We start from the raw sequence: 144,179 nt of genomic DNA, 5'->3' as shown, positions 1-144,179 counted from the left end.
CTTAGGGGTGCCCAGGACTTCAAGCACTCAAACCAGCTGGCTCAGCTGCCCTGTACACATCTCCATAAGCTTTTCAATAGTGTAGTTGTATCACCTAAGTTAATCTCCTGCTTTGAGTATCCCTTTAGAGGTTTCAGCCATGCTCCAATGACTGTAGAAGTTCAGGGAGACTGGACTTTTTAGACACTTCAGCCTGATTCCCTAGTGCTGGGCAATGAGAATCTCCACCACCACGCCCATACTGTCTGATTCCCAGCACCATAGGGCACTGGAATGAAATCGTGCAATAGTTGCAAACATGAACTTTAGCTGTTGCACACATATACAAAGTATTTGGGTTTTGTTTTTTTTTAAAAAAAAACCTCAAATTTGAGGGGTAGGATATATTAGGGTTTATTTGTTCATTTTCCACCGATTCCTTCCAGACCCTCAAAAAGGCATACCAGACTTCTGATTTCAAGATAGCAGGAGAGCGATATGGGCAGCCCTAAAGCGCCATGTAGTAGTACTTTTATGCCTCCCAGACCCACTTAGATTTCTGCATGCAATTCAGCTCATCTGAGCAAGAATTGATTAGAGTTCGTAGCGCTCCATCCACACTCTATGTGCAGGAATTTTCAGAGGAAAAGACAGCCAATGACAGCATGTTGGAGAGATCAATAAGAAGAAGACGGTTTTAGAAATCTTTATCCTTAAATAGATTAGTACAAGCCTACTGTACTATTAAACGATATTTTGAAATCTTAGTGGATTCTTACTTCTCATGTTGCCAAACCAAGAGTTTTTAGTTGTTGTGACTTCCTTGTTGTAAAATTTTATTTTACTGCTGGATATGGTCCAATTCCCCTAGCAGCGAGGAGAAATCCAGCCACTAGCAGTGGTTGAACAGCTTTCATGCTGAAAAAAGCAGTCATTATTATAGCTGTTATTGTGGCATAGCCTATATTTTAACATATAATTTTCTGTCATGTAACACTAACTAATGCCATCCAAAGCTCTTCAACATATAGAAAGTTACAAGTGATTTTTACAAATTTGTATCAAGCAAAATATGGTACTTCATTGATGAGATAATTCCAGTTATTTAACAGTAAGGATAGGCATGTCCACATCTTCCTATTTGCTTTTGTGGGATGGAAAGGTCCAGAGATCTTTTCTAACAGTGATTAAACAAAAAAGAGAATGAATCCACTATTAGACTTTCCAACTTTGTTTTTTTTCTCCTTGTGGCCTGTGCTAGGTAGAGTGAGACACCGTACAGCTTTTAATAAGCCTTTGGTGGTCAGTTTTAGCCATAGAAATAACTCAGAATTTCTTTCCTTGACTTTTTATTTTCAAAGAAATTAATATTAAAATGAAAAGAAAAAGATAATGACTGGACTTTTCCCCATGGATTTCAGCATGGTATTCTTTAAAATTCTTTTTTTTTATTCAGCTTAATAATTATGATTGTGAACTTGTTTTTCCCCTCCTTTCATACAACTGACAGAGCAAATTATAGAAACTGCTCCCAGTTCAGATTTTACTGTGGACTAAGCTTTGTCTGAGATTGTTCATCCAGAGCACAGCTTCAACTTGTGACATCTTCTGAATCCATGTAACCTGGGTTTTATTTCAGACATTTTGGGCTGTAAATCTCTCACATCTCACTGAACCTTATCAAAATTAGTGTTGATGTCTGTAGTACTCAGAAAATGAAGGAAAGGTCAATACCATCAGTTCATCTTCAACTGAGGTCATGCCAACATCCAAGACAGATCCTCATATAAGATATGATGACTCATCTCCTTGAAGAAACTTGCAGTGTGGTTCATTTCTTGGTTATTATAGAAAGATGCATTTAGTCATCAAGGTCTGCTGCTGCCAAAGAAAGGAAAAGAAAGAGTTGTCCAGCTCTCAACTTTGGGAACAAAGCTGTTTTAGCTCTCCATCAGCAGGCATCTGTATACCTGTCTGGTCACAAAGCAAGTGTTGTTTATTCAGTGGTGTGATAGGTCTCACTGAAGATAAAAGCTTTATTCATTTTATCAATATAGTCATGTTCAGAGCCAGATAGTGCTGTATATAATAAAGTCAGGGAGGATCACACAATCCCTCACCAACACAGTCTACAATCTGATAGATAATAAACATCCAGAGAATGAAAAAGTGACAAAGAAGGAAAAAAGTCAATACAACTTTTGCATTTAGCATAATGCCTTCTCTTCTGTTGTATCTTTCTCTCTTTTAATAAAAGCTTCTGGGCAAACCTGCTGGCTCCAAGATTTATGACCCGGAGCATACAAAGCCCATCTTCCCAGAGAATACCCTGTACAGGGGTCCCTTCCACAGAATAAGTAGCCTGAAAGCTGTGTGAAGGAAGGAAACCTCTGAAGGAAGCTTCAAATTCTAGGAATCAAAAGAGCTGCTGTCAAAAATGTCACTCTTCTCTGTTTCAAAATTGCTGATGGTTACCTGGTGTACCTATAGTCAAGTAACCTGGTTCAGTGTGTCCCTTTATTCCATGTGTCTATACAGATTTAAAGAAAAATATTTTCTTTTTGTCTGAAATTGCAGGAGAGACTCAGATATTTAATAGCAAGGACATATAATATAATATAAAACTGCATATGTAAGAGTACCAAATATTGTGTGAGTTCTAGTCCATAGTGAATTAATTATATTTAAAACCATGAAGTGAAACAAAATATTTCCTATCAATAAAATTAAACTTTATTGGGAACAAGTAAGGTCTAATCATTTAATATATTTGGATTGTGTTTAAACAAGACAATAAGGCATAGAAAGCCTGGAAAGTAAGGCAAGACGTATAGATATGAAACTGGTGAGCAAGCAGCACATGTATTGAGGAAACTCCATTGATCCTTTGATCGTTGGTATTGTAACACTGTCTTTTGTTCGCAGTCTTGAAAGGCTGTTCCTAAATGGCCTTTTGACTGTTTGTGATTTCTTATCATGCTGGAGAGCTGAGGATGAGGCAGCAGGGACAGGAGAGCTGGCCACAACACTGGCAGTGGGATCCCTAAACTCAGACTGATCAGTTGTGGCACAGGAAGATGGAAATGTTGTGCCTGCTTATACAGGTGGCAGAGAAACCTCCTGTTTCCTTGTAACATCCACCTGTGGGCTTTTCAAAATGGGTGAATATTGCCTAAAATCTGTGTCATGTCTCTTATTGCAGTCTAATGCTGTGAAAGTCTGGCATTACTTTGAGTAGGAGTCACCAGCTGCAGCTGTCTGACAGTTAGTTGTCTAAGGCGAAGTTAATCAACTTGAAGTAATCATCTGGGTAGGTGGGATGATTCATCCACCGGAGGTGGCATTCACTCCTCAGTCCTGCCAAAGGAGCCTAAACAGCTAGCTTAGTCTCGAAACTTAGCAATTAGTCAGCCAATGATAGGTGAGATGAATCTTAACCTCTGCACATAAAATTACTCCTATCTAGTAAGAAGCTGTTGTTAGTCATGGAGTGCCTTAATATGATAGATGCCAGCTGGTACCTTTCACTGAAGTAGGTGCAAGAGTATTTCAAAGCAAGAGTGATTCAAAGCTGCACCAGGGGAGGTTTAGACTGGACATTTCTTTACCTAGAGGGTGGTCAAACCCTGGAACAGGCTTCCTAGAGAGGTGGTCGATGACCCAAGCCTGCCAGTGTTTAAAAACCATTTGGACAATGCCCTTAACAACATGCTTTAACTTTTGGTCAGTCCTGAATTGGTCAGGCAGTTGGACTAGATCATTGTAGGTCCCTCCCAACTGAAATATTCTATTCTATTCTATTCTATTCTATTCTATTCTATTCTATTCTATTCTATTCTATTCTATTCTATTCACAGTCATGAACTTTCTGTTAGGTTGGCATTTTGCTGCTGAAGGCCAGCAAGAAAAGCTCAAGGTCTTGTTAACTGATCATTTTTGCTGTCTTTAAATTGCATTATCAATTATCACCCTTAAAAGAGTTATAAATTAGTCTCTTAGTAGTCACAACTTTTCTAACAAACTGCTTCTGTTCTCACAGTATGAGGGAAAATCCTTGGGCAGACTGAGCCAGGGAGCCCAGACAAAGTTTTTAAGTCCATATATTTTATTTCTTCTGACCAGTGATCTTAAAATGGGCATATATAGTAGTGATTTCTCTGCTCAAATTTGTAGATAATCTCCCTTCAGCAATGAAAAAAAAATAATAATGATACATGCTAGGTTGCTTTTTTATTTACCATCAGCCTTTGATACCAGCTCAGCCTTACCGCATTGCTCTGGAATTTTCCTTCAGACATGTCCCACACCCTGTTGCGCAACTACCAGCATAGTTAAGTGAACCTTTATCCTGCTGTCTGTCCTGTTCTATGGTCTACATCATCTGGCAACATCTGTAGGAAAAAGTTGAGCTCTGTCATTAATTACAGTGTGTTAATAAATTCTGTTTGTATCATTTGTCTTGGAAGTGCAGGTGAATACATGAACCGGTGTAAATGTCCTAGGTTAGTGGATAGTTTTAAATTTCAAACAGACTTTTCTCAAATGATTCCTGGGGAAAAAAAAATTGGTTTTGGATGCACATCTGAAATCATATCCCCAAAGATTTTCAATCATCTTTTTCATTGCACTCCCTTTCCTCACCTCCTTTCCAGAGGCAAAAAAGGAGTGCGAACATGAAGAAAATTATACAATCCTTTCTGTAATTTGTTCTGAAAACTAAAATTTGTTTTTAAGTAGGTGTAGAAAAATGACATGCTTGGATGAAATGAAAAATAACTGAGGATAAGAAGGATATTTTTCATTGTGAAATTGCTTTTTCTTTTAATTATTACTGACTTCTTGCTGCTTTGATAAATCAGCCAAATGGTGAGAACTGGTGACAGTGAAAATTACAGATGAAGTGGTACATATGCTATCGGCAGTACAGGCTGATATTCCTTCTATTGGTAGTTGATACAGTTTTCTGTCTGCTCTTCACCAAGAATATGTTCATTGATTGCTTCTCAACATACTTAAAAGTATGCTGTGCATGCATGCGGGTCAGAAGAACAGTGCCTTTTATTTTTTACGTTATCATATAGATTGCACAATTCACCTGTGTTTCAGTATTTGCAGTGCTATTACTCCAAGGTTAAGGTTAAAAAGAGCTGATTTTAGAACAAAGAGAAGCATTGTTATTAATTTCCAGAAAGCATTCATTTCTGTTGGGATACTGGGCAGCAGCTAGAAGAAAATAAGGTAAGGTATTACAGGTCTCCCTTTATAGAGGATTTTGTCTTTTCTGGTTGTGAGCATCTACATGTACTGCAAAGTTTCTGTGAATGCTGAAAGTGTCTATGTGGGAAAGGATAAGAACGAGCAGTGGAGTGGAGCTGAACTGTCTGCTTAAAGAAACCCATCATGTCTTTCTACATTCATTTGTGGAGCTACATAGCACTACTTCGCTTCTATTGAGATATCCAGAAAAAACTTTTCATTACAGCTCAAGGTAGTTTAATGCAATTCAGGGTGTTTTCTTTTAGAGTGTTTTGCAACTGCCTCCTGCACTTCAAAGCTGTGGAAAAATATTAGAGTAGGAATAGTCAAATCTGCTTATATGTTAAGAAGCTTTTTATGTAATACAACTTTGTCATTTCCATCAGTTTCCTAAAGTAAAATACCATCTACATTAGCTACCAGATAGAGGTACCGGTAAAATCTATTTTCAGAGATCGGCTTGATGGTCTTTTGTAAGTTACCAAGGTCATTAAATCTAGACCTGATGTTAGAAAAACTGAGCTTGGAGACAAACAGAGATCCTACCAGTCTGGAATTGTATTGGAGCTCTTTGATTCTATTACATGAATCATAGACTCCCTGGTGTAGCCCTGCAGAAATCTGTTCTGAAATGAGCCTCAAGGACCATGAAGAGATTGATCATTTATATAAAATAGTGTTCTTTTTCTGGTTTATTCTGTTTGTGCAACCAGTGGAAAAACATTTCCTTTCTTGACAAAAGCATTGTTCACCATCCAACATGTCTTATGAACCTAAGAGAAATATTTTATTTTGCACCAGTAGATAGAATTCTTATTAAATACTTTGCCATTATGTTAAGTAATGTTCTGCATGCCTCTTGGCTTCTAAATTTTTTCTTGCAAAGGCGTATTAATTGTACCTTCTTTTTCTGTAAAATGGATACAACCTGATGTGAGGATTTATAAAAACTGATTAATTTCAAGTGTATTAAACAGAGTTTGACCACTTAAGTCTACAAAAAAATAAAAAAAAAAAAGGAGAGAATTTCAGATGGATTGACTTCTGATATATGTCTAAGTCCTTTTAGAAAACCCTAATGACAAACTCTGTAAGTATAAGGAAAATTGTGGAGCTCCCTCTGCAACCTGTATCTCCTCTTCCTCCTAATTGTTGCTTTGGTTTTTATTTGCAGTTTCAGAAACATTAATAGCACACTGGAGAATAGATATCAATGTGTTTGGGAAAAAAAACAAAAATGAAAACAAAACCAAGAATGTCATTCTTCTCATTCTTCTGACACTAATTCAGCAGGATGTTTGGGCTTATGCCCAACTTTTGCCATTGAAAAGCATTAGACTACAGGTCAGGCTGAGGTTTATTGGAGTCCTAAGTAGCTTGATTATCTGAGCCTCTGAACAGAACAGGTTTTTTATAACATAATAGTTTTTTTAACGTAATTCAAGCTTAGAGAATTCCAGAACCTCATGTATGGTTTTGTTCTTCTCCATTTCTGTGAGAGTCACCACTGGCCATCTGCAGTAGCTGAAGATGGTGGAGAAAGCTGCCAGGGAGTTCCTTAAAGAGTTTGACATTTTAACAACATTGCTAACATTGCTAACAAATGAGTAGTGTTTTTCTGATGCAGCTAATCCTCTTTTCTCCAGCAATGCAATTCCCTTTGATCTTTAGGTGAAATGTTTACACATTTGTAAATAAAAATCTAGTGGCATGAATGTCTGCCTGGGATAGCAGATGTGATATGCATGATACTTTCTTCCATGGATGATGATATTATTCTCAGAAACATACTCTCAAACTCTCTAATAATTTGACTTCAAAAAAAAATCCTATCATATTAACAAGTAAAACTGTAGTTGTCCACAAGACCAATAAGCAAAGTAATGTAGTAATTTTTTACTGTCAGACTCTGATGCTATCATGAGAAATGATATCGTGACTCTTAAAAGGTCATTTCTCTTAAGCTGTAGGAGGACTAGCAAGCTAATTATAAATCTAGCTGAAGGGAAGACTTGTGGACTCCGTCCATAATTATGCCTGGAATTCATTGTTTTTTTCTGAAAGGATGGTTAACTCAGTGGAATCTGCTGGGATTTCAGGCACTGTACTTAGACTGTGAAAATAAATGCTTAACACTGTTACCTAGGATTTTAATTATTTTTTTTCCTGTATAGATCAGGTTATTCCTCATGTAGAGTTTTTGTTTTAATTATTTAATTGTGTCAAACACTTACAGAATCACAGAATCACAGAATGTTAGGGATTGGAAGGGACCTCGAAAGATCATCTAGTCCAATCCCCCTGCTGGAGCAGGATTGCCTAGACCATATCACACAGGAACGCGTCCAGGCGGGTTTTGAATGTCTCCAGAGAAGGAGACTCCACAACCTCTCTGGGCAGCCTGTTCCAGTGTTCGGTCACCCTCACCGTAAAGAAGTTTTTCCTCATATTTATGTGGAACCTCCTGTGTTCCAGCTTGCACCCATTGCCCCTTGTCCTGTCAAGGGATGTCACTGAGAAGAGCCTGGCTCCATCCTCATGACACTTGCCCTTTACATATTTATGTAAAGCTCATTCGGAGAGCTTTAAACTAGATTCGAAGGGGGATGGGGTGGTAGCTGGGCTTGCACCACTGGGGCAATGCTCTAGTGTTGAGGTAGACCAGGAGGCCCCCCATCCCCCTGGGGTGAAATCAGGGGGTGAATCTGGGATGAAATCGGTGTGCCCAGCTCGCTCCCTGAAATGCCTGTACACCAATGCACGCAGCATGGGGAATAAGCAAGAGGAGTTAGAAATCCGTGTTCGGTCGGGGGGCTATGATCTAGTGGCAATTACAGAGACTTGGTGGGACGCCTCGCATGACTGGAATGTGGTCATGGATGGCTATGTCCTGTTCAGGAAAGACAGGCCACTAAGGAGAGGTGGTGGAGTTGCTCTTTATGTGAGTGAGCAGCTAGAATGTATTGAGTTCTGTCCAGAGGCAGATCAGGAGCGAGTTGAGAGTTTGTGGGTGCGAATTAAGGGGCAGGCTGGCAGGGGTGATACTGTTGTGGGTGTCTATTACAGGCCACCGGATGAGGATGAGGACGGTGATGAGGCCTTCTACAGGCAGCTGAGAGCAGTCTCTCAATTACAGGGCCTGGTGGTTGTGGGGGATTTCAACTACCCTGATATTTGCTGGGAGGCCTACTCAGCCAGCCATCCTCAGTCCAGGAGGTTCCTCCAGTGCATTGATGATAACTTTCTGATGCAAATGGTGGATGAGCCAACTAGGAGAGGAGCGCTGCTGGATCTGATCCTCACTAACAAGGAGGGTCTGGTGGAAGAGGTGAAGGTTGAGGGCAGCCTTGGTTGTAGCGACCATGAGATGGTAGAGTTCAGGATCTCATGTGGCAGGAACAGAATAGCTAGCAGAATCGCAACCCTGAACTTCAGGAGGGCCAACTTTGGCCTTTTCAGGCAATTGCTAGGGGAAATCCCATGGGACAGGGTACTAGAAGGTAAGGGGGCCCAAGATAGTTGGTTAGCGTTCAAGGACTGCTTCTTCCGAGCTCAAGATCAGAGCATCCCAACAGGTAGGAAGTCAAGGAAGGGTACCAGGAGACCTGCATGGTTGAACAGGGAACTGCTGGGCAAACTCAAGTGGAAGAAGAAGGTGTACAGATCGTGGAAGGAGGGGCTGGCCACTTGGGAGGAATATAAGTCTGTTGTCAGAGGATGTAGGGAGGCAACTAGGAAAGCTAAGGCCTCCTTGGAATTAAACCTTGCAAGAGAGGTCAAGGACAACAGAAAGGGCTTCTTCAAATACATTGCAGGTAAAGCCAACACTAGAGGCAATGTAGGCCCACTGATGAATGAGGTGGGGGTCCTGGAGACAGAGGATAAAAAGAAGGCGGAGTTACTGAATGCCTTCTTTGCCTCTGTCTATACTGTTGGAGGCTGTCCTGAGGATCCCTGGTCCCCTGCGGCCTCAGAAGAAGTCAGGATAGAGGAGGAATCTGTCTTGGTTGATGAGGGCTGGGTCAGGGACCAATTAAGCAACCTGGATGTCCATAAATCCATGGGCCCTGATGGGATGCACCCGCGGGTGCTGAGGGAGCTGGCGGAAGTCATTGCTAGGCCACTCTCCATCATCTTTGCTAAGTCATGGGCAACAGGAGAGGTGCCTGAGGACTGGAGGAAAGCGAGTGTCACTCCAGTCTTCAAAAAGGGCAAGAAGGAGGACCCGGGTAACTATAGACCGGTCAGCCTCACCTCCATCCCCGGAAAGGTGATGGAGCAACTTGTTCTTGGTGCTGTCTCTAGGCACATCAAGGATAGGGGGATCATTAGGGGCAGTCAACATGGCTTCACCAACGGGAAGTCTTGCTCAACCAACTTGATAGCCTTTTATGAGGATGTTACCCGGTGGATAGATGATGGTAAAGCTGTGGATGTGGTCTATCTCGATTTCAGTAAAGCGTTTGACACGGTCTCCCACAGCATCCTCGCAGCTAAACTGAGGAAGTGTGGTCTGGATGATCGGGTAGTGAGGTGGATTGTGAACTGGCTGAAGGAAAGAAGCCAGAGAGTAGTGGTCAGCGGGACAGAGTCCAGTTGGAGGTCTGTGTCTAGCGGAGTTCCGCAAGGGTCGGTTCTGGGACCAGTTCTATTCAATATATTCATTAATGACTTGGATGAGGGATTAGAGTGCGCTGTCAGCAAGTTCGCTGATGACACAAAACTGGGAGGAGTGGCTGAGATGCCGGAAGGCTGCGCAGCCATTCAGAGAGACCTGGACAGGCTGGAGAGTTGGGCGGGGAGAAATTTAATGAAATATAACAAGGGCAAGTGTAGAGTCCTGCATCTGGGCAAGAACAACCCCATGTACCAGTACAAGTTGGGTACAGAGCTGTTGGAGAGCAGTGTAGGGGAAAGGGACCTGGGGGTCCTAGTGGACAACAGGATGACCATGAGCCAGCAGTGTGCCCTTGTGGCCAAGAAGGCCAATGGCATCCTGGGGTGTATTAGAAGGGGTGTGGTCAGCAGGTCGAGAGAGGTTCTCCTCCCCCTCTACTCTGCCCTGGTGAGGCCGCATCTGGAGTATTGTGTCCAGTTCTGGGCCCCTCAGTTCAAGAAGGACAGGGAACTGCTAGAGAGAGTCCAGCGCAGAGCCACAAAGATGATTAAGGGGGTGGAACATCTCCCTTATGAGGAGAGGCTGAGGGAGCTGGGTCTCTTTAGCTTAGAGAAGAGGAGACTGAGGGGTGACCTCATTAATGTTTCTAAATATGTAAAGGGCAAGTGTCAAGAGGATGGAGCCAGGCTCTTCTCAGTGACATCCCTTGACAGGACAAGGGGCAATGGGTGCAAGCTGGAGCACAGGAGGTTCCACTTAAATTTGAGGAAAAACTTCTTTACAGTGAGGGTGACTGAACACTGGAACAGGCTGCCCAGAGAGGTTGTGGAGTCTCCTTCTCTGGAGACATTCAAAACCCGCCTGGACGCGTTCCTGTGTGATATGGTCTAGGCAATCCTGCCCCGGCAGGGGGATTGGACTAGATGATCTTTCGAGGTCCCTTCCAATCCCTAACATTCTGTGATTCTGTGATTCTGTGATTCTGTGATTATAAACATTAATGAGGTCACCCCTCCGTCTCCTCTTCTCCAAGCTAAAGAGACCCAGCTCCCTCAGCCTCTCCTCATAAGGGAGATGTTCCACCCCCTTAATCATCTTCGTGGCTCTGCGCTGGACTCTCTCTAGCAGTTCCCTGTCCTTCTTGAACTGAGGGGCCCAGAACTGGACACAATATTCCAGATGCGGCCTCACCAGGGCAGAGTAGAGGGGGAGGAGAACCTCTCGTGACCTGCTAACCACACCCCTTCTAATACAGCCAGGATGCCATTGGCCTTCTTGGCCACAAGGGCACACTGCTGGCTCATGGTCATCCTGCTGTCCACTAGGACCCCCAGGTCCCTTTCCCCTCCGCTGCTCTCCAACAGGTCTGCCCCCAACTTGTACTGGTACATGGGGTTGTTCTTGCCCAGATGCAGCACTCCAAACTTGCCCTTGTTATATTTCATTAAATTTCTCCCCGCCCAACTCTCCAGCCTGTCTAGGTCCCTCTGAATGGCTGTGCAGCCTTCCGGTGTGTCAGCCACTCCTCCCAGTTTTGTGTCATCAGAGAACTTGCTGACAGTGCACTCTATTCCCTCATCCAAGTCATTAATGAATATATTGAATAGTACTGGTCCCAGAACCGACCCTTGAGGGACTCCGCTAGACACAGGCCTCCAACTGGACTCTGTCCCATTGACCACCACTCTCTGGCTTCTTTCCTTCAGCCAGTTCACAATCCACCTCACTACCCAATCATCCAGACCACACTTCCTCAGTTTAGCTGCGAGGATGCTGTGGGAGACCGTGTGAAACGCTTTACTGAAATCAAGATAGACCACATCCACAGCTTTACCATCATCTATCCACCGGGTTATGTCCTCATAAAAGGCTATCAAGTTGGTTAAGCTTGACTTCCCCTTGGTGAAGCCATGTTGAGTGCCCCTAATGATCCCCCTATCCTTGATGTGCCTAGAGACAGCACCAAGAACAAGTTGTTCCATCACCTTTCCGGGGATGGAGGTGAGGCTGACCAGTCTATAGTTACCCGGGTCCTCCTTCTTGCCCTTTTTGAAGACTGGAGTGACATTTGCTTTCCTCCAGTCCTCAGGCACCTCTCCCGTTGCCCACGACTTAGCAAAGATGATGGAGAGTGGCCTAGCAATGACTTCCGCCAGCTCCCTCAGCACCCGCGGGTGCATCCCATCAGGGCCCATGGATTTATGGACGTCCAGATTGCTTAATTAGTCCCTGACCCAGCCCTCATCAACCAAGACAGATTCCTCCTCTATCCTGACTTCTTCTGAGGCCTCAGGGGTCCGGGGCTCCTCAGGACAGCCTCCAGCAGTATAGACAGAGGCAAAGAAGGCATTCAGTAACTCCGCCTTCTTTTTATCCTCTGTCTCCAGGACCCCCACCTCATTCATCAGTGGGCCTACATTGCCTCTAGTGTTGGTTTTACCTGCAATGTATTTGAAGAAGCCCTTTCTGTTGTCCTTGACCTCTCTTGCAAGGTTTAATTCCAAGGAGGCCTTAGCTTTCCTAGTTGCCTCCCTACATCCTCTGACAACAGACTTATATTCCTCCCAAGTGGCCAGCCCCTCCTTCCACGATCTGTACACCTTCTTCTTCCACTTGAGTTTGCCCAGCAGTTCCCTGTTCAACCATGCAGGTCTCCTGGTACCCTTCCTTGACTTCCTACCTGCTGGGATGCTCTGATCTTGAGCTCGGAAGAAGCAGTCCTTGAATGCTAACCAACTATCTTGAGCCCCCTTACCTTCTAGTACCCTGTCCCATGGGATTTCCCCTAGCAATTGCTTGAAAAGGCCAAAGTTGGCCCTACTGAAGTCCAGGGTTGTAATTCTGCTAGCTATTCTGTTCCTGCCACATGAGATCCTGAACTCTACCATCTCATGGTCACTACAACCAAGGCTGGACTTAATGATGCACTTTTGCAATTAAATGTATTCTAATGGTTATATGCATTTCAATATATAAAGTATAGAAAATTGACCTAGATTCAAGGGAGGACATGCTGATGTTTTAAACCCAATAGGAAAAAAAGGATGTGTTCTGCTATTTCCTGGACTAGGGCTTTAGCTGCAGCATAGATGAAGAATAATGGGAGTTGCAAAGAGGAATATTTCTCCCCTACTATAAAGTGACTGGGAAAATAAAAGGAAAAAAAAATGGAACCTCAGAGGTTTTGATAATAAACGTTAGAAACAACTTAGGGAATGGATTTGAAAGACTGCCCTTTTGAAATTATTTTTCAGATTAAAAAATAACCTTTTTTCTCTGTTCATTTTACAGATAATTTTAAAATCAAATGAATGACCTTTTTATGTACAATCAATAGTCCCTGAATATGTAAATGACACTTTCTAATCAATATATAGGAATAAGCATTAAGGTAGAAATATTATCATTGACAAAAACATCCCCATATAGCTGAGAAAAAGTGGAGATGGAAATTTATTTTTCTAAATATAACCTCATAGTAAGTTTTTTTCCCCTCAGTGTGAATTACTGCTTGGTACTGAAGGACAAACAAAAAATTAGGTTTGAGATATACAGGTACAATAGTTATACTAAAATTAATATCAGTATGAAAGATACTAAAATACACTAATAGAAAAACTCTTCTTTTGAAGCCTTAAACTGCAATTCAAGAAACGTGCCATACTCATTGATTGATTTGGGAAGACTACAGCAAAAGCTTTAAAGTATGAAAACTTTCTTGAGGAAAAACATGTAATTCTCAATAAACTGAGTTTAACGTCCTTACTTCATGCGGAGCAATGGTTCCTTTTGAAATAAATTTGTGTAATTTGATCTATTTGTCAGGCTGATCAAGACTGAGCTCTCCATTAACATATGAAGAAAAAAAAAGAACTACAAAGAATTGGACATGTTGAAAAAAGTGGGTGGAAATGTGCTTTATGATTTTATTGAATATGTAGAAATATCAAACCAAAAAACAGAATTTGAGATAACTTTACATTGTCCCCAAATGCTTTAATAAATGCAAATGTGAGAGAAAGCTTTACAATATTATTGAAATACATGTACTTGGTTATTTTACAAAGTTTAAAATTCCCATTCAAAAGCATGGCTTTTGTCCAAAGGCAATTTCCCTAGATAATCAAGGAAAAGCTTTGCCTTTGCTAACACAACTGTGTGTTGCACTTTCTCTATGTAGACTGAGAAATGCATTGAAAGGAACACTAAATTTGTTCTGTTTTCCCTGACCCAGCAGAAAAATTCAGAGGGTTTTTGATTAAAATACATGTTTGACCTTGGATTATTAAGTAGGAAAAATAATTAGTATATATAAGAAAATGTTCTATTCTGATAGTCTTTCTGTTCTTCAGCCTATCATCCAATAAAGCAGAACATTTAAGTCTTACTATCAAACAGTTATAACTACTCTGTCAAGCGTGACTTTTTAAACCTGTCAAGCAGTCATTCCTTTTCCGTTGCAAAACATCTAACTTCAAGCTTCCTAGCCTTCTTCCCAAACAAAAGTTTCAGAAAAATATGCAGTAAAATCCCACTTTATAAAAAACTTTTTACAAACTCTTACTCAAAGACAAATGCCGAAAGATGCTCCACTTAACATTTGTTATCAGAAGATCAGTTAACTGATGTTTCTGCACTGAGGTCAAAGCAACTTCTACAAACAATAGTTCAGTGGGGAACTGTGTGAAACAGCTAATGTTTTGGCCCATTAGAGTGCTATGGTATTTTGTTATCCAACTGTCAACATTTGATTAAAAGTTGTTGTCACGGTTTAAAGCTGGGCCAGCTATTAACCAGGTGGCAGATGCTCTCTGTTAACCCTCTCCCCCCCGCCCACCAAGGGAAAGCGAAAGGGAAAAGGGAGAGAGACTTATGGGTTGGAAAGTTAAAACAGTTTTAATAAACTATAATAATGAAAAAGAATAACAATAATAATAGAAATAACCAAATATATACAAATATGTACAAAACCAAGATCAAGAGCTTGGAAATCCTCCTCAGGCAGAGTTGCTCCCCCCAGTACAGGCAGAGGGGAAAATGCAGTAGCTTCCCCCAGCACGGGCAGAGGGAAAAAGGCAGTAGCTTCCCCCAGCACGGGCAGAGGGAAAAAGGCAGTAGCTTCCCCCAGCGCGGGCAGAGGGGAAAAGGCAGTAGCTTCCCCCAGCGCGGGCAGAGGGGAAAAGGCAGTAGCTTCCCCCAGCGCGGGCAGAGGGGAAAAGGCAGTAGCTTCCCCCAGCGCGGGCAGAGGGGAAAAGGCAGTAGCTTCCCCCAGCGCGGGCAGAGGGGAAAATGCAATAGCTCCCCTGCCATCACACCTGCAGGCTTTTAACTGGAGAATTGGCAAAGCTGGTACCAATCAGTGGGAGACAGGAGGGCCCCTCCCTCCTGGGCCCCACCTCCAGGAGGCAGTGGGTTAGTGATAAATAGGAAAGTGAGAATGACGTGTATGGGATGGAATACCTCGTTGGTCAATCTTGGGTCACCTGCCCTGTCTGCTCCTCCCTGCAGGTGCGAGCCCCCTTCGGCTCTTCACTCATAAGCAGTGAGGAATTTAGCAGTGACCTTGGTTTCTCTAAGACTAATTGGCCTGGTTTGAGCCAAACCAGGACATTCCACCCCTTATTCCATACCATTCACGTCATACTCAGATCACCACTACCTTTTCATTTTCAAATATATATATACATATCACTAGTTTATGATTCTTCTCTATACAACAAGTTCATTAAGTTCATTTGGTTCAGGATTGTGGGTTTGCATCTGGCTAGCAGTCTCTCAGCAGTCTCTCTGGCTAGCAGTCTCTCTTTTGTCATGGTTCGTGCCCACGGGTTGCAGGTTAAAGATGTCAGACTCGAGGAGGTTACTGGACGCCACTTGATGAAGCTAGCTCCGGTCTCATCACCACTGTCTTAACCTGAAAGACACTTTATGTTCCCAGTCCAAATTTATTTGGAACACTTTAGCAGCTTGATCCGCTTGTTGGTTGTTTCGATGTTCCTCAGTTGCCCGACTTTTAGGTACGTGAGCATCTACATGACGTACCTTCACGACTAGTTCCTCTAGCTGAGCAGCAATATCTTGCCACAATTCAGCAGCCCAAATAGGTTTACCTTTGCGCTGCCAGTTGCTTCGCTTCCACTGCTTTAACCACCCCCACAAGGCATTTGCCACCATCCATGAGTCAGTATAAAGATACAGCCTTGGCCACTTTTCTCGTTCAGCAATGTCTAAAGCCAGCTGGATGGCTTTTACTTCTGCAAATTGACTTGATTCACCTTGTCCTTCTGTGGCTTCTGTGACTCGTCGTATGGGACTCCATACAGCAGCTTTCCACTTCTGATGCTTTCCTACAAGACGGCAGGATCCATCGGTGAACAGGGCATACTGCTTCTCATCCTCTGGTAATTCATTATATGGTGGGGCTTCTTCAGCACGTGTCACCTCCTTTTCTGGTGGCATTCCGAAGTCTTTGCCTTCTGGCCAGTCCATGATCACTTCTAAGATTCCTGGGCGATTAGGGTTTCCTATTCGAGCCCTCTGTGCAATTAATGCAATCCATTTACTCCATGTAGCATCAGTTGCATGATGGGTAGTGGGAACCTTACCCTTAAACATCCAGCCTAGTACTGGTAATCGAGGTGCTAGGAGAAGTTGTGCTTCAGTACCAATTACCTCTGAAGCAGCTCTAACTCCTTCATATGCTTCCAGTATCTCTTTCAGTTGGGGTGTAATTGGCCTCGGGGCCCTTGTATCCTCGACTCCAAAATCCTAGGGGTCGACCTCGAGTCTCCCCTGGTACTTTCTGCCAGAGGCTCCAGGTAGGACCATTGTCCCCAGCTGAGGTGTAGGGCACATTTTTAACATCTTGTCCCGTACGGACTGGTCCAAGGGCTACTGCATGCACAATCTCTTGTTTAATCTGTTCAAAAGCCTGTCGTTGTTCAGGGCCCCACTGAAAATCATTCTTCTTTCTGGTCACTTGATAAAGAGGGCGTACAATCTGGCTGTAATCTGGAATATGCATTCTCCAGAAACCCAGAACACCTAAGAAGGCTTGTGTTTCCTTTTTGTTAGTTGGTGGGGACATAGCTGTTATTTTGTTGATCACGTCTATCGGGATCTGGCGACGCCCATCTTGCCATTTAATCCCTAAAAACTGGATCTCCCGGGCAGGTCCCTTGACCTTGCCTCTTTTTATGGCAAAACCAGCTTGCAGAAGAATTTGGATTATTTTCTCTCCTTTGTCAAAAACTTCTGCTGCTGTATCACCCCACACAATGATGTCATCAATGTATTGCAAATGTTCTGGAGCTCCACCCTTTTCTAGTGCAGTCTGGATCAGTCCATGGCAAATAGTAGGACTGTGTTTCCACCCCTGGGGCAGTCGATTCCAGGTATACTGGATACCTCTCCAGGTAAAAGCAAACTGCGGCCTGCACTTTGGTGCCAAGGGAATAGAGAAAAATGCATTAGCAATGTCTATGGTGGCGTACCACTTGGCTGCCTTTGACTCCAGTTCATATTGAAGTTCTAGCATGTCTGGCACAGCAGCACTCAGCGGTGGTGTAACTTCGTTTAGGCCACGATAGTCCACAGTTAATCTCCATTCTCCATCAGACTTTCGCACTGGCCATATAGGACTATTAAAGGGTGAGCGAGTCTTGCCAATCACTCCTTGGTTTTCTAATTGTCTAATCAGTTTATGAATGGGGATCAGGGAGTCTCGATTGGTGCGATATTGTCGTCAGTGCACCGTGGTAGTAGCAATTGGCATCTGTTGTTCTTCAACCTTCAGCAACCCCACAACAGAAGGATCTTCTGAGAGGCCAGGCAAGGTAGACAGCTGTTTAATGTCCTCAGTCTCTACAGCTGCTATACCAAAGGCCCATCTATACCCTTTTGGGTCCTTAAAATACCCTTTCTTGAGGTAGTCTATGCCAAGGATGCACGGAGCATCTGGGCCAGTCACAATGGGGTGCTTTTTCCATTCATTTTTAGTTAGGCTCACTTCGGCCTCCAATATAGATAACACTTGAGATCCTCCTGTTACTCCTGAAATACTGATAGATTCTGCCCCTTTATGATCCGATGGCATTAGGGTACACTGCGCACCAGTGTCTACCAAGGCTCGATACCTTTGTGGTTTTGGTGTGCCAGGCCATCGAATCCACACAGTCCAATAAACTCGGTTGTCCCTCTCCTCCACCTGGCTGGAGGCAGGGCCCCCCTAATTAAGAAATGGATTTGTGCTGCTCACAGGGACTGGACCTTCATTTCTCCTATTCACACTTGGGAAAAAGTGATTTGAGGCCCATCTACCCTGGCTGGGGTCCTGCTCACTGGTAACTGGAGCAGCCATCCTTCTAGAAAAATTCTCTCTGGTATTTCTTTTAGCTTGCAACTCACGTACTCGTGCCTGTAGGGTACTGGTAGGTTGTCCATGCCATCTGCTCATGTCCTCCCCATAACCACGCAGGGCAAACCACAGGATACCTCGTGATGTGTTCCGTTTCCTTTGAGCTGGTCCTGTAGGAGAGCGTTTTCTCCTAACGGCTGCAACGCGCGCCTGTGTAGGTAGAGAGTCAAGTTTATTCTCGATCATGGACAGTTTGTCTGACAGTTGTTTAAATGAGTCCTTGTTCTCCTTAGTCAGTTTTTCCACAGCCAAGATGCGTGCCTGCAGTGGGGAAGAAATACTATCTTCATACTGTCGCATACAGTTAGCCATTTCGCCCACAGTAGAACGTGCCATATCATCTTCTCCCCATACTAATATTGACAATGTATGGGTATATGTCGGTGGAGCATTCTTCACAACCTTCCGGAACATGGATCGGTTGCATTCCACTTCACCAGGATCTACAGGATCTGCAATGTCCCGTGGGTGTCTATAAATGATCTCTTGCACAGCCAGTTCTCTAAGGTAGTTAATACTTTTTTCTATAGTGGTCCATTTGCTTAGGTGACTCATAACATCATCTTTATAGGGATACCTGCTCTTTACAGCTGACAAGAGTCGCCTCCAGAGACTGACAGTGTTTGACTTTCTTGCGAGCGCCTTATCAATACCACCATCTCTGGACAGGGATCCCAACTGTCTGGCTTCTTTGCCATCCAATTGCATGCTGTCTGCCCCATTATCCCAGCATCGGAGCAACCAGGTAATAATAGGTTCACCGTCATAACGGCTGAAGTCTTTCCTTATATTTCTCAGGTCCTTCAGGGATAAGGAGTGGTAGGTTATCTCTACGTCCGAGTCCTCTTGTGATAGTTCTGCTTTAGAAGGACCTTTCTTCTGTGATGGGTCTGCTTTAAAAGGACGATCGAGGAAACCCCCCTCTGTGTCATGCCCTAACTCTGCCTGAGAAGGGCCCTCACCTGGGTCATATGATGGCTCTGCCTTAGAAGGCTCCAAGTCGTCATCCTTCTCTTCACGAGCTGATTTCTTTTGGTATTTCTTCCTGGTTACAGGAGCAATTGGTACAGATTTGATAGATGCTGGGGTCTGAGTAGATGCAGTGGCTGTCGTGGGAGTGCTGAGAGTCTGAGTAGCTGCAGTGGCCATCTTGGGGGGTGCAGCAGCTGTGGTACAGGCTGCTGAGGTTTCAGTGGGTTTCGTGGCTGTAGCGGCAGTACACACTGTAGGATCTGCGGCTGTAGCGGCAGTACACACTGTAGGATCTGAGGTGGCTGCATAACACCTATAACTGTCCCTGCACCGATATTTAATCTTATCCCACATCAGAAACACATTCAGGACAACCAAAAATAAAAACATGCCACCTAGACAGCACCATCCTAATTTCGCAAAATCTAGTGGAATCAGCTTGGCAGAAAAGGAGAAGGTACTATTTCCCAAAGTAAAACTGGAAGTGTAATCATTAACAGAATCAGCTAAAGGACTCCTGGAGCGTGCAGATGAAGTTGCTGCTACTGATTCGCGATTAAAGCTGCCCATCATTGTGTCATAGAGATAAGAGATCGGAATATTAACTGCCCAGTTTATCACAGCATAAATCAGTATCAAACCCCATACCAAAACAATACATTTCGACCAGCACCCACTGCTAAACTGCATGTAAACATTCATAAGAAGCAAGCAATAACACAGTGCCCACGGCAGGTAAGGCATCATTGCAATACTCAATTGTGAAAGAAACTCCATAAAAAGATGAGATAACACAGCATTCAAAAATGACATCACCATCTTCACTATCTGTTTTAACTTTCCAACCCCTCGTAAATCTCAAAGGAAGAAAGCTGATATTCTCTCAGCTGAGCTCTCCAGGTCTCCTCCCACCAGAGCCAGGATTCAACTTATCAGAGCAACCTGCTGGAGCTTCTCTCGAGCCCCACGTTGGGCACCAATAAATCTGTCACGGTTTAAAGCTGGGCCAGCTATTAACCAGGTGGCAGATGCTCTCTGTTAACCCTCTCCCCCCCGCCCACCAAGGGAAAGGGAAAGGGAAAAGGGAGAGAGACTTATGGGTTGGAAAGTTAAAACAGTTTTAATAAACTATAATAATGAAAAAGAATATAATAACAATAATAATAGAAATAACCAAATATATACAAATATGTACAAAACCAAGATCAAGAGCTTGGAAATCCTCCTCAGGCAGAGTTACTCCCCCCAGCACAGGCAGAGGGGAAAAGGCAGTACCTCCCCCCAGCACAGGCAGAGGGGAAAAGGCAGTAGCTCCACCCAGCACGGGCAGAGGGCAAAATGCAATAGCTCCCCTGCCATCACACCTGCAGGCTTTTAACTGGAGAATTGGCAAAGCTGGTACCAATCAGTGGGAGACAGGAGGGCCCCTCCCTCCTGGGCCCCACCTCCAGGAGGCAGTGGGTTAGTGATAAATAGGAAAGTGAGAATGACGTGTATGGGATGGAATACCTCGTTGGTCAATCTTGGGTCACCTGCCCTGTCTGCTCCTCCCTGCAGGTGCGAGCCCCCTTCGGCTCTTCACTCATAAGCAGTGAGGAATTTAGCAGTGACCTTGGTTTCTCTAAGACTAATTGGCCTGGTTTGGGCCAAACCAGGACAGTTGTATTCTTTAGTTGTAGCACAGGTTGTGTAATTAAAGTGTTGTCTTTCTGTACTGCCACCTCAGCAGGAAATTCTAACATGAAATCTGTATTATTAATAAGCTACTGAAAGCAAGTGAAAGTGACTTTCTCTGGCACTGTATAGTGTTAGAAATTTATATATGAAACTGGCTAATACATTCCACTAAGAAATCCCAGTTTTCAGCAGCTTATGACTTTGCCTTAGGTCAACTTTTCATGCTGAAATTTTTCCATACTTGCTCTCAGCTTCAGGCTTTTCTTTTTCTTTTGAGGACATCATTGGTGTTAAATTTCAGCAGAGGTTCAGGTCCTTCAAAGAATGAGAGTGGGTGGTAGTTTTACCACAATGAATTCCCAGGTATTTGTCTGATGCATTTTGGACTATTCATGCTTTACAACATCATTTTGGCAAGAGAAGTGAAGGTTGGTGTTGGAGATATGCATGTCTTCTCCATTTGACAGTCAGATTTGGCCAAATTACTGGAGTCTTAAAATTTCCTGGTGCACCTGTTCAGTGGGTGCTGCCAGAATTTGCCACAGATGCCCTGTGGGTGATCCAGGCACCTTGCTCCTGCTCTGGTCTCACAGTGTGCCAACTGCACTGAGCCCACCAGAGCCCTCCCAGGAAGAGAGCACATCCCAGAAGCAAAGAGGCTTAGGAACAGTAGATCCTGTTGCCCCACGTAGCCAGGGGCAACAGTGAGTTGTGAACCATAATTCCCATTTGCATGCTAGTCTAGCTTTTCCAGGAATAATAGATTATAGATTTATACCTTCAACTCTCTTCATGTTTTTATAGGAGCTCCTATCAACTACTATGTTGTAGGTGGACAGCAAACATTGCTTCTGCATCTTAGAAAAAAAAAAAACAAACAAGAAACTGCACAAACTCTCTTCTGGAAGATCTGAGGTGTCACTCCATCATCCCATGGCAAATTTTCGCTACTTAGCCAGGGAACTGTAAGAAAGACTGAACCCTTTCAAGAAGATCCTTTCCAGAAATAAATCTGCTAATTTTTAACTTAGAATGCTCTGCTTTTTGAAGATCAAATGACTAGGTAAAGATTAGCAAAGAGTCTTTATATATGTTTGGTTTTGACTGTCATAAGAGGTTGGGGCCATCAAGATGTGTCCCCAGCTGGGGTCAGTTCCAGGGGTGGTGGAAGGAGTGCCCACAGTGCTCCGTCAGGGGCAGAGAGTACCAAACCACTGCAGCTTCTTTCCATAGATAGATAGGGATAATAGGAGATATTCCGTTCTGGAGGTTCTTTTGTTGCCCTGCAGCCATTTTCTAGTGCCTCTGACCCTACCCTTTCTTTTCTCTAACAAAAAAAACAACAACAACAAAAAATAGGTTTAGAGCTATTTTTTGCACAGACTATGCAGTTATACTACCAACATTGGCAACAAGTAAAGAAATTGATATAGTTTTGTGAACACTTACAAAGTCATATAACAAAAAGGACCAAGATGTTCTTCATGGCTGGATCCTGGGCTGCGTTCTAGTTGTCCTCTGAGGAGAAGATGCTAGGAAAACCAAGTAAGAAACAAAAAGCTCAAACCCAAGATAATTTGTCTCTTGACTCAGCCCCTCTGAGCCACATTGCTGATCCCTAAATCAGTTTCAAAAGCCCAAAACCCTCTACCCCAGAACTGTACTGCTGTAAACTTTGTCTCAGGACCCTGTGATATCTAAAATGAGAGAGCACAGTGAATGTGCAAACTGAACTAAAATTATACAACCATTTTGTTCACTGTTATTAAGTGCAACAGTTATGGTCCTAGAAAAGAAGGGCAAAGAGCTCTCTTAAAAATCCTGCTTACCTTCACACTTTACATCCCTCAAGATCTTGCCTTTGGGAACTTGAAAGTATAGCAGTATATGGAGAGACATAATTGGCTTTAGTTGAGTTATTCCTGATTTATGACCAACTTCACACCCAAGGCAGAATGAGGCACTCTATTCCTCATACTGATTGAATACTCAAAAAAAAATTTCTCAGAAAACAGAGTGTTTCTATTTTACCAGTATGGCAAGTTAACTACTCCCATTGTCTTTTACAAAAAGGAGACATGAAATCAACCTACGCTACATTTTGTGAATACCACAGTGAGCCCTCAGCTGAGTTTGTGGCCATTTTTGCACAGGTAACAGAAGAGAACAGGTAGTGACTAGTGACTGATACTTGGAATCAGCTGGACGCCTCCATTTCTGAAGTTTCCTCCTCTTGTTTCATTGCAATAAATACATATTTTGAGATGCAAAAGGCCCCATGAGCCTTCAGTCCTCAAAGTAGAAACTTGAAACAAGTTCACACCCTCTCCTTGTAATTTTCCAAAATGTTTTTACTCTTCTTTGAAAAGCATGCTGTGTGTGGGCAGGGGCAATGTTAACAACATTTTTCTAAAGCATAATGAACTATTCTAAAAAGCTGAGTAATATATTCCATTTTGATTGTGTTCTGTACTGGCCCAAATTATCGCAAAACTTTCAAAAATTTTAGTAAAAAACTCATTCCCAGGGAAATTAGCAGAATATCAGAAATAGCATGTGTAATTTCAAGTGTGCTTTAAAAAGTATGTGCCTGCAATTTCAGAACTGCTGACAGTGAGTCAGAGCAGGGAGGCAGGTTTCTGCATGCACAATAAAACTGGCCAAAGCCTTCTGCTTTGTCCTGCTTGGCCATAACATTTTCTAAGGGCTGGTTTTAACAGAGTTACTCTGAGTAATTAGTCGAACAGGATTTTCATCATTGCACAGAGCAGCACCTAGGAGAAAAGATTGCAGATCATCTCAAAATGTATCAAAACAGGAATGTTTTCCCTTGGAAAAAGGAGTACAGCGTGTTGTAAATGCCAAGTTCAAAGCAGTTTTACAGCTGCGGTCAGGCATCCTAAGACCAGTAAATACACAGTACGCCATAGAATATGCAATTAAAATGATTTATATACACAAATAGAGAACAAAAACTTACTTTGCACCCATCCTTTTTCCCTCCAAAGAAGAGGAAAGGAAACAAACTGCATATCACAGATATGAGTCATGTTGTTTCAGTCACTACTGGAGAACAGCCAGAGATTACAATGATGAGATCAGTATAAGGCTCTATATTGAATGAAATGGTATTGCTTAGCGACAGCAGAGAGGCTGAATTTGTGACAGCAATTCTGTAGACTTATACTGAGCACAGAGCAAGGTGGAACAAAATGGTCATAAAAGCATCCACAGCCATGTTTGAGCTCCATAGCTGGTATCACTGGCAAGTTGCTTTGCTTTGGTTTAGGTTAAACACACAGAGTCTGTCTACATCATGATTCTTAAAAACTTCATGAAGCTGGATGAAAGCATCAGCCTATAAATGGAGGACTTAGTAGAAACACAGAAAAGCAAAGATCCTGATTTTAGAATATAAAACATCTTTTCCTCTTTGTACTGAAATGCAAGACACAGACAGATTTCATAATGTTATAGAACATGTTACAGAGAGAAGAAAGATGCTGTTAAAATACCAGGACATTCTCACCAAGTCACTGGGGCTAGTATGAAATGATTTGCTGGCTTTATAGTGCTTTGTAGATTTTCATTCACAATGAATGTCGAAATTTGTATATAGTGGTTAACTCTTTGAACTCCCTTTGCAGTGTGTTATTATTCTCTAATCCTTTACTTTTCTAAGAAATTAAAGTGGTCTTTGGTAAGCCATTTGCATCAGAGAGTTGCCTTTGCAGATATCTAGGCTTTGCAGATTGACATATATTTCCCATACTCATAAAGAAACAAGCACCTCCAAAATGATAAAAAGACAATAACAAACCATATGTCTAGAATATATTCCTATTGGCTTTCAAATCAATTCTGTGTAGGATAGTATTAAGACTTTTCTGAAAAATCCATATTATTCCCTAAGCTGAGCACATGGTGCCATTGAAATTTATGTGGTTCATTCTTTAACTTCTGCATGGGGCGAAGTCAGTTGGGGTAAAGAATATGACTGTATTATATTTGGAGAACAGATACAACTGAAATATGGAGCAAATGGTATAATGAGCTGCTGAGAAGACAAGGTCCAATTCATTATTTTTAGTGTCACTGAGGACATCCTAATAACATCACTTCTGGATTCCTCTGAGATCACATGTTAAAATGGTATATTTTATTTTTGTTCTTGGATAGAAGAAAGAAGCCCCAGGAATGGAACAACACCTGACTAAGCAAGTGAGATGTATAAATGCAGAACAAATTTTAATTTTGAAAATTTTTAAGTACAAAATGATATTTTAATCATTTCAAGGGGTTTCATTCCTGTAACAAAAAATGTTAACATTACATTCAGATTAATTTAGTGGCAGATTATATTCTAAAGGGTTGGCCTAAACAATTTTGAAAAGATGAAGCTGTAAAAAGTGTTTTATAGTTTTGTGGTGCAACGTGGTTTTAGGCAGTTCTGAGGTTATGAATAACTGCCATGCATTTTGGTGTAGGCTGTTAGTGTATCTTATTCATATGTTGATCTCCTTCATTTAGATGCACGGCATCTTGGATCTGGAAAATATTACTCATTTTTGAGATCGAAAAAATAACAGAACTTTTGGTTTCCTTGTTACTTTTTGATAAACTCAAATTATTAAATCTCTTTGAAAATAATTGTTTTCTAAGGGCTTTGTCTACAAAATAAAATAAGATTAAATTCTAGCCATTTCCTTGAAAGTAATCAACAGCGTGCGACAAGTTTTCAAGTTACAAATCTCGGGGAACAATTTTTGTTTATGCCGTCATTATTCGGCCCTACCAGTCAGATCAACCGCCAAAATGCAGTAAAAATCATGTGTATTTTGTCTGATGAAAAACTTATGATGTAATTCCATGTGTTTAAAGCACACTGCTTTATAGCATTGACTGTTTCCTTGCTGGCAGTAAGCGTTTTGTTCTCTCTGTATAGATTTAAGTTCTTATGTTCATGATATAAGACAGTACATAGTTGTCCATGAGAATATGAAAGTATGTACAGTATGAGTTCTACAAAGGAACAATTAAACTCACATAGGAGTGCTCTGTGCTAAACCATGGGTGTATTGCTAATTCATTTAAAAACATAAAAGACAGTAATCACTGGTCACAATCTTTTCCCCATGATTTCCAAACTTTTCATAAATTTTTACTCTCTTGACCCCCATTAACGTTATGAGAGTTGTCTCTCATGATGGGATCTTTGCACCTAGAAGCCCAATATGATGAGCTGAGGAACCCACATATGTATAGGACTTCTGAAGTTGATTTCACTTTATGCAATGTTTGTAGCCTACCTTATCTCTTAACACAATGTTTCTCTATGAACCCTCAAAGCTTTTCAGCATGTGACTGACTCCAAACAGGATGTCTGTGAGGGGACAGGGCTGTTCAGGAGATGGGACTGACCTGACAAGAGGATATGTCCGAGGCATATGACCCTGCCTCCACATGCACCTCAGATCTGCAACAAACCTTGCACTCATGGTTCTTAAAACACTCCTCATTGCCAAAGTAACGGGTATCCACAGCATCTTTTCTACAGCAATGGCAGCATCAAACGTCTGGAACCGCAGAGACCATTGAACAGGACATCCAACCCAGCCCATGTCCATATACAGGGAGTTTCCTTTTGCAGCAGGGGTAGGTACTCCCCAGTCCTACAGCATGCAGTAGCTGCAGGAGAAGAAGCAAGTGATTGAATACTTGTCCTTTATATGACTCAGAAATTTAAATTTTGTTCCAATCCCTCAGAGCCTGCAGTAAATACATATACCAGAAAGGCCTGTGAGAGGAGCCTTGGGATGAAAACATGAGCTCTGAACCATCTTTGTGTCCTTTCAGTCAGTAACAATGAAGATCTTTTAACAAAGTCTCTTCATTGCAGACTGTAAAACTATATGAGAAAATAAGGACCTTCTCCTCAACTCACTTGTGCATACTTTCTGCCTAGCATTAATTAACAATTGAAAGGCTTTTGAAAATTTTCTGTGGTACTCACAGTCTTAACTTCATTCTTATTGTATTGCTATGATTAAATCTCTGCAAATCTCTCATAAGTAAGGAGAGATGCTTCTTAAACTGTGCAGTAGTGCTACTTCCTTTTTCACAGAAGGATGATATGGGGTTTATTTAATTGTTTCATTACTACATGTTTTTTGCTTTTATCCTCATAGTAGGCATATAATTAAGCTTGATACAATAGCAAAGTTTTGTTCCTTATTAAAGTATTGTCATCGAAAAAGTTATGTAGTTGGGATAAAATTACAAAAACATCTCCAGTAAAAAAGTTAATAATATAACTCAGTAACTGTTGTGGGTTTTTTTCCAAGGAGTGTTATGATAGAAGAGCAATACATTTCAGTTCTGTGAAGAATAAACCAAAAAGTGTTAATGAGCACAATAATTTCTCTCTGGTTTTAGTGTGCTTGTGCCAACATACTGTCAGCCTCACAGTGAGGAGGATCAGGTTAGTTTTATGATGTCCCCTGGTGGAAATTGGGTACAGAGGACCCTCAATTTAGAAGGAGAGCTTGGGATCTTGAACCTTTTACCAAATAGACTGGAAAGGCTCACTTTATTCTCTGAATGCACTCAACTGTTTTGAGAAAAAAAAAATGAGCAAGAGAAAAGCAAAACTTAAAAAATGGGATCTAAGGGAACACTGGATCACATAAACATAATTGCTACATCACACTTCAGCTACAAATGTGCCATGAAGCATTTTATTGTGCCTCGCATCCTAGTTCTGCCTGTGAGGTTTGTGCAGAAAGTACCATTCCAGCAGGTTTTGTCATGCAAGTGTGCTTTTGCGTCAGTAATTTGCTAACGCTGTCACCTTACAGAATGCAGCAGCATTAATCTTAGGAGTAGCACGTTAAGATTCCCCAAATGATCACAGTAGTCGGAGCACCTGCATCTGGTCTCTGCCTGCTGCTAGTGCTAAACCCTCGTCTCACAAAGATGGTCTGCCTTTTCAGCTTAGGTTTGTTTTGAGAAAGGGAGAATTTCTCGTTGGTGGGATGACTCCAGCACAAGGCTTCTGGCTCCAACAGAACAAAAGCTCCAAACTGACCAGCACACAAATATAAATCTTTAAAATATCAGTCTTATTGCAGGCTTTTCAAATGTGCTTATGCACCTTATTTTGTAGGGGTCTGTTAATATTTGTGGGTGCCTAAGTAGTGGCACTTTTACTAATCAGGAGGGAATGTTAGCTGCAGCTGACCTTTTGCGTATTTCCATCAACTGCAAAGCCTTTGCTCCTATTCCACATCCTGGCTACATACAGCCCCTGTAAACACTTTTTAAATTCGGGCCCTTAAAGACCTTCAATCACTTCTCAAAAGGGTCTAAAAACCTATAAAAAATGGATCTTACGCTCCTTTTCATGTAGAGGTGAATAGCATGACTCCATTTCTAATCATACTTTTTATTCTTTAGGCAAGGTTGCCAGATGTTTTTCTTTGGTAGGTAGAAAGGTAGTTAGGATTGAAAGAAACATTCAAAAAAGCTAAACAATAATCTCTTAGTAAATATATTTCTAAAGCTTGCAACCGTGAGAACATATGCTTTACCTGTGTTATACAACTGATAACACACCTAGCTGCTGTACGTCAGAAGTCTGGACTCCACAGTGATGTTATAGGCTGAGTTGGGAGCAGCAAGGTGATCAGCATGCGTGCTAGTAGCATAGAAGCAAGCAAACACTGTGCTTAGGCGAGGAACAACTTCCTGTATTGGGCATCTAGCGTTAATTTCACAATTACACATCACTTTCTGTAAACTCTAGAAAAGGAAACATTCAGTGATAATTCCATGAATCCACCCATAAATTCGGATTTCTACAACAAAAGAAAAAATCTGCAGAACAGATAAATGTTCCAGAGCAAAACCAGATTTCTGGCCCATCTTAGAACACATACTGTAAAATATTGAGACGAAAACAGCCAGTTTTATGCGTTTAAAACTTTTCTCTTAGATTTTATGGTTACACCACTGTAACTTAGAAAAACTATGAAAGTTGTCGGAACCTACATTTCATTTAATTTTTTATCTCTTTTACATTTGTCACCAAAAATTCATATAATTCTGAAAAAGTGCAGAAGATTTTTTAGCAGATGAAGACTCAGCAGCAGATGTCTGTCAATATCTGTGCATGCCAAAACAAGAACTGTGAGATTTATTTCCATCAAAAAATCCATGTCTTTGTAAGGAACGATCTAATTATACAAGATTGATCAGAAAACAAAAAAAAACCCAAACTTGGAATTCCTTTTTAACATTATTTATGGAGTTTTTTCACAGCTTCACATGAAGTTTTCACTGGTGTTATCTAAATCCTTTTTAGGCTGCTGTGGTGGTATGCAATTGAGAAAACTGTGAGCCACATGGAGGTTACGTTAATAGTTTACATCTTGATAAGGTTGTTAAATTTGCCTTGTAGATATAGCTAGTAATTGATCTGGAATGGTAAAACATTGATTATTGTTCTCATTTCCTCCATAGAGAGGATTTTCATACACTCAGTTAGAACCAGGTACAAACACAATTCATTTGGTATTCAGCGCTATTGATGGAGCAGAACTGCTCGTGAGGAAGGAGGAGTGGGAATTCCTTATGGTGGTGATGTGAACACCAGAGGAGGAAGTTTTTATAAGCTCTGAGTATCTATCCCTTTGCAGTATTTGTTGTTGTGGTATACTGGGAGGAAGATGAATTTGGAGGCTAGAAGCCTGTGGGCTGACAACTGACACTCATAGCCACAGACTGATAATATATTAAAGTGAGATGTCATCTGTTACTTTATAAGCAACATGGAGTATAAAATAATCTTGATGTAGCAAACTTTCCTTTTTCTGAACTATAAGTGAAGTGCCATTGAAGAAACATCCTACTTTGTACTGTACAGAAGGGTTTACAACAATTGTGTATACTTGTAGTGTTATATATTTTTCAAGTCATTTGACAGCTTAAAATGCAACGTGGTTGTCTGACATGGATCTAAATGAGGTAACTCACAAACATACAAAAGATAGTACAGTAGGCTGTGGTTTGTGTTTTTTTCTAAAGGAGGGTTTTTCTCTAGAAAAAAAATTTGTCAGAAAATGTTGGAATAAATTCAGAGAGTGTATTTCCCTTTGGAGCAAAGTTAATTCCTCCAGCATTAGCAGAAATACTGCAAAGGGCAGTTTAGTTACTCGTATGACTATCTAGCCATTAGTGACAATAATCTAGAAATGTACAATATTACTTGTGTATTCACAGACATCCTCAGAGGTAAGGATTTAAAAACAAGTCAAAATTTCCTGTGCAGAATGTACTTTTCTAAAAGCTTTTCATTTACAGCACCATGAAAGGTGATAGAAATTGCATTAAGAGTTTAATTCCCAATCCAATCAGGCTCATGAAAAAAAAGGCTTCTAATTGCCTAAAATACATTTTGGATCTACTCCTTGTTCACTTGTATTAATTGTTAATATATGAAATAGATAAATTGTTTTCGTCTTTGTCTTCTGAAGGGAACTTCTAGACTTTTGTTAACTAAACCAAATAGTAATCTTGTATCTTCATTAAGCAAAATAAAGGAGAGAGGCAATTTGGTCTAATGGTCTAAAAACAAAGCTGGAAAATAATAACTCTTCAGTCCTAATTTGACAAAATCAACTCACTTTCCTGTCTCAGTTTCTCCACCTGTAATGATCTTACTACTGCCTCTACATACCTCATGCTATTCATTAATTCTAGAGTACTTTGAAAATATAAGGAGTCAAATGTTGTTATTAAATCACTAAACAAAATAATTAAACTGTCTAAATGGAATTACAAAGAATAATTAGCAATTAAACAAGATGCTATTATCTGTGCAGTGTGATGATGAGAGCAAAACTAGGAGAATGCAGAATCCATCTGAACACAGAAGAAATAAGCAACAGTGAAAACTGTAAGTTTCAATTCATCACAATGCACCTAAATAACTTATAAATATGTTTTTGTCTCGTATTAAATGATCAGATTTAAGACTCTGAAAATCATTTTCCCTTCTGCTTGCAAATGAATTTTGTTGTTCAGATTCAGCTCTACATGATCAAGCAGAAACTCCTTCCTGAAAGTATCACTGACATGGAAGCCTCCAGCAATTTCATCAGTGTCAGTCATAGCTAGTTAGAATATATAGGTAGTACCAGATCTGTAACATATCCTTAATCTGTGTTTTCTTGAAACCAAATATTCCGTTTAGCTACATGCATTCAGATCTCAACAGAAGTCACTGGGAATTGTATCTGGCATCTCTGGGCAGAATATGCCATTTATTTTAGAAATACGTCCTTTTACAGTTTATAAGTAGGCAGGTAGACTATTAAACACCATGTCATTGGAATGGTTGTACTGACAGAAGGAAAAAAAAAAAAGATATGACCTGCAACTCTGAAAGAAAACCCAGCAACTATCTCAGTTATTATTCTCTTAAAATGAAAAGACTAATTGCCTTTGGTTAAACAACAGGTGTGATTTTCTGCATAGTTGTGGTGACCTATTTGAATCATCCTATTGAAAGTAGTAGTAAAGTACAACATATATATTTACAGAATCAGGTCTTATTCCTAGGAAATCCAGTTTGAGAGCAAAACCCATCAAATGCTTAAATTAACAAGCTGGGATCTGGGAGGCTGGTTCAGATCCATGCTTTTCCACAAACTTCATCAAAGTCTCTTAGATCCAGAATTTTCAATGGATTTAAATGCCCATCAAAATGGACGTAGGCATTCAGATGCCATGGATATCCTGGGCTATCTTCTTTGCAATTCTCATTTCCCAACAGAGAAAAATTTGATAAGAATATTCTTCTACAGAGACAGGAAACTGTGAACATAAATACAATATCTTGATTTACTCAGACAAAACATTACCTAAAATAGGTGAAGTTGCAGAATCACATGCTCTTCTCTACAGTAAATGTGAAAATACCAATAATTCTGTACTGTCACAAACAATAGCCATATCAGGGAGCTGCAATGTCAATAAAGAGATGCAAATACTACATAGTTTGCATATAGGGTTAAGCTGCAGGAAATTCAAATGAGCTGCTTTATACAGGCATGAATCTCCTGATTTCTCACCAAAAATTAGGAATGTGGAGAAGGCATTCAGTTCGCAATGCGTTTTCTCTTTTAGAAGATTTCCAGATTGTTGTGTCATCATTAAACATGTAAAAAAAAAAAAAAAACAAAACAGAAAAAAAAGTTTCTTCCTTTGGTTAGAATGGAGAGCAGAAGCAACACAACAGGACATCTCTAGACCATATTTTCAGATAAAGTAGCTTCAAAAATATTGGAAAGGAAATTATTTGGTGAATAGACCAGATCACCCACACAAGATAAAAACGTTGTACAAAACAAAACTTGGCATAATTTCTTAAAATAGAACATTAAAATCTATCTTAGTTGCCCATGATAATAACCAGGGAAGGCCCACAAAAAATGGGTAATTTCCCAAAAACACGTGTGTGACCTGCTGAAAAAAAGTCTCATTTTCACAAGTGATGTAAATACTCTAAAGACTTTCTGTGAGATGCTCTAATGAGTGTGTTTGATCATTTAACTAAACAACCCAGGGAATCTCAGGAAAGATTTAAAGAACATTTAGATGTTAGCACAAATGAGCAATTACCTATAAATCCCAAGAAACAAACAAGAAATATTAGTACTTTTTAATCAGAAAAGCACATGATTTAATAAGAACTCTTAGATGAATAAGTATGATCCAACATCTCAATTTTGACTGGTTTGCCAGTTCCTCTAGGGTGGAAGAGACATAAACGTGACTTCCCTACTTTTTTAGAGTGTTGAATCATACCACGTAGACATCAGATGGTCCCAACCTGGGTAGTGAGAACCAGTGAGCACACCACTGAAGTGATTAGGCAGAGACAGGTCAAGGCAACGAAGGGAATCTCAATGCACTATCCAAGGGAGATAAGCAAAAGTAAATGCAGTCAGAGCTAAAAGTGAAAATGATAGTCTGGCATCCAGGTTGCAGAGCAGGATGCCAGACATGTGAAGAACTGTGATCAGAGATATATCTTGAGGAAAGCATGCAGTCACGAGTGAGGCAGCACAGGGGAAAGGCAAGAACTAGGAGTAGGAATAGACTGTTGGAAGCCACCAAAGAAACCTTGTAATGACCTGTAAAAGGCAACCAACGAATTTGCTGGATACGCTATCTCTCAGAGGCCAAGCCAGCCCTCTAGGAAACTGCCTGTCACTGCTGGTTGACAGATACTGGTAATTGTCTGATAACTGGTCAGAGCACTCCAAACATACTTATTTTATTTGGAAATTAAAAGACACCTACTGGTCAAGGCTACATCATTGTATTATTTGGCTTAGGGGCTGCATGAGGTTGACTGGCTTCGCTTAACCATCCTTGTTCAGCCGTGATTATACCACATGGGTCTCAGCTGCCCAAATATACTCCATCATCCAACCATCTGCCAAAGTTTATTGTATCCTCATTAAGTACTTCACCTGTTTCAGTTTAAGGGAGACAGATAAGTTTAAAGAATGTAACTAGTTGGTCTTTGGTAAACTGACTGGTATCAGCAGAATTGGTTTTGACTAAATGACAGATCTCAGAAGTTGGTAACCTCTAATATACTGTGGAAGTGAGGAGGTCTTCACCCAGCCCAGATTCAGTGGAAAAGAAGGTGTGTCTGAAGCCTACCTTATTTGCTGTTTATTTTGTTATTAGACTTGATATAATTGACTGAGTTCTAAGATACTTTTGAAGGTTTTCAAATGCACACAGATGAGCATTTTTAATTTTCATTTGTAAAAAAATAAACAAAACCACAAAAAAGCAAAGTTTTAAGGCAAGTAGAAATAAAATTCTTTATTAAGCTTCCCTCTTGAAAGGCAACCCCTGAACAGCACTAGGATAAAGTGCATTGCAGCTTCAAGAAGCACAATGACATCAAGAAACACTAATGCTATACGAATGAATGATCAAATGTACTGACTAAAACCATAAAGAAGTCATAGTAACCCATGTCAGCTCAGCCCCCTTGCACTGTATCATCCTGTCTAGAATGTGCACACTCTGTTAAGTACAAAAGGATGAGCAGAAATAAAAGAATTAATTTTGTCCCATTTATTAGTCACCTCCTGGTTTTCTGGATACTGCTCAATAAGAAGGGAATATTCTCCTCTAACTCTGTTGTGAGTTACATTATCTCAGATTAATTTCACATGTTTCATAGAATTGTGCCTGAAGAAAACTGTTACATGAAGTTCTGAACTGAATACTGATGTGGCGTTAACAGCCTTTACAAATAAAGCTTAGGGGTTTAGATGACAGAGTAAGCTAGGTCAAGTCACAGCAAACTAAGCCTTTTAGCGTTGTGTATGTTCAAGTCAAATTTATTAGTTTCTAATGAAAAAACTGGCTCAAAAGCTTGGAGGGTTTTCTAGTGAGTAGAAATAAATGAGCACAGCCTGTCGAAGCCAGAAAGATCTAGTTTAAATCCCATAAAAGAACACTAGAAACGACTTGCCGGAGGAATCAAAAAATGTTTAAAAATAGTAGCGACAATAGCAATGCACTTTATGATCTTGATGTACCAGAGGAGGGAAGTTTGGAATCAGTACCTTTAAACAAATAAAAAAAATAAACTGGCCTATGTGAAATTGTGCAAGGGCTTTTCGGGAGCAATATCTGTAGTATAGCTTTTACCCCTGTAGTTGATGAGCAACCAAGAAAGTCTAGTACATGTTTGCAGAAGTTTGTATGTTAAACATGTAAGACTATTCACAACCTACATCCATTGGAAAAATACTTAGGAAGTTGGAGTGTCGCATATTTGGAAACACCAGAATTAAGTTTATCACACAGCTGCAATTTATTCCTTATTGTCCCTAAGCATTATAATATGGTTTTCACATAATGTTTGCATCCTACTGTTTTCTGCAAAGGTATGTCTCACACCTGTGTTCACACAAGGTGCAGAGTGTTAGCTTAATGCTCACCTGTTCTTTTTTTTCCCCCTTTGTTCACTAGGTGTCTTGTGATGTAGTTATTTTATGCCATTCAAAATCTGCTACTTCTGCCTCAGTGGATGGCTATCAAAAAGGGAAGACAGTGAAAGAGAAATGGCAAGACATTAGGCCTTTTGTTTCCTCCTTACCAAGCATATTGGCTCAAATACATATTCAAGTTGTTTGAGCCACCCTTCCTACCAGGAAAAGGGTGGTATTATACTACATGCCAGAGCAAAGGAAGCAGAAAATGAAGTATGACCCTAAAATATCATCTTAATTGCAAGGAAGATGTGAGATGGCATTTTATGTAGTCAGAACCATGACAGCTTTATTTTGTTTAGGTTAAATACTGATAGCCATATAGTCACAGGAGTGTGGATCTTACTGCACAAGCCCATCCAGGGACTCTAAGCAAGTGGCTGAATTATTTTGTGCACCTTCTTAATTAATGTTGTTATGCAAAACTAGTTAAATTAAAGCTAACCAAGGCACATACATCTAAGCTGCAAACTCACACTGAATTTCAGTGTCACAAGACAAATTTTTTCTCTTTGGGTGGTTCAGCTCATCTGAGCCCTCATACAAAGCCCACGCTGAAATAACTCATATGTCAGTTTGTAATGTAATTATCATAATGACTAGAAGATAGATGGGATTCCAGTAGAGATTATAAAACTAAAAAATTCATTAAACCAATCACAGTATGGTTATCTAAGAAAAATCAGGGTCTGGATCAATTAAAATAGAATTAGAATTTACTTATTTTTTCATATACAATTTCCTGATTACAGAGGAATCTACAAGATGTACTCAAGATCTCTGAAAACAAATATTGGTTGTGCAGTAGGTGCTGATGGTGTTGAAAGGAGGGTTGAATGGTAAAGATTCTGCTCTGAATTTGTCAGATGTGTGGAAGCAAACTTTATATACCAATGTTTTTTTTTCTTGTCCATAGTTCTTTTATGTAGAGGTGATTGGTCCTTCTACTCTTTGTTTTCAGTGTACATACTGCATGTACACCATACATATCAGTATGATCTGTTACTTTCCTCCTCTTGGTCAGATTGCAATGTCATTTCACCAGACCTGTAGTTTTCCATTGCAATGTCATTTCACCAGACCTGTAGTTTTCCAGGCCAATGTATATTACCATACTCAAATGTTACTAAAGTGAATGAAGTGGAAACAGAAGTCCTATTTTAGAGAGATTTCCCATTAAATTAAGCAGTTTTCTTTTTACTGGTCCAATTGTGATGCTTTGAACAACATATTAACATCAGGGAGTTTGCTAATATATATTCAATAAGCTTTATACTCTTTCTGCATACTAAACTAAGGAAAGAAGTTCATTATCTTGATAGATTAATTTTAAATAGATTTCTAACTAACTGAGACATCAGATAAATAAAGATAGCTTTGACTGTGATTTGCTGACAATATTACAGTAAGTAACACATTAAAAGATTAAACTTTTAACAGATGCCTTACTGTTCATATATTTCTATCCATTTTTTAAAAACCTTGATACAATGAATGAAAGTATTTCAGATATGCTCTTGATCAAAGGAAATATTGTTCATTGTTTATTTAATGCAAATGAATAAGCACTTGTCTTTTCTTTCTATGGGCAGATTAAGACAAGTGCATAGAGACTTTAGGGTTGGTGTTCAGTGGTGAATAGCTTCCATGGGGCTTTAAAGGAAAGTACCTAATTTAGATAAGTCTAGATAAAGCCATCTCTTTTGCACTCAGAAAATCGTAATCAAGTGAAAACAGAATTTGAATGTTTGTCCTGATATAACATTTATGTATAAACACATGCAACAGAACAGTAGTGCCTGTTACTTTTAGAAGATGAATATTGGACACAATATACACACACGGATATAAAAAATATCCTTAAATTAACAGAGTGTGTGTATGTAGTCAGATACTCACACGTAAGCATGCACATATCTGTTAGGATACTTGCCATTTATTTTGGTTCAATTTCAGGAAAACAGCAAAAAGTATGCATTTAGAAGGACAAGGAAGAGATTTCAATATTGCAATGCATGTAGCTTAATTCAAGTACATTTACATTAATACGAAATTTTCCCCTCACATCAATAAACTTCGGATAAGGCTCTCTTCCAGGTTCAGGAATATTAAGAAAAACAGTAAATGACCCAAATTATCTGGTACGTATTTAAAATTCAGGCATTTAAATTATGGTAGTCATCTAGGCTAGTAGAAAATTATTGTTTCCTTACAAGCCACTTTATCACAGGTATCTTAGGCACCTGTAAAAACAGGAGAGTTAGCAGTTGCCTTCTAGAGCTACCTATTCCTTTCCATTGAGTATAACTCAACCAGGGAGGTAACTTTGACTAGATACCCAACTTTTAGAATGTTAAAGTTGAGTGAGTTTAATCCTGCCCTAACTTTTACTACTATAAATTTTAGGGGAGTTTACTGTATTTGCTATGCTCATTGGTAGCCTAGTACATAAGTTATACCAAATGGAATCGTATCTGGTAAAAGATGTAATTAAGATATAAGTAAGAGAAGCCCCAACAAAAGACTGCAATCTGTTCCCTGGTGTAGGTTATTGCACCAAGAGGTTGATATCATTGACATACAACAGGGGTCATTTCCACTGATTTCACTCATTGCCCTTGCCTACATATAGAGGGAAAGTGAGTCTAAGTATGTGTATACATGCTCACACACATGTACGTAGGCAGTGATACATTCACTTAAAATTACTTCTGTAGATAAGGCTCCCTTTTCTGGCGTTAAAATTGCCAATATCTGTTAGAAAACTCCAGGGAAAAGTGTTATATTTAAATTCAGTTTTGTTTATGCTTTACATGTTGGGTACTTCCAATTATTATATTAAATATATCAAATCTTGGTGGAATGACTGGTGATAAGTGTTACATATTTATAAACACTATGTATTCCCAGAACCATGCTTTCAGTCATTAGAATCATAGATTCATATTGCTGAATGACTCGGTAGGTCAATTAGTCTATCTCCCTAGCCTAAATATGTATGAAATTGTGACAGAAGTTTGTCTATCTTGTTCTTAAATGCCAGCAACAATAGATCCCACAGACTCGCCAGGCAGCCCCGTCCAGCAATTTCCTCTCCCTTTGCTTCAGAAACTTCTTTCCCCAAGATCTAAATTGTATCCTCTTTGCAATGTAGTCTAGTTCCTGGGCCGATGATGGATGTCTCTCCATTATAGGCAGGGAAACAGGTTACTCAGCTATTTTCAACAGCCACTTATACTCTCAGTCTTCTCTCTTCTGAGCTAGGAAACCCCAGTTCCTTCTATCTTTCTTCATAGGTCTTGTTTTGAGACATCTGCTCATTCTAATTACTCCCCTTCGGCTCCTCTCTAGTCAGTCCACAGGTTTTTTTGAAGTCTTTTGAGTTGAAGCCTTGCCAACACTAAGCTAACATGAATTGTATCATCAGTGCTGCAGACTGCCCTCCTGTTTATACAACCCAGAAGGGTTGCTTTTCTGCAGCAACACAATAGCGATGACTTCTATTCAAGTTGTGAACTGTGATAACCTTCCATTCCCTGGCAAGAGAGCAATGCTCAGGCTACTGTTACCCGTACTCTGTTTGCGCATTTAGTTATTTCAACCTAAGTGTCATACTTTCCACTTGTCCTTGCTGAATAGCACTTTCCAGGACAAATCTCAGATTTTTCAAGATGATTTTGAATGCTACTCCTGTCCTCAAACGTACTTTTAATCTCTCAGTGTATGCTTAATAAGTCTTTTCGTTATTCAATCATTCACATAATTAATGAAAATACAATAGTATTGGACCCACAACACATCACAGCATAGCATCACTTGATACTTCTTCCCATTATGACCATGAACTATTGGAATTTCTCTCTGGATATAGTTTTCCCTTATAGGTAAGTCAGAATGCCTTATAGGTAAGTCAGAAAAGAGATGTAATATGTCTTGGTTTTGACATTAAACTTTGTCTCATATGTCATTCTCTTCAGTATGCTAAGGAATCACTGTATATTTACCAAAATCAGCAGGAAAACCATATCTATGGTATGAAAAAGATACCCATGTCATCATCAATATGAAAATATATGTTAATGGATTCAGTGTACATCTTGGAAAGTGGTTATCTGAATGTTTGGGCTCAGTGTAACCGACTTAATATCATGTACTGTGAGAGCCTCATTAATTTAATGAAATAATTGGCAGTACAAAAAATGAAATAAATTCTGAAGTTATCTAGGATTAAGCTGTAAGACTCCACACGTTATAAGACTGAAAAATATGTATGGGTAACTTACTGATGAACTTTTATAGGATGCTGTGCATTCAACTAAGGCAGTAAAATATTGTGTAATTAATACTATATTGTAGTGCTGAGGTGCACTAGGGCAGAACCAAGGAGTTTGTAATTTCCTAACCTTTGAGTACTAAACTACGCAATCTTTATCTTCAGGCCTAAATCTATCATTCGTTTTTGAGAATAAATCCTTTTCTTTTTTAAAGAGTGGTATGCCTTAAATGTAATAATACTTTATAGATCACTCTTTCAGATTAAGTTAAAGCATTTATTTTCAGTTGGAAGCATATAGGGCTCCACTGCTACCTTCCCTGGGCAACTTCATCTCCCAGGGAAGCAGAATTGCACAAATGCACATTATGAAAAACTGCTCTGGACTAGGAATTCAGGGAAAGATGCAGAGCTTATGTGGTATATTGCTGGCACTTCATAGTGAAGTGATTATATAGATACTGCAAAACTGAATTATTTATTGATGTTTATATATTTTTCCATTGGGCAGATATACATTTCCTTGAAAATATTTTTACCCAATCTATATTTAATAAACCAGATATACTATGTTTATTCCTTGACCAGAAAAAATGAACTCTACTTCTTTGAATTCAGAGTGTTTTGCAATATTCTTAAGCACCAGGAAATCAAAGAGCTCTTTGTATCATTCTTCCCCCTGTGACTGTTCTATTGTGTATACCAGCTTTCCAATTCAAAGTAATAAAAGCATTGATCTTCTAACATCTTGATAGTGGAGTTCCTCTAATTCTGCATTAGCACTAAAAACAAACAAAAAATTTAGTATAAGCAGCCCCAAGAGACACTTCAACCAGATTTCTGCATTTCCCTGGGCTAAATTGGCTCCTGAAAACTTAATTTAAGAAACTGACACAGACACTACAGTTAGAATGGTAAATCTGCTCCCTGTCAGTTTCTTAAATAAAGTTTTCAATCACTGATTCGGTCCACAGAGATAGAGCTCTGTTCTAGTTACTCCTCTCAAGCTACGCTCCTTAAAGATCATTGCTCCTAGTGTTTCGTCTTAATCCTGACTAGAAACTGAAGAGTCTTTGGATACAGAGCTGGATAGTGAAGAGCTTTTCTGAAGCGAAATTTTAGCTAGCCAACATGAAATGCTTGCAAATAAAATACGCAAACCTAAGTACTGTGATGATGTGATTCAAATGGAATGAATGCAAGAGACAGAAAACCTTTTGAAATAAATTTCCTGAATTTTTGAGCACTTTCATTGTTTTGTTGCCTGTTACTTGTGACATTTCATTGGCAAGATAGAGAAGAGCCCTAATTGTAGCTGCATCATTAAAAATCTCTACAAAATTCAATGAAACCTTTTCCTTCCCCATCTCACTGAAGGAGACATGTCTGAGTTGCATTAAGGCAGAAAGCATCTATGTTAAAAATCTGTTCTTGGTTCCTGGAAGTATGTTTTCCCTGCACAGTAGTGTACAAGTCAGATTTGAGTTGCTATGCTTTTACTACTACTGTGCTCCCCAGTATGTTATTGTAGGATTTTGATACTCATGCTGCAGGAGGGCAATCCATTCTGTAATTGGGCTTTTTTGGTTGGTTGTTTGGCTGGTTTTTTTGTTTTTTGAAGAACTGCAACAACACTTCTAAGTCTTCAAGGAAAGACACTTTGAATCACAAAACGATGTAAGTTGGAAGGTCACCTTGTGAAACTCCCTTCTCAAAGGAGGGCCAATTAAATGACATTGTTCAGGTGCTTTTTTGGTCAAATTTTTAATATCTCCAAGGATGGAGTTTTTACCTCATCTCTGGGCACTTGTTCTAGTGTTTGGCCATTCTCATGATAAAAAATAATAATAATAAATCCTTACATCTGGTAGGAGCTTATTGTGTTTCAACTTGTGTTTGTTGCCTCTTGTCTTTCTGCTGTGGACCTCTGAGAGGAGGCTCTGCCTTCCCTAGGCCCTCCCATTGGGTAGTTACGGGCAGCAGTAGGATCCCCACAAGCCTTCTGCTATTAACACTGAACTGTCCCTGCTCCCTCAGCCTCTCCTCAGACATCCCGTGCTCCAGTCCATGGCTAGCTTGGTGGCCTTTGCTGAACTGGCTCCAATATATCGATATCTCTCTTTTACTGAGGAGCCCAGAACTGGACACAGCCCTTCAGGTGTGGCCCCACCAGTGCTGAGCAGAGACAAAGGATCACCTTCCTCGACCTGCTGATGACACTCCTCCTGATGCAGCCCAGAAAGTTTTTGGCCACCAGGACCCCCATGTCGTTTCCTGCAGAGCTGCTCCCCTGCCAGTCAGTGCTCGGTCACAGAGCACGCTCCATTCTCATTGAAAAGTGAGCAATCTACTGATGATCCTGTCTGAGAGCAGAGCCAGAGACACCCCCATTCAAACTGTCTTGGGACCAATCAATGCAAATTTGAACTGAAAGGCAATCTTCTCTTTTGCACAACCCTGTGAGATGGAGCGAAGCATCCAAACATAAGTCTTGAGCGACAGTGGAGCTGACACCTGACATGAACTGTCACTGAACTATCATTAATACATAGCTGATCTGGGAATTAATTTTTAAGGGTGCCTGCCAGATACTAGATCCTACACTTCAATTAACAGGGTTTTCTGTGTTGTCTTTTATAAAATCTCTCTTATGTATTTGCACTTTAATACCTGAAGTAAAAAGCAGGGACAAAGACTGTTTCAGAAAGGAAATATTTGAATCAGTCCGTATTATTTTTATTTATATTAATTTTAATTTAACTGTTATAAAGAGAATAAAGCTTTTACAATAATACACTGGACAATACAATACCAAACATTTGTTATATCGTTAAATAACATGGTTTATTTGTTAACCACTATATCTTCCACAAAACACCAGATGAAAATATTTGTATCTAAGAGGAAAGAGAATTAAATCACAGAAAACAAAAGCTGATGTAAAGAGTTTTAGGAAGAAATAGTATGATATCTGGAAAATTACTTGTTAACACCTAATAGCACCACCAGTTCAAAACTGTAACACTGCACACTGAATCTCCGTAATACTTCTTGTACATCTTATATATATTATACAGGATGGTATGTATGTTGTACGAACTGGTGCTAAGTATAAGATTAGAAAAATAATGGGTCTTTTTATTGAGATGATTTTACCATCTTAAATTAGGTGTTCTTGTATTATATATAAGAACACATGTATTCTTATATATGCAGGTAGTCCTCTATGCTTTAGCAGCATTGCATGCCGCGCAGTCAACGTGTAGAAGAGTGGCAGGCTATTTATCTATGGATTAGTACCTTAACTGATTTAAATTGCTACAGTTTCTTTTGCAGTACATGAGGTACTTTCCTTCATACCAGCCAAAAAATCTAGCGTGGCATCATAATATTATTCCTCGGGGTGTGCTTCTGAAAATGTAATAAACCCCATACATTTACCTAAAGTTATGCACTGAATCTTTTTAAATGGCTTTGAATTGTTCTTAGGAGGCTGCAGTTTACTGAAGTGGTGGGCATTGTCACGTCTTAGCAATAGCTCACAAGAGGAAAGGACACGCACTTGAAATGTTTGCTAACATCAGCTTGTTTGATATTGTAGTTTGTTTGTTAATGCAGGTGACAGTTTCTTTTTAGTCTGTTTCCATGAGACTTGTATTGTCAGAATAGAATTTGTGAATAGCTTGTTTTTCATTTCTGAATCAAGAAGATTTGAAACCATATCACCTACACGGGGTATGTGGGAGTGCTAACATTTTCCATTCCAATTTGCAGATGCTGCCTAAACACCCTAATAAGTCAAGTATGGAAAAGGGTAATATTTTCTTCTGAAAATGTTGAAACACATTTTTTGCAATGTTGTTCACATTCTTTTCTTTTCATTTTGAAATCTAAAATTAGCTAAAACTGGAATTCCTGAGTAGTCTCATTATTCAAAATTGTTTCTGAGGCACAGTGTAGAAAAAAATTACCTACTCTAGAACAGGAGAAACTGTGCATCTTGTTTCTTAGAAATAAATCAAATAATTCTCAAATGCAGGAAGCAGCAAATACACAAAATATCTGTAATTCACTCTGTGTTCATGATGTTAGTTCTTGTTATTTCTGTACTTAGATGACAGTAGTGCATAATCAAATTAGTTTTAATAAAACTAATCTGTGATCCATGCTGAGTGACATAATACCACACAACAAAAAGAGGGATCAATTTCACCTACTGTTAAATTAATTACTGCATGTAAAGTGAAAAGAGTTGGATTTATCAAACCTGATTATAGCCTTAGGTATTCTAATAACCATCATCAACTGCAAGGACATGAATGAACTCTTTATGAACTAAAGTTTGTCAGAGTCATATAACATGGTCCTGTGACAGATGTCTTTTTCATTTAAAAAAATAAATAAAACCTTTCAGACAGGAACTAAAGGTGGTTTTCAAAGTCTGTGGGGTAAGTGTAGCTCAGGCAAACGGAGCTCATGCCACACATGAGCACTGAAACCTGAGACACAATTTTTCCTGTGTCATCTGGTGGAGTTGCAGCTGTGCAATCCCTTGAAACTGGTAAAAGTCACATTAGGTGTAAAATGTGTCAAACTAATGGTCAGAAACACCCTTGCAATAAATATTCAGCAGTGTTGCAATAGAGACTGCTACATGCAGGCTTTGTGCACATCATGCTGAGTAAGTATTGATGTGGCTTCACTGATGTGACTTGCTTTACTGTCCCAAATTTGCAAGCTACATGAATGCTGCACTGCTTCAGATCTGAATCTAATTCTGTGGATGATGACATCTATCAATCAGCCTAGTCAATAGTGGTCAAAGTTATAGTGAAAGAGCCTGAAGTAGTCAATGCAGGGACAGTTATTCCACACCGTGTCTTGAACAGGGCATAAGGGCTGTGTGGAGCTGGCCCACACTTCCACTTCTGCCTCTGGGCTTCCTCACCATCAGTCTGTGTCTGGCTTCCTGCTCAACATCTTTTCTAGGTTCTCTAAGCAGATTTTCAGAGTCCTCCAGGAATACTTAGCACTCTCTTTCAGCTGGGTCCTTTCTTTTGACTGCAGAGGAATTCAAACCACTATAATCTGGCTATTTTATTTCATAATGAGAATGTAAGTGGCTTGTGCGGACTAGCTATGCATTTTAAATTGATGTTTAAACTCATTGCAACCTACCTGCAGAAGTAAACCCTTCTGAAAATATTCACCTGGGCTAGATTTGAATCAAACTGAGTGAGATGACTCCACATGCTTTTTAGTAATTTCCTGACTCATCCAGGCTTCTTATTAATTATTCTGAATCCTTAATGCATATAAAATTACTGCTGGCTAGAAGCGCCTAGACTATAGCGCACTATGTACAACATGCATTTATCCTCAGCCTGGTGTTTCGTGAAGCCCTTCTGCACAACAATGATCTCATATTTCCTAACATCACTTCTGGGACAGCATTTCTGTGGCCTGAGAACTCTCTTCAAGTCTACTTATGCTTTCCTGCACACACTGCAGGTGGTAGATTTTCCTAGATTTGACAGCAGAGGCTGATTCAAACAAACAAACAAAAAACTCTTCACTCTAGACATGAGCTCGACCCTAGGGTCATGAATGAATCGTTTTGTTTAAAGCAAAAAAAAAAAAGATAATTATTTACATTTTAAAAGAGAATAAAATGCCATACAAAACAGAAAACAAAGGTTTGTCACTGTACACATGCATTTTGTTTTACAGCACCTAATACTATGTAATAACCAACACCAAAGGACACTGAACAAACCACATCAGATGGAATTTCTTTCTGCGTATACTCTATAAACCTATTGATGTTTAAGTTCTATACCATATACTTCTGCATCCTTCCTTACTAAATGTTGGACCGTGATAAAATTTTGCCTCGGACAGAGATGATCAAGCAAAGTATCCTTGAGGTGGTTCGTCAACTCAGTAAACCATTTATTCTAGAAAAGGGAAGCATTTTAAGGGTATTCATTTCATCCTGTTATTTTACTCGAAGCCTAGACCTTTCTATTTGCAGCCTGCAGAACTGTGTTCCCAGCTCACTGGAAGCTCTGCATAGTCTGTTGAATATTATCCAAACATAAGATGTCCTTGTGCTTAGAAGGGTTTTATTTAGAATTAAGAAGTTATTTATATTTGTGTCTGCAAATTCTAAGCACTATTGATCTGTGTATTTGCCTGGGTAAACCAAGACAAGAGACATACCTCCTTCACCATTTAAAAAGAAGAGGAAAAAAAATGAGTCCTGAGAGGCTAAAGAACTTAAACTTCTTTAAAAGCATTATGCCTTACTCATAAAAAACTAGTACTGACATATCATGAAAGCAGTGAAATCATGTGTTTTCAGCTCAAAATGAATAACCAGGGTTTGGGAACCATTCAGAACATTTACTTCATCTCAGAAAGAGATCCAGAGCCACAATAAGTTTAGTACAATCATAAAATTCTTTGCTAATTTTGTTTCATGGAACACAGCTTTGGTGTGGGAAAAGAGACCATGTGCCACCACCCTGTTTCCAGCTCTGGACCCCTGCCCTAAATTAGGCCACCCAGTTCCACCCCGAAGCAGAATTTTTACTCTCTAAGGTATCTGTGGGATCATCATCTTCTGGTACACCAGTAAATATTTAAATTGCATCTTTGTACCTTCAGATTTAAACCAAACTTTAGAATAGCTTTGTCTTTTGGAATAAAATAAGCTAGCTTTTGTTGGTTTCAGTAAAATCTGGTAATAATCCCGTGCCCATCAGTAGGGATAGAACAACATAGATCACCTGAGACTGGAAAACTGCCCAGTGTACACTTGCATTAACAAAGTTTGGAGGGAAGCTGTTTTCCTCAGAGAATGACAAATTGTCGAAACAGAAACTTTTCAAAACAAGGTATCACATTTAATTAAATTTCCTTCAACAAATTTCTCAATTCCAGCCTGGTATCCCTGATTACTCTGCAGTGAGAAATAAATAAGATACCACAAAGTAGCTACTACTCTGGGATGTGAGTGCCTCTGGCCAGCTATTTCAGGGTATTTTATCATTGAACAAGCTTAAATCTTCCAGAAAGTAACTTTCCAAGAAATTACAAAAATTTTAGTGCTCAGGATCTTTGCTAAACATGTACAAGAGCCAAACTAAAATATATATGTGATAGCACAGGGACTGCAACTTCTCAGTCCCTGTGATAAGTGACATTGGGCTACTGGGATGGGCTTAATTCTCTTGTTCTGCACACAAAAAATTCAAAAGACCCTAGCCCAGAACATTGTTAGTCTAAAAATATTCTGTTTAAATATGAAAAATATTCATGGGATAGTACTAATCATTTTAACTTTGCAATACAAATGAAAAGTTTCTGTTTTCTTTTTATGGTATTTTTAATTGAAGAACTATATAGATAGAAACTTTTTGAACAGAGATGTTAATGAAAAATGTTGATGCTGCTGAACTGATGAAATTAATATTCTGGAGTTCAGCAGGTATCTTTTTTTTTTAATGAGTTGAAACAGAGCAGAAAAAGCCTGTTAGGTTTGCCAATGTACATATTCCAATACTAGAAAAATATAAAGATCTTAATTAAGATAATATTGATTGCAGCTCTAACAGTTTCATAAGATTATTGATAGGAATAATATCACAGAATAGTAAGTGACAATGTTGATCCCTGTATAGTAGCACCTATGCTTTTTGAGGACTATTTTATAGTATTTTATTAATATAACACTCCAGTTTCATTTTAGAAAAGAAAATCAGGACACCTGAGTAATCTCTTTCTTTCTGGTATCTTTGTAAGTAATTCATTGAAATCTTTGGAAGTACATTGGAAATCAGTTAAGAACATTTGGAACATTTTTGACAGAGTTCTGAGAAAAGCTAACAGTGAGACAACTTTGCTGGTTTTCATGGGTGTACTTCAGAAGCAAATCTGTTATGTGGACTCAGACTGATTAAATCTTACCTGATTACTGACACATATGTAAATCAAATTCCATATCCAGTTTGGAATTATACTGGTACTAAATTGTTTTGTAAGAGGGAATTAAAGACCAGGATTCTAGGTTACTGAAAAAAAAATATTCAAATGAAAGGGAGACAGTCACACACATACAAAAAAGTGGAGAGGCTAAAAATCAGTTCAGATGCAACAGGATGAAAAAGATCAGGAACATTAAATGTCCATGATCCCTACACAATTATACAATAATTATTTCCTGTATATCAACTGTGGATGGAAAGAAAGGAACGGAGAGGAGAGGAGGGGAGGGGAGGGGAGGGGAGGGGAGGGGAGGGGAGGGAAGGGAAGGGAAGGGAAGGGAAGGGAAGGGAAGGGAAGGGAAGGGAAGGGAAGGGAAGGGAAGGGAAGGGAAGGGAAGGGAAGGGAAGGGAAGGGAAGGGAAGGGAAGGGAAGGGAAGGGAAGGGAAGGGAAGGGAAGGGAAGGGAAGGGAAGGGAAGGGAAGGGAAAACACAGCTGCCAAGCTCTATTTTGACACTTCAGTAAGGGCAGTTTTTTTCTTTAGACAGGAAAAGGTGTGTTTGCATGAGAAAATGGTACTGCCTGATGGGAGCTAGTTTTAGTGGAAATGTGAGATAACAGAAGAAAAAAAATGCCTGTAGAGGCCTCTGTGCATCCAAGGCATCTGGAACTACAAAAGCTTTCAGACCCTGATCTTTTATCACTGAAACCTTATGTGATCGTTCAGTCCCCAAGCAGCCTGTTCTTGCTAGTTTGAGTTTGAAAAATGAAACAAGTGGTTACATGGTTGTATTTGACAAAATTTGTACAGAAGCTTGGCAGGTTTGCACAGATTTCAGCAATTCCTAATTAGAAAAATGGGAGAAACTTATTTCCCATGGCACAGCAAGCCACAACCATTGAAGTCAGTACAATTTAATTTCCCTGAGTCTGTGAGATCTCCTGGACTTTCAAAGAGAATCACCCTGAATCACTGCTGCCTCTTTTTTCTCTTGGCACTGTGTTTGGGATCAGCTTCTCTAAGCTGCACCTAACAAAAATCGTTGAAACAGTAATATATTGTAATTACTACATAGAGATAGTATACTTACTAATATCTACTAGTAGCAATACAATACACAAAGAGGTATCTTCATTTTGAGCACTGCTGTCCTCCTGCTGCTTCTTAATGCAAAGAAGGTTGTATTCATTTCCGGCAGCTCTTACAAAACTTTCTGCTACCATGTTCTTTCATCAGCTGTCCTCAGCCAGAAAATGTTATGTACTGTGAGTTAACTCCAGCAAAAAATGTTATCTACCACGTTAAACACAGGCAGAAAGCCATCAGAGCTCAACATTTTTTTACAAACTATGCTGAAATAAAATTACAGAGTTAATTTGAAGGTGTCTCAGCTTCTAATCTCTGAGATCTGTCTCTGAGACCTCCATCTAGCCTTTGTCTAATCTAACAGTACTTCTCCTGACCACTACAAATACCAGCACATCTTAAGAATGTCAGCAAAGATGTCCCACTAAATATTTCCTCTGTTTTTTTCCTCCTTGATGAATAGCAAAATCTACTTTAATGCACCAATTTTCATTAACAGGCTTTGCAAATACCAGCAGGATTTACAAAAGCAGCACAATGATCATCGATAAAGCTCATACAGATGTATTTTTGTGTCCATGAAGGAAGCAGCTGTTTGTTGAATTTAGGATAATGAAATCTTCCTTGACATACAGACTGTGAATAACATCATATCCCAATGCCCAATGTGTATAAACAGTTCTTGTTAGGTTTCATAGCTTCAAGGCTTATCAGATCATTTCTCTGCATTTCCCTGAAAAATGTTTGAGCCACAGATGTTGGAAAGAAAACAGACAGCAAATACACTGGAGAGTACAACAAATCCCCAGCTTCCAGTGTAGACTTTGTGTATGTCCAATAAAACCGTATTCAAACAGTGAATAAAATAAAAGGCAGGTGGAGTTTGTCCAAAAATAGCTCTAGATATTTTCAGTATAAGAAGTGTTAATGATAGATACATCATCCCCTCCTTGGCTTACACAGTTCTACAAGGAGATTCAAGTCCTTATCAGTTTTCTCACTAAGAAGTAAAACTTTGTAAGCTGGGTGACCTTCACTGCTAATCAACAGGAACTGCTTTGCTTATATGGTTGCATACAGGGAGACATGGTTTGAAGGTTATAGGCAAGTTCAAAGCCCATAACAATTTATACCTGAGAAGAGCTAACTGTGCAGCAGCTGACTTCGTAGTGAATAGGCTCCTTCCGCATTTATTCTTATCCCACTTATTTTGGGGATAGGAATTTACAGGGTTTGACCTAGATGTTTGCTTGTGAATATCTGTCTTCTTTGTCATTCTTATTCCAGCCAAGTTTGACCTGAGCCATGGATGATGTCCAATCTTACCAGAACCAGATTTCACCTCCACTTAGCATTTTGCTTTCTGAAGTTGGTCTTGTTTGTTAACTTGTTCAATACATAATAGCTACAGTCCTTGAAAGCCACCTTAACCACATTATTCAAAGTTCTTTAAGATTTGAAGTCAGAGCTTTCAATAGGATTTGTTTGTTTTTACTGATATCAAGAATTAAAGAATAGAACATTTCTGTGACAGATATCAGGTCTATTTTATGAGCAGAGGAAACAACACAGCATTTTACTGATTACTCAGAGATAGGAATAGAATATAGATCTGATAAAGATCTGTAAATTTTTTACTGGTAAGGACTAAAAGACTATTCCTGAACAAAACAAGCTTATATAGTCCTAATCACAGCATTCAACTTAACTGCCAAAAGACTATTTGAGGGCAAGGGATTTTTCTAAATATAGCAAATTATTTCAGAAAATCATCTGAGGATAAATTCAGGGATGGAAGAAAGCTGGACTTTGTGAAGTTTTATTTACATATGTAATTATAAATATTTTAATGTGTGATTATATTTCCTGTGTAACTTGGAAATTTACTTGTGCTTTTAACCTGTGAAGTTTTGGATTACTGCACCCTTTGTAAGGAAACATAACCACCTCCAGAGCAATGATATTCTAACCACAGAGCCCAGTTTTGATCTATATGTTTAGCTCCTCCTGATCCATTTTAACTTCATCTGGCAGATGAATAACAAATACTCCATTCCTGCAAGCCAGTTTCTTTTTCAAGGAATACATTTTTCATCCCTTGTCTGCACTTTGTAAAATATTTTTGGTCCACCACGATTCTTCTGAAGGTATTGCAAATGATAAAATACAGCCAGACAATGAGTCCTATTCATTCATGCTGTGTCTCTGATAAGAGTCTAGAGGTTAAGAATTTTCCATGGTAACCAGAATATTGAATGGCTTAAAGATCTTCTGACAATAACATGATGGATTCCAATTTTAGTCATTCAGGAATAAATCTATTACTTTAAGCAAAGCTACTCCAAAGGTACCCATTCTTCAGCTTCTTATACCAGGTGAGAAGGCTGGTGTGCTACTGAGGGCCGTAACAGCCCTGCCTCCAGAAACAAAAATAGTTTTCTGGCTTGGATGTAAGGTAAAAAAGCCCATTTGCGAGAAACATCTGGCAGACGCTTTCCAGTGTCTGCAGCTTTGGTAGGGAGGGGTCCAGAGAAAGGAGAGGTTTGTTGGGGGTGAAGACTTATAGGCATAGGTAAATATATCTATTTTTGGGAAATTTGTGTCATTTATACAAATGTTCACTGTTGCTTTGATCATCTTCAAATGCATGAAGTTAATTGCACGACTAAATTCATGTAAAGCATCATACATTTTCTCATACAGCTATTATTTGCTGGATTGGGCTGTTGTAAGAATGTAGGGTCATTATTCATGACAAAATTATTTATGGTTCTTCTTGTCATCTGATAGCTGGGTGTGCTTATACAGGGTAATAGTTGATTTTTTTTTAAATGTACAAAATTTCTGCACTTTTAGACAAGAACTGCAACTTAAAGAAAAAACATACAGCTACACTACAGTGTCAAGTGTAATCATGGATTGATTGATATGTCAGTCATGACATTACCCAAAACCTCTCTGGATGGAGTTACCTTTGCATGAATTAGTGCAAAAAGGGAAAATAAATGGGACTGAAAAAATGACTATTTTTGAAGTGAGGGTAATGTGGACACAACATGTTTACTACACAATGGCATTCTATTTATTCCTTTTGGCATGGTAAGCCTAATTAAATAGTTACATTTTAAAATCTTTATGAGAATCTTAATTATTAATGTCATCAACCGGCTGAAAAAAAATGTAGGTTAGGTGTGGGGAGAGTTTGGCTTTGCAAAGGCATTACTTAAAAGCAATTTTTTTTGCATGACTGAGCACATGTGCACACAGACTAGATAGTCACACTTTACAATGAGGTTACACTTATAAATAATTTATAAAGGGCTAGTAAATACTGTAGGCTCTTACAGAATCCACAAAGTCCATAGTTTTGTTATAACTATGTATAACACCCTCAAGTAATGTGCAACCAAACATAATTTATGAAAGTCATATCCGTAGTATTGTTTATGATGTGTATTAATCATTTATTAAACCTTTATCAACTATTTATAAATGCGATCTTAATGGAAAGCATGGCTGAGTAGTTACTCCATTGCACTAGCTGCGTGGGAGTTAAAGGCTGCAGGCCTCTTTGCCCTTCCTTTTTAACAAACAGTGTTAGACAAGGCAGCACCCACTGGCTGTTTCCTTACAGACTCCTAGGAAGTTAGAAATCTGAAAGAGGCACTACAAAGAGGCTATACTTGTAAGCAAATGTACAGAATCCTTTTTTTACATCTTCTCCAATATTTCAGCAGAGCTACCACAGGTCTGCTTGACAGGGTCTGTGAGACAAACCTCCTTGCAGATGACCCACACATGTTAAAGTCTGTGAAGTCTTGGTTCCCAAAGTCTCTCGTATAGTTTGGTACATCAAACCGCCAAAATATGGGCTGTATTTCTAGGACCTGAGCAGAGGAGTGTTGCTGTGTAAATGTGCACATCCATTGGTCTTTATGGTTTCCGCAGGAAAATGGACAATGAAACAGAAACGACTGCTATAGTCTGGGCTACTGTAATGCCTAGGAACAGATCCTGCATTGCAGTATTATTCTTCTGCTCCAAAGCAATTCTGCCTGCCAAGGTACAGCTACTTGTGCTTGCTGCAGGCAAGCTCCACTGACTTTCATGTGGCAGTGCAGTTTTATCCCTGCTCTTTCCTTCTTTATACATCCTGTGAAATCTCTTGCTGAGGCATTTGATACTGAAGAACCATCCCAGCGCATTAATTCTTCACTTGTTCTTTTGCAGGAAACTGATCTCATTCTGACCTTTAATATCTCAATGCATCGTTCTTGGTGGATGGAGAATGGGCCGGGCTGCACCGTGACCTCAGTAACCCCAGCCCCAGACTGGGCACCAGAGGATCATCGTTATATCACTGTCTCGGGGTGTTTTCTTGAATACCAGTACATAGAAGTGGCTCACAGTTCTCTTCAGATCATCCTTGCAGTAAGTGTTTACAGATAGCTTCACTTCTACCACCTTTTCTAGATTTCTTCTTGCAGAACGTCATTACCATAATAGTGGAGTATTGTGGCATTCATTCACAAACCCTGGCTCTAAGTTTAGTTTTGTTATGAAACTCTCTTGTCTTGCAGCTAGTTCAAGACACCTGTACATGAAAAGCTCCAACATACATGTTTATTGTTGTGAGAACTGCCAACATGACACACTCCGTTTTCCTGTCCTCTATTTTGACCGTTGACCATGCCACAAATCATTTATAGCAGTTGACATTCAAATTACACTGTAGGATATAAGTTGTGACATAATAAGAAGTTACAGCTATTGCTGTGAAAGCCATATTGAATATAAACGAAAAGCCAAAATGAAGGAGAAATTTTCAACACTAAAAATAGATTCACTGATCACTTCACAGGACTCAAAACTGATCAATTTGTCTTTACCATTAGTCAATATGTACTTGAGGTGAATGGGAAAGGTTCTTCCCAAAAGAACAAAATGTTGTACTTGTATGAAAATCAAAACCAGAAATCTTAAATCTTTTAGGAGGATCCTCACAGAATCCACTGTTATAATGCAGAAAATGTATAAGGAATGAAAACAGCTTGTTTTGGGGGAAATTGATAGGTTTTTCAATGATATTTACCTGTACTAATAATTATGCCTTATGTTGTCTCTGAGTTAGGTGAAAAGATGACATAAACCCTGAATTAATTACGTTGAATGGCAATCTGCATTTTTATGTTTGCTCTAGTGATACAAACATGTTTATGCCCAGGTGGAGATATATATGACTGCAAATAGAACCGTTACTATACATCTAAATTTAGACCAATACCTGGGTACGTGACTCCCTCTGTCAAATTTTTTTGATCAAGAGATTCCAATGTTTTGTCCAAAGAGGGACCATACTGGTAAAAGAGAGAGGAAATCTAGTTAGCCAGATCCAGAAGTTAATGTAAGGCAATTGGACAGTCCATAATATATAATGTGGCCCTCAGCTACCTAAAAAGTGAGCAGCTTTTCCATCTGTCTAGCTGTAAATGGCCAAGTACCAGGTGAGTTTGGGATGATATTTCTCTGTGTCAACACATCTCTGTGTGGGCTCTGCATGTAAAAGGTTGGTGGCTGATTCATCATACCTGCCTTCAGTAGAGCCACCCCAAGTCTTCTCCGTGCTCCTCAGCTCGCCATATTGTAGCAGAGCAAAGGGACCCTGACCAAGCAGGTAGCAAGGCAGGCACTAGATAGGTCTGGAAGACAAAAGAAGCCATTTCTCCAGATAGTTCACACCTGCAACTTCGATGAGCTACAGCTGGTGCAAAAGAGACAAAGAGAAAAGAGAAAAAAAAATCAGCGTGAATAAGTAAATAAGATTAAAGTAGCTTTACAATTTTATTTACAAGTAATTGTTACCACGCAGCTTAACTTATAGAATCATAGAATCATACAATAATTTAGGTTGGAAACGATCCTTAAGATCATTGAGTCCAACAATTAACCTAGCACTGCCAAGTCCAGCACTAAACCATTTCCCTAAGCACCATGTCTACACAGCTTTTAAATACCTCCAGGGATGGTGACTCCACCACTTCCCCAGGCAGCCTGTTCCAATGCTTGATAACCCTTTCAGTGAAGAAATTTTTCCTAATATCCAATGTAAACCTCCCCTGGCGCAACTTGAGGCCATTTCCTCTTGTCCTATTGCTTGTTACATGGGAGAAGAGACCGACACCTACCTCGCTACAACCTCCTTTCAGGTAGCTGTAAAGAGCGATAAGGTCTCCCTTCAGCCTCCTTTTCTCCAGACTAAACAACCCCAGCTCCCTCAGCAGCTCCTCAGAAGACCTGTGCTCTAGACCCTTCACCAGCTTAGTTGCCCTTCTTTGGACGCACTGCAGCACCTCTATGTCTTTCTTGTAGTGAAGGGCCCAAAAATGAACACAGTATTCGAGGTGCAGCCTCACCAGTGCTGAGTACAAAGGGATGATCACTTCCCTAGTCCTGCTGGCCACACTATTTCTGATAGAAGCCAGGATGCTGTTGGCCTTCTGGGCACACTGCTGGCTCATATTCAGCTAGCCGTCAATCAACACCCCCAGGTCCTTTTCCACCAGGCAGCTTTCCAGCCACTCTTCCCCAACCCTGTAGCGTTGCATGGAGTTGTTGTGACCCAAGTGCAGGACCTGACACTTGGCCCTGTTGAACCTCATACCATTGGCCTCAGCCCATTTATCCAGCCTGTCCAGGTCCCTCTGTAGAGCCTTTCTACCCTCAAGCCCTCCAAAGGGGATATTCAGGCTTATTTTTCTGCCTTATTTTTTTTGTATGTAACGAATGGTGAACAAGAAACTCAAAGAATATATAGTTCAAGCTCAGTTCTGTTCCTGATGTGACAAGGTTTTTTGTGTGTCTGTGCCTAAACAGAGCTGTGTTTCTAGACAAGGTCATTCTTTGCAAGCCAGGGAAATGGCTCAGAATAACAAACCATTGGTAATCCACTAGCTGTAGACAACTATAGCTGTTTTTATATTTCCATTCATGTTACTGAAAATGTGATTATCATAGGTGAAGAGATACACAATACAAGTATGGGTCAATTTTCCAAACCTGGTGCTTGCAACTTTACATCATTTTCACATTTCCATTTGTGGGCATGGGATTCTTTTTCAAACAGAAATGCTTATGAATTCACTATCACAGGAATTACCTGTTACTGCTCAGTGACATATAACACAAAGTTAGAAGAGCAAACATTGCTTGGTTTTCAGCAAACTAGCTTTCAACATACCCAAGCCTTAGATCAGATTTATCCCCAGTTAGTAGAAAGAAATTAATCTTTCCTTTCAATTTTCTTTTATGGGCACTTAAGTGGATCTTGTACTTTAACTGTAAAACTATAAATTGCAACCTACAAATTGGTTACTTGCTTTCTATTTGTATTTCTGTATGTTCATGACAATGATCAAGCTAATGTTGATCTTGGCTTTTTCACAGACTGGTGGTATTGCAGCATGTTTTTAAGGACGTTTTCTACTGCCTACAGATAAAAAGTTACAAAGACATTCATCTTCACTGAGGACCACTTATATTAGTCTTTGAAAACATTATACTGAGTGTATTTTGTACAGCTTACCAGTAAGCTCACAAGGAATCCAGCTACAGAAGGTTAGGCTTCACATAGATGTGATATTTGCTGTGGATTACTTAGTGGAAAGAATATGACAGCTAAGATAAAAGCTATAAAACCTCCATGGTTTATACTTTCTAAAAAGTAAGTCTCAAGGTGGGCTGTGGAATATTTCAAGGATTGCAGACAGATACTCTGCTGAGTAGATGCAGAATGCTCATAGTCTCCAAGAGACTTTCTCTCCCCAGAGCAACGTGTCCTAGAAGCAAACAGCACCAGATTGTGAACCGTACGAATGCTGCTGCTAATTTTGTGCAAGTCAACACAGATTTTAGTTTTTTAAGAGTGAAATTTTGGAGAATTTTCATTTCTCCTACTGTTTAAACAAAGTAGTAATTGAAGCAACCGGAAGGTTAAATGATCCCAAAGGTCAGGAGAGTCTCCAGTGTGCAGAGTGGTGGTGTTCATTGTGTGATACTAGCCTTAGAGACTAAAGAGACGCAGATGTGATGATGCACAGATATTTTGCCAGCTTCTCCTGAGGAGTGGATTTTGCTCAGGATAAACAAACAACTGGACAAAATTCTATTTTAGCTCACACTGAAGAAGTAACAGAAAATTCAGTTTGGTGGTCTCTGTAGTTTGAGCTGCTGAATACTCATGGTTTAGAAAATCTTCAAAACGGGGAAAACTTATTTGAGAACTAATGTGTGCAAGAAAATGCTCTGATAAAACATGAAGTATCCCAATTTTGGTATTTAGCATTTATGTATTCAAAGCAGGGCTGGAATAACCCACAGTGATAATAGGGGCTGCAAAGCAGCCACAACCGCTCTTTTGTCCCATGACAGTGCATTGGGTGATGCTGGTGGAAGACTACAGCTTCTGTAGATCCTATCAGTAAATCAATCCTTGTATCACAGATATTAAAAAAAAGACCATATAATGCACATTTATGTCTGTCTTGTAGCCATTCCCATGTCAGCACATTACTTCTTGCTCAGCAGCTGTCTGATTTTTTTTCATGTTTATGAAAATCTATTCTGAAAAACTTCCACTGACTTTTCACTCAATTATTGTGGCAGTTGCCTCTCTGAAGTGGTACATCACCAAAATCTCAGTGCCACACACCATGCTTGTCAGTTTTTACTCTGTGCTCCATACCAATACCTCCCATTTGGTTCAAGACTGAGCCACATTGCAATCATTTTATCTCTACATCTTACCACCTTCTTCCAGCAAGTTAAAAAGAGAGAGGGGTTCAGAGTAAAGAAGGAGAATGCAAGGGAGGGGAAATCTATTTTATTCTTAAGTGCAGCTTTGCAGCCTGCAGTGCTGCAAAATAAACATATTTTGGGGGAACCACTTGCAGCATGCAGCTGTATGGAACTGGACACAGCTGCTAAGGGCGTGACTTGTTCTGCTTTTTGTGAAACCCTGGGGTCTGGGAAAACATGTGTGGAAGGTATTCCTATAGAACAACTTCCTCCTTTCTTGCCCTCCCCACTTCTTGGTGAATATCATAGCTGAATCTGTAAAGGAGAGATCTTAGCTTCATTAATTTAATTACTTAGCTTCAGTAATTTATTTAATGCTGTGCTGATACATGGAGAAAAAATATATGGTTTTGGACACAGCTAATTCATTTGTTTTGTTGCACAAAGCTAACCCTCAGTGCAGCCTGTGCTCGCATATTGGGTGAAATTCTCCACTCGACTCTTCTCTCCAAGGGAAGTCCCATTTACAGAGCGATGACCTCTTAAGCACCTGGACCATCTAATGTGCTCTGCAAGTACCACAACTCTTCCTGTCCTTGGTGCCTACATGTTGCCAAAAAGAACTGGTCTGGTGATGGTATGACTTGGATACCCATATGTTTCATACATTAAAGTGTCCTTATGTGCTTAATGGTTATTGATTCTTGCTGTTTACATCAGAGAAGCTATTTCATTTTCAGGACTACTGGGTTATCAGGGATAGATATACTTAAATTACTGATCTCTGGAGAGAATTGTTCCAGGTAAAGAACGAGGTCAGTGGTAGTAATGGAGATGTGATTTGTTACTGGTTTATGAAAGTTGAGTTGCATTCTGTATAATATTCACAGAGTGGAGGCTGAATGAAAGTTCCCACCCACCCCTAAATGATAGGAGGTATAGCTGCCACTTCACCATGGGGAGGGCAGTGCCTGGGAGGGACACAGTGCAGGGTACACATCCCTGCTAGCCTTGGCATGTAATGTCAGTGCTTAAGGTGGTCGTTGGCTCTGTGTATAAATAGTATATGCATCTCAGCTTTTTGTCACGTAGCTTAAAAAGGGCCACAAGCTTGCAGTTTCACAGGCACCCACACCCGTCAATATCTAATACTAGCTAAGGATCCTACGTAAAATTTTCTTCATTTGCACTTTTTATTGAACTCTTGTCTTATAACAGAAGATGGAAATCTTTTCAGTTCAGGCCCTGAGCTGTGGTTCAGGTCAGTGGGTTCTGTTCCAGGTCTACCACAATGTCCTTGGGAAAGTCATTTCATCTCTCTGTGCCTCTTCCCAAGTGCTGTGGAGAGGAAAGCATGCCTGAATTTTTCATGTTCTGTTTATTCTGTTCACTGTACCATTTGCATAGATAGAGATCTCTTGGATCTCTCAAAAAGCCTCTAAGTGTGAATGGCACCCAGTATAGTAAGGGCTTTGTGTGGTACAAGGAAATTATAATAATGGTAATTGCATTTCATACAGAAATGGAGCTCAGATTCTCTACATCTTCCTTCTGCCTGTGTTTTACTCTTTGATTATGCATGACCTGCTCCCACTCCCACAAGGCTGTTCTTGTAAAAGTCGACAAATTAAAATCCATTTGTAGATCAAAACTCTGAAAATATGCAAATAAAAGATCAGCCTTGGAGATAAGTGTGACAGAATTACATATCTATTTGCCAACACAGGATTAAAAGTATTTATTATGCTTGTCTTTTACTCCTCACTTACACACTCACAAGTCTATTGATTTTAGTGGAACTAAGTGCCCAAGTTATGGGAATAAGACTAATGTGAAGGCATCACCTTAGCCAATTTGGTTTTTAGTTATATAGCCCTCGAAAAGATGAACTGTGTAATATTATTCCAGTAAAACGAGTGGGGGAAAAGCATTTCTTATATAGTGTATCTACATTATTGATGGTAACTTACATACCAAATAAATAAAACCATAAGTAAACTGTTACATAAAAGTATTGACCATTTTCATGGTGATCCTGTCCACTGACTTTTATGTGCAGTATATTAGTCATAATTCCTTTTTCTTTCTTCCTGTATTTATACTTGAATATATGCTTCATGCAATCATTAAAATTATTATTTTATGCTTTAAAATTTGTAATATGTAATTATCTATCCGTACTAGTTACGGTAAATGTATGCTATTCGGGATTCTGTAAAGTCTGTGTCATGCATAATACCTTTCAAGTTCTGATGCTGTCAGATTGATTTAAAACATCATGAAGCATAACTATGTTATTAAGATGCAATAATACAGCTATGCAGTTAGGATGCCAGCTTCAAAATATCTACTCTGTTGCAGACTTACAGTATGACCTTTGGCAGGGTGCTTAATTCATGCTAATTATTGTCTGTACTATACAAACAATGGTTCTTAAATATATCAGAAAGATTGTTGCCAGGATAATTCCATTAAACATTGCAAGGTAATCAAATATTACAGAAAGATGGTCCATGTATGTATTTAAGCACTTAGAACAGTAGAATAGCATTAATGTTCCCTACTTCTCTTAAGGATTAATAATTAGAATAGGGTACTCTTAAAATCCTTAATTTTAGCATAACACGGGTGGCATTAAATAGTCTCATGCCCTTGTGGCGCGACGGGAGTAGTGAGTAATTGTACTCTCATAGGAATTTCTTTACTGGACTGTCTATTTATGCTTTAGATCCACACACTCAAATATGTTTCTAACAGTATATCACTTAAAAGTCCCCAACAGTGCTGAGGACAGTATGAAACTGCAGCAAAGTAGCAGTTCCTGTCCAAAAGAACTAACCTTCAAAGTACAAAACAAGCCAGCCAACCCGTACAGATAAAACAGAGGGGAAAGACAGGAAAATACTAGTTTGCAGTTTCAGTGCCCCTCCTGTTTGAGCATTGTCAGCTTTTTTGTAGGCAGGATAGAAAAGCCCTAAAAAGGGTTATGAACCAGAATAATGAGTAAACTTTCCATTATCTGGTAGAAAATTCTCCTAAAAGGCAGTAAAAGAGGAAAGTGTGTGAAAGTTTTAAACCTATTAAGTGGCTGACAACAAGCTGGTGATCCATCAGCGGTTACTCTCATACTGACAGGAGGGGACAAGCCAGGTAGGACAAGCCACAGAGAGCGTTGCAGGTGAATGGAGTAGTTAAATTTCACTGGAAGAAACTAAGGAGAGAAATGGAGGGATAAAGCAAGCTGTGGAAAATCATCATTGCAGTAGGCTTTCAGATGGGCTCAGTCTAGACTGAGGCATTGGTCAGAAGCAAGGAGAGGACAGGGCACATGTAGAGGCAGGATGCTCCTCTGAAGCTCCTGAGTTTGAGATCAGGAGGGCATCAGCAGGACAACAGAGGTTAAGCTAATAGAGAGCTTGTAAAACTCCTGCATTTACATCAAGAAATGGAAAGGAGCCTTCTGCAAGGGAAAAGAAAAGTACATTCTATCTCTTTTTCCTTTTATTTTTTTTTTATTTGGGAAGAAATTGATGAGACGTGAGCACAGAAAAAGAATAGCAGTTCCTCCAGAGACACCAGCAAATGACAAAGCAGGAGTAAAAGAAGCAAGCAGTGGGTGTAAAGCATGTGGGTGTATCATCAGGACAGACTGTGTGATAGGAGAAGGGGCAAAGGAGTGAAGGCAGGGAGTCACAGGAATGCATGAAAAATAAAAGCTGTCTAACTAATGATGTCATTAGGAATGAGGCAAGAAGCAAAAAGGTGTTTCTGTGGGTCCCAAAATATACATGAGTGGAATTGAACAAAACACAAGTTGGCCCTGGATTGCCCTTGTTGAAATGCTGAAAAGTAAAGGGTCAGGTCCTTTTGTCAGAACTACGAAGACTCAGGGCCAGGAACAATCTAAGAACTTGTACAGCATTAAAGGTTTTCATTGAGTTCAGATGGATGATACTCATCTTTTAGGAAGTGTCATCACTTGATGTAGGCTTTGAGGCCTGCTAATATCCCAGCATATCCCATTCTTGTGCTCAAACTGCATATAATGTGATATGCTAAAAAAAAAAAAAAAGAAGATAAAGATCAGATCTACTTGCTGCTAATGCAAAAAGCCAAAGCTCTTGAAAAACATTTGACCCCCAAATGTAGCAGTAAACTAACACTGGATTCTTAATTTTCCAGTCCTCAGTTCCTTTGTGCTGACCAGACTGACGTATAGTACATCTATTTGCAGTAATAAGCCTGATGCCATTTTCCTTTCTAGCCAACACAAAGGTCTTCAGTTGTGCAGGAAGCGCATCTTGCACATAAAAGCCCTCACTCAGATTTACCCTTGCTGATTTTGTTTCCCCACCTCCCTTTTGACAGCAGCCTCCACCTCTTCCTAACACATTTGCTCATGCACATACCTTGCAGATAGGCTGCCTCCTCCTGTGCTTGTATAGTGGTGAGAATATTTATACGTGAGAAAGGAGACAAGAGCTCACGTAATCAAGTTTTGACTCTCTGAACCTAATAGGGAAAAATAACATTATCTAATTAAGGTGGAGTTCCTTTCTAGGGCAACACAATGATTGAAAGAAAATTGATTCTTAATGATATAGATTGGTACTTTAGAAAGACTGTTTTTTCACTGCAGGACTGGGCAAAATCAGCACAATGGGAAGAGGGTACGAATCATTGTAAAGTGCTAATTTAATAACACTGTCGTGCCGTGTTAGCAGAGGAGCAACATCAGGTTCAGGCATCTTTGACATTGCCTCAGAGCACAGTGTATTGCTGTTTCTCTGTTTGACAATAATGTTAGAGCATATATCATTAGTGTTTTGAAAGATTACTATAAAAAGAGATATCTTTATGCCTACACATTAACTGTTGTTGCTTCTACCAAATTTTGCCTGCATTTCTTCACCACTCCTTGCAGAAAACTGAATTGTACACATCAAAGCATAAACATTTTTTAATGAGCAGGGAGATTTACAGTAGAATTGTACTCATTCGTTTCCCTCAAAGCTTCCCTTCTTAATGAACTGGGCTCATAAAAAGCTAAGTTATATGATAATTGTCTGAAAACAAGTTTGCTCCAACTCAGTGGAGAGAAGTCAGCTTTAAATGGAGTTACTTGACCAGTGCACACAGAATTGTCTCTAAGGGGTTTATTTCCCTGGTGGAATGAAAGGCAACTGCACCAGCATGAGCTGAGGCTGGAAGAAGCAGTTCTGCCTCACACAGATCCTCTTGCACTAGCAAAGGCAAACAGCAAATGTGATTTTTTGGGGGGGCAATCAGAATTGTGATAAACAAGAGCTGAACATTAGATTCATTACTTTGAGGCCTGAGAGAAGTTTCCTGAGAATTTGTTTTGACCATCTCATATCTATTCCCTCACGCAGGGGACTCTGATCCTGGCTGACCCTGTAGGGTAGATAGTTATATGATACAGCAATGAGATTATGGTTCCCCGGGCTCAGTGCCTCATGGCTGTCCTGGGGCTATGTGTTGCTGGTGGTGCTGTGCTGACTGGTGATGCTGGCTTACTGACTTGCTTCCTCCCACAGCTGGGATTTAAATTATTCCTCAGTTCTGGTAGCAGCACAATCCTGCTGCCGTTTTTATGACACTGTCATAGCGTAAGAGCTGCATATGGACACTTTCCAGCTATACACAGGTCAGAAGCCTTGGATTGGGGGTCTTTTTACCTAGTTTTAGTGACCCTCTACAGGTTTTTAATGTTTTGAAGATATTCTGGACAAAGAGCCTAGTCCATTCAATTTTCTTTCTCTACAAGTGAATTTGTGTGGTAGAGAAACCAAATTACATGTGCTCTAGCTGTAAGAATAATGTTAAGAAGAATAGCAATAACAATAAATAGCACAAGCTTCTGTAATCGTAAGTATTCCATTACAACATATCACTAAACAAAAAGAAATCCCTCTTCGTACTGAAAACTCATAGTCAAGTGGTAGGTTCACCAACCCCATTCCTGAGCTGATTCTGAAGGTACAATAAACACATGAATGCTGCTCCTTAGAAATATTAAAAAAAACATCCACAGTACACATGTAGCTCAGTATCACCATGCTCAGTATTCTTGCTGATATTACAGTACTGCCTTGTTCTGGCATATACAAATGTGACAGCTATTATTTTGCCATTTAGCTCCACAGCCCCTAAATCTCCAGTTCTGGAAGGAAGAGGCCTCAGTTCATGAGTTAAGGTAATTTTTTCTTGAATATAAGAGAGGGAGTGATAAAGCACACAGCCAACTTCCTCACTTGGTCATGAAGAATAACATATTTTCCAACAAAATGCAGAAAAGGCCAGTACTATGGCTGGTTTTCAGTTAAGGCTTTCAAATAGGTGTCAAAACTTGTATAGTATACTTTATGTAGTATACTTCATGTTTCATTTTTGTGTGCTGTTAGCACAGCTTCCTCTGCAAAAGATGAAGAGAGCACATAAAAGCACAGCATTATCTATGAAAAAGTAGAATTACCTGTTTTGCAGCTTTAGTCATGACAATTCTGGTCACAATGCCATGGTTCAGAAAACCTGGTCTGTTAAATTCAACAAAGACAAACAATGTCAGCAACTGCAACTGAACCTGTATTGAAGGTACTGCTCAATGATAGATTCCTAAATTTCTATAATACAAGTCGAGTGCTTTTGGTAGGGCTAACTTCCCCACTAAAAATACTAACTATGTCTAGAGAAAATGGAAATCTAGGAAGCATTTAGATGCCCCATATCTTTAAAGTGTGTAAAATAAAAACAATATTACATTATGAGTTCTGTAACTTTTTTCCCCATTTTCTAGCACAGAGAGCATAACAAGGCTTTTGCCTTCCAGGAAAAAAAAAGTACTTAGCTTTCTGTGGCAGCTGTGTACCCTAGGACCCTTGGAATAAGTGTCCAAGGCAGGCCAAGAAAATGGGGTCAGAAAACTGCTCGTATTATTTTTGATGACTGAAGTTTCTCATGAAGTCTCAGAAGCATAGCTGTCTGGGAATTTTCTGAAGAAACATGATTCTTTTGGAAAATGCATCAGCCCTGAAATGTTTTGTCTGAACATAACAGTGTCAATGAACTTCATTTAAAGTGTAGGCAGGTGATAATTAACATAGTACCTCATTTTCTGCTAGATTTCTCAGCTGGCTGCTTGAGCTCTGGACTTTCTTGGTACATTTATACTTGGACAGGACACATCCTAAAAACTGCCACATGATTATCCATAATGTTTAACCTTTGCTACAGTCCCTGTCATGCATTTGCCCCAGACCAGCTATCACTGTCCCAGACATTGTTGGGGCATGGGGGCAGAGGTAACACAAATCAGGGAGCATTTGTGGTAGCCAGTTTGGATCTGCTCATCTTGTTCTTGGGGACAAAAAGAACTTATTTGTGAGAATACAAGCTGTGCCATGCCATTTGGCCTCTAGGCCAGAAGACAGTCTCTGGGTTACTTCAGCTGCTATTATGTCTATATACACTTCTGTACATCCACAATGCGATGGCAATTACACACTTAGAGTCTGTGTTCCCTAGAGCTGTAGTAATACCAACACTAACCAGATCTCCAGCTACTGTCAAGCTGTGGCCCCACAGCTTGGAGTCCAGGGAAGGAACATGAACTGTAACCTATTAATGTGGGAGGAAAATTCATTATTTGTAGGAAAAATTTTTTTAGTGCTTATGTAGCATGCAAAACAATGTGTGCAATAAAGATCCTCTGTAGACATTTCCTAAGGATTCTTAGCTCTCTGACTTCTGCAGTGCTACAGTTCTAAGGAGAGTGGAGTCTGAGACAACTTTTTGTCATAAGTTTTCTGAAGTTTCCGCCTGAAGCCCAGATTTTAAATGACAGGTAATATTCATTAGTGAAAACCATCATTGTTCCATCCAACTGAAGAAAATTACTCTCCCTTGAAATCAGAGGTAATCTGTTCTTTGCACATATTCTCAGTAGATATCAGCCAATCCTCACCACTTCTTTAATAGATGTTATCTTCAGCACTGGTTGGACAGGTAGAAAGCACGTTCATGCACCGCTGATGTGTTTGTGGGGCTTTCAAGATGTGCTCCTTAGCAGCACCATTCACCTAAACTGTAGCACTATTGAGATATCAGTTTTCCACTACCCGACTGCTTGAAACTGGTTGGCATAAAGTAATTCATTTTTTCAAAGCGAATAGAGCAGATTTTTTTTTTGCCAGCAGGCAGCATTCTTTAACTCTACCCTTGAGGTCTGCCAACTTAACCTCCTTTCTTTTCCGAACATGGTAAAGGAAATCACTGTTTCTTAATGTATACAAATTAATAATGAAATGTTGGGACTTTTCCTCTGCTTTATTTCATTTTTTTGATGTCCAGGTTTTCTGCGAACAGATCGGTCATGTGTGTGTAGTCACAACCTGAGGCAAAAAAAGCATCTGCAAAACCACAGGAGCATTTGACTGCTGGTAACGATTGTTGCCATAGATGGGAATTCAACATTGACACAACAAAATTTATTTTTCCTTACATGTAGACAATGATCAAGTAGTGACATCTGGAATCTACCCCAGAGGTTCAAGTCAATAAAATATTAATAGCTGCCATTTCCAGCGAGGAGGGTGTAACAAGAGCACAGCAGAGGAATCTCTGACATTTTTGTACCTATTGTTCTTCCTAGTTAGTTAACCATTTCCCCTTCTGCATACTCTTCTCCTGAAGATTAGGGAAAATAAATCTGGGACTGAGATGCAATTCCCCATCTCCAATAGCCCTGCTTCCTGTGAGTGCTCTGTTGGGAAGCGGCTACTAACAAGGACCTGGATCCCTGGTGCTCCTTGCTCCCACCGAAACTGTGAGGAGTGCAGACTGACCACACACAGCTGATTCACAATGAAAACCAGGCACAAAAATCAAGGCGATGCCAGGCAGTCTCATCTGAAGCACTCACCGTTTTACCAAGAGATTACCAAGGTTTTTCTTAGTAATTGAGTCCAGTGTATTCAGTCATGAGGAGCAGGGAGAGTAGGTGGAAGAGAAGGACTGTGGAGTCTTGCTTCAGACAACTCATTCTTCCCATCCCTCTCATTCAGTGAGTAAGTATTAATAGTCACTTATGCATAAGAAGAAATAATGAGGTTTAATGAATCTCCAAAGATCAGCTGCTTCATAAAAGCAAATGCCACACTTTTATCAGTTAAAGGCCTCCAAGTCCAACATCAGCAGCAGAGGGAATTTTTATTTTAAAGCAAATTGCACCCAGTTTCAGTAAATTATCATAGAATGATTACTCGACTTTTATACAGTCAATGTTATGCCTCCCTAGTGAATTGGTTTATTGTCAGTATGTCTGCTTCAAAACTTGTCTTCCTTAGAAAGCACTCCTTCATTCAGCTTCTGCCGCTGGAATCAGGCAACAGCTTGAAGCTAGCAGCTGCTCTTGAACAAAGCAGGTAGAGATGCAGAAAGGCTGCCGAATCCATAACAATAAGCACATCATGACATAATTACAGTAAACCTCCAGAGTGGTCTGTACAGACAAAATGCCATATGTTTTAGGTAGAGGAAGTGTGTATTAGTAAAACCATAGTATAACAAGCATTTCCATAGTAGCCCTGTTAGCATGAAATTGACTTTTTGTCTTCAAAATTAGCATTGACAGAGCAGAAGATAGTGTTCGAATGGTCAGCTAGTTAGACTGGGGGGATATAATTAATACCCTGAAGGGCAAGAGCAGGTGATAGAGAGGTTTGGGGGGATTTTCCAGTTGTAACTGTGCATCCATTTAACCTTTCTTTGATATGGTCTTCTTTCACCACTGCATGAAATAGCTGTTCTGTTTTCTAAATGCCTTCATTTGACTTTGCCCAGGTTAACAGGATTTACTGCTTCTGCAGCCTGCCTGTACAAAACAGATTGTCAATATGGCCATTACTTTGTGGTCTGTCAGGGAATAATAGACTGCTTTCTCCATCCCTGCTTTTAGGAAGTGATTTAGTTTCCTGAAGATTTAGATACAAACGGGAGAAGCGGGGGAAGGTATTTTTAATGTGTGAGTCTAGCGCGAGCTGGCATTGCTAAATAGACACCTGGCATTTGCTGTATCTGCTGGTGGTGCTTGCCTCATTTTCAGGTGGCAGCCTCCTGATTCTCCGTTAGAGATGTCTGCAGAAATTTCACCAACTGTACAAAATACATAACGCAGATACATTTCAAAGATTGCAGTGGACTCTTGCAAACATTTTCTGTTACAAACTACATGAATTGATTTCATCTTCAAAAGCATTAATCTCCTAAATCATTGTTTTGTGCTCTGTCTGAACCTGTATTTTAGGTTTCAGTGACTTTGTGTTTGTAAAGATGTTTCTAAAATCACTGTGTGTCGTAAGAAAAGGATTTTTCCCACAGCTGTTAGCTCTTTCTTGCCGTGATTATTGCTTCCTGCTGCAACGATCAGAATATAACAATGCAGAAGATTTTACAGGAACGTAAACTTCATGAACTAAACAAATTGTCATTTTCTAAAGTAGCAGGTCCTTTCCAAATGCTGTCTGCATGTTTCCACCTTTATGAGTTGTGAAGCTCTGACTGACTGAAAGAGGTTAGTGTCATTAAAAATGAAGATACTGGTTACATGTAAAACATAAGTAAGAAATACATGCTGCATTTTCAGTCTCTTTTTGATCTTGGAAATAGTACTGCCGATGGGAGGTTCACTGTGATTATAAGACCCTAAAAATTACCAGAAGTAGTAGACATTTAATCCTATGGTTTTTAGATATCAAGAACAAACAAAATCCCACCACAGTACATTGTATTCTCTATCCTGAAATACTCCTTTTCTGTAGCTGTTCAGCTTCCTTAAGCTTGCTGATTCATTTTAATTAAAACAATCTAGAACATGAGCAAGCGAAAGGAGTGAGTTTTTTGTTTCCTCGTTATGTAATTGTCCATAAACTAAACAAAATCCACAGATTTGTATACAAAGTAATATGAAGGTATTATCCTTATGCACGCTTACTGGGAGTCACCTTGGGTGGTGGGAGATGTATAATCTCAATTTTTATGCTAACAAGAGTTGATGTACTTCCAGAATATCAAAGTTAATCCCGCCTATTTCCAGACAAGGGACAGCCACAGAGGACAGTTACCATCAGCGAACTGAACTAGCGCCCTGCACATGATCATTGTTTAATCTGGGGAGTTCGATCTCAGACCACCTCTGAACTTTGAGCTGAACTTTGCAAAGGCACCTTCTTCAGCACGAGCACACTTAAGAGCAACAGGCTCTGTTTGATACACAGCTCCTTAGAGAGCTCGGCTCAGCGCAGGAAGCTTTGAACAAGTCTCAGGGGGGACTTTTGAAGAGAGTATGAAAAGCATTTAGACCATTAACCGCCTCATAGAGTGGTTCAGTGGCATTTTTGAGTTAGCTTATGCACAGCTGCATAGAGCATTCAGGAGCTTTCCTCTAACTTCAAATGTTTAAATAAAACTGCACTGAAATTAAAAAGTAGCACTTTTCCAAAAGACTGTTAGAAGTTTTTTCTGTCCCAAAGAGACTGCCAGCTGGAAAAGCACAAGCAGTGATTTGAGCCTCTAAAAATACAGTAGGATCTAAAAGCATATAGTTGCATATCAGAACCTTTAGCATCTAATACACACTAGCTTAATGTTTTGTGTCTTCTAAATACTGGGTCAAAAGCTAAACCACTGTAAGATTACAGAGTCTTAACTCACGGTTTGTGCACATGAACATAGAGGTTAATTTATCATCACACCTGAAAAGCTAATTCTTTTTTTTTAATTTTGTTTTTAATATCTTAGGGAGGTGTATAAGAACCTACCATTCTTTTCCACTATCTACAATAACCTTCAAAAATCCATTCTTCAGATAATTTTCAAAATGGGTTGTAAGAGTCTCTGTGATTACATATGAAGATTTTTATTAATACAAATCCTAGAATCTAGTATTTTTCTATACACAACAATTAACACATCAAAGACTCAAATGGTGATTTCCATATTCAAACTTTTTTCAAAGAATATCTGAAAGACTTAAGTTAGGTATGAAAAAGACCTATCAGCTGGAAATGGTAAATGTCTGAATTGTTAAACTATTCAACATTCCTCTCTATGGCTTCCCTACTGAAATTTGAAAACATTACCTTATTCAGTTAGCATTTTGTTATTCTAAATTAAAAGTTACTACTAGTGTTGTTTGTTACAGTTGTTACTGCTTGATTGTTGATGCTGTTGTTGTTGTAATTTGATTTTATCATGTATAATTGTTGTCTCTTGATTTGATCACTTAGAATATCAAATATCATTCAGGGTGAAATCAGAAACTAAGTATCGTATACTGCCAGATTGTCTTTGTAGAACTGCTGTCGTACACTATAAATCTATGTTTGTTTACCAAAGCTACCTTAGCGTTCCAGATATGTGGAACATTATTGAGCTTTACACAAGTTACCAGAATACAGTACATTTGTTTGATTGTTTTTTACCCTCATTTAACATAAATGGCACTCATCAAAATTGCAACCTGTTAACATAAACTTGGGCATCAGTCAGCCAGTCTCCACACACAAAGGCACTTTGGCTATACTTCATGCAATATGGGGCCTTTGTTTGCTCTCCTTCCTTACAAATGACCACACTGAAGCTGCAGAGGCAGACAGACTGCCGTGGAAGAGCATAAAGCAATTTGGAACATGCATGGGGCTGGATTTTTTCAATGCCTTCTCCATAATAATACACCTGTGACTCAAGCAGGTGATTGGAAGTGGAGCGGATGCGTACAGACAGATGGATTAAGACTGTAGTAACTGTGCTTTCACTTGACAGGCTCCAGGTGATTTCTACTTTTCACGGCGTCACTCATCTCGACAAATCCCAGCAGGTTTGGAAGCAGAGTAGAGATGCATCCTGCTTTTCATATGAACCTGTTTCCAGCGTGAGCACTTAAGAGAGCTCTTCTGTCAAAAAGCAATTAGCTTCTACAGTCTAGGGTGCCATTTAGAAAATCCAGGCTCATGTGTTTCATCATAAAATTGACCTTTTTAATTTTTTATGTCTAAGATTCCCCACTTAAAGAGTAAGCATTAAAAAAATACAACCCTAGAGAAAATACTGAAGGCATATGTGGAATTCATTAAAGGTTGTCTGGCCCTGAAGTGCTGCACATAGCAGCTCCATCTGAATATAATAAATACGAAGTATGCAGTATTGTGTGCTTAATTTTTAAATAATTGGTGTCATTATGTAGCATAATGATACCAATTACATAAAAAGCATAGGAAAGCAATATGTGCTACATTTACAGACCTACATTTTTCCTGTAGTAATTGCTTTTCCATATAAATAGTATCTGCTTGTTGATACTTTTGAATAACTGTTTACTAATTATTGTAACGTTTCAGAGTTTGTTTTGCTTTTTAGTAACATTGCCTATCTTGGGAGTATACTTTTTGACAAAATTTTGCATCATTTTCATGCAATGGAGGCTTTCAAAAGACATTGACATTCAGGATAGGCAAAAAAATACCTCTTCTGCCCAGACAACTTGACTAAAAATATTGCCAGCAATAGTAACATCTTCCCTCCATCTCTGAGAACTGTCAAGTTTCCATGGAGATATTAGAGAGTTTCAATAGTGCAAGAGTACTCAAGATACAAATAGATGTTAAGTATTAGGAATTTCTGACAGAAGCTGACGTAGTTTTAGACCAGTCCTTTGGTACTTTTGGTCTAAAATTTAGTAGCAAGTTTCACTCACATCTCTACTCCTTAGAAAGAAAGAGGACATGACAGAACCTTTAGCTCTGCTTAAAAGTGGTTTGAGGTCACTAAGATTCTTGAAGCTGACATCTGTTCCTACTTATGATCCAGTATTCAGTATCCCTACAAAATGATCCCCTGTTGTAGCAGGGTAGAGGCACAGTGCAGAGAAGAGCAAATTTAGAAGGAAGCAAGATATACAGCATATATACAACATACATACACATATGTGTGTGTGTGTGTGTATAATGATTTCATAAAGTTTAACTTGGCTGACTGCCTCACAGTCACAGTATTTCTTAGAAAAGAATGAAGCAGAACTCACTGAAGTCAGATCAGATGTGATCTTCAGATGATGTGCTGTAGAACATAAATATGACATGCAAAGAACTTGTCAAGAATTATGGCTTGTGTCACTCGTTTGGCTGTATTCAGCTTCAGACCCAGCCTGTGCTGTCTGGATACTAAGTTGCAGAAATTCAGCAAAGACTTTGTTATATAGACATTATATAGACATCAGAATAACTCAGTGGTCCATCAACATCAAAACCCTATCTCTGAGACTGCCAATAAACAATGTTTCAGAAGAAGCCATAAGGTAACTCAGTTCCCATAATGAATTAACTGGGTAATATTGTACTGTGGTCTGAAAAATGACACATGAGAAACAGTTTTTGCTTGAGAATAGGCCATCCTTTAAGAAAGTACCAAATTGCTTAATTTTGTGGGAGGGGAAAAAAAAACAAAACCAAATAATCCCAAACAAAAAACACAAGAAAACCGATCTATCCTGTGTTATTTAATCTGTTGATCGTGCCCTCCTTCTCACCTCTGAAATTTTTCCATGCAGCACACTAGGTCACTTTTCTTTCTTCCTCTACTCACTGTGGATGCTCTGTCTCATTAAATTGTATGGACTCTTTCTCCTTTTATCATTTCCCAAGAGCCCAGTTTTGCACTTCTAAAACTGGTTTATACTTACAACTTTATTTCTACAGACCTTGTCTTGTCTTCCTTGCTCTTCCTGCCAAATGGTGCTGTTTTTCTTGCACCCTCTTTTTTGATGTTTGCTGAATCACCCTGAAGCCTTCTGGTTTGCCTTAAAGCTTTTCAAACATTTGAATTTATGTAAATGACTCTGATTACGATCACCCTAACCTTTTTCCTAGTTGTGCAGCTTATACTTTATTTTCTAACAGCTCCTCCCCAATTAGCAACTTTTCTCTGTTCCAGACTCGTCTTTGAAACTCTCTGTGGCCTTGTTCTCATGGCAAATCCTTCTTCTTCTCAGTTTTTACCTCATGGTGTATTTACTGTGTATGTATGTTTGTCTTGTGTTATCCAGACACTAAGTCCTTTGGGGCACAGGTTGTCACTTTACCTACGTTTATAATTCACAGCGTAAAATTATTGCCCTCTGTAAAGCAATAGCGAGGGCACAATTATTTGACTGATAAATCAATTTGAAGGAAAACTTCCAATGATTAATGAATCTGTCATATCAACTAGGGCACCTGCTAATTGTTTTTGAGGTAGTGACAAATATAACAGTTGTTAATTATACCAGCAATAGGCTGCTTAGTGCTCACGCAAAGTTTTACTACTATTGCAATGGCAAGGAGTCTCTGAAAGTTACTTTGCCAACATTTCGTTCCCTTCGCAATACCTTCTGTAATAAGAAATTTTGTGTTCTGGATTTTGCTTGTTAATGAGTTATTTAAGCTTAAGTTCCCACAAGCCGCATCATGAGGAGAAGGAGCACAGGCAAAGATGGAGGATTGAAGCAGACAGCAGAAGAGAGCACTGTACTTAAAAATCTAATTTTCCTCTAAGTATGGTAGATTGCAGCTCCGTGAAGCAGAGTCCTTGCTTTCAGAAAACCAATTTCTGGCAGATTGCAGAGGTTATTCCCCTTTGGTTTTCCAGCATCAGACAGGAGAAGGGAATGGAGGACCCTCTCTCAGGAGGCTGGCAGCTTCCAAAAAAAACCAGATGGGACCTGACAGGCTGTTTCCAGGAGATGGAGTCTCTGAAGCAGGAAGCAGGGATGCCTAAACAACTATGGGGAAAGCTCCTGCTTTTAAACTGGGTGAATCAAGGACTCTTTTAACAGGAGGCAGCATCCTTTCACAGGCCACCAACTGTCCTGTTTGTTATATGACAGTCTTATCAGTCAAAGGTTGTATTAAGAATTGTGAAATATTTGGCTAGAGTAACATTTGACCTGTACAACACAAGCTGTCTCTACTTGGTTTTGACAAGGACTATTTGTTTTGCTTTGTTAATTTGTGTCCCTCCCTTAGTCTCCAGCCTCCATCATGTGAAAGACCCACCTCACAGATAACATCGTATCTCCTCGCCCTGTGCCATCATTTACATTTCACCCACAAGGGACTCAAAGCATCCCACTTTTTCTTATTTCTTACAAATCCTTTAAAACTAAAAAGAAATTATTTTCTGAATATACTTGAAATTTAAACATTTAGAGGTCTGCTCATGACAACCTTTGAAATTCTAATCTTTCATCTTGAAAATGTAATTGAGTGTTTGCAGAAGCTGCACTCTACGTCTGTCGGAAAAGGGCCGTCCCCAAGGAGTTAGCTTTGTGCTTCACAGGCATGCAAGCAGGTGCTTTTCTTCACCAGCTGCAGGAAAGTGTGCCAGCTTTTTAGCAATTGATGAGAATAAGCTTCTGTAGAAAAAAGAAGCCTGGATGAAAAGGGCTAATATGTAGGTCCTGATCTAGTCTGCCAAACAAACATGCTAAGTTTGTAGTTATTGGAGAAAGATAGAAAGATAGATACTCCAGAGGGCTGTTCAGCTCTTAGAAGTTCATTCTGCTTAAAACAGAGATGTACTGAAAATGCAGATATAGATTTGGGACGTGGTTTGTGTGCAAGACAAGTGTATGCTCTTTCTCAGTGCAGGAAAGGACCTGTGAACAGAGACTGAGGTCTCACGTACAAGGGGTGTGTGAAAATGCACCTCAGAAAAAGTGTTCATTTCAAACAACTGACTTGGAGCAGGTACTTCCGACCCTCAGAAAAAAGGGAGATGGCAATAAAACCTCACCAACACAGGGGGCAGGAATATACGTACAGCCTGAACCCAAGTGATGAAAGTTAAGCAGAGGATTAAGAGTCAAGAGTCCATGCAGTGACTCTGCAGCTCTAAATCACCTTCTCTCTTCCTGCTCCTGGGTTGTGGCAGGGTCTGATGTGACCCCCGTTGAATCACTGTTGATGCTATGGGTGCCTCTGAGAGCTGGTCTATGGGTACAGCACTTGCAACTCTGTGCCCCATGCTCTCCTTTACAGCTAGGGGATTCTTAGAAAGCAACTTTATCACTGCACCTTGCAGAGCAATTTCCGCGGATCCCTTCCTCACCTTGGTCTTTGACCCAACCAAAAGAAGCCAGGCATCATTATATCTTGCACAGGCATTCAGTAAGTTTTTAAGCAGCTTTCTGTCGTCCAGGAAAGGCACTGCATCCTAACATGGTTAATACACTTATTGTTTGTTGCAATATTAGGAACAGGTTTCTAATATCTTTTGCCATCATAAACATGTATTTCAATGAATTTCAAATATGTAGGAAATTAAATCTGGTGTAATATATACATTAGGTACAGCTGGATTTTTGATGCACACCAAGTATTTGTAGCTGCACACTCATTCACGCAACAAAGATATGCATATGTTCATCAAGTTTTAATTAATAGAGTCCTTGCCGATTCCTCTTTAGACCTTTATTATCCCTTTCTTTTAATGCACTTCATTCATCACTTTTAAAAATTAGACCAATTTAGTAACATAATTTGAATCCATAATTGAATTTGCTAGCTACTCTCAGACTTTACAAGTTAATCAAACGGCATAGTTTTAAACACATTTTCAGCACTTGGGAAAAACTATGTTGGTGACCAATCAGCCCATTTAAAATGAGAAACGCTTATATCTCATTCTCAGCCAGGTTCTGTACTGATTAAACTTTCTCTCCTCACAAATAATAGATTTTTTCCGTTCCCTGATAAAAATTAATGACATAAGGCTATTCGGAAGGATGAATAAAGCATAATTCTAGTTAAAAATGGGAAATAACAAATAAATGAAAAATGCTAAGTGAGGTGGAAGAGAGATGTGTAATTGAGCAGCACTAGAACCATATGTCAAATGCCTTCACAGGAAGAGGCAGGAAAGGAAAATCCCAACAGTAGCTCTGTGAAAATGCCGGAGCAACTGCTCTACTTTCTTACCAGAGTGCTGTGGACTCACCAGGGACACCTTACCAGGTCTAGCATTTGACAAGTTAGCATCTCTGTTTATGTGTGCTATCACCCAATCTTTTTTTCCCCCATTCTTTCTCTCTCTAGGCCTAAAAAAGCTATTCAAATTAAGCTACCAGAAAGTAACTCAAGTAAATGAGGCTGGACTGACATGTATCTTCTGTAAGTCAATGTATCAGAAAGCTGGCTTGTTTTAAGCCCTGATATGTTTTAACTGTTGCTCATATCAGATTCACATGGATTTGTGTCAAACGCGATTTGAAAAGTCTGGCAAACAAATAATGTATATATATATATGTAATGTGATTCTAAGGATGTGCATGTGTCCGGAATAGGAGAAAGGAAAATGTTGGATCTTCATGGAAATATAAATGGAAAATAAGGATTTGAAAATTCATGCAATGCCTTTATGAATATCTTTAGAACAAGTTCATTTTCCTGCCCCCAGCTGTATAACTTTACCAGCAAAAGCATAGGTGTTCATGCTGTTATATTTAAAAATAAGACATCTGAAATCTGCTCATGAAAATGGCTTAAGATATAGCAGTAGAAAACTGATTTTGTGAATATATTCTACATCTCTTTTAGAAACCCTTGCTTGTGTGGCTGTATTGATTCTCAGTGCAGATATATGCTTTCATTTTAATATTATCCCTCTGCTTTTTCCTTCCTTTGTTGGCTTGTGGGCAAAACTGTTGAGCAAATGATTCAATGCAATCAACATAATCCTTTGCCCTTCCTCTCAACAGAAGAAACATTGTTTGCAGAGCATAAAATAGATAACTTTTAGCAGCATCAGAAAGTCTTGCAAATGACACATTGTGGCTTCACAACTTGTTTACTATTAACTCTCTGAACTCCCTTTGTAACATCTTTTCTGGGCAGCCCATAAAGCCACCCCATCGAATGACATGGAGGCAGCATGGCTTCGCTGGAGACAACAGGCAGTTAGCCCTAGATGGCAGGAAAAAGAAACAGGAAAAGGAGAGGCCAAGTGCTGGCAGTGAAATGGGAGATTGTTCTTTCCACCACTCTTACTTACTCTTACTTACTCTTAACACCACCCAAATCTTTTCATGCCACTTTCTCTTCCCTTTCCTCCTATTGCAAATTTAGCAGAACAAAACAATGACACAAGAGCTGCCTAACACATGTGCAGTCAAATCTTCACCTCATTTATGTGAGAAAACATTCAACCTTTCATCAGCTTCAGAGCTGTAACACTACCTACCTCTCAGAACATGAACTTCTTTCAGGGCTTTGATATACATTTGATACTGGGATGCAACAACAGTAACTGTATTGCTAAACAATAGGTCAAGACTCCCTCCTCCCTGCATGCAGTTACGTTCATCAGCTACCTCACCTAACTCAGCATTGTCGTGAACTCAGGAATTGTGCTGCTGCTTCTTCAGCAGAAAAGGAAATTAGTAGAGCATCGTTGCACAGTTATGTTTGACCACATTTCGACATTTCATTAATTTGGAAAAGACGTAGAATAGTTCCAAATCACTGTATTATTAATTAAAATGTTTGTGTATATTTTTATCCTAAATAGAATATACAATTACATTAGATGTAAGGAAGAGTACTGTGATTCTTTGTTGCTCTTTTTTCCATTAAGTAATTAAAATGGGGAGAAAATTATTTAAATTCCCTTTTTTTATTTAGTAGTTTTTTTAAAGTCTTTCAGAATAACGAGTGTTCCTGGCACTATTGCTCCTGTGTAGCCTATAACAGAAAGAGGCAAATTAGTAAATTGAGTTAGTTATATTTTTCTAGCTTATTTTCAGTTCTCACTTAGGATTTTCAGTAAAGATCCCAGAAATATTGTACTAATTTTGTCTTTAAATAGCAAGGCAAAAAAAGGCTGAGAGTATTTGTTGTTAAACAAAGACCATTTAACTCTCTGTGGGTATCAAAGTAAGTGAAATAGTACTTAGAGCTTCAATTAACAACATCTGGCTAAAGGCCAAAGAAAAATTAACAAAGATCTAGAATACACTTCCCAGACTGATTTTTTTCCTGATAGAATTATACTTTTAAAAGTAAGTGCTACCAGAATTTAACTCCCCAAAACCTGGGCTCATTTCCAAATTTAAACTTGAAGATTTATTACATTTCCACCCTCTATTCTGCTTCCCAGGCACTATCTGCTTTCGGCAATTAATACAAACGTTACGGGGTTTGATTTGCCTCATTGCAGCATGTGAACTCAATTTCTTTTCATTTGTAGCTTTGAAATAGCATAAGCCTCTTTGTGACAGACGTTCACATTGCACCCGTACTGCTTACTGAGCTGTGGGCTCACACCATCAGAGGCAGCTATGCAGACTGTATCCCTTTTGTTTTAGTCTAGATACACTCACTTTGTGCCATGTCGAGGCAGGAAGTTAGACAGGCAAGTGTTATAACTGAGTTGGAAATGGGTCTTTCAGCCATCTGACTAAGGACATGCATTGTTTACATGGGTTAGGATGGAAGTGAAGGAAGCCTGACAGCTAAGAATACTATACGACCACTCCAGGGATTAGAGCTTCATTTTTTTTTTATTGCGCAGAATGATATTCTTGCAGGGACTCTGACATGTCACACATCTTGAGTGGCTCCCACATTCATTTGCTCACACCCTCACTTACAGACTAGAAAATGTGTCCAAACAATCCAAAATTTATAACTATCAATCAGCTCTGACCAAACTTCCACCGGTCTCCACCACCAGTCATTAGTGCTGCAACTCCTCTTGGAAATAGCTGATGACTTTAACTGTGGCTGGAGCAGATATCAACATCAGATTTGAACTGGTATTAGTAAAACCTATAGAGGCACATTTTAAACTTGTTTCCTTCTCAGAATTTCTTCTCAGGAAGAAAAGAAGTGTTCATTAGACACAGAAAGGAAAACTGACTGATCAAATGCAGTTGAGAGTACAGTCATCCCATGTAAGCAAGAGTGTACAAAAACTCCTAGGTAGTCTAGAGCCAGCCCGTTCCTGGCCACAACTGAGAATAGGCTGGAGAGCTTGGCCACCAATGTAGCTACCAACAGCTCTCAGGGCTGCAGCAGCAGCCAAGCACAGGGACAACTGGCCATCCCACAACCAAGGGAAGCATCCTCCTGGGATGGGCTGATAGGGTTTGACAGCCACTCTGTTCTGGCTCACCAGTCTCAATACATGCATTGGGTATGACAAAATGAAAATTACATTGTCCTTAAAATCAGTCTCTCATTCCTCTCTGTTACACTTTTGAATGTGTTGCAGGAGTTGACTCCTTTTATGTTGCAGCATCCATCAAGAATTTTGAAGATGACAACCATTCTTCCTTCATCATCAGTGTTTCTTACCTGTATTGATCCTAACAAGACTTTTCAACAGGGTGAACAAAAAGTAACTAATAATGCTTAAATCAGATTAATGTAGCTGCATCCCTTTGTGGTTTCCTTTATAAATAATAAAGTGATCAGTCTAGTATTAAGGGAGCTGTAAGAAGGAAATGAGGAACTTCAGGGAAAAAGTACATCTACCTCACACAACAGAAGACCACCCAGAAATACCCAGAGGCTAGAAACACTATGCTCTGCCTGAAATTATCTGCCTGTGAGACAACCATTTCTTTAACACAGTTGCAGTGCATTTTAAATTGCACAGTTGTTACACTCAGTCTTGCATGCCCAATATATGCAGCTAAGAATTTATTGAGACCAGTTAAAGATCTAACAGTCTTACCAAAACACAACAGTTATTAGTCCAGTTACAATGATACTAATAGTCATAGTCTAGATTATCCAATTATTAGAGGAAAACCTGATTAACAATGCAGTTAAAATTGTTATGCAAAAGCTTTCCAGTACCTACCCCTTTCTCTGGTGTTATCCTTCCAATGTTCTTCTGGGTCTTAAGGCCATGATGTTAGTTTTACTTGTACTGTATCACAGTCTGAAAGAATGGTAGCTGAAATACAACTTCCTTTCTCCTAGACCATCCTGCTGTTGAAAAGACAGGCTTTATAATTAAATACACTGGAAATATGGAAAGGTGATAGAAAGAGATATGCTCATTCCCAAGATACTTTTTTTTCAGAGGTAACCACTTTTCACAGCCTTTTTCACAGCCTGCTAGGAGAAAAAAATCTCCTTTTATCCTATTTTCTTCTGAAGAATGAAAAGGTAGAAAAGGCAAGAATGAAGAAAGCTGAGGGGAAAAAAAGAAGATTAAAATGTCATAATATATGTGAAGAAAATTAGACATTCTTGAAAATTAAATGAAGATGTTTTCCTTTCATCTCTACCATTAACAAAGGCATCTGAAAATGTAAACTTTATGAAAACACAATAACCCAAATACCATGGAGAGTTATCAAAGATGTAGGTTATTCTCACATCTAATCTCCCCTTAGATTTGCTTACACTAAATCATCTTAGTTACAAGTTTCCTCTTAGTACTGTACTCTGGCTGTCCTCATTGATACCACCTGAGCATTAATGGGTGCAAGTCTTTAGTTTATGTTAAAGATTTTTGCTCTCACCTCAGCGAGTGTTGTGGTTTACAAGATTTGCCTCCATACTGAGGGACTGTGGAGCTCTTTCGGCCATACCATTTGCAAGTCCTTCTAGTTAGAAAATATGCAACCTGATTTGCTTTTTGAATGAGTAAACACCTGCATACTCAAAAACCATAAGCATCACTGCAAACATGGGTGTGAGATGAAGGGACAGAAAATTGGTCTTGTCCACTGAAGAGCCAGAACTGAAACTTGAGTTACAAGATAGTTACATAGTAATCTCCCCAAAACCCAAGTATTTATGTTCATTGAGTTGTACAGGGAACAGCTAAATGCAGTTTCTATAGAAGTGACGTAAATGTCCACTTTTCAGGACTGCGAGATTGACCTCAGCTCCTGTCTAAACAGTTGGTACAACTGTCTCAGTAGGACCTACTGAGAAGGATCTCAGACTCTCTCAGCTCTGTACATATTTCAGAATATCCAGGCTGCTAGAAAAATGAGTCTTAATGTCCAAAGAAGTGTGAGTAGGAGCCCTGCTGTGAAAATTTTTTTATCGTAGGTTGGAGCTGACATTTATAACAGCAGTAAAGCAACTGTTGAAACTTAATAGCATGATGCATTCTCAGTTACTGCTATGCACACATATCAGCCAAGATAGCCTCTGCTATCAGCCGGTATCATCCAATCTAGGTTAGCAGTCAAGAGACAATGATGTGTCATCTTGTCACAGTTAAAAATAATTCTGTGAAACTTAGAGTATCACACAGTTTGTCAAGTACACTTAATTGAGTTAAAGCAGCTCAGCCACTGATCAAATCCCTGTGGTATCATAGTGACATAATAGGCAACAACACATGACAGTACAAATTATGGAGAGTCTTAAATGATAGGTAAATAATTTGAATTACAAGAATGGAAGTGCATCAGGGGATGATGGGAGTGCTATAATAAACTCTACATGCAATGCTCCAACAGTATTACATGTACTTGGATTCTTGATCTTGTTCACAGTTCCTTTTATGTACTGATGAGATATACATGAAATTACAAGTTCCAAATGAGCCAATTTGTTTTGTTCTTTTAAAATCTGAATTCACACTGGTGTAATTTCTGTGTGATGCCCATTTTCAATTTACCAGAGGTTTTTTAATGCATCTCATTTCTGTGTTTCCTATTTAATGAGACATATACCACACAGTGGTAAACTGTGAGCTGGCATTGTTTTTTGGGTTTTATTCAGCTCTAAAAAAAATTCTGGTCTGACTCTGCCTGCCTTGCTTTTGTATTGCCACTGTTCACTAATTCTCCATGGGGCTGACTGGAATATTAAGTCTTGTCACATTCAGCAGTACAGGGGGTTCTTCCTGGATTGCATTTGCTCTGAAAGGCACTTGCAAGACCAGAAAACAACTGCCATCCTTGTGAGTTGTTACTTTTCTGTAAGTCAGGAAGGAAAAGATAGAGAGACCTAAAAATTATACTGAAACCCCTATGAGTCCAAAGGATGCCAAGTGCTCATCTGGTGGGAGGAAACAGTTTCCTAAGCTATTTTTATTGTCAGCTTATGCATTTGTGGTGAGTTACTATCCATTTATTTCAAGTCAAAGTCGTTCATTCTTTGACAGCTTAGTTCAGCCCATGCATGGAGATTTATTACCCGATGTCTGGTGTAGGTCGTCGATACCTGCGTATCCAGTCGCATGACCTGAATATATAAATAATTCAGGAAGCTACAGAGACTTTTCTTGATGTGCTGACAAAAAAGGGCTATTGGCAGAGCAGGGTGGAGAAACTGCCATTTGTACTTTTTCCTCACTGGATTAAAAATGTTTTTCTAACTATGGGAAATTGAGTCTCAGAAAATTATACTATTTTAGGAAGACTATCTTTTGGAGCACAGATAAATAATATGGGAAATCCATCTATTGCCAACGCCTGCCCTCATTTCAAGAAAACAAATGGTGGCTAGTGAACTCTGCAAATATGCCAGCTTTCAGTGATATTAAAGACCAACACAGTTATGAAAAAAAAAAAATAAAGAGAAATTTCTGTGTCACATCAGAGGATTTCTCACCTTCCAACTTAATGAACTACTAAATCATCCAGACACTCTTAAAGAGTCTTCAGTTGGAGGTCTTGTAATTCCTCATCTCCAAAAAGAGATTTTTTCTTTCATTTACTCTTAGTTTACTATGTACAAAACTGAAATTTTATTTTCTGGTATAAGAAAATGTTTTTAGGAGCACACACACCCCATAGGTTGTATTTCTCTCTACTTCTGTAGCTGGGCTCAGGTTGAAGAAGTAGTTCCTTTGATCTTTGAACAAGCTATCCTCCTGGAACAGCTGTATTTTTCTGTTTCTAGACTATCAAGTAGAATCAGGATGTACATAAATTGCACTTATTCCCAGGTTAGCTGTCCCCTAAAAAAAAATAACGGAAGCAGAGTAAGTGGCATAAAGGTAAGAGGATTTTTCTACTCGAGTTTTGTCTTTGGTGTGCATATAGTCTCCTCTTGTGATGACTGAAAAGCACACGGAATATTTACATGGTCCAACATCCAGCCTCATGACATCATAGTTTAGGTTTTTCATTTGTTTTCCTCTAAGAAAGTCTTTTCTGACATGAAAAAAGTTTTTAGTGTAGAAGTCCAACAGCATTGTGAGATATTTTTTATTGTTCCTCTATCATTTGGAATTTGCATTTGATTTTCATTAACTAGTAAGGAAAGTTATCTGCAAACTGAAAAATAATTGCATGTAAGTTTGACTGGTATCACTGATTTTATCCTAGTTCTTGTGCATTTAAATACGGTATGTTTATCATTGCTAAAAAAATTCCTTCTCTCACTTTTTCTAATAGGCTTTCAGTTGTGGTGTCTACCACAACTTTTCATTTACAGCCTGCTAATGCAACACTCAGAAAAATCACTGTCAGATTTCACTCCTTTTTTTTCAATGTGTTAGAATGGCACAGTCTCAGAGATAAATGAATATGAATCACGCTGATAAATTATTATTTTTATCATTCAAAGCAAAAAGGTCTAAGGCACTCTAGACCTTCTCTCAATAGAAGTTTAGAGAGGAAATAATCTGCAGTAACAGATTGTGAACAGCTGTTGAACAAGGAAGCAAATCATGTAATCATATCAGCACTTAAACCAGTGATAGGTGGTTTATAATGAAGGAGAACAGGACAAGACATTCCAAATACCATGGAAAGAAAGACATAGATTGCCTTCATAAAATCTTGTGTTCACAAGGGTACTTAAGTACTCTTTAAATGAATTCATCTTCTTAGGCAATACTGTAAGATGATATCAATACCTGCTACATTTTTCTATACAGTTCCAGTTTCTTCCCTCTGAATTTAATTTGTGTCATCATACTCAGTTGTTTTTAACATTTTCATTTTTATCTGTTTATCAGCTATAGCTGAAAACAGTAAAAGGACATAGCCACTGTGTAACTACTGATGTAATAAAAAAATTGGAGGATTATTTGCAAAAAATGTGAGAAAAAGACATACGAGTGGAAATCAGCAGAAAACTTTTTTTTTTTTGCAAAAGCAGTAGGATTTGAATTTCTCTCTGATACGAAAATAAATTAGGGAAGAACAGTGTTGCTGTTTGCAGACAGTATAGCTGTGCCAGAATAAGAAACATCAGATACAATTCAGACTACCACAGTGCTGAAAAACAACTTTGTATGAACTGTGCTATCAGATCTTGAATAATAATTTTGCCAAATCCAGTGTAAGTATATAAATATTGCTTTATTTTCAAATACATTTGTAATCAGTGGTATTCTTTATTAGTATTTGTCATATTCGTTTTGGAAGTAAACGCAAGGTGCTGTAGAACTTCCAATAAAACAAAGATTTGCCCCAGGATACTCACAGTGTACAAAAAGACAATTATCGGGGATAGGTCAAGATCCTGTTTGCTGCAGCACACTCAGAATTGCATGGATGTTTGATTTTCTGGTTCCCTTCAAAGCCAAGAGAAAAAACAGGAAAATACTGTGTTTCATTTATAATTTTAGTTATTGCTAAAAACAAAATAATCTTTAGAAAATAACATGAAATATGTTTAGAAAATAATTAACTGAAACAAATTCAGTGAGCTTCACACAAACTGACCAATATTTTCAATCAGTTAAAATCTATATTCTTCAGCAAATAAAACACAAGAATGAAAATGCTGCTGAGCTCTACCACTCATCCCAACATAGCTAACCATTTTTGCTAGTGCTACTGGAACAACTACACCATCTGTTGATGGAAGGCCACAAGATCATTTTAGCACTGAAGTACCTGCAACTGTTTCACAGAAATAATAAACCTAGCTTAAAGCTGAAGCATTACCGATCCCTCCTAGGTTTGCACAAGTGACGTGGGAAGAGAGTCATAGGGAAGGAAGAACATTCAGACTGACAGCCAGTCTCATGCTGTGCCTTTAATCTTAGAACAGCCTCTGTTTAAATGTGATCCATTTGAAAGCATAAAGTTGAAGTATTTTCTATTAAGCATCCAAAAGATAGTAAAGTTCAATTGAGTCCAGTACCATTCAAGGCTAAAAGAAGTCTTTTACTTACTTCCCTGTAAAGGACAACTGTCTCTCGCAATTAAACCAGATTTTCAACACATTCAAGAAATGTTGAGGACCAGAACATTGATTTGTGCCTTAAGCAATTTACAACTGCTGGAGCATATCAGGATGATTGCAGGCTCACTCATTTACAATTTAATTGGCACAAGCTCTCTAGCACTGGTGGCAAGCAAAAACAGGAAGTTGCATGTTCTCAAGCCACATATGACAGAATATTGTTTATCAGGAAACAGATTCAAATACTGATATTCTATCTATGCCAGGCTCAAATCCTGGACAGTGCATTACTGTAAAGGTAATGCTGTACATATTTTGCTGTGCTGGGTAACAGTATGCATTAGAGATGGAAAATTTCAGTAAGTCTATAAAAACCTCTAAAACAATTGGTTTTCTTTTTGCCTAATAGAGTAGATTTGTAGTTGCCATCAGCAAGTCTAATAAACTACAACAATCAGTGACTCAGTGAATTATGATGCAATTTATTCTATGGAATCATTTTGAAGTACAAATATGATTTCTGTACTCAACAATAAACAAACAAAAGAAAAAAAGAAACATGAATTTCTGTTATTGCTGCGTTCACAATTACTGCTATTTTCATAGGACCAGCTCTGGCAGTTAGATCTACAAGGAGACTAATCATCTAAAGGGGGGCTTTGGCAGAGTAGGGCTATTCATGTTTGATTAGTGAGATTCAGACTATGTCAAACAAAATGTAAAATCGCTTTACAGACAGCACAGAGAAGGCTCTTACATCACCCCATGAGAGGGGACAGACTGTGGTTTAGGACAGTGGTTGCCAGCCTTTTTCTTACATTGGCCCCAAGATCCCCTTATTGCTTCATGAGAAGCTTTTTCCAGGCTCCTGCTGTTGCCTTTCCCTCCACACCATTTTTGGACTCAGCGTGTTACCTTCAGAACAGTCAGCATTGGGAGCCAGACAGTAGATGAGTAAAGACATATGGAGCATAATCAGTCTGAGCCTTTCTCTGCCTGGCTTTGGCCTCCCATTAACTCACCAATAATGGGGGGGTGGGAGATTGCAGACCAAGGGGGACAAAGACAACTGAGGGGATCCGTAGGGTGGATGTGAGGAGACGCCACCTGCAAGACAGATTGTACACCATGGATGTACTAATTCCTTGAACACAATCTTATTTGAGTTGAAGAAACAGAAGTAGCACTGAAGGGCTGGGGAAGATCAGAGCAAAAGATGAAGATGAATAGAGCATAATCCAATTTGCAACACTGCCTCTTCCTTCCCATGTCCCCCTTTGACCTGCAGTGCTGCCTTGCATTGAAGAAAACATAAAGAAAAGCATTGGCAGTCACAAAAGGGACAGACCTGATACTACCAGCTCTCCATACTTTCATGTTGTCAAACCTCACTAGTTGACACACCTGGTCTAGAAGAAAATATTGCCTTTCTGCTGAAGACAACATGGAGTAAGGAGTAAAAATGTTTAGGGAAATGAGGGAAAATGAGACAAGTATCTGAGCTGGAACTAACAGACGGAAGAGGAGTTCTCACCTTTCAAAGGAATATGTTGTCACTCACCAGGATCTGGACTGAGCAGCCTGCCCATCATCACAGGGAGGGGCTAGCTCTCATGGATAGTGAGAGAGGTGCTGAAGCTCCCTACAATTGCAATTGTACTGAGTTCATCTAGAGCAAACCCTACATGAACTAGTGCACTAGTGGTGCAAAACTTAGAGTCCCAGGCTCTTGGTGTGTGCCACAGCCACCAGCTCCAGTCCTGACAACCCCCAAAGCACCACCAGCTAACAGGGAGTAAGGCACTATGACATCTTTCTCTCCTTTCCCTCCTCATGGCTAGTAAACTCCCATCTGAGCTAGAAGACATATGGAGAACAACTGTAAGGTTATATTCTGGCCTAAAGTAGTCATTAGTGTGTTGGGGTTAATTTCTGAAGGGAAAAATTTCACCTTCCTCAGTATTCAAAATGGGGAGCTTGAAAGGAAAGAAGTGCTTGCTGTGGTGCCTTTGAGGGAGGTTCTAGGAAAAAGCTTTCAAGAGTACAGGCGTAGGACATGGATCCCCTGCTAAAGAGAAGAGATGATGGTGCTGCAGTGTAGCCAGAAAAGGAAATGGCATTTTGACAATTGGATTCTGTGTGCACCACATTCACTTAAAGATGTCATGGCCTTCTTCCCTGGTATTCACACATACGCACAAAAACTGCAACATGGCCCATTTATTTTAAAGCACTGATGCTGTTCAACACTGATTCCAAGTCCAGTGGAGCAACGTTACATAATACAGTGTTGGTTTTAAAAGTACTACATAGGAAATATGTCCAAGGGATTTATGTATACAACTCCTCTGTACTGCTTTAAACACTTCGTCCCTAAGGGCTCTTATTCACTGAACTGTTCGTTTGTTTTTTGTGCAGCACAGGCATTCAAAAAACCCCAACACTGCTAGCATGTTTATCAAGTAGGGTGGCCAAATGTTCAGAAACACCAGCAAAGACTGAGGCTAAATATCTCCCTCGGGGGTTCCTCTTCTGAAAATATTTTATGACTATGGGTTATTCTGAAAAGTATTGAACTGCCTTTTTCTGTTGCCTTCCCACAGCATGACACAGAGCACAGAGAAACAGGCAGAATGACAAACAGAGAAACTGAAAGATCAAGAAAGGGCAGTTCTATACATTTCAGAAGCACCCTATCATTTCTATTAATATAAAAGTCTAGAACCTGAAATAGAAGATAAAGAATTATAGTTTAGCATACAATATCGTATTATAATGCATATTCTCTTAAGCTTGATTCTTAACTGAGTTATGAGGTTTAGCTTAATGAGGTTCAGCCTAAGTTTAAAAAAGATTAAGACAGTTACTGTGAATATGCATAAATTATTTCAGATGTCCTGTTACAAAATCAGGAAAAAGAAACAGTAGGTCTTTCAAGAATTAGAATTTTTTTTTTTTATTTGGGGGTTTTTGGTAGTTTGGTGGCTAGTTATGTATTTTCTGTCTTCACATAAATCCTTTATATATGTCTATACTCTCTCCTACTCTATGATTATTCACATTTTCACAATCAGGCAGAGCGTGATCATTTTGATGTGGTATAGACTTTCTGGCTGAGAGCAGTTTCAGCCATGGTGAGACAGCAGTCCATTAGGAAACTTCCTTCCTGGTGTTTTGCCTTTAAAATGTTTCCAAAATTATTTTACTAGAAAAGAGGTTTGTTTCTTTTTTTTTTTTTCACTCCTGTGCTTTGGGGTTTCTTCCAAGAACGTATTTGCAGTCATAATTAAGAAATGTGTTAAACCTTCTGTCAATTAGCCTAATTGATGTAAAAACCTGATTGGGTCCTGAGAGAAATGAATTTCCCCAGCTGAACCTTATCAAAGAACAGCTTAACGCAAAATAAGGAAGAAACCAAAACATGCAAGACTACAAGAAAAAAAAAAATGTGATTCTTTGAGATAAGGTGAAAGAAAAATTTCTGTGTGCAGACTGTCATGTAGGTGTTTTAAAAAGAAGTCGGGGGTTTTAAAATGCTTTCCTTTTAGTGCATAGACCTAGTATAAAGCCTTTAAGAGTAGCAATGAGGAAAAGATGCCTGGGAGGTAAAACATTTGTCAGGAAATAATATCAGAATGTGGAAAGAATGGGGACTGTAAAAAGGCAGTTGTTAACAAGCCAGAAAAGTGACTTGCTTTTTTGTTTCTCTTTTTTTTCTGGAAATGCCTATTACAGAATACAGTAAATACACAATGCATAGGGAGTGTGATGACAGAGGCCAAATGATGCTATTGGCAGAACTGTGTGTAAACTGGTAAAACCACAGGTAATGGTGAGCTCAGATCTGAGAAAGAGCTGCTGCAAACTCAGGTGTACACATGTGTGGTGGAAAACTCTCAGCCAAAGAACAGGCTGAACTGCCAAAGTACTTCTAAAGTATTCCAAGTTTCCCCTAAGAAGACCGTCTTTTCCTTCAGGTTTGATGAATTAAATATTGGCTGAGAGACAGGTACTAATGAGTTCCAATTTTGCTGATAGAGAAGTTTTATTTGTACCTGAAATTAAACAGAAATTCAGTCTCTTGAGTCAGGATTAGAGCCTGTGTTCTTAAATTCTGCTCAGAGTACGAGGACACAGTGACCTCCTGGTGAACCACTTCATCTTGCCATATCTCCCATTCCCCACTTGGAAAGGGAGTTAATAAGTTGCCTGCTACTCTGCTATAACCTTGTAAATTCCTTGGCTTATGTGGAGGGAAAAAAAGAAATTCATTGGAATTATTTATTTTTGTTGGCTTGAAGGTATATGTGGGAAAGACAGTTCAGATTCATCAATTCTGAAGAGTTGGACAAGTGGTGCTGCATGCAGACCAGTTTCTACTGGACAGGTTTTACTGTAGTTAATCTAGATCTCAAAAAAGGTTCAAGAAGTTGCTATATCATTTTGTGTGTTCTGACTTCTGCTAGTGCACTCTTTCACTGCCATAAAATGCCTGTGTCACATCCATTTACATTTTTCTCATAGTGAGGACAGAAATGTTAAGCAGACATAGCAGGAAACATTCTTTTTTGATGCTAGTGTCTACCCTGAGCTTTCCTTGACCCTGTGTTTTGATATTTACTTAGCTTGTTACTAAACTAAAGCTGGACGTAGAGCCTAGATGACATTAATGCTCAATTTTGGTGTGCCATGATATCAGAGCCTTCAAAGAGTGATGGCTGGATGCTGTCAGGATGTGTTTCCCATAACATCTTTTTCACCACGGTTAGTATGATGAGGAAAATACATTCCCTGTATGTAGAAACTCATAAACTGTAAGAAGCAGAGAGAATGGAGCAACAAGTACAGTCCATCTCTTTGCACCAAAGGCTCTTCTCCCTCTTTCTCACACATGTGCACATACTCATGTGCACACACACACGCATATATCCTTTCCAGATAAATATTTTAAAACAGCAAATAGTTAGCAAGTATTTTCACCATTTTTAGATCCTCTATCGAAAGGTGGCACAGGGGAGAAAGGGAAAGGGTGTCTGAAAGGGAGTCTTAGCATCCCTGGAAAAAAAAAAGTGGAGGAAATACTACAATTTATAAGGAGCACCATCTATTTTATGCACCATGCAAATGAATAAACAGCTCACAGAGTAAGGTGAATGCAAATGCTGGAGACCTAGCTTCCAACCGAGAGAAGGGATACATCCCCTCACAGATGCAAGGAAGATCCACTTGTGGTCAGTGGAAAAATGTGAAGGGAAGCTAGGCTCTTCATCTGCCTGACTGGTCCCTGTTGTGCAGAAACTACTTGCACTAGTTTGTATTAATATTCAAGACACCGTTTATGTCAGCAAGGCAGTCTGTGAAAAGTAAATACTACTGTAAGTGTGGAGATATGCAGAATAATAATCACACTAACAATATGTGTTTCGAATATGTTGGCAATCCTTTGCATCACAGATGTTGAAAGGCTTAAAAAGTGAGTGTACTCAAAGGGTACATCTGTGTTCATAATAAGAGAGGGCCACAGAGACAGTTCAAGCACTGGACTCCTGATAAACTATGCTACTTATTTTCCAGCTTACACCCTGCCTCTGTTTTAAGTACTCCCACAAGCATTTTCTATGACAGTATATGCACACATTTCTGGAGATAGCTCCTTTCAGAGACCTCTCCCAAACGGCAGGATGGTCAAGACAGCACCACGTTTAGCTCTTTAAAGCTTACACAGTTTCCCAGTGTTATCTCCAGATGTTTCAAACCCTCAGGCACTCCCTCATGCCCTCCTGCTACATCCAAGAGACACGACACAATCCTCGGTTTTATGTCCAGGAGTAGTTTGCAGAGTTAAAGACAAGACAAAATCAAGGGAACATCTCAACACAGACATAGATATCAAACAAGAATGTTTTCTGCTGTCTCTCCTCTGCCTTGCCACCTTCGCTGTGAGAAAAACTTGGATGGTTATGATATGACACAGCCATTTTATGGTATAGCAACAGTATACTAGAAGGCAAAACCTCACTCTGTTGGGCTGTGACACAGCCCTCATTGTTTCTGACACTTTGAACTGAAAAAAAAAGAGAGAGGATGGAACTGCCTCAGAGCTGTAAGTACCACCATGTAGGACTCATAGGAGTCTCAGTTAAGTGCCACACAGCCTGCGCACAGCCCCTGTGCTCCATCTGGAGCTGCACCAAAGCGGTGTGGACAACAGCCAGTCTACACAATTTGGCCTTGAAGCCAGAGATTGGCCCTTGGCCCTTTCCTATTTAGCAACATAGCCATAGCCAGAGTATCTTTCCCTTCAATGTTAATTAACCAGGTCCCAAGAATGTACTCTATTTTATGAAGATAAAATATTTCCAGTTCTTTAGGCAGTGCAGTGCCTCTGCCTCATTAGTGTGGCCCTGTTCCATGAGACACTTGATTTATGTCACTGTACAACTTCCTGCCACTGCTATCTATACAGTTCACTTCTTTTAATACATTTCATGAAGGCTACTTGCTGATGAGGGAGGCCTCCACCAGCAGTGTGCTACCCTGGTGTACTTGTAGCCTTCAGTCTCTGCACCTGATCATTTTGTAAGAGCAAATGTCTGGCAGTGTAGTTCTATGGTGATCGGCGGAGAGGAGCTGTGTTTGCCTCAGGCAACCCCTTGCCAGTGGTACAATGCTTATTTTGAAATTTTGTCCCTCTGCACATTTCATACTAATCCACATCCCTCTGTAGAATAGAGAAGTTAGGAATATTATGCTCCATAAAAAATGAAAAATTAAAAGAAAAGGAAGAAGTGAAAGAAGGAGTCAAGGTTCTCCTCCCCCTCTACTCTGCCCTGGTGAGGCCGCATCTGGAATATTGTGTCCAGTTCTGGGCCCCTCAGTTCAAGAAGGACAGGGAACTGCTAGAGAGAGTCCAGCGCAGAGCCACGAAGATGATTAAGGGAGTGGAACATCTCCCTTAGGAGGAGAGGCTGAGGGAGCTGGGTCTCTTTAGCTTGGAGAAGAGGAGACGGAGGGGTGACCTCATTAATGCTTATAAATATGTAAAGGGCAAGTGTCAAGAGGATGGAGCCAGGCTCTTCTCAGTGACATCCCTTGACAGGACAAGGGGCAATGGGTGCAAGCTGGAACACAGGAGGTTCCACTTAAATTTGAGGAAAAACTTCTTTACGGTGAGGGTGACTGAACACTGGAACAGGCTGCCCAGAGAGGTTGTGGAGTCTCCTTCTCTGGAGACATTCAAAACCCGCCTGGACGCGTTCCTGTGTGATATGGTCTAGGCAATCCTGCTCCGGCAGGGGGATTGGACTAGATGATCTTTCGAGGTCCCTTCCAATCCCTAACATTCTGTGATTCTGTGATTCTGTGATTCTGTGAAGATATTATTTTCTTTCTTTCGAGAGATTTCGATGTGATTCCCGACATAAGTGTTGAAGCTTTTGAGGTGTGCCTTCTTTCCCCGTATTTCCATATCAAATTTTAAACCAAGGTCTGGAGTAAGCTGGTTACTCCTCTCCTGGGATTCTTTGTATTTAATTCAGCACCTATATAAATAGCAATGCAAATTATATATCTAGTGAATTAGGTGTAGTAATAATGGTGTAATATGCACCATGCTACTTATTACTGAATGTGCAAATTGAAGTTAATTTGCTCAAGAAGAAAATAGTAAAAGAAATCATAATACAGTTGAAGGTAATTGTACTCCCCTGTACCTAAGTGATCTAGACACTAATTGGAAATACTTTGCTATCACTATGAGTTTCTCTGCTATTCTTCCACTAAAGCAAAGTGCTCATTTTTCCCCATTTGTGGAATTAATTTCTTTCACAAATACTATTATATACTAAAATTATTGCATGTCAATATTGCATGCAACATATTAGAGTCACAAATGCTGACACCAGAAGAAAATACTGCCATTATCTGGTTTGACCTCCTACATAACACAGGGCATAGAGATTCCTTGAATTAATTCCTGCCTGAATTACAGTTAAAAATACATTTAATCTTGATCTTAGAATGTCCCATGATGGAAAGCTCACCACAATTGTTGTTAAAATTTACCTTCAACTTTCTTGTCTGAATTTCTAGTTTTCGGTCCAGATGCTTGCAATCCGTTTGTCTGAAAAACTGCAGCATCCTGTCATTAGCAACATTTTGCTTCCTGTTTTTATGCTTTGTGATGAAATTTACTCTCCTTTGCTTAGGTAACCTGCTTAATCTCCTCCCTACATTGTGAGCTACTTATATTCCTAGTCCTCTAATCATTCTCATGATTCTTCTCTGAACCTTCTCTATTTTTTCAAAATCCTTTTTGTGTGTGGACATAGGAAAATATTTTGAAAACTCTTACGAGCGGCACCACTGTCAAATACAGACAAAATTTAACGTTCTCATTTAGACTCAGAGTTCCTGTTTAAATAACCACAGAGCATACTATCTTTTTAACCCCTGTCTTAAACTGGGAATCCACATTGAGCTAATTATGCACTATGAACCACAGGTCTGGAGGCACTACTCCACAGGCGCCCATCTGTGAGCCAGGCTTTCCTGCCTCTCTGTGTTCAGACATTTTATTTGCTTGTACTTGGAATAACAACAGGTCCAGATTGCTCTGAAGGAGTGTCAGTCCTCTAGTCTTTGTGTATTCTAAATTCAGTTGATTTTTAAGACTGTTGTAGGCATATAGAAACTCTGAACCTCCTACTTTGTTCTGCTAGAGTAGGATTAACCTCAAATAACCAGGCTTCAGTCATCTAAAAGTTAGTATCTAGTTGAAGCTAGACAGCAATAAGGCTTCTTTCCCAGGCATGGAAAAAAACAGACACTTCTAGAGAGATTCATCCCAATGTAATTTAGATAATTTAGATGCCTGAAATAGGTGAGAAGATTTGTTCGCTCTATAGGTGCCTGTCTCACCAGTGACTACACATGAAAGCTAGACAGCATTTGTTTTCACATTCATGGGGAAAAAAGGAAGATAATTATAAACGTTGTCAATTATTTTCATGATTCTGGAGGTGAAAATTTCAGAAGCTGCTAGAACAATGCTGAGCAAGTGAAACTTGAGAGCAAAACTGAGGTCTCAGCTTGCTATCATGGCCATTCTCCTGTGTCACAAAGAATAAAGCAACAAGCAAGAATATTTGCCTCTTAAAAGAAACATCATTACATTGGTATTCAATCAATCCCTCACTAACCACAGGGCTTGCCTTGATATTACCTGCTGGTTTTGTAAAAGTGTATAATTCGTGACAAAGATTGTGTAACTGGAAAGTATTTCAAAGTTAGTATGCATACCACAGTCATTACATTTAAACAACGTTTTGTTAAGGTTAGCTGCAAATCCTGCTGCTAATTCAACATTACAGAATCACAAAATCACAGAATCAACCAACCAGGTTGGAAGAGACCTCAGGGATCATCGAGTCCAACCGTTGCCCTGACACCACCCTGTCAACTAGGCCATGGCACTAAGTGCCATGTCCAGTCTTTTCTTAAACACATCCAGAGACGGTGACTCCACCACCTCCCTGGGCAGCCCATTCCAATGTCTAATAACCCTTTCTGTAAAGAAATTCTTCCTAATGTCCAACCTGAACCTCCCCTGGTGAAGCTTGAGGCTGTGTCCTCTTGTCCTATCGCTAGTTGCCCAGGAGAAGAGGCCAACTCCCACTTCACTACAACCTCCCTTCAGGTAGGTGTAGACTGCAATAAGGTCACCTCTGAGCCTCCTCTTCTCCAGGCTAAACAACTCCAGCTCCCTCAGCCGTTCCTCGTAGGTCAGACCCTCCAGACCCTTCACCAGCTTGGTCGCCCTCCTCTGGACTCGCTTCAACACCTCAACATCTTTCTTGAAGTGCAGGGCCCAGAACTGGACACAGTATTCAAGGTGCGGCCTCACCAGTGCCGAGTACAGAGGGACGATCACTTCCCTAGACCGGCTGGCTACACTATTCCTAATAGAGGCCAGGAATTGGCCTTACAGCATACTTGTGACTAGATTACATCTTTCCATGTGTGATACGGTGGTTGACTGAGGGAAAAATAGAGTTGATGGAAATAGCACAAGAATTCAATAGATAGATTGTTGATAGAAACTATATGACCATGATTTTTACTGCTTGGTAGCAAGAAACAGAATAGTTGACCAATGGAAGACACAAAATTTTGTATTAGAATATAGAACCTCTCCATGATAACATCTGTCAAAAGCAATATCAGTGTGAGGAAGCCATAGATAATGAAAGCATGCAAAAGGTGCATGTGAAAGATGATACAAATGATGACCCTAAACTGTTTGAAAAAAATAGTTATCAGGGAAGAACCTCAGCTGTGAAAGACTGTGCCTGGCTGAGGCAACAGCAAGGACGATGAAGACAACTGCACTACTTAGTGGGGTCAATAAGACCTCAAGATCAAGTAAGTCAATATAAGAATGAATTAAAAAATATACCATCATCAGGACCTTCATATTTGTTACAGAAATATAACGACATAAAAAGAAGGCTAAAAGGGATTTGGAAGGGTGTCTCCAAAAGAACACAGAAGAGTATTAGGATGACTGTCAAATTCAAGTCAAGTCAGACAGATGGGGACTCAATATCCAGATTCTGTGTTGAAATTGCATGAGGTGGCTTGACCAAATGATCGGAATGAGGAACAAAAGGATCCCAAAGCAGGCTTTTGTGCTAGATGCCATCCTCCAGATAAAATACATATCTTCACAAATCATGCAATTAACATCTCTCTGAATATCAGTAGGGCTTCACATCTGTTTGCTGCCCAGTTGTTTAAAGTCTTCCTTCATGGATAGATTGCTGCATGCTGAAGATCAGAGTGAAATTCAGAGGCAAGCACCTGCTGATCAGGCACATATTAAGCACAAAGTCTAATACCTTGTCATGGAATTATGCCTTTGGTGGCAATTTTGTGGACTTTTCATTAGAAACTTGTGAGCGCTCAGGCTTTCTGGGCACATAAACAGCCACCTGCCTCTGCAAATTTGCTGCTTTCATTGCAGAGGAACAACAAGCATCTGCAAACATCAACAAAGGACTGTGAAAGCTGTGAAAGAAAGATTTCTGCTCTCATATGCCCAGAATGAGCTCAGACCTAAGCATACACTTATCTCCTCCTTCCTGATGCCCTGGTTTCCACAGAAAAAAAAACTGGGCACACATGCTAAGCAGGAGCCATGCTTATCCTAACCACGTCCCTAGTCATCCAAGTGAAGGGACCAAGACCACCAAATTACAGCAGTTTAGCCAAACTGGTCATTTACACATAACCTGTAGCACTTTTGAAAATTGGATGTTTCTGCCCTAACAAATTTTGGGTTTGAAGTCTGCTGACATTTTCAACTTTAATTTCAATGTGTTTCTTCAGTATTATTAATGTATCTGATCTGCTTCAGTTCATTGGGAAAGAGAGACCTGCTTATTGGACCTGTGTCAGCTCTGGTTTGTAGACATCCAAGCAAAAGATCTGTTTTATTTGGGTAGCACATTCATATGTCAAAGCTTGCAAATTGTACCTTTTATCTCATAAGGCATGCTGCCACTCCAGTCCCTGTTCACTAAGTGTTTGGATGTTCTTTTATTTGTCTTGGCATAAAACGTTGGGTTTTTTCACTCTCTGTTTTCTTTTCCTCCATTTTCTATAATTTTAAATTTATTCTGCAATATCTCTGGCCTTCCACTGGACTTGCATACCTAATGTGTTATACCTTGTATGTTTCCGTGTTCATGCTGCAGACTTGTGTTACTGCAGATTGATGATTTATTGCCTGCTAATACTGTTACCCACTTTCCAAGAACTATTTAGCTTCTCAAGCATTCAAAAGATAGTGTTTTATTGAACTAAACATGTGTGAAGAAACAAATCTATGAGTTTATGAAAGTGTAGCTCATCTGTAACAAGAACCTTCACAAAGATGCTTTATTTTAAATCTTAGATCAAGCAATATATTAATGCATATCTTCAGAATTACAATAACCTTCCCAGTGACGTGCATGGCATTTAATAAATTAATAAAGCATGATAAGGATGGAGTTATTAAAAGACAATTTTTTTCCTCCATAGTGAAGGGTTTCAGGATCTATTCACCTGATCAGCTAGAACTATCAAGAAATGTCATGAATTTAATTGATATTTTCTTGAGTTTGTACGGACAAAATACAATTATCACTTTACATTCACTGCTATCAAATAGGATAAAATAGATACCTCATCTGTTATGATGTTTATAAAAGATAAAATTTTGTCAAAAGCTCTCAAATCCCACTTTTAAAACTCATACACACACTTCACCTGAAGGTCCTCAATGAGCTCCTAAGTCCCTTGTCAATTTAAAAATGGGGCTTCTATGTCAGGTTTACTTTATATGAAATATTTACTAACTCTGCAAAATTATTTTCTCTTATGTAGGTATAAATGTGGAAGAACTTGCTAAACTTTCTGTCTAAAGCACAGAGCAGAATTTGGTAAAATGGATTACTAGTTTCCTGCAAATACATGGCCTATAGGAGTAATCACATTTCACAGTGATTTGTAACAGTAGAACATACATATTTTTGCTTCAATTATCATCTCTGGCACCTTGACACTGTGGGAGGCAGAAGTCCATAGTAGCTGGTAAGGGCTGTTCGCTAGCTCAAACTCAAGGTTTTTCCACACAACATCGTCAACTCTTTGTCAGATTCTGTCTTCGCTCCTCCTAACAGAGAGCTATTTCCATATTTACCTGGCAATGCTAAGGTATTTAACAATGATATTTGCTGGATATGTTATATTTCAGACAAATAAGGTAAGGTTTGGGTTGGGTTTTTTTACTGTTTATTTGTTAACTTCACAAATTATGTAAAAACGCATGATCCATGGTGTTCCAGGTGTGACATACACAATGGCACAAGGAAAGATGAGGATACTGAGAGTAACTGGTTGGTGAAGGCACCTAGTTCTGTCTATTCTGTAAAGCAGGATGATTTCAGAAATAAATATCTTGTAGTGTCTCTTGTGTGTCAGTAGATGGTTTAAGGTGTCCATGATTAAAGGAGACGTAACAGACAGCTCTTAAACAGTATGGACATATCTCCTAATTCCTAGTATTCTTTTATTCACATTAGATAATTCATAGGTCACCAATGAAAAATGAAGGGCAGGTCGGCATGCCTGTGTGCAACCTGAGCACCTGGTCTCTCTTTCCGTCTGTGGTGGAAACTCTTCCTTCCCCTCAGGCAACACACTTTATGCCTTCAGGTACTGTTTTGTTTTCCTCCAAGCAGTTCTCCAGTGCATTATACTGCAATTAATGGTTTTCATCTTCTTTTGGAACATTCTCCTGATGCCCCCTAGTAGGCACAACTTTGCTGCTGGCTAGCATCATGCACCTGGATATTTGAAAATGGGCTAAATCATAGACAGCATTCCAGATGAGAGCGCTTGAATTGGAAATATGATTAGAACTGACCTGCAACAACAATTTTTTTGTTCTTCCTTCTGAGAGGTCTAGCTCAATCACTGTACATATTTTCCCTAAAACTCTTCTACATCTTTTATTAACTTTTAAAGATGTCAGTAGAACTTTGCCCACTTATGGTGGATATGTAAGAAACCAGGGAAAATATATCTCATTAAATATGACATGTTTTGGCTTTACACTATGTTTTGTGTTGTTATGCAGCAGCACAGCTCAGCTGTCTTCAAAGATGGCTGTGCAATTTGGACTTCATTGTACAGCGTCATCCTGTATTCTCTCATGTCTTGCCAATTCAGTTATCCTCTTTTCCCTTTCTACTGCCAAGGCAATAGAAACAGATGAAGTAAGGTCATACTTCTCCATTTTGGCACTAAACTGGTGATGTAGGGGAACCAAACATCTAAGAATCATTTCTTCTCTGACCCTCAGTAGGATATAACATTGTCTTTCATTTTTCAAAGACTTGGTGCATTTGTTCAAGTCAATAACACCAAATCTTTATCTACCAAAGAGTCTGTCAGAGCTGACTCTGAGAATTACAAAAAAATGACACTATAAACAGTTGGAATAAAAAATTAAGTATAAACAATATTAAAAATAAAGCATTAATACATTGCTCTTATTCTTCACAGAGTACTCTAATATAATGGATTAATAACAATGCAAAATAGAATACATAGCTGTAGCACTTTTCATATTTCCATCTAAAATCTCAAACCAAAAGTCATAATGATGACTGGAACCTTACAGTGCCCTGGTGAAACAGGCACTATTATCACTATTTTACAGATTTTGTAACAAAAAATAAAAGAAAAAAAATTGATTGCATGTTTTGAAGCTCGTGTTAGGGAGAACCGTGCTGCTGCATCACAGAATTGGGAGCTTCTGGAGGCAAGAAGAAAAGCAGAGCATTTTCAGGGACAAAGAAGGAACACAGCTGCTGTACCAGCATGGTAGCTACCATGTTTACTGCTGCCAAAGTAGAAGGAAAAGGGCTATGGCCTTTTCTCTCACTTCATGCAGTCCATTGCCAGTGTGGAGCCTGGATGGAAATTGTCCTTCTCTGCTGGTGCAGAAGCTTCTCCTCACCTCTCCTGCGGGGGCCAAGGCATCCCAATCTGCCACTGGATGGGTTGCTTCAAGTGACCTGTGCCTGGAACAGGTGATAGAGCTGCAGCCTTCACCACATGTGGGTTAAAAAACCCACAAACCTCACATTTTTCATTAAGACTAACGTGTCAAAGTACTGCTGTCACCTGTGCTCTTCCTGTCAGAGCAGCTTCTGCACCAGCACATTAAATAGCCTCTTACTGAGACCTAGGGAGGAGATGTGTGCTGGCTACTGAGAGCCACACAGAACTTCAGAGCTTCAAGCTGACAATCACTGCTTTAGAGGCTAATGAGAGACGTGCCCAGTTGAGATGAAACATTTAGTTTTAAATGGGCATATGATGTCTGTCGATGGCAGAGGTCTGATTTAGACTTCCTTGATCACTGTGGCTGGCACACTCCCAGGTACTGCATTATATTAACAAGGTTCATAAACTGTCAGATATAACTCATCCACTTAACTCTCTGCAACGAGGCACAGACTCTGAGGACACGGCCTTTCCGAGAACGTTCTCTCTTTATAATTCGTCATTCCCCCCAAACGCCTCATGTGATATGATGTTACTGGAATCTTCAGCTAAAAGGATCAAGTTTTTTTGGTCACACATAATGTAGAATTTATTCATACATCTTCTGCCACCCCAGGTGGTGACTGGGACCTTTGCCATCAAGCTATTTCTATTCCAGCCAAGGAGATCAGTATTTTTCATGCTGAATAAACAAGGCAGTGATCCCCTGCCCTTCAGCAGAAGGGCTGTAAGGGGAAAGGTGCCCTTGGCCATGGAATTCAAACTGTCCTTCTGCTTGGAAGCTCTAGAGGGCAATCTCTCTTCGTACCAGCTTACGCTGCATGGTGTGATATTCCTTTAAACTCTCCAGTGGTTCTCCTTTTGCAGAAAAGGTTTCACAAAGCACTTTGGCATTTGCGTTTTGAAGCCTGCTTAGCTGATTTTGCTGAATGGAAAAGGTAGCACTGAAACATATCTTTTATTATAGATTACAATGGTGGAAAAAGCCTGCAGTAGGCTAATGCTGGGAGGAAAAATAGCATTGAAACATGAGCTGAGTTCAGTTGCTTTAAACATTAGATGCCACAGGAAGAGGTTTTATTGACCTTGAAATCCCCCTGACACTTGATGCTGTTATATTGTGCATCTAGAGCAAAATGTTTGTGCTAAGCAATGCATTTGCTAGATGTATGGATCCCAGGGAGATGCAATGATGTGGAGAACCCCATGCAGACTGCTTTGTGTATTCACTGAGATACCTTTCTTTCATTACTCCAGAGCATGAGGCTTGAGGGAGCTATTTGGTTAAGTTCATTCTTCCTCATCTTCCTTACGTGCATTGCCAGAGAGAGAGGCTGTCCTGTCAGATATGCCACCTTCCCACCTCGTGCATGGGCACAGAGAGCCAGAGAGCATGGGCAAAGCCTTCCCCTGACTTAGTCACCTTCCTGGCAGCTCTGTTGCTGACGGCACTGTCAAAGATGTCTGTCTATTCTCTGCTTTTAGTCTACAATTCCCACTTGGCTTGTGAATTACTATTACCTCATTTTAATAATCAATCAATGTTCAGGTTTTATCACTTCAGGCCCTATTCATCTAGGTCACACCCTCTAGAGCTTTCCCTATTAATGCCTTATTTGGCTTTCTTTTTATAAGTTAAAGTAATGAACTTGACTGTTCAGGTTGCTGAAAAGTTGCTTCAGCTGAGCTGCGCACTTTGCATACCATACATCAATCTTCCTTGTCAACACCACCATCATCAGCCATAGTAGGAGCACTTTGATCAGAGTATTATTAGGCTGTTACACCATAACCACTGCCGTGAAGTCAGTGTAGTGACGAAGCCGTCACGTACCATGAAGCTTCCTGACCCTACAACTGCCATCAGAGCCTTCGAATAAACACCAATTCATCACAGGGAAAATAAATAGCATCACAGGGAAAGAGTCAGTTGTTACTGGAAAGTCTCTCTCACCTCTGCTGAAATTTTCTGGCTCTTGCCATTTATGTGACAGCATTGCTCTAACTTAATCTAACATGTAATGATGGATAAGAGCAAATTACCTGTGCTTCCTTTCTGAACTTTTACTCTACACAGTTTTCATGGTTGGCCGCAATCCTGAGAAACTGGCAGACGCAACAACATATTACTCCCTTTCTCATCCTCTACTCACTCTCATCTCAATGCTTCTGTTTCCTGGATCCGACAGCCTGGTGTTCACATTCACATCATCGAGGTTCACTCACCATATGGGTGCCTCAACATGCAGGGATGGGTTTTCACTGAACAGAAGCACTCGTATGTGTTTGTTTATCAGGAATTCAGAGTTCTCTTGTACCATCAAAATATTTCCCCCTATAGAATGTGCACTAACTTCAAATATGCATTTTTTTTTCCTACTGCCCCTCAAAAGAGTGAGTAGCATTGATAATCAACTGTTTCATCTAATGCAGTTCAATTTAAAATGCTAGGCATTCATTTGGTGGGCTGTGAACAGTCTGTGGCTTTGTTAGATCCGCAGCATAAAAACCCAATTTTTCTTATCCTAATCCTATGGCTGTCTGGAAAAGGTGACACACAGTTAGACATAATGATAAGAAAAGCTACTGCTGCCCAAGGCAGTCAGATACCAAAGCCAGATGATTAAACCATTCCAAAGCATTCCCAGAAGACAAGAGGGGAAAAAGGTCCAAAGTTTTTTTCCATAAAAATTTTCTTGCTATAAAACCTTCTGAGCAAAGCCCACATACAGAGACATACACATTTTTGCTTTAATAATCCGTTCCTGCTATTAACATAATGACCAGGGTGTTATGTATTTTAAAGCCTTTTACTTCAGTATTTTTTGTTTCAACTTCATTCTTTGTTTTGTTGTTTTGCTGTTGCTGAGTTCATAGAGGCAGCTGGCCTTGTTTTAAAAATAAATGGGATGATTTTTCCCAATCTACACAGCTCTAATGGCTAAATCCTTTTGATGTGAACAGCAGTCACCGCACACTGTTGACCCCTGTGCAACCAGAGCTCTGTTCTGACAGTGACAGGTTGGGTTTCAGAGCTACGCCATGAGAGGAAACAGAGCAATAGGCTTTTTCATTTTCAGGACTTCCCATGGCCTCAATTTGGATGAAATTAACAAAAATACGCAATTAAATACATCCTTTAACCCTAATCAAGCGAAAAAATGTAAAGCAGAGACAATTCTACAAAAGCAGAAAAGTGAAAATTAAAAGTTCTGTAGCTTGTGACAGGGTTTTTTTGCAGCACTACTGCCTTTGACCTGCACTGAGTAATGCGCACTTGAGCTGCACCCAGTACCTGCTGAATGCGGCTGGTGGTGAATTTCCCCCTGGCTTCCCAACCCTATCATTGCTCTAAGATGTGATCTGGGGATCAACACAGGTCAGTCTGCTGTGGCCTCCCCTCTGCCCCTTGAGACATGCCTGCTTCAGCTACCTGAGGGAATCCATCAGAGTCCCAGCTGGGGCATTTTGTCTGTGGGAGCAGGAATGTAAAGTTCAGCATTGAGCCTGAATCTATAAGATGCTCCACGGTTCAGTTAACACAGAAGTTGGCAATAAGAGATCCCTAGTTCCATCTTATACAAGCTGTTAGGCCCTGTATTTTGTGTTGTCTTTGATGTCTGAAGCAGGAAAGAGGACATCCTACTCTTTAGCTGTGAGATGAAATCATGGAAAAGCGCCAAATATCATGTGGTTATCAAAAGCATAAATCACACTGAAATACCTAGGAAGAGGGAAGATTTGTAGAAAGTTTTAGGTCAGATTTGCAGAAAAGTCTCGCTAAACTTTCAGGGAATTTGGGTCAAGCCGAGTGTCTGTAACACAGCTTCAAAACAGGTAAGTATCTCTTGCTTTCTACCATTGTTAAAGGTTTGCACGGCTCTTATCTGACAAGCCACAGTGCTGTGATTTTTCAGTGCCCCTGTGGTCTCTTCAATTCATCAGGTGAAAAAACTTGCCAGGGAAGACGCTAAGGGAACGGCTGCCCTGAACAAGACAGAACCACTCTCAAGCGCCCAGCAGCATTTCAAACGAAAGCATTCTAGCTGGTCTTCATGGTGATCTTCAAATGCTTATACAAAAAGGAAATCTCCAGAAAATTGAATAGTCCACTGAGAAATAAAGATTTTATGCTAAGCACCTTCTAGACAGCTGAGATAAAAGAGATTATGATGCACTAGTTGAAATAAATGCAATTTTTATCACACTTCTATTTTCCAGTGTCTCGAGATTTATCTGTATTTATGGTTCATGTTTTTACTGTGTTTGCTGAAAAAATATCAAAAACCTCTGGGGCAGCTTTCAGCTTAAGAAAGGAAAGAAAAAGAATTTGATGACTATGTAAGCTAAGAAATTATGGTTTTGTTTTGGTTTAGTTTTAAATTTCATGATTGCCCACTAGATATTATTGTGGCAATTTAACATTGTCTTTAATAATTATTTTATTGCACAGAATAAAGCTACTTGGCCATACTAATGACTTATTCTTTTCAGACAGCACATAAGATAGTTAATTCTGTAGAAGAATGACTGCAAGGCTACACAGTCTACATTCCCCATCAGGAATCTTGCCTTGTATCAATAGTTCTCCAATGCTCCTTTTATGATGAAAGATAGTTAAACTTGGAGGAATGACAGAGTTCTCATAACGTTAAATGCAAGCACAAATAAAAGCGTACCTCAGCAGAGTAGTTTCCATGGAACATAGCTTGAGTTTTATATTAAACTCTAGCAATCATGTTCATTCACCAATGCAGCACTGCTGCAGGCAGTGAAATCATGCTTGAGAGGGTTTTTGCAGGGGGCAGCTTTAGAACCCCCAGGACGCTGACTTAATTCTACAGATATTGAGAGGAAGGTCTCTGTCTCACCTTTTCTGCTAAATAATCAGTATGATTTTTCTGAGAATCAATACACTGGAAGCTTTCTAGATAGTAATTCTCCGGCTCTTCAGTTGCTCATAAGGTACATATACATCTCCAGCCTCCAAATATCCATTTTAAAGAAACACTGTTACTTAAACGCACAGCATTTCAAAGGCTTTATATGTGCAGCCCCCCGTAAGGTTAAGAAATATGATTAAATTGCACACGAGTAGACATGTAACATCACAACTTTGCAATATAAAGTTCCCAGGGCCAAAATTAACCTCCATGTAATTCTGCATTATTATTGCTTGAACTAGCCGATCTTTTTGCTAATGTCTTAAAACCAGTGTTTGTAGAATCCTGCAAAATCTTAATAATAAAAAGTAAACACACAAGCCTCAGCTGTTTCAGATGATACTGTAACATCTTTTCATAGGAAAACACAATGGTTTTGTGGTTTTTAAGTCTAAAGACCAGTTACAGAATAAAACACGCTCATTCAGTGAAGCCAAGACCATGTAGTATTTCCATAACCCTTAACTCATTCATCTTCCTCTTGAGCCTTCTCTTCATCACCTTATCCCACTCAGATCTTACCCACTTTTAGTTTTTGTTTCTTCCTTGCTGTCATTCTTTTGTTTCAGGTGTCCAGCTTAATAAAGATAACTCCTAATAATTATCTATATGGATATTGCTTTAAAAGAGGGAACGGTGAGACCTTGACCAGGAATGATGGGCTTTCATATAATAGCCTTCTTCCCAAGTCTGGTGCTATTTGCAGTGTATGAAAACATTCATCTCCACAAAAGAAGGGAGAAAAAATAGCAAGACTAGATTTTGATCAATACCAATTCTGATTGTTTGATCACAGCACTTGACGTTTTGAGCAGGTTTGGAAGTACACTCACAGAAAACTCAGGATCTGCTAAGAGTCTCTAGCAGTGTAACAGGACACTGCTGACTTGGGTAGGGAATATTCTGTCAGCCTTTTTGTTTGCCTTATATGGCTATAATAAGGCAATAAGATGCATTAACTTAATTCCTTAATTAATCTCATTGCCAAACCATCAGTCGTGCTGTTATATTGCTGATTTATTTTAGGCTTTTGCTTGTCTTTGTTTTTTCCTTGGCAGAAGGAATGATGGTTTTATCAAGGTGTTTATAGATGAAAAAAAACTGAATTACTTAAAAAGTGTTTGAGACCATTGTATATAAAAATGATCATCAGATGCCATCAAAGTGACACCCAGGGAGCTGGTGCAGGGATGGGCAATGTGTTATTTTTGGAAAGAGCAGAGTTCATTTATACTCTCATATGGACATATCAGGGAAAAGCACAAAGAGCAGATTTTTTCAAGCTGCAGAAAATGATGTTCATAAAAACATGCATGCACTAATCACTATACATATAAATGAGCAGGAGTGCTGTTAATGGTTCCTTCTCCTCTGGAGGCCCATACTACAGCATTAAAATGTGAACAGGACAGATGTAGACACCTAATCTGGATGGGTCTGGGATCCAGATCTAATCTTCTGTTCATTGCATCTATTTATTTTTAACACTACATGGTTTATAAAAGAAAGCTCAGTTAATATTTTTTTTTTTAAAAAAAGGGGATGCAAGGCAACAAGAGTTTTCAAGCTAGCTTTCCTAGTTTCAAACTGATTTTCTGAGACAGTCAGAGTCCTTTTCTTCTTTATCTCTGAGGACTCATTCACTTCCTTCTCACATAAGACAAAAATCATCCTGAGATACTGAGTCAGGAAGACTCTGCTCTGTGTAATTCTCATACTGCACTCAGCACTGCTGTGTTTGAGGGCTTCCCAGGAATATATTAAGTGATGTGACTAACCTCTACCATTTGGATTTTTTTTTCTCTCATCCTCTTCTCTAGGGGGGGGGGAGTGTGTTCAGTGGAGTGTTTCATTTGGAATTTGTTTTACTTATTTTGTGTTGTACATAGGTACATTGCAGTGTGTTTTCCTTAGACAAACAAGGACAAAGAAATGCATCTTGCACTATAACAAAGATGATAAATTTTGTAAAAGCCCTTCATCCATGTGGGAATCCATTAACAATTTTAGCTGACTAGTCCCCAAGAAATCTCTGCTACATGCATAGATGAGCTGTACCCTTCCTACAGGAAGTCTGAGTCCACCAGGGAGGAAGCATGTTCATCGTCTCTGGCCCAGAGGTCTCTGTAGTCACCATGGACTGAGGCCATTGAGCATCCTCAAAACAAAAACTGCCACTTTCTGCTCTGAACCTCAGCTCTTGAAGAATGCCCTCTGCTGCTGATGCAATTAGAAGATAAATCTTGAATGGCTCTTGCTGGATCAGAACTGATAAATTGCTTAGTTAAAAAGAGAAAAGCCAAAAAAAACTTATGTGACGTTCAAATTAAAACAAAATTATTATGTGTACCAAGCAAAGGGTTGGATAAATGTGGGAGAAGGGGAGGCTTATTTTATGAACCCTGATTATCTCATGGGAAACAAACTTCCATTTGTATTTAGAACAGAACAATTTCTAGCTTTAAGGCACTCTTTTAATCAGCAAGCTCATCTGATGAAATGCTGTAGGATTTACGTATATATCAAAGGAGTTCCCTAGACATTTAAGGGATGCAACTGAATACAATTAAAAGATCAGTTGTAGGCACGGTTTGTGAAACAGTTTGTTTGCTGTGCTTTGTGAGAGACGTTTAGTTAATAACATGTGAACTTGTGGTGTTTTAGCAGGTGGCAAAGTATTGAACTGTATTGCAAGAAAAGCTTTACCATTGCGGTCTCCTGCTAGAGATGCAACTATGCAGCTATCTTGGATCTGATGGTCTGTAAAAAGAGAACAGAGAAACTATTAAGCCAAGGTTCACATCCAAGAATGGAATCATTTATGAACAATCTTGCTGGACCTAATTCGTTGCTGAATTAATCCTCATGTAATGTCATTGAAGTCAATGGGGTTATGCAGGGCATAAGTCAGTGGAGCAAATTAGCCCTCTGTCTTGAAGCCAAGAAACAAAAGGAAAGAGCAATCCAATAAAACAGAGATGAAATGCTTATATTAGCTGAATGCCACTGTTCTTGGTACAGTGCATTCTTTGTGTCCAGCAGTGAATATTTCAGGCTTCCCAGGTGTAAAATCTTCCCAGCAGCACTATGAGGCAGATTTATAATAAATGACAAAATTAATGATTTAGTTCTGTTGTAATGCATCTTCTGGGCTCCCAACAGGAACTTAAGCTGTTAGCAGACAACACCTATGCTGACTGCAGTGTGATCTCCAAATCAAGCCTTGATCTCTTCAGAAACGTCTTGGGGCTTTTTTTTCCTTTTAGCCACCTCTCAGCCATACAGATGTTAGAAGATAGCATTCATAGGTATAGAGAGATTTCTACACAGAAAACTGGCGGAAATACCAGGAAGATCTGTGTAAGAGCTGGAGCAAATTAGGCACAGTCACTGCCCTGTGTATGAAGCCACTAGGAAACACGATGGATTTGTTTGTATTTCATGTATATGGGTAATATTAAGGGCTCTAAGAACTGAGACCACCGCAGTGATTGTAGGTGTGCCTTGGATTAATGGAAAAAATCCTTCTGCACTAACCAGCATTCATAATAATACATGATCTTCTCTCAGATTTCACCCTTTTTACTGTCTGACCCACTGATTACTTTTTCTGAAATTAAGATCTTCATCTCCCTCAGCCGGAGATTGTGGGTTTTGCACCACGCACGCAGAAAGCTCAGTCCTGGCTGGAGCCTTTAGGCATTTTTATTATCCATATAAGGAACTAGCTCCCAAAGTCTACAGTTGGGTTTGCAGCTCATGAAAAGATCTCTGTGAGGTGACCTGTACGGAATAACACATTTCGACAGCATGGCTCACTTTTTGCTACAAAGAGATCAAACAACCTGAATTCTTTTGACATCCTACCATGTAAACTTCAGTGATGAGCTGAAGGATGAAAAATGGTTTGTTGGCAATCAGTAGAGAAAACTCTCCAGACCTACATGTAAGCGAAGCCATGTAAAGCATGCAACATGTGGCACATGCTGCTGCTACAGTGTTTTTTCTGTTGCTCCTGGTGTAACTTCTCAGCGATGACAGAACTTGGTGGAGGGACTAGCAGAGGATTTGCATGATTCTTCGCCCGTGGCATGTGTGACATTGTCCATTTATTCCCTTTTTTTATTTTTTCAGATGATAGTGTAAGATAAGCAATCTGCCATGGTACTCGAGAACCATTCCAGATTTTCATTTTCTTTAAATCCTGTTGCTTCTGTTTACAGTTCACTTCTGGACATGCTCTGAGGAAAGGAATGCAAGGAACGAGATACAAATTTGCCAGCTGCAGCATGAGACGCTGATGTAAACACATCCAGACCTATCCAAAGTGCTAGATATGTCTTGAGGCTTGGGGACTATTGCAGATATGGAACAAGTCCCACTAATCCACAGCCCTAATTTCAAGTGATAAAATATTATTATAAAGCCAGTTTACAAGTGCACTGAATTTGTCCTTGGTTTAGCTGGCAAGGTTCTGCTAAAAACTAGAGTTCTGTTAGAGGATCAGGTTTGGTTGGGTAACAAATCTGATTTTGACAGAAATATTTACATTTTCAATGGCTAAAAGTCCATCCATCCAATGACCCATTTGGCTTTCTGGTTTTCAATAATTAAAAGGAAGCCAATTCAGTAATGAAAAGTTTTTAATCAACTTTTGGAAGTTTTATTGAAGGGTGTGTTTTTCAAGAAAGATGTAAAATTCCCCTGACCATTTGCAATTAAAATTAGCAAACTGCTGTGAAAAATTATCATTACCTCATCAAACTGAGTCTGGTGAATTTTGTTATTTCTGTTTCTGTTCTTGCTTTTCTAAAACCAGCTCTTATTTTTCCATTGTATTTGCTTTACATCTAACTCTATTACATTTTGTTTCAGCTGGCGGGCTTCATCTATGCCTGTTATGTCGTGAAATGTATTACTGAAGAAGAGGACAGCTGTAAGTACTAAAGCTTTATTACATACAAAATGAATTCTTTTTTTTAAATCACCCCTCCACTATGTTGGCTCTTGCTGACTTGAACCTAAATGCCTTATTATACTGTAGCCAGAACATGCTTTCTGCATGTCCTTCTTGATCTAAAACTTGCAAGTGCTTGAAAGACAAAGGAGTTGTGAAATGCAGCTTGAAAAATACATATTCCTCTCTTCTGAAAAGATCATAGCATTTTTTTTTCTCACAGCTCAGCTTAAGACAAAATAAGAAAAGTAAAAATCTCAATTGGCAAATACAAGCTTTACCTCACACCCCCCCCCCCCCCAGATTGTTATTAACTATATTCACAGTAATTAGTTACCATTGAGGGTATAGCTCTTCTGTTGGCATCTAAAAGCACTTCTGGCAAAAAAAAAATAGCTTTAGATCATTGCAGGATTTTCATTTATGAGAGGTGAAACTGTGGAGCTCCTCTTTGTTCCTGCTGCTCCCAGGGTACAATTACAAGGAGCAAAATTATTTTATATGGAGGTATGTTTGTGTTTCTTCTGCTTATTTATATCAACAGAAGCCTGTTGAGCAGAATTTGCTCTTATTACATGCTACGGAGTCAAGCCATGTCATTTTTTTTCTACTCTAACCTTGATTTTTTTAAAGGGGCCACTGCAGCATTTCAGTACATCTTGGGATTCATTCTAAAGCACTTTAGAAACAAGTATCAGAACTGCATGTAACTTTGATAAAATATACATGAATCCTAGAGAGAGCTCTGCAACAGGAAGCTAAAGGGTTTTATTTGATTGAGAGCACTGCGAGGGCTGGTGGGGGTTCCTTTGTGGGTTCTCCTGCATAGAAAATAGCTGCAACCCTATAATCTATTGGTAATACAGTGCCACTGTGAGCTATCAAGGGGAGATTTAGTGCCGAAATCAAACTAGACTTCGGAGGTCTTTCCAACAATTCTCGTTTCAGTTGTTTTTGTGTTTCTGTGGAGGCAAGGAAGGCATAAGAGTAAAAGAGTTTGGGACAGGCATGTGGAGCAGGGGTATGTCACAAATAGGTCTTGTCTTTTTAGGGAAGATATGACCCAGCCGTATGTGCTTTTTCCTACTCTCCCATTAAGTGCATTCACTTATCCACAGAGCAGGAGGAGAGTGATTCCTTGCCCCCCAAATGAAATCCCATTTAATATCATTCTGCCCTCTCTTCTAAGGGCTTACATCCTTTCTTCGCTCTTCTATAATGCTTTAGGGAATGATATAAGAAAGAAGCGAGGAAGGGACTTGTGACTTGGCTCACCAAACAAGCGCAGAAGTTGGAGCACGCTTGAGAGATTTCTCCCGTGGTCTGTAAAGCGGCATGCCTGGCAGCAAAGTGCCACAGCCAATATGGTGTTGTTTTCTGCTTACTGTGGTGGGAGCATCCTGTAGTTCAGCAGCCACAGATTGTCATGCTTCTTTGAATCTTTTCTTGCCGTCTTCTTGCCTATTTTGAGGCTTTTATTACTTTATTAGTACACCTCAGCCAGGCCTCCTCTTCCAGCCAATGAGCCATCTTGCCCGCCTGTGAGTATCTCTCTGAGGTACCAGAGTGAATCCCCACCCAGTGCAACGAAGCCAGCATAAGCTCAGGTGCTGCACCTTCACCTCTGGTGAGGTCTGGAAGCGTGGCTGGAAAAAAAGAGAAAAAAGGAACTTCAGTGGCTGAGTCGTCCCAACATTGTAATAGTGCTCAGATCGGATTTGGCCCCTCAAGGTATCGTAAAATTAAAGCAGCTTTAATTTCTACTGAGAGGCTGCATTTAGCAGAGAGTAAGAATGATTCTAGTTCTCTCTCTGCTCAGACATCCACTGTGATGTGCACCAAGTGCTCGCTGTGACCGCCAGGGGCTGCAGTCTGTACAGATACCCCCTGCTCAGGTTTAAATTTAGATCTCTGGTTTTCAGGACCACTCATGCCTGTAAAAGTGGGATGCCTCACTGCTAATCACAGAAGACCATAAGGATAACCATACCGGGTCGCACCATAAGGACATTTATCCAGAAGTCCTCTCTGATGAGATAGAGTCAATAGAAAATCCTTTCTGATGAGACAGAGCCAACAGAAAAAGCCTTTTGCTTTTCACGATGGACATGGTGAACACCTATACATTCAATTTAATTTCTTTTGCTTTGCTAATGGGCCATGGGAGCAACAGCAGTCCAGAAGAGGAGGAAAAGAGGCAGAAACACTGAGCCTGGCAGGAGTGGGCAGCAAGGCATGTGACTAGAGAAAAAGTCATGCAACATCCAAGAGCCAGACATGGGCTTATTCTATATTTTAACCAGAGGAACATATCAACACTGCTTCAGAGCACAGAAGGTGCCTCATCTTCTGTTGGCACAGAGCCTCAACTGTAGAAACACAATCAAGTTGCTCTTAAGCTGCTTCATCTGAATTAGCTTTGTTCTCAGAGTAATTGGAACAAGCTGAAAGAATTACTTTCTCCATTCTTTATGCAGATTTTATTAAGAGAACAAATAAGTGAGGGTCGAATTAAGCAAACATTTCACTAAGATTAACCTGCTCTACCCTCACTAAAGGATTAGGAATGGAACAATACAGCGATCAAATCAGGGTCATAACTATGGCTGAATCAGCAAGTCTAGAGGTTTTAATTACTCACACACCAAATAAATCCAGCAGCAAGCCCCCTAAATCAAAGCACAAGTCCACACTACCTTTCATGAGAACAATCTGCTTTGGGTTAATTCTGTGTCAGGGATTAAAGAGGAAGCTGCTTTGCCTCCTGGTACAGTCCCCAGCAGCGCTCTAACGCTGGGCGCACCAGAGCCAAACTGCAGCACCCATCTCCAAGGGTCAGATAAGGGTAGCTTCTCTTGTCAGTGGTTTGTCGCTCCCAAAGGTTTCTTCTGCATCCTGTTGCCTGTGGCTGCACAAGGAGGAGGAACCCTGGGGCTTGAAGTCCCTCAGGTCTCCATCTGGGAAAGACAAGGCAGGACGGGTGCCCAGCAGGGCTGCTGCTGACTCAACGCTCTCCTCTTCGCTATTGCCACTGGTATGCCTAAGCCATTGTCATTCTTACCTCATTAGCATTATTAGCTGCAGCAAATGAAAATAAAGCATGAAAATGTCAGCAACGATCATTACTTGGAGGCATTCAATGGCTGTAAACTTATTGGAGCTCCTCATTTGTTCTCCAAAATCGTATTAGGCTTGCATTTTTCAAAGGTTGCACTTTATTTTTAATAACATCAAAATGTTCGTTTAATGCGCATTTCCTCACTAGCAATTTGGCTCCCTGCTATAAGTTGTTACTGCCTTACTAAATGAAAATTCAGTGTACTTTTGAAAATGTTATTAAATATACAGATATTTTGGGAAAAACCCTGGAATGTAAGCAATAAAGCAGCATCCTCCTGGGACTTTGTGTCTGTAAGCAATTAAAAAAGAAACCTAGGTTACTGAAGTGGGAATTCTGCACTTGCCTTGCATGTTCTGTTGCGGGAAAGGGGACCGGCTTGTTATTAGAGTGGCAGCTTTGGCTGGGAAGGAACCCCAGCCTAGAGAAAATCACCAGTTCAGTCTGTGCCCCACAGTGACATCCTAATCCAGAAGGCTCCCTTGAAGATCCAGACAGGGGGAAGAAACAGCATTTACCTACCATAACACAATGCCAAGGCAATGAGAGAATAAATATGGTCTATCTGACTGTTCCCTGAGTACCATGAGGTACAACCTTTGCACTATCTCATGCTAGCAGGGATCCAGCTTGCACATACACTACCTTCTTTTCTCTTGGCATTGTTTCCAGGTAAACTGCAAAGCCAAAGAACTTGCAACTGGGTTAAACAGTTTTTTTGCCTCATATTCCCTTCAGCCCAGCTTTTGGGGATGTCTGGCACAGACGTAAAGCTCTAGATAACCCTTTAAAATTATTTCACACTCCCCATAAAATCTTGAATTCAAGATTCTATTTGAATTGCTGAAAACATTCAGGAAGACAATACCCCAGATAGGGGTTATCAGCTGGTGAGCAGCACAGCATAGCAATTATGTGCCAATAAACTCAGTGCCAAACAACAATCCACTCTGGGATCCTAGGCCTGAACTGGGAAGTACAAAGGTGATGACAAAGATTTTCTTTGAAAAGACAATATTAAATTCATTAGTTGTGAGAGCTGTGAAATTTTGACAAACATATGGGATAGGTAGAAAAGCCTTTTCTTTTTAGTTCTGTTACAGGCTGCCTTCCACCTCTGGGCAGGTTATTTAACCTCTCCATACTTCTGCTTCCTATATTTAAAGTGGGAAATAATGACAGGGACAAACTCACAGGCGTGTTCCTTCATAACTTTGAGCTTCTGGGATGAAAAACACTATTGAAGTGCAAAATATGCTCAGGTATCACTTTATTTCTGTGCCAAATGCTTTTCACAATCTGCTTAGCGAGACATTACAGAGGAATAATACCTCAGTTTCCATCCCTGCTTAAAAATCTCTAAAACAAAGACAAAGCGAAACCAGTAAAAAATGTTTGGCTGTTAATTGTGCTTCTTTATTTCCCTTCCCATTTTCTGGTGAATATGGCTGCAAATTCTGAGACTAGCAGGACAGGAGAAAGACAGGAAGGAAGCAGAAGCTAAGGCTGAGGGAGACGGCTGAAGATGACTGCAACCATTTTTCTGCATCAAGGCTGGGCATGAATGCATCTCTGGAGGTTGTTGTCCTGGGCAGCCTGGCAAGTCCCTTCCTCCCCAGCTGAGAGGTGACACCACAGCTGCAGTGTAAGCTGCAGCCCTACGAACGCACTGTTATCTGTTACACTTGTGTAACACAACGCAGGATAGGAGGTACCGGGTCTATCCAGCCCAATATCCGATATCACAGAATCACAGAATCAACCAGGTTGGAAGAGACCTCAGGGATCGTCGAGTCCAACCGTTGCCCTTACACCACCCTGTCAACTAGACCATGGCACTAAGTGCCATGTCCAGTCTTTTCTTAAACACATCCAGAGATGGTGACTCCACCACCTCCCTGGGCAGCCCGTTCCAATGTCTAATAACCCTTTCTGAAAAGAAATTCTTCCTGATGTCCAACCTGAACCTCCCCTGGCGAAGCTTGAGGCTGTGTCCTCTAGTCCTATCGCTAGTCGCATGGGAGAAGAGGCCAACTCCCACTTCACTACAACCTCCCTTCAGGTAGGTGTAGACTGCAATAAGGTCACCTCGGAGCCTCCTCTTCTCCAGGCTAAACAACCCCAGCTCCCTCAGCCGTTCCTCGTAGGTCAGACCCTCCAGACCCTTCACCAGCTTGGTCGTCCTCCTCTGGACTCGCTCCAACACCTCAACATCTTTCTTGAAGTGCGGGGCCCAGAACTGGACACAGTATTCAAGATGCGGCCTCACCAGTGCCGAGTACAGAGGGACGATCACTTCCCTAGACCGGCTGGCTACACTATGCCTAATAGAGGCCAGGATGCCATTGGCCTTCTTGGCCACCTGGGCACACTGCTGGCTCATGTTTAGCTGGCTGTTGATCAGCACCCCCAGGTCTCTTTCCAGTGGGCCGCTTTCTAACCACTCTTCCCACAGCCTGTAGAGCTGCATGGGGTTGTTGTGGCCAAAGTGTAAGACCCGGCACTTGTTCTTGTTGAACCTCATGCCGTTGGTCTCGGCCCATCTATCTAACCTGTCCAAATCCCTCTGTAGGGCCTTCCTACCCTCCAGCAGATCGACACTGCCACCCAGCTTGGTGTCATCTGCAAATTTGCTGAGGGTGCACTCAATCCCTACGTCCAGATCATCTATAAAGATATTGAACAACACCGGCCCCAGAACTGAGCCCTGGGGAACACCGCTAGTGACCGGCCGCCAGCTGGACTTTGCCCCATTCACCACCACTCTCTGGGCTCGGCCATCCAGCCAGTTTTTAACCCATTTAAGAGTCCACCCGTCCAAGCCCCAGGCAGCCAGTTTGTCCAGGAGGATGCTGTGGGAGACAGTGTCGAATGCCTTACTGAAGTCTAGATAGATTACATCCACAGCCCTGCCCTCATCTACTAAGCGGGTCACTTGGTCATAGAAGGAGACCAGGTTGGTCGAGCAGGACCTGCCTTTCATGAATCCATGTCGGCTGGCCCCGATGCCCCGATTGTCCTGCATGTGCTGTGTAACGGCACTCAGGAATATCTTTTCCATCACCTTGCCTGGCACCGAAGTCAGGCTGACAGGCCTATAGTTCCCTGGATCGTCCTTCCAACCCTTCTTGTAGATGGGCGTTACGTTTGCTAATTTCCAGTCAGCTGGAACTTCTCCAGTTAACCAGGACTGCCGGTAGATAATCGAGAGTGGTTTGGTAAGTTCATTTGCCAGTTCCTTCATTACTCTGGGGTGAATCCCATCCGGGCCCATAGCCTTGTGGGTGTCCAGCTGGCACAGCAGGTCACTAACCGTCTCCTCCTGGATTACAGGAGGTTCACACAGCCCCCCGTCCCTAACTTCAGGCTCTGGGGGCCGAGTCTCTTGAGGACAACCGGTCTTGACATTAAAGACCGAGGCAAAGAAGGCATTGAGCACCTCTGCCTTTTCCTCATCCCCTGACACTACACTATCCTCTTCATTCAGCAAGTGGTGGAGGCTCTCCTTGACCCTCCTTTTGCTGTTGATGTATTTGTAAAAGCTTTTTTTGTTGTCTTTGACTGTAGCAGCCAAATCGAGCTCCAATTGAGCTTTGGCCCTTCTAATCTTCTCCCTACACGACCTGGCCACATCCCTATAGACCTCCCAAGTTACCCGACCCTTCTTCCAGAGTAAGTAGGCTCTCTTTTTTTCCTTAAGTTCTAGTCTAAGCTCCCTAGGTTCTATCCTGCAATGAAGAACATGTGATGCTTACTTCTATATCTATTTGCCATATGGGCATATAAGAACACAGCAAGTCTGTGTTTCCCTGAAAATCCTGACAGTAATTTGCAGTTTAGGGAATTCCTTAGCCAGAAGTGGTCTCGTCATATTTCATTGCCCACAATGACCTTTTCTTCCTGAAAGTGTACTCCTACTTTTGAACCAAGAACATTTTTATCAAACACAACCTCTCGAGAGGAGTTCCAGCACCTCAGCTATACATTTTGCTAGTTTTGCACCTACCATTTGTGTAATGTTTCCTGCATCTTTCTCTGGAAAACAGTGGTCATTGTCCATCTTCACCTTTTTCATGCTGCCACAGGTTTTATAGACCTGCCTCCCTCAGCCTACGTGGGAATATTACAGAACTTGTGATCCTTTTCTGGTAGTTGGGACGGGGTTTCTGCATCTTCAAATCCTCTACATCATTGACATAATAGAAGCAGAATCTGTCATAAAGGAATAATGGTATTGTGAGGACAAGCACATTTGCATTTTTGGACCCCTCACTGATGCCACAAAAAGTCAAGGGTGGTATTCATATCACATACCTACAGCCGCATGTCATTAGGCCTGCAGTTTAAACTAACAATCAAGATTTCCACCACAGTCAATGGAGGCAGGGATCCAACTTCGAAGAGCAATTTGCCCTGTCTGTGGTAGACACCTCTCTCACAACAGGGCGAATCACTGACTTGTTTGGTTAATGCTAAGGACAGCCTAGGCAGTCTGCAAAGGGAACATAGGAGCAAATAAGCATAGGAACAAATACAAGCCAGTATTTAAAACACAATTGTTCTCCAACTGTTGAACAGATCATTCATGAATGAGAATTCAATGAACAGGCTACAATAGCTGAAACTACTGCTTGTTTTTGCTCAGCTGCACTCTCCAGTTTACAGCCTGTGGCTAAATTAGAAGATTTTTCCATTTACTTGTTTCATTTAGTGTGGTGACTGCTACACGAACTAAGTAAACCAAAGGGAGGGAAATGGGATGCCTTTGGCTGTCAGGATGCTGATGGAAGCGTGGAGGGCGAGAAGCCTTTGAAATCCCATGGTACTTCCTCATGCTTGTCATCCTAAAGAGAGCTGTCTTGGAGAGCCACGATGCCACTGGAAACATTTAGGAAATTCCCTGAGATGCCTGTACATCATCAACCTTTTACACGTATCAATAGCTGGTTCCTGTGTCATTATTTCCAGTCATGTCCTGTCTTGGAGGGGACCTTTCGCAGAGCAGGAGGCTGGTGTTGAGCGTCTCATTCTCACCGGCGCAGAGCACAGGCACTCTGCATCCCCCAAGACGTGCTTGCTGGTTAGAAAGCACAGGCTGAAAATGTCTGAGCTGCAGAGTGCGAGGCTGAAGCGCGGGGGGAAAGCCTATGGAAGGAAGATATGACAACTGAAACCGTCTGCATTTGAGATGCAAATGGACCTGAGCGGTCCAAGGTGTCATAGGGCTTGGCAGACATTGCACAGCCTGGTGTGTGATCACTTGGCACTGCACTGCAGAGAGAAACAAACTTAAAGCTCAGAGGAGGGGCAGTTTGTTTAAATAATAGCAAGTAATTAGTCTGAAGACAAAATCAGTGATGCCATTTTATAATTACAATTAATTTAAAGGTTAATTTCCTTTGGTGCTAAAATCTTATTTAAAACATTTACCAGGAAAGGAAATTAGGATGTTAGTATCTAGATGAATAGAATCCTTCTGGGAATCCATGCCTATTATCACTAGAAAATTAGGTTAGACTCAAAGTGGGAATTTCAATTCATTTTAGTGTATAATGGATGGTGGTCAGAGCCTTGAGTCAGAAAGGTTGCTTAGGGTAGACTGTACAATTTGCATTTTCTTTGTTTGTGGGATTAATTGCAAATGTTTCCAACAAAAGGGCTGGGTTTATACATGAACAAGCTTGACATGAAAAGAAAATTGGTTATGGATTGCTGCCTTCATAACTAATGAAGTTGATGTTCAAGGAATCCTAGGAGACAGGGCTGTGGTATGAGGCAAATATAATAAATAAAATCACACAAGAGAAAATGGTGGTGTTGCTGGCTCCATCTATGGTAATTTCGCTTCTCCCTCACTGTCTTCCCTTCCACTCCCCTTGCATCCATCACCACTTCTTGTGGGGAATGTCAACCTCAAGTTTAAAAAATTTCTAAATAACATAATATAGAGCTTGAAGGAAGTAACATTTCCATTCTAGCAGCTCATCACAATGGGATACTGCTTAATAAAATCAAAGCATTGTAACAGCCAGGGGAATATACTTACCGTGCATCTTTTTTTTAACTATTTACCACCCATGTTTTATCTTTTCAAGAAAGACATGTTGCAGAAGTATTGGAAAAGATCTACGCATGTGAAAAGGGAATAAGAGTTAACATCTCTTTTATGAAGAAAGATACATTTCATATCAAAACATTTTGAAAATATTTCTTTTCTTGTCATGAATTAATTGTTTCAGGAGAGGAACACAAAGAAGTCCAGATCATGAAACAATGTCCCACACGTTTGTGTCAAACCGGTAGCAGAAATGAGGTAGTAACTAGTGATGGTTCTGACAGCAAAACCCGCAGATGATCTGAAGAGATGCTCAGGTTGTTGCTGCAGCTGAATAGGACATGATTTTCCCGGCCATGGAAATGTTTTGACATTTAAATAAAACTCATATTCAAAATCAGGAAAAATAAGCAAAATCTGAGACTCTCCACAAACCGAACATTGCATGGAAAATGGTTTCAGACAGACTGTCGTGTTTTGTTTTGATGCTGGTGAAAGACTTCATTTTGATGTGAGTCACCTATTGCTACTTTTGCGCTGAATGCAGAGAGCAGGCTTTGGAGGCAGGGCCTCTTGCGCTGTGCCCAGAGGAGCGTCTCCTCCTTCGCCCTGACGGAGGGAGGGCAGCTCACGGCCATGCGGGGCTGCCGGCCCCCTTCTCCAACCCAGTTTCCTAGACTATGAAGGCAGCTGGCTGCCTCCTTGGGGGTTCAGCCAAAATGAGCGGGTATAACAGAGCAGGTCCTGGCCAGCCAAGCTCAGTCTGGACTTAAGGACAGCGGCATCTTGGAGAGGAGTGGTGATGAGTTGCTGCAGGTGGTCTAGATTCACTAACCATTTCCAGTGGCCCTGAAAAAGACACTTGCCCACAGCCTCCTAGTGTCTTCCCTGCTGAGACAGTCAATGTGAGCTCCTCACAGTTTCCTGCATGCCTGGGGCATAGCATTATACTAAATTAATTTTATCACCATGCCTTCTGTTAAAGTTTTCCTTATTACTTTTCCTTTTAAATATCTAGATAGGTCTTCATTAGCATTGGATTGTTAACTTTCATAGATTTAGGCCTTAATTCTCCACTTTGTTGCACCTACTGATGACTCTAATTCTAATTTATTAGTGTGGTGGTCACACTTGGAGGCCATTGCCCCAGGCATTTTCTTTTTCCTTCTTTTTTTTCTTTTTTCCTCTCTTTATTGCTAGCCCATAGCAATGATCTGGCTAGGAATAATTTTTCCTTATGATTCATTTGATGACTTCTATGATAATTGATTCTACTCCACATTTACTTTAATTCTTAGAATGATTTGTCAGTCAAACTATTTCAGGGCTGTATTTTTTTGCTCAGTAGTCAAGCATGAAAATTTGAAAGCAAATGGCTATTATCCAGCAGTGTCCAGGTCTGTCGAGTTTAGAAAAATAATATATTCTTCAGACCATTAATGTTCTCATAGTTGAGTGGAGGTCTTCTATGGAGTCTTTACTGGGCATTGGACAAGCCCCACTGCAAGCTTGGACAAGCCTTGCAAAGCCTTGCAGGGGTCAAGCAGCAGCCTGCCCAACTGCAACCCTATCTCCAGGTCTGTTAGCTTGACAGGTGACTTGCTGCGTTTAGATATAAAAGGCAGTGCTGACCACTTCAGGCCAGTATTCCTCATTGCTGCAACTATGCTCCAACCATTTCCTCCTGGCCTCTGGCTCTTGTTCCTGCCTGCCCTATCCCTGGTCCCTCTTTCTGCCTTCAGCTGCCAAAGCTTCACTTGTGCCTCCCAGCCCTTTCTTGGTTGCTCCTGGCTGCTTTCACTTGGTTCCCACATCCCTGACATGGTTCCTGCTGCTGGCCAGCCCTGCCTTGCTGAGGCACTGCTCCAAAACATCATCTTCCTCACCTCCTGCCCTGAGGCTCTGCTGCTGACCAGACCCCTTCTCCAGATGGGATTCTGAGATGCATTTTAGCTTCTCTAATTTGTGGACCCTCAGCATCATTCATCCTGGTGTTTTCTGCTGGGTACAACCATGAGCTGGGCTCACCTTGAATGCAATATCTGCATCCCTGCTTGGTCCTAATTATAGGGAGTATCAGGCTGAGATCCCTGTCGGTACCTCTGTAAGGTCAGTGACATCAGGTGGTGCTTATCAGATTTCACAAACCTGTGTACCTCCCCAGTCCTACATCTTATCTCAGAAGAGCTGATAAAAGAATAACCAGGGGATCAGCAGCAACAGAGACAGAAGAAGATGCTGCAAGCCCTTATCCAACAAGAAATGTGATGAGGAGAAAAATCTGGAGGAAAAGCCCCTGTGAAGCAAAAAAATACAGAATAATTTTGACTATTATAAAAGTAAACAGCATGAAATAGCATCAGTGGGGCAGAATCTGAGCTGAGAAACACCACCAAAATTTGTGTAGGAATTTCCCTTTGCTGCTTCTGCGGACATTGTAGGGCTCAGAAATGCCATAAGGTTACAGTTTTAAAATCTGAGGTTTTAGTTTCTCCTTGCAAATGAGCACTAACTAAGAGCACTCACAGGCAGTTACTGGCTGTTTGGCAGAAATGCAGTTCATTGCACCACAAGAATGAGACCAAGTGTCCAAGTCCTTATGCTGTTTCTGAGCCCTCCTGTGCCGGCAGGAAGGGCACAGCCTCACATATTGGCAGATGCTTGCCTTCCCCCTGCTCTGTCCCCACTTGCGAGTCTAAATTGCTGTGCACTCACACAAAGACCAATAACATTTTATTATCATTGTAAACAAATTTTATTGAGATTGTATTCAAGCAAACCTCCTCCTGTGTGCTGTATTGTGGAAGAGCCACCAGGCCATGCTCACAGCATAAAAAGGCAGCAGCACTAAAGTTTTTGGAAGTGTCTTCACCAAACAGCAAGACGAGTAGCAGCATACTGGCAAAGCTGCAGGAGCAAGGGTCTCCCCATATGTTCTTTTGTAATTTTTCCCATATGTCATTTCCAAAGTTATTAAAACCAAGCCTAATTTTACTCCCCTCCATCTTTTCTGACTTTGGCCAATTTTTAGCTACCAGCATTTGTGCACAGCTCTCTCTTGCATCACATACTCACTCCTGCACCAACAGTGCCTCCAGTAACGTTATTAGCTGTAGTTTGTTTGCCATCTGTCCTCTCTCTCAGCTACACGTGCAGTGGAACAATTGCGGTGTTTGACACTGAGAGCCCTGGGTAAATGTTGTAGCTGTATCAACAGACAGAAAAGTCTTCCTCTTCAATATGCAAAAATCTTAAGAAATTAAATCGTGCACAGCCCAAACCACAGTTGACATCTTATATCCTCAAGTAACAGGCAGACTTGAGGAGACAAGTGCCATTGTTCACTGCGAGAGGTAGCAGAGAAGGTTAAGGAGGAGCGGATAAGAGTTCTGATTTTAGCCATGCTGAACTGAAACTGATCTTTAATTATCCATGGTTTTAACCATGCTGAACTGGAATTGATGTTTAATTATCCATGTGTAAATATCACAGAGAGAAGCTGAGATTTTAGTTTGTATAGAAGGAGCAGAGTGAGGGTGGGGTTGATATTTTTATAAAAGGAATTTACATGTATTTGTATTGGTAGGGAAATGCAGAAAAAGAAATCAAAAGAAAGAGTCGGTCACTGGGACAAGCAGAAGTTTAACAGGACAAAATTCCTGTGACTGTAGTAAGAGAGAATGGGGAATGCACTGTAAAAGAAGGAGTGAAAAAGGCTGGCAAACTGAAGAAAGGAGGACTAGTTTATCAGTTTGCTTATACAAGAAACAGGAGAGAGGGTGTGCAGAGAAACAAGTGGAGATGGGAGGAGGGAAGTGGATGAGGAGGTGATGAGGGTGACTGGGATGGAACTAATAAAGCTGGAGGAGCCAAGCTCCTTCATTAGGGAGATGGACAAAATGAAGGAGGAGAAGAGGAATCAGTGACAGAAGTCACCCTCGTTACAGAATTGCTACTGAAGACGTTTTTCACTTTGAAAGAAACAGCCACGGGTAGAAAGCAGATGCTGTGGTGAAGGTAGAGTTGTGCACTGGCAGCACATTCACCGCTGTGAGAGGCAGGGCCTCATGCATCAAGGGCAGGGGTGAGATAATCAGCAAAACAAACAATAGTAGCAAAGGAACAAAGTAAGGAGAGGGTTTCAAAGCAGTCAAGAAGTCATCCATACTGCAGGTCACAGGTTGGCCAAGTACGTGGCTGTTTCCCAACCTTTCCCTTTCCTTTTCTTTGCAGATAAAGCCACTCATCTCCCTCCCCATTCCTAAACTCTACGTCCTTTCATATCCAGCCTGCACTGATTTTTGCATGCCTACTAAAATGCAAGGAAAACCTTGGCGTCAGTCACGTTTCTATACACATGTGCCCTTAATAACTCTTTGGGTCAGATCCTAAGCTAATATAAATTATCATTGCTTCAATGAAGTCACTGAAGCTATAAATACACATATTAGCTGTGGACCTGAATCTTTATGCTTCTGTATTTATAACTTATTGTCCTGGTTTCATTGGGATTTTGTTTCAGTTTGTGGTCAGGCATGGTGATTAGGGCCATTAGCAGCTAAATCCAGGGCAGCTGACCCTGGCTGGCCCACAGGTGTGTTCTATATCATTAACATCAAGTTCACTATAAAAGGAAGGGCTTGGGGGGGGGGAATGTGGGGCTGTTTTTGCTCTCCTTTATTTTAGCTTCCCTCTTCCTTATTCCAAATGATTGCTCTTCCTAGAGCAACTTGCTGTAACTTTGTAGCTAAGTATAATTTTGTGTGTTTTGTATTGATATTGGTTTCTTTATTTTATCAAATCTGTTTAATTTTAACCCACAAGTCTCCCTCCTTTTCCCAATTCCCTTCCTTGTTTGAGGAAGGGATGCTGGGTGAGAGAAAAACTGTTATTGTTTAGCCCTGGCTGTGGGCTAAATGTAGACCCTTATGGAGAAAAATTTCTATAAGGAGAATAGTGTCTAGTCTTCTGTTTTCTATTCAATACCTTTCCTTTTTCTTTCTACAGGAAGATGTTATTTCTTTTATTCCATGCTGTTTCCTTTTTCTCTGTCCATCTGTTGATAACATCAGTTTCATTGTTTTTTACTACTAGTTTTCTAGAGTCCCTTCTCCCATATATATCCATGCTAATGGGGTCTTTTTCTGTGCATCGCAGTTTCATGATCCCTCTATACACCACAAACTTCCAGAAATGAAAAATGAGAAACCCATTTATGCCTCTCATCTTGTCCTGATGTACAATGGAGACAGTGGGGACTGTAACTGTGAGCAAAGGCTGAAACTTCACATGCCTGTGGGTACTTAGAAATAGAAAATATGTCCCTATCATGAGCCATATGTCCTGATAGTGTTACAGTTATAATCACAGTCATATGCCTGACAAGCCCCTTAACATCAACAAAGGAAGAAAACACTCTGGCTGAATTTCTTGTTACACATCTTACAAATAAATAGTGCTATTGTTATCCTATTCAAGTCCAGCCAGGAAAATAAGCATCTAAGCACCCAATATTTCAAAGGAATGGGATTCTCTGCTTGTTTGTATATGTATGTGTGCTTTTACTAAAGAAAAACATGACAAAAGAGCCACTTGTGATAACAGTGACATGTAAGATGAATGTAAAATAGAATGGTCAAAAATGTGTTTGATGGATGGGGTTAAGGATGGAAGCCTCTGTAGCAATTCAGCTAATGAGACTTGTTTTATTCATCTCATGTTACTGCTGCCAGGAATGTATCAGTCGTATGACACTTTTAGTGACCTTTCAGGCACAGCCAGGATAAAATGCCTGCAGAAAGGGCAGCCTTTTGCATGCTTTAAGAAACTAGCTCAGAGACCACAGGGAGCTTTTAGCACAGTCTGGACGCCACAGGCTTTGCAGTGCTGAGAAACTGCCACCATCAAGAAAACTTGCTACAAAGAAATTACTGAAATCTTTTTGTATTGGAGTTCACTTTCTATTACCTACCTTTACCTACCTTGCAAAGTTTGTTATTGCATGTAAGAAGGCATTGTGTGCCTACAACAAGGTCACAGTAGTACTCTCTGCCCTCCCATCATTCAGTTACACACATGGGAACTTCTACTGTGAGTTGAATGCAGAAATGCCTCTACAAGCTTACCTTGTTTGTCACTTGACAATCTGGCTTTTAATACTCTGTGTTTACTCTGTGCAACAGGGCAAAGACACAATGCATGGAGAGATATTCAGCATGCAGCTTTCTCTCATGCCCACACAAACTCATTTTACTCTGAGAAATCTTTTTCTTAACACGTTGGTTTAGCTTTCTGAAAACAATCCTAAAATCACCCTTAAGACCTTTTGCCCCATGACTGCAAAACACAGTATCTATGCCTGCAGCCTTCTAATAATGGTTTAGTGGTTGCTTGAAGGGTCTTGGGAAGGACACAAGAAATGCAAAGCCAGACAAATGCATGTAAGCAACATCTGTAAAGTGACATGTGTTGACACCGGTGAGACACTCACTCCAACACACGTATTTTCTAACTTCGGTTGTCAGAGGTCAAGAGTGAGAAAAAAAGGAAAACAGGGCAAAAGAACAACAAACCATAGCTACAGCAAAGACATGTTCATTGTTTTTGCTGCTCTCTTTGTATTTGAATAAGAGGGGGTTTATTTCACAGAATCACGGTCTGGTTGGGGTTGGAAGGGACCTCTGGAGATCATCTAGTCCAACCTCTTGCCAAAGCAGGTTCACCTAGAGCACGTTGGAATAGTGTTCCCCAGTGTTCTGGGGAACACTGCTAGCTACGGGCCTTCAACTAGACCCTGCACTGCTGATCACAGCCCTCTGAGCTCTGCCATCCAGCCAATTCTCAATCCACCTCACTGTCCACTCCTCTAACCCACACTTCCTGAGCTTTCCTATGAGCATGTTGTGGGAGACAGTGTCAAAATCCTTGCTGAAGTCAAGGTAGACAACATCCACTGCTCTTCCCTCATCTACCCAGCTGGTCATGTCATCATAGAAGGCCATCAGATTGGTCAAGCATGATTTCCCCTTGGTGAATCCATGATGGCTACTCCTGATAACCTTCTTTTCCTCCACATGCTTAGAGATGGCATACAGAATGAGCTGTTCCATCACCTTTCCAGGGACGGAGGTGAGGCTGACTAGCCTCTAGTTTCCTGGGTGCTGCTTCTTGCCCTTTTTGAAGACTGGAGTGACACTGGCCTTCCTCCAGTCCTCAGGCATCTCTCCTGTTCTCCATGACCTTTCAAAGATGATGGAGAGTGGCTTGGCAATAACATCTGCCAGCACCCTCACCACTCGTGGGTGCATCCCATAGGGGCCCATAGATTTGTGCGTGTCCAGTTTGTCTAAGTGATCTCTAACTTGATCCTCCTCAGCCAAGGGAAAGTTTTCCTTTCTCCAGACTTTCTCTCTTACCTCCAGGGCCTGGGTTTCCTGAGGGCTGGACTTAGCAGTAAAGACTGAGGCAAAGAAGGCGTCCAGTAACTCTGCCCTCTCTGTACTCTCCATCACCAGGGCACCCTCCCCATTCAGCAGCAGGCCCACATTTTCCCTAGTCTTCCTTTTGCTGCTGATATACTTGAAAAAAAGCCCTTCTTGTTGTCCTTGATGTCCCTTGCGAGATTTAATTCCAAATGCACCTTAGCTTTCCTTGCCGCATCCCATTTCCTCCCAGCCTAGCACTTCACTCAACAATATTCCTATAGTGAATTCTTCATTCTGTGCCTATAAACTTAGTATGCTTCGAAAGACATGTTCACATGGTAATAAAGTTATTCTGATGGTTACAGATAGTGAGTAAGTAGGAAGCAACAAATGGCATTTATCTTGATTTTAGCAAGGTTTTGACCCTGTGAAAGGTTTGTAAGCAGGCCAGGGAAGCACTGTCCAGATGCAGCCGTCATAGGGTGTGTGCAGAATTGTTTAAAACTCTATTTGAAATTTAGTTATCAACCAGCTGGGATGACATTTCAGATGGGATCCCACTGGGACCTCGGCTAGGGAAATGATTCTCTTCATTATTTTTGTTAACAGCAAAAGGAGATGATAGAGGAGAGAACATTTGTAAAAATTTCATATTAAACCAGACTGGGAGGGGTATGAGCACTTGTGAAGATAGGATTAGAAGTCAAAATGATCTTGAGAGGTGACTTGAAATCAAGAAGATGAAATTCAATACAGACAAGTGCAAAAGAACTCCCGTGGGGAAGAATCAATCAAGTGTCTTCAGATAACATGGTCTACTTGACTAGACTACATTTAGTGTCAAAACATAAAAACAAAGATCTGGTTATTAAGCATTTGTACGATGCTGTTAAAAAAAGAAGAAAAAAAAAAACAACAAAAAACCCATCATGTTATACCAAGTAATGTACAGAAGACCTACATGACAGTTGTTCCAATTAGTCCTGATCTGTGCACCGTACTGTAAGAAAAACATAAGCAGACTGAAGAAGGATCTTCAGGCTTGGAAATTTAGAGGCTTGGAAAACATGGGCCATGAGAAAAATTTGAAAGAGCTAGGTATGCTTAAATCTGGAAAAGATGGATAGCATGAAAATACTTTTTGAAAATGCTTAAAAGTAGTTATGAAATAAAAAAAAATGGCTCATTTGTCTTCATATTCATAGGGAGAAAAGGCCAAAATGTTGAAAAGTAGTTAATTTGCAGGAAATTACATTTAAATTAGACATTAGGAAGTCATGCACAGGGAAAGACAACACAGAGAGACTATAGAACCTCCTTCATTAGAGATGTCAGGGATTAATTTAGTAAAACATCATTCTGGGATAGGAGTATATGTAATGCTGCCACAGAGCACAGAATCACCTAAATTATTTCTGCAGGGGCCATTCTTGCCAGGGAAGAAGAAGGAGGATGACAGGTTCAACATGTCTGTGGTTGCAATGGAGACATACTGTACCGGTCCAGTCTAGTGTTTTGGTGACTTTTTGCTTGCAAAGTAAATGGTGGACAGAGGGATACAAGAATTTGATTGTGTAACATGTCTGGAATGTGTGTGACTGCATTGATAAGTGCAGCACACATTGAGGGGTGCCTTAGTATAAAATAACCTCATAAATGCAAGTTTTAAGGACTCCAACCGTTGTGAAAGTTCTCAAACCAAGGGTTATAAATTTACATTTTGTGTTTTTTATGTGAATGTTACTGCATTTTAGATCCACAAGAAGCTATCCTCTATCAAAGAACCTTTTCTTTTTTTTTTTTTTTTCCTTTTAATGTACACAGGGCAGTCTGTCAGTAACGGTGCCTAGACATGTGAAAAATGCACGTCCATACCTGAACTCTTTGGCCCTTTTCTATCAGAGTGAAGTCAAATTCACATCTGCTATGCAAAAGACGATACTTCAGGGATGAGAGCTGCCCGCAAATAACCCCCAAAACCCAATAGTTGGGTCTCCTGGTGCAAAGGAAGGAAAAAGGTGCACTTTTACCTGTGTAAATTAAGTGTTATAGCAGAGAAACAGGTGTCTCGGGATCAGATGAGATGGAATTGCCCTGGAAATTGTTTAAAATAAACATTGAGAAGACTATTGGGAACTGGCAGTGGTGTGAGTTAATAAATAACTCCCACCCTACAACCTTCTTGCAGACCTCCAGCGCCTTAAGAGAAATGCTGGTTTCCTTAGATCTGTGGAGCCTCATCTCTGAAGCTCAGATAAATTGTTCCAATCCTCTGTTCATGCATTTCAACCCAAATGTCAAAACAGGGCATCAGAGAAACTTCTGTCTCTCAGACAGAGTTGGATCAATGTACTCTCTCCTCTACATCACTGAACCATAGTGTGACAGCAAGCCAGACACAGTAATCACAGTCAGAAGCAATGCATTTACGCCAATAAATAAATGGTTTTCAGCATTTGTAATATCTGAATAGCATGTTGTTTTGTACTCCAGTGAGGTGGTCTACTTGAAAAAGAGGGATGTGTGGCTATAGACAGATGGCTGCTATAAATCACTCATTTTCTTTCTGTGATTTTAAAATTAATTTGATTTTAAATTTTTAAAAAGGGACTTTGCCTTTCACTATTTTTTTTACCCTTTTTCTGCACCTCCACAATTAGCTGGTCTAATTTGAACAGAGTATTAGGGGGTCCGTCAAAACCAATTTGTGTGCTTGGTGGTTCTTGAATGATAGTGCCTATCACTTCTGAAAAGATGTTGCTAATGAAAGCAATTTTCCTCCTTTCAGTTGATTTCATAGGTGGATTTGACTCTTACGGCTATCAAGGTCCACAGAAGACATCTCATTTACAGCTACAGCCCATGTATATGTAAGTACTTAACTTCTGAGGTATTCTGTAGAGTGGCAGGCTGATATTAAAGGATCATTAAGCTGAAAGATGACGTGACTTAAAAATTCAGAATAGGCAGAAACCTTTTTTGAGAGACTAAATTAATGCTACACTTAAGCACCAACATTACTCTTCTGTTGAATTATAATCATTTCTTATGGCAGGATACAATGTGTGACAGTTGTTTAAATAACACCCAGCTCTCACCTGATTGTCCCCCATTTTCATTCAAATAGTTTCCACTCAAAGGCAATGAGAATTCGATTGAGTAAAAAAACAGTCAAATCTGACAAAACTTGGTTGCAAAAAAGTGGTTTCTTTATTAAATTTTCTCAAAAGTTTAGCAACTTGCTAATTTAGTGGATGCATTTAGCATTTGTCTTACCAGCACATCTGTTCACTGAGGCACCTCTGTACCTCATTTCCAGACTCCACGTGAAAAAAAAAACAACACAAATGTAACAACGCATGGCTTTTAAAACCCGTTTGAATAGAAGACAGTATTCTACCTAACCAGTGAGGGTGACAAGTCCATCCACTGTCTAGAAGTGCAGCCTGATATATTTGGGGATTAAATGGGCAATCAAATCTCACCACATACGCAAAACTGGAGTACATTCACGCTAGAGCTAACACCCAACCGTTGACCTGTCCAGGAATAATCATCTCCAAACATTTCTTGTACTGATGCCAACTGAAATTCAGAACAGTCCTAACTGCCCAGATAAATCTTTCCTCACTGCTGCAGCGTTTTGAAATGTTTTTTACTTACTGTCACTGGCCTACGCGGTAAAAGCTCAGCACAGAAGAGCTCACAAAGGGGCAACATTTACTTTTTTCCTTTGTTTCTTTTCTGAACATTTCTTTTGAGGAAAAGAACTGAATACAGACAAACAATATCCATCCCAACACACACTTCTGTTCATCCTTGAATGCAATTTCATTTATTCTGATCAGTGGAAACAAGTCAGCTAATGGATTAGTGGATTTTTGCATGGAATCGGCATTTACTCCTTTGTCAGTGTTACAATCAATTCTGCGGTAGTGCTTAGGATTGGGCCCTTTGGGAGCTTTGCTAGGAGCTTTTTAATAATCTCAAATTACAATAGTGCGTATCTCCAATGCCACCTTAACTTCAGCTTCCCATCTGTCTGTGCTCAAGTAAAGATTTTTCACCTGCACTTCTGGCACAGTGCTGTGCATTTATACAATGTTATTTCCTTCGTAGTATTATGTGTGGCTCACAGGTACTTAGCACAATTCTAATCCTATTTCTTTCTCAGTATACCATACCTTGTCATCAACATATGGAGCCCTCTAGCTGAGATATTATCCCATTCTCTTTATGCTCTGTGTTTCTTCCAGAACAGCAGATTGCATTTACTGAGCATCTTCTTACTGACTGGAAAGAAAGCTAGACCTGTGGAAAAAAAGAAGGCAATATTTTTAAGCTTGTAGCTGAGATGAACAGATATATGATTAATCCATGTAAACTGTGTTCTGCCTTATTTCAATGCTGCATTCTCATTGGAGCATAGGTGAATTTGCTGTCTTGACTGAGAGACAGAAATCTCTATTTAAGCTGACGTTTTGTCCAATCAACTCACAAAAGTATTGCCATGTCTCAGCCACAGTCAAACAAAGACACTTCATGTTTCCCTCTGACTGTATAGTATTTGACAAGGTTCTCTAGAATTGCTACAGTCTGTCCTTAAGAGGCTTTAACAGCATTTAGTAATACCTTTCTGCTATTTACAGCTGAGGAGCACCAGGAACGCATGCATATGTATTCACACTGCAGCTGATCTGTAAATGTGGGCAGACCATTAGGCAGAGGAGTGACAAATTCGAATGTCAAATGAATCAAGCCGTGGTTTGATCTGCTTGTAGCACTATTTACAGCAATATTATGTACTGGAAAACAAAACACACTGATATAATAACAGTAGGCCATGCTTGACATTTTAAAGCTTTATTTGTTGGGAGGAAGGGTTTGGTTCCCTAGGGATCTTGTTAGCCAAAGAACATCAGTGTTAGCCTCCATAATATTCAAGGAGAAAAAAAAAAGATACAGGACTTGACTTCACTCTCTGGCCGATGTGACCTCCACTTTACCATGCTCAGCATCTGTGGGGGATGAGTAAAAGATAAGAATCATTTAACATAGAAAGGCAGAGGGTAGGGTAGGGTAGGGTAGGGTAGGATAGAACAGAACAGAACAGAACAGAATAGACTTTCTGCTTTATGGAGTCCATTGCTATACTCTCACCACTGTCCAAGGTATAATCATATCCGTCCAGGGTGCAACTATATTCATACATATCCATACAGTTGTATTCATATAACTATTTCCACAACTTTATCAACTGCTACAAAAAGTCTTTGAATCCATAGGCAGTGGAGAATATATTAAGCATCATCTTGTCTAATTCCTACAAAAGAACAAGAAAATATAAAGATAGCTAGTTGCCGCCTCTACATCCTCTACTATTCAGGCTCACATTGGGTGCAACTCATGTGGAGCTCTGGGTTTATGAGAGAAATAGGAGATAGTTGCTCTTAAATCATCTGGTTACTAAGTATTTCCAAAGGCACAATAGCACCTCTTTTTTTGTCTATGGTGTGGTAGTACCTATAGGTGTGCTAGGCATGCTAAAAAAGTGGAGGAGAACATACGGCCTCATCTTTGAAGAGCTTACCAAAACAATATCGGCTTCTAATGGTAGTACAGATTCTGACAAAATGCAGATTTCAACATATATTTCAGTAATAAACACAGACAACCCCCCGTATATTTACCAGGTTGACTCATACAGAAATGGTACAAATCCTAAAGACTTATAGAGTTGTGTAGTAGCTCTCAGTCATCATCCACATACTGCTTGCTGACATGAATTAATTTAGTGGATTGCAATGACAGAATTCCATCAACACAAACTTTTACTTCAATTCAAGCCAGACAGATTTACATCCAAGTGATTTAAATCAATATTAACTGTTTTATACATGCACAGTTTAATTATTATCCTGAAGGAATGCTAGGTTTAGTAATTGCTAACTGTTAAGACACACTGTTTTGCAACCAGTTTCCTCCTGTGTGCTAAAGTTAGCAATTCATTTTGTTAATTTGGAGGTTATACTGAACCTACAAAAACTTACATGTGCAATTAAATAATTATACTGATTTATTCAGGCCCCTCATGTTTACATTTTTATTCTGTCATGACTTTTTTAACCAAAGAATTATTACTTTTTATTTGTGATATCAATCAAACTCTACCTATAAGCACATTAGAACTCATTTAGACACACACAGTACATTTGTGTGGAATTTCATCAGTTATGCAAAACTACCATAAATGAACAGAATACTTAGGGAAAAAAAATCTTGATTTATGAAAAGGAAGTGTTATCTGTAGATAGTGAATTGAGGTGACTATCTCTAGCTACTCTTTCCTTAAATAGGGTAGAGTTATTTGATTCATGCTCACTTTATTCCTTTTCTCTGTATTTTAGGCTTTGAATTCCAATCACAACTCTCCTTATCATCTCTCCCAATTTCACATTTAATTTAAATCAGCTTATTTTTTAACAAGAAAAATATATTAAATTTAAAATTATATTTTAAATAAAACACTGGTCTTTGGGGGGAGAATTCTTATCACGACGTTTATCTACCTGTTATAAATGGCTTTTCTTATTATTTAAGTGCCAACAGTGTGCTCTGTGCTGTACAAGCCAAGAAGCCAAGAGAGTCCCTTCAAAATGAATATGCTTTTTAAACAGAATGGGACAGAAACGATGCTCATGTACCTCCTTGCAGTGTGGCCACAGCTGATGTCCTAAAAAGCAGCTTCCTGGCATTCTGTGCGGGAGATACCAGTGCTCATTTCCAGACCATGGGACAAGAACACAATAAGATGGTGGAAATCAGTTGTCAAAAGAAAAGTCTGCTCTTGGGAGGTGACCAAGGAAGGTGACTAAACACTCCATGGCACTCATTCTGCTGCACGTGAAAAAACACGGTTAGAGTTGTGGAATAAGGCTGCACTGCATGATCACTGCTCTAAAAGCAGGAGGAAGGAAGGGAGGGAGAGAGATTTTTCTTGACATTTTTCACAATAAACTTGTTTGCTCAAAAAGAGAAGTGAAGCAAAGAAAAAGCATGCATGTCTGATGCTGATGCCTAATGCACTGGAGAAATTGATCAAAAGCAGTTCAGCCCTGAAGTGAAACTTGCTTTCCTCGTATTCTGTGAAGTCTGAGAATCTTTGCATTATATATATATATATATACACACAGACACATACTATATATGCATAGAAACACACACATCTGTATGCACACAGACCCCTTCCTATATATGCGCATGTGTGTATATATATACGGCCACTTAGGCGTATTCTGTTACACAGGACTATTGGTAGGCATTGCTTTTCACTAGAAGACACAATAATTTCTGGCTAATGGGATCTCACCTTTCACCAAGTGCTAAAGGGATTTTAAGTCAATAACTTGGGGATGGAGGAGTGTAGGAGGAGGTAATGCATTTGCCTTAGTACTTGGGCCCATCTTTTCTCTCTGTTGTATTTACATGTGCATTACACTGGTCATGGTCTCCTAGCCTAAGGCTGTAGGTATTTGTCTAGATAATTGCACGTACAGAAGGTACCTACTTTACCATTCATTTGAAGTGTAAATGACACATAAGTCAGACACAAAAAACAACACCTAGAGTATAACCACCCTGACACTGAACAAATTCCTGCAGTACAAATCTGCTGCGTTATCTCCTCGTGTTTGTGGGATTCAGACATTATGGGCAAAATTTAATTTGAATAAACTACCAGCTAAGCCTTGTCTAGCAACCAACAACATCTTATCTGTTTCAGACTGAGTTGTAGCTGGAGTTACAAAACATGGGTTTGGTACAACACCGTGCAGGTGTACAGGGCTGTGGCACTTGCACATGCACTCTACTTTGCGAGTGAGCCTTGGGTGGCTTTTGCAAGCACCTGTGATTCAGCCCTTCCGTCCTCATACTGCATCACTTCTTGCTTTTACAAAGGCAGCTACATTTCTGATGGATTATTATAGGTCAGGTCATCTTCCAGTTGACCCATGGAAATATAGTTAAGATCTGCCTAGAATGGTTTAGAAAACCTGTGCTGACTTCTCTGACAATGTTAGAGACAAAGCCAAGCAATCAGCTGAGCAAACACTTTGTCTTTCTGTCCTCTTCATCCTCTGTGTAGCTGAACTGTTACTGGTTGGTGGCTTACACTTGCTTGCAAAAGTGCACCAGAGCAGCAGGGCAGTGATCAGATAGGTATATGGTGGATTATAAGTATCATTCTTTTTCTGTCTTTCTTCTAGGTCAAAGTAAACACAGGGACAACTTAACATGGGCTGGAGGAGCTGTCAAAGGAACTGTTACAGGATGGCCTCCTGGTTCTTCAAAGAGCAAAAAAGATCCAGTTTTTGTGCTAAAAAAGTATATAAAAGCTGATAGAACAGTGAGACAAAAAAACAACAGACAGCTTCAGCCCCTCTTTCTAACAGGTACTAAGGGAGATGCCCTGGACCCCCGCCTTCATCTCCTGCCTCCCAGCACCAGAGGGCCAGAGCAGAGGTGTTGGTGCTGTCTTCTGGCTCTTCCCTACCCCAGCCACTGCCAGCGCGGCCCATCTGGATTAAGACATGAACCCAGCCCATTCGGTGCTTTCGGAGCCCCCTCCGCACTCCTGGATGCATCGAGTCTCCCTAGTCAACACAACACTAAAACTACCAGGATGACCTTGCAGCAGAAGTCAATAGACAGCGCGTCGTTTGCCCTGAAGGCTGTACAGTTCATACTTGCCTTAACCCAACTGCGTTGCACATCAGAGGAACTCCGTGCAAGCTTTCTGAAGTAATGTCCTTTAGGCTCAACGTGCTGCTGTTAATTCTGAACGATTTCTAAGTCAGTGGTTTTCTTCTGTTTGGTTTTGTTTTGTTTTCATGTCAGGGAATAAGGCTCTGTTGCTCCATGGCTCCAGAGCGACCAAGTAGAAAACTGCCAGCTGTCTGAGAAGTGCTTTACTTTTGAGGCTCCACAGTGGTCAAGAAACAAAGAGTTTATAATGGTTAAAAAAAAAAGGGAGACCTTTTGGGGGTCTGGGTGGGGAAAGGGGTAACATAAACTAATAACTGAACCTACTGGAAATAAGCAGCAGAAACAGTGCTTCTTAATCCCGCTGTTTTTATTTATCACACTGTAGGTGCTTTTATAGCTATCTCTAAATGTCTTTTACTAACTACAGAGACGTGCAGATTTCTATCAACAAAGGCCAACTGAATATGTACTAGCTATGTTTACTCTTTTATATCTAATTTCAACTGAAAATTCTCTGTAAGTGAGCTTTTTTTTTCTAATTGCACCATAAGGGACCCCTATATTTTATTTTTTGGTTTCAGCTGGGGAGGGCGGGGAGGGACTAGTTAAGTTGAAGAAATATTGGAGACATTTTTGTGGTATATATGGGGGATCTGTTGTGTGTTAGAACGTGTATTTTATCTTCCTGTATTATTGTGGCTGAAAAAAACCTGTACTGTTACGTAGTTGGCAACAAGATGCCTTTGGGAATTTTGCTAGTAGGTCAATGTGTATATGAAATACTCTGAACTCCTAGGAACATGTTTTGTTCTACATCTGATCTGCATTTTCAAGCACTTAGGTGTCTTTCATTAGGAAAAACCCAATATTTTGCTCAGGCTTTTCAGAAACTTGGATTGTCATTGTTTCTTTGCTCAGACCTTGCATGGGCAAACGCACGCACCTACAACATCTGAGGTGACCACATAGCTTTTGAGGGCAAGAGGGAAGATCAGTGCTTGGAAAGGCTCGAGCTGCCCCTGAGCATCTCCCTTTTCCTTGCTGGCCAAACCCTTGTGCCCACATGGCTCCCAAGCTCCCATGGCCTGTGCATTCATGCCGTTCATCCATCCCTGTACAAACCAGTGCCCTTGCTGTGTCTGCATGGATGTACAGTGTCACAAGCAGCAACTCTGGACAATGACAGAGGAACAGGCATTCACTAGTGAAAATAAGATATGGGACATGTTCAGGAACTAAATGTATATTTATTCAGTGAAATTTTTATATATATATATATGTAAGAGAGTGTGTGTGTGTGTGTCTATGTATATAAAATACACAGGAATGACTATTGACAGGGGCTGCATAACCCAGGAAGCATCTAATGTGCAGGGCCAAGGGCTCCAGCCCCAGATCCTGCTAAGGATTTCCTACCCAAATTAGGCACGTCCCCTAGGCCTGATCCCGTAAAGCATTCATTGCTGGTTTGGGTCTCAAATTTAAATTTTCGGACTTGGGTACCTGAAATACTGAGTGCATTCTGGGTAGAGCTGCTGTTGACTCCCTGGAAAATCATGCAACTTCCAAGTGTCAGGCTGAAATTTCCCATAACTTGAAAAATTTCAAAAGTTTCTACTTTTATGTAGTATTAAATATAGTAGCTGTATAGTATTAAACACAATGTAGAGGCTTAACTGGAGTGAAAATGTCATTACAGGGTATTTTAGCTTTCCCTGTATAACAGTTAATCAAAATCATGTTTCTATAAAAATCATTTTTTAACATGAAAAGAAACCAGTTTAGGCACCTAAGCAGTGATCCAATTTTCAGAAGATAATTTTTCATACCTTTCAGTGATTTCCCACACAACGGTGGCTGCTGGTAGTTAGCAATTTTAGAAGTCAGACAATTTAATGAAGTGTTTACACTTAGCTTTTAGGCCTGATTTTAATTTAGAAAATTTTGGCCCTAATTTCTCTGTGTCTTAGTCTTCCCACCTATAAAATAAGAATAATATGTACCTCACAGGCTTTTTGTGAGGTCTGAGTTGCCAATGTTTATAAAGTGCTTAGGAAATAAGAAGCACGGCTAACTATTAAGGATTACAATATAAATGCATATTCACATATTACATAGACATACACACACTCACATACACACAGTATACATATATATATATAAGTACATACATACCTATATGAAGTTGGTATTCATAACCCTGCTTAAGTTGCAGTTAGAGCACCACCATTAAAAAGAAATTAGGACTGTTGACTACTAAACTAAATTATTAGTGGACAGATCTCTTCTGGAAGCAGTTTAGAGCACAGTAATGTGAGAATATCTGGATGACATTTTTGATTTGTACAGCTGTATCCTCCTCAAAATCCAGTAAAGAATGTTATTTTTCTAGGCTGGGCTTTTGTTATTAACTTAAATATTCAGAAGGCAAGAGATACAATCCAAATGTGTCTTTTTTCTTTTCTTTTAGGCATTTGTTAATTCTGAATGTATTTTTAACAAAAGTGATTTTTTTGACTTACTAGTGTAATTTGCATTTAAAAAAAATAAATGGAAAAAATATAGGTTTCCAAGCTATTCATGGCCCCCTGCTGCTATTCACAACTTACAGGAAACTTAGAATTACTGTTCCAAACTGAGCAACAATGCAAGATAAAGAATCCTATTACATTTACATGATGACAATCCCGATCTGTGCAATGCATGGATGTGACAGCACTGAATAGAAATTGCCAGGTCATGACACCATTTTAACTCTGTCATAGGTAGTAGGCATTTTCATTATCACTGACACTAAAAGGTTTCTTTTACAAGGCAGACTGCAAAAGACTCTTCACTTAGAAAAACGGGGTTTTTTGCCCACTCATCAGGAATTTTAAGCCTATGATAGGTTTACAGTTGCCAACAGCGTTAAGTATTGCAAAAGTAATCCTTGTTAAGAGGGAGCTATGTAACACAGATATTTCCACTGTGTTAATATTCTTTTATATGTTGTTCATTGTCCCTACACTGCAATGATGAAATCCTGTCTTAGGCAAAGTCTTTAGAGAGCTCACACACACTGACAGCTTGCCTGAGGTCATCTAATAAAGGCAAAGCAGAACGGTATACATTTCGAGATACTCGGTCATGCTCTCTTAAGACTATTCCTTAGAAAGAGAGTTCTTTAAATATTGGCATTAGGATTTTTTATGCCACAATTATAGTGCAAGTGATACTTTTCAGTCAGGTAAGGAGAAATGGTTTGTGCTCCACTTGCTTAAGTACTGGTTGCAATACTCAACTGCCGTACAGCGTTTTGACAAAGGCTAGTGCAGTATGTATTGATCCCTGGATGTCTCCAGATAGGAGTGGCTATTAACTCAGTGTCTGAAGGTTTTGATCATTTGCACTCTCACCCTCCATTTGAGCACACTGATAGCTGGAAAAGCAAAACTCCATACAGCATGATTCCTGCCAGTCTGTAATATTTTTATTTCCAGTCCTCTTTTTTCTTTTTCAATGCAATTACTCAGAGGATGAGGATTTTTTTCACAAAGATGGAAAGCCCCATGAACAGACTATGCGTATGCATTGCTTTATTTCTTTCTACTGTTGAGTATCTCCAACATAGCTGAAACAAAATTGATAGACTTTTTGAGTTTGTTTTCTAGGTAATATGAATCTGGCTTCTTCCCAGTGCATGTGGATTGACAACAGACACTAAAGGTGAGCCAGGCTTTATTGAAGAACCGATGCATAGAAATACTGCAGACAGCACTGTGTCCACTGCTCCTTGGAAAAAGATGTAGACAGTTGTTATGCTAATCAGTCCGCTCCAAGCTGTGTGCAATATTAAATGTAATTACCACGCATAAAAGAAACTGCCCTTTAGACTGCAGTTATTCATTCACATGTAGAAGTGACACAACACAGAACGAGTCAGTAAAAGATGTTTCCTTCCTGTAGTCACTAATATGCTTCATCCCAAGCCATGGACTGGAGAAATCAGCTGTGTTTGGTCTCGTGTCCTGACAAGTCCCTCTGTTCAGACCTTCACCAAGAGGGACAATTGCAGCCAGTTGGAGTTGTGACCTTTGCATAGCTGAGTGGGATAGAAAGAAAACTCTTTTATCACAGAATCACAGAATGATTAGGGTTGGAAGGGACCTCTGGAGATCATCTAGTCCAACCCCCTGCCAAAGCAGGTTCACCTAGAGCACATTGCACAGGGTCACATCCAGGTGGGTTTTGAATATCTCCAGAGAAGGAAACTCCACAGCCTTCCTGGGCAGCCTGTTCCAGTGCTCTGCCACCCTCAAAGTAAAGAAGTTTTTCCTCATATTTAGATGGAACTTCCTGTGTTTCACTTTGTGCCCATTGCCCCTTGTCCTGTCACTGGGCACCACTGAGAAGAGTCTGGCCCCATCCTCTTGACACCTGCCCCTAAGGTATTTGTAAGTATTGTACCAAGTGTGGGATTTTAAGCAGCATCATACATGCATTCGTTATGAATCTCTCCATATGTACAAAAGAAGGGTTTTTAAAAATGTACTCTTCCGTTATCTCTCAGAAACCGAGACGGATAATGTCTTTTACAAATGTCTTCCAAATCCTGTCGAGATGACTAAAGAGATTTTACAGTAGATCCAATCAAAACACCATCTTTTCTGTTCTCTGTTGAGTAGAAGACTTCACTCTTGGGACTTCCACATGCCTTGAGATTATTATTTTGGATAGATAGGAGCACTGTAAAACCTGAAAATTAAAAAAAAAATTGCTTGTTGTCATCTCTGATTCAAAATTAAATCTCCTGCACAAAAGCCAGACTTCTGCATTCACCAGTGGAAGAGGATCTTTGCTGCCATCTGTTACCTAACCACTTTCCTAGCTTTGCCTTCATCCTGCTGGGAAATTGGTTATATGGAGCTAAACATGAAGAAGCATGGTCATGTTCAGTTTGTGCTCTTCAATAGTCTTCTGTTCTGCCACTCGTGTTCTAGTCACCCTTATTTCATACATATTTCATTTCTTTCTCCCTGTCACCATCTTCTTGTCCCACTTTCACTCTCCCCCTCTGTCTGAACACAACCCCGAATACCCTCCCCAGATTGCGTACTGCTCTTTGTCACATCCATTGTTTCAAAGTCTTCACATAATGACGGTGATGACAGTCATGGAGAACAGTGTCACTGTGGGTATCTGCAAAACTGGAAGAAGAGGAAGCACAAAGGTTATGCACATCCTCCAAAGGCCCCAGACACAGTGAGACACTTAACAGAAGGGTAAAGGTTGGTAGTGTTACAGAAACCATGAGGTACAGCAAGCCCTAGTAGAAATCATTTTCAAATGTGCAATTACATTTGCTAAAGCTATAGTTCACTGAGTACAAAGACAGTCAGAAATATCCGGAGCTACAAAAGGCACAGGTGAACTAGAAGAAAATTCATAGAAAATGTGTTTGTGAACACGTTGACTGAATCAGATTCCCATTTCAGTCTCTTCTAATTTGTCTCAGTTTTTTTTTCTCTTGCAAACATTTGGACGGCTGGTTTCTATGCACGCAGGTGAACTCTTTGTTCCTAGGAAAACATGTAAGTACATGCAATTGCATTAATTTACATGAGATTCTCAGTATTCATGCATCTATGTGCATTTGTGCTAAATGGTGGCTCATTTACCTCAGTCATACATACATACACACATACATACCTGTTATCTGAGTATATTTCATGGTGGGGATACAAAACTACACAAACAGTATCTCCCCATTCTACTTAGCTTTTCCTATCCCTCCTCTCAAGAGATTCGAATCCCGAGTTTATTTTTCAGATGGGCACTCTGTATACAAAAATTACAATTTCTGATATTTACTGGATGTACAAGCATGATGCAATCTGTGAACACAGTAAATAAGACAGTCCTTTCTGCAAAGAGTTTATATGTTAAATAAAGTAAATAAATGAGACCATTTCAATTAAAAAAAAAAAAAGAAAAAGAAAAATATGATCTCTCAGTCCCACTCTGCTGTTAGATTTTTATAAATCAAAAAAGAAGATGACAAACAATTCCAGGAAAAGGAGAAGGGCAGGGTAAAAAAGGGAACTTGGAGTACAATTATAAGGTGATATGGTTAAGCATGTACATATGAGAGTTGAGGAGAAAGAATTAGCCAATTATATCTCACTAGATTATCCAATTAATTTATGATAGCTCCATATAGATGTATTATATCCTACATTTTAAAGGCATCTAAAACAATAGCTATGGAAGAAGAACATCGAAGGGACTGCAAACTGATGCCATCACAAAAGGTTGATGGATTGATTCAATTAATCAGTAAGTCATTTCTGAGAGTTCTGCAGGGACTTATTTACCAAACACTTACATTGTTTATTTTGTTCTCTGGAGGGTATGTGTACTGTCATTTTTCTTCATTATTCTTGTTTCATTCATCAATTTCTGACAAATATTTTCATGCTGGTATGTGGCATGTTAAGCATGTAAATTGTCCACATTTACGGATTTAAAGCAATACACTCCGAGCTTCCAGTAGCCAAGAACTTTTGTTTATTTCCCTCAGGTCCTGAGAAATACTAGCCACCTATAATTAATACAAAGATATGTTTTCGATTTAATCTTTGCCTTCACTGTCTGTTCAACATGACGGGGATGTAAGGTCTTGTCTAGCATAACATGTGGGTACCTGCTTAAACTTCAGGCAGAAACTTACTATGAAAAACATTTTGAACACTGTTGACGCTAAATAAAACAACTGTCCCTTCTTTGGTTTGGCCTTATATTTTGTAGTTCAAATCCAGGAGAACAATGCAAGAATGTTTTAAGAATGTCAGCAGTTTTACTATGTTTTCCACAGGGTTAGATAACTTTTCTATTTTAATATTGTCATAGCACGTGCTTCAAATTCAATACATAGAAATGGCCAAATTAGATCAAATCACAGATTACAAAATGGCAAGTGCTGGGCACGACAGAGGTCTGTGAAGGATGAAGAACTGAAACAGAAAAGAAATCATGCTTTGAAAGTGCTGAGTCTCATTTGGACAAATATTTTTATTTTAAACTATCAGGAACCCCGAACCTCTAAATAAAAAAAAAAATTCTCATGCATTCACTGCATACAGTGTGGGTGTGATTTTCAGGCTTCTTCAGCACTGGTCAAAATCTGGCCCCACTTTTGGGTGGCTTGGAACAACTTCTCAGGAAACGTAAAAGCTCACAGTCCCAGTGGCAAGAGCCATGGCAGTCTTCACCGTGTGACAGCCTTCCCCACGGGATTTAGAAAACTCCACCCTACCTAATAAACCAGAGGGCATCAGAGGGATGGAAGCAAAAAAAAAAAAGGAAGTACAAAATTTAAAGACTAACGAAGATGTTTGCAAAGGTAATGGTGGGAAGACTGCCAAAACCAAGGATAAGATGTGAGAGGAAACCACATCAGCATGAACGAGGGTCTGAGCCCTGTACCAGATACCCTGTCTGACTTAAAGGAGAACAGGCTGTGCTGTTCCTTGTGCCTGCAAAGACGATCTAGGATCAAGAAAGGCAGCACATGGTCACATTGTAGGTAGCAGTAACACACAGGCAATGATTTCAGAGATCTATATAACATATGGCCAGCACCATTTGCCTCTGTCTTCCATTTTTCCCTGTCCATCGATTTTGTTCTCTTGGGATTGTTTCCAATCATGCAAATAGTTTCTAGAATTCTTATTACTAGCTTTGATTTTTTTTTAAATTGTTTTTGCATCAACAGTCAAAAACTATTTCCTTCTTCCTATCAAGTTTGAAAATTACACCCCCTAAAATAAAATGGGCTGTAGTCTTAGGTACAAAATTTTTAGTTCTATCCTCAGGTCTGGTTCTTAACAGACATATGGAGCCAGACACTTCTCAGCAGTACCCAGTGACAGGACAGGAGGCAACAGGCACCCACTGAAACACATGAGGTTCCCTCTGAACATCAGGAAACACTTTCTTACTGAGGGTGACTGAGCACTGGTGCAGGTTGCCCAGAGAGGTTGTGGGGTCTCCATCCTTGGAGACAGTCAAACCCTGACTGGACATGATCCTGGGCAACTTGCTGTAGGCGGCCCTGCTTGAGCAGGGGGGCTGGACTAAACGATCACCAGAGGCACCTTCCAGCCTCAGCCATTCTCTGATTCTGTGATTCGCCTCTCATTTAAGCTACATTTGTTTCCCATTGGGAATATTCCTAGCATCTCAAGAGGATGCAAAAATCTTACTTGTTGTGATGAGGCAGTCTCAGAATTAACCTTTGTAGTAAAAATAAGAGTTTTATGTATTTAAAAAAACCTTTCAGGTAAAAACATCAGTTTCTAAAATGTATTGGTATTATTTTTCCCTTCTTTGGGCCTCCTGCAGTTGGCTACCTGGATGAAATTCCAGCTTCACTAAGGTCAGTAGGAATTTTGCTGTTTGTTTCAGTGAGAATTCAAGATCTCACTCTTTGCATCTAAGATGCCTGAATATTTGCTTTTCTTGCAAAACAAAAACCCACAGCAATTACCCCCAATAATTTTTAAACACTCTACAAGATTTCTGATTTTTTCCCTTCTCATGCTCAGCATTTGCAAAATGTATGGTTTGGTGATATAAAAATTTTATCTATACTCATTTGTGCTGACCTACATAACTTGCTCATTGCCACATTTGTGCCAGTAAAATCTTTCTGTCATTCCCACTCTTCTGTGTTTCATTTCATGTGAATGAATATCACTCCAGGGGATTAGCACCCTGGGAGACTTTCAGCAAATCATGAGTATTAAGGAGGAATCAAAAGACATTTGCATAGCTATTTGGCCAATGTGACAGTGGAAATCTGCTACATGACCTCTTTTCCCTTTATAAATAAATGTTAAATATTAGTTGTAACCTACAGTTCTCAGTGTATTTCACATCCTTCTAGCTTCTTGCTCAATTGCACAGAGCTCTTCAGTCTTGATAAGTTTTCCATTGAGCAAACTAATTCAGCAGCAGGGAAACTTTTGCACATAAACAGAAAGATAAAGCACAACCTCAAAAGATGGACTAATAATATCCAGTGCTTCTGGAATACAATACTTTTGCCAAAAGCATTACTCAGTCTGGAATTTCTCCTGTGCAAAAGTGCCTCTTGTGCATTAATTCACAGCCTGAAATGTAGTTCCTGTCAAAACTCTGTCCAAGAGAGACCCCCACCCTGACAGTCACTGACATGTACAACCTCATATTCCTCTCTGTGATAGGAAATATATGAGAAACTAGCACTGCTTCTTCAGGTCTGTTCCCTTGAGCTTGTCTTTCTCATGCCTGGACACTTGAGACTGTTGCCCCACAACAGTTTCAGTTCTCATGGGCATGGTGGGTAATTAAACTGAACCGCTGGTGAGTGCCAATTAAAATTAAGCAGGGTTTCTACATCCTTAGTGACAAAGCAGCCAGTGTGTCAGTTGTGCTGTGCCACCTGAGCAGGGACAGCTCTAACCACACATGGAGCAGAGAATTCCTTCAAGCAGGGGCAGCCAGGAAGGGCAGCAAGTTCTACCTCCCTGCTCCTGCCAGAGCCCCAAACACCCGCACCCTGCGCTGGCTCCATCACCAGCACTACCCAGAGGTGACCAATGGTACTGTCCAAGAGGCCACATCCTCCTGGCACCAGCAAGAAAAGCAAGTGTGGATCTGCAGGAATCTCTTCCCAAGTCTCTCTTTTAACTTGGATCATGCCTTTCTTGTAGGAGAAGCAGTCAGACTTTTGTCTGGCTCCAGCTTTTATATTTGAGGTGACAAAGCCCTGCGTTACCTCACTCCTCAGAGACTTTGCACTTGCTAAAGAGTTAGTTCAATCAGAGAAGGGAGTTTTGACAAGCAGGGACAGCACTCCAAAACTTTTGCGTTAGGAGAGATATAGCTCAGGTGTACTTCTGAAAAATAAACTTTAGCTGAAAATACCTAAGTGACTCTTTGAACTTGAATATATTCA

At 40.0% G+C, this 144,179-nt stretch overlaps 1 protein-coding gene across 1 annotated transcript; it reads left to right on the top strand.

Moving 5' to 3' along the window:
• Positions 1-52,615: 52,615 nt before the first annotated feature.
• Positions 52,616-128,305, top strand: NKAIN2 (sodium/potassium transporting ATPase interacting 2). The gene is made up of 3 exons (XM_068407412.1): positions 52,616-52,783; positions 108,753-108,813; positions 128,220-128,305. Exons 1-3 carry the CDS (start codon positions 52,616-52,618, stop codon positions 128,303-128,305), a joined length of 315 nt encoding a protein of 104 aa, XP_068263513.1.
• The last annotated feature ends 15,874 nt before the right edge of the window (positions 128,306-144,179 follow it).

The sequence above is a fragment of the Nyctibius grandis genome, chromosome 1, assembly GCF_013368605.1.
Source record: "Nyctibius grandis isolate bNycGra1 chromosome 1, bNycGra1.pri, whole genome shotgun sequence".
Taxonomy (NCBI): domain Eukaryota; kingdom Metazoa; phylum Chordata; class Aves; order Nyctibiiformes; family Nyctibiidae; genus Nyctibius; species Nyctibius grandis.
This window is presented reverse-complemented; position numbering and strand designations above follow the sequence as displayed.

Bases quoted from the DNA above. Each gene is read 5' to 3' on its own strand.
- NKAIN2 (XM_068407412.1), top strand. From the start codon at position 52,616: ATGCATCGTTCTTGGTGGATGGAGAATGGGCCGGGCTGCACCGTGACC. The intron at 52,784-108,752 runs GTAAGTGTTTAC...ATTTTGTTTCAG, and splicing joins CTCTTCAGATCATCCTTGCA to CTGGCGGGCTTCATCTATGC. The intron at 108,814-128,219 runs GTAAGTACTAAA...TCCTCCTTTCAG, and splicing joins TACTGAAGAAGAGGACAGCT to TTGATTTCATAGGTGGATTT.